General features: G+C 33.8%; 6 protein-coding genes and 1 non-coding gene across 12 annotated transcripts; 3 read left to right on the top strand and 4 right to left on the bottom strand.

Annotated features, from left to right (window-relative positions):
• The first annotated feature begins 46,685 nt into the window (after positions 1-46,685).
• Positions 46,686-50,190, top strand: LOC100247845 (patellin-4). Its single transcript, XM_002263915.5, has 4 exons — positions 46,686-47,951; positions 48,044-48,168; positions 48,784-48,925; positions 49,736-50,190. The coding sequence occupies exons 1-4, from the start codon at positions 46,812-46,814 to the stop codon at positions 50,021-50,023; spliced, it is 1,695 nt and encodes a 564-aa protein (XP_002263951.1). The 5' UTR covers positions 46,686-46,811; the 3' UTR covers positions 50,024-50,190.
• Positions 50,191-50,997: 807 nt separating this feature from the next.
• TRNAR-CCG (transfer RNA arginine (anticodon CCG)) lies at positions 50,998-51,070 on the top strand. Its single transcript has one exon. It is a non-coding gene; the product is annotated as a tRNA-Arg (tRNA).
• A 3,626-nt stretch (positions 51,071-54,696) lies between these two features.
• Positions 54,697-62,446, bottom strand: LOC100252956 (tRNA (mnm(5)s(2)U34)-methyltransferase, chloroplastic). Its single transcript, XM_002263878.5, has 6 exons — positions 62,159-62,446; positions 61,457-61,520; positions 60,099-60,291; positions 57,878-57,951; positions 56,668-56,823; positions 54,697-55,011 (listed from the first exon to the last, which is right to left on the bottom strand). Exons 1-6 carry the CDS (start codon positions 62,325-62,327, stop codon positions 54,888-54,890), a joined length of 780 nt encoding a protein of 259 aa, XP_002263914.3. The 5' UTR covers positions 62,328-62,446; the 3' UTR covers positions 54,697-54,887.
• Positions 62,447-64,622: 2,176 nt separating this feature from the next.
• LOC100258089 (cytochrome P450 89A2) lies at positions 64,623-66,162 on the bottom strand. Its single transcript, XM_002263839.3, has one exon. The coding sequence runs from the start codon at positions 66,160-66,162 to the stop codon at positions 64,657-64,659; it is 1,506 nt and encodes a 501-aa protein (XP_002263875.1). The 3' UTR covers positions 64,623-64,656.
• Positions 66,163-71,196: 5,034 nt separating this feature from the next.
• On the top strand, positions 71,197-111,591 carry LOC100241125 (homeobox-DDT domain protein RLT3). 6 transcript variants are annotated; one of them, XM_010646835.3, is made up of 20 exons: positions 71,197-71,399; positions 71,948-72,003; positions 72,764-72,843; positions 80,980-81,100; positions 82,139-82,585; positions 84,189-84,247; positions 84,360-84,602; positions 84,733-84,795; positions 84,875-85,091; positions 85,196-85,296; positions 94,407-94,493; positions 94,744-94,875; positions 98,791-98,931; positions 101,444-101,566; positions 101,711-102,169; positions 106,652-107,071; positions 107,175-107,795; positions 108,954-109,058; positions 109,203-109,435; positions 111,112-111,591. In XM_010646835.3, exons 3-19 carry the CDS (start codon positions 72,838-72,840, stop codon positions 109,419-109,421), a joined length of 3,564 nt encoding a protein of 1,187 aa, XP_010645137.1. In that variant the 5' UTR covers positions 71,197-71,399; positions 71,948-72,003; positions 72,764-72,837; the 3' UTR covers positions 109,422-109,435; positions 111,112-111,591. The 6 variants fall into 6 exon arrangements, with proteins under 6 accessions (XP_010645137.1, XP_010645136.1, XP_010645139.1 ...); XM_010646834.3 differs by having other exon boundaries at positions 71,231-71,399; positions 71,915-72,003; positions 84,189-84,256; XM_010646837.3 differs by having other exon boundaries at positions 71,231-71,399; positions 72,764-72,886; positions 84,189-84,256.
• Positions 111,592-115,141: 3,550 nt separating this feature from the next.
• On the bottom strand, positions 115,142-120,169 carry LOC100244419 (phosphoglycerate kinase, cytosolic-like). Its single transcript, XM_002263914.4, has 7 exons — positions 119,988-120,169; positions 119,681-119,893; positions 118,334-118,411; positions 117,972-118,232; positions 116,230-116,547; positions 115,927-116,085; positions 115,142-115,597 (listed from the first exon to the last, which is right to left on the bottom strand). The coding sequence occupies exons 2-7, from the start codon at positions 119,873-119,875 to the stop codon at positions 115,403-115,405; spliced, it is 1,206 nt and encodes a 401-aa protein (XP_002263950.1). The 5' UTR covers positions 119,876-119,893; positions 119,988-120,169; the 3' UTR covers positions 115,142-115,402.
• A 13,131-nt stretch (positions 120,170-133,300) lies between these two features.
• Positions 133,301-138,278, bottom strand: LOC100249576 (phosphoglycerate kinase, chloroplastic-like). Its single transcript, XM_002263760.4, has 6 exons — positions 137,601-138,278; positions 135,979-136,056; positions 135,603-135,863; positions 134,820-135,137; positions 134,496-134,654; positions 133,301-133,765 (listed from the first exon to the last, which is right to left on the bottom strand). Exons 1-6 carry the CDS (start codon positions 138,009-138,011, stop codon positions 133,556-133,558), a joined length of 1,437 nt encoding a protein of 478 aa, XP_002263796.1. The 5' UTR covers positions 138,012-138,278; the 3' UTR covers positions 133,301-133,555.
• Between the last annotated feature and the right edge of the window lie 5,901 nt (positions 138,279-144,179).

Consider the following 144,179-nt stretch of genomic DNA (forward strand, 5'->3'; position numbering starts at 1 on the left):
TATCTCTATAACATCCGACACTACAGTTGACCTGTCCTTGTACATAACCTGTTCATTAAATATCACATTTCTACTTCTGATGATTTTCCTGTTTTGTTCATCCCAAAACCTATAGCCAAATTTCTCATCACCATAGCCAATGAAAAAACATATTTTTGATTTTGCATCAAGTTTACTACGAGCATCAGAATCAATATGAACATAAGAAACACAACCAAAAACTTTTAAATGTGAAAACTTCACCTCTTTACCACTCCAAACCTCTTCAGGAAGTCTGAACTCCATAGGAACTTATGGTCTTCGGTTTATCAGGTAAGCTGCAGTGCTAACAGCATCAGCCCAAAAAGTTTTTGGTAGTCCAGCATGCAATCTCATACTTTTAGCACGCTCATTGAGAGTTCTGTTCATGCGCTCAGCCATACCATTCTGTTGTGGTGTCCCAAGAATAGTCTTCTCCATCCTAATGCCTTGTGCAACACAATACTCACTGAACCCTCCATCTATGTACTCTCCTTCATTATCTGACCTCAAACATTTTACTTTCAAACTTGTTTATGTCTCAACCATGACCTTCCACTTCTTAAAAGTTTCAAATACATCAAATTTATTTTTCAGAAAATAAACCCATACCTTTCTGCTTAAGTCATCAATAAAAGTGATGTAGTACCTTGAACTTCCAAGGGATGCAACATGAGAATGCCCCCACAAATCAGTGTGTACTAGTTCCAATTTTTTAGCCTTCGGTGTCCTGCTAGTTTTCAGGAAGCTCACATTTTTTTGCTTTCCTAAGATGCAACTTTCACACATGTCAAAATCAATGGACTTCAATTCTGGTAGTTTTTCTTTTGACAACGACATCTTCATCCCTTTCTCACTCATGTGACCAAGTCTGCGGTGCCATAGGCTTGTATCAGTACTTGCATCAGCAACTGCAATTGTGTCTCTTGGACATGAGGTCATATATAGAGTAGCAGTCTTCTTTCCACGAGCCAATACCCTAACTCCCTTTGTAACCTTCCAAGTACCACCAACAAATAGTATTGCATGTCCTTCATCATCAAGTTGTCCAACAGAAATAAGATTCCTCCTCAGGTCAGGAATATGTCGAACCTTCTCCAGTAACCAAACAGACCCATTGGGCAATGATATCCGGACGTCTCCCAGACCCACAACATCCAAGGCTGAACCATCAGCCAAATACACCTTACCAAAATCACCTGCAACATAATTCTGTATGATTTCTCGGTGTGGAGTGGTATGAAACGAAGCTCCTGAATCCAAAACCCAATCATCAAGTGGACTGTCTATTGCAAAAAGTAATGCATCCTGTACATCTTCTGTTACAGCATTAGCAGAATCATCTTCATTCTTCTTCTTAGGACTTTTACATTGCCTTTTAAAGTGACCTGTTTTCCCATAGTTCCAGCATTGTACTTATTGGCCTGATCTAGATTTACTTCTGTTCCTATTAGAATTTCTAGATTTTGATCTACCCTGGTTTGAATTTCTGTCATTACCTCTGCCTCTTGTCTCAAGGTTTAGGGCAGAACCAAATCCTGAGGTTTCACCTGCATCTCTTCGATGAATCTTCTCAGCCAGAATTAAATCTTGTATATCATTGTACTTGAGCTTTTCCTTTCCCGTAGAATTTCTTACTGCCATCCTCATTGCCTCCCAACTGTTTGGCAAAGAAGCCAAGATGATCAGAGCACGAATCTCATCATCAAAATCAATTTCTACAGACGAAAATTGATTTGTGATTGTATTAAATTCATTCAGATGTTGTGCTACTGATGCATTCTCTACCATCTTCAAATTGAACAATTTCTTCATGAGATGCACCTTATTGTTTGCGAACGGCTTTTCATACATACCAGACAAAGCCTTCATCAGATCTGATGTGGTCTTCTCCTTTACAACATTGTGTGCAACAGACCTAAATATAGTTAACCTAATAACTCCTAGAACCTGTCTGTCAAGAAGCGCCTGATTACTACTCAAAAAGTGTTATTTGATAGCTTGTAATTAACTCTTTTAAACACTTTTGAGTAGTAGTTATTACCTTTTAACTCAATTAGCATATTAAGTACCTTTGCAATCGTCTCTAACCAAATTGTGTAAGTTTTGGTGCTTTTGATAGTAGTTTGATCACCAAAGAAATACAAGATTAAGGAGAGCTCTATGGAATCCATGGCAAATCAATTTTGCCATAAGCAAATCAAGAATGCAAAGAGGAAAAACAAAGGAATCTAACATGAAGAATCCAAGAGGACATCAGTTGTTTGACACTTTTGGAGCACTTCCTGAAGTCCATTTGATACATACTATATGTTGTTTCGAAGCTCGGGAAGTCAGAAATCTAACGCTTTAAACGGTTTGAAAATCGGAGTTGAAATGAAGAAGTTAGAGCCATTGGAAGCCGATCACATCAAGTTGAAGGCCAATTTCGCAGGGCTGCGAAATCAGCATTTGGCTGCGAAATGATTTCGCAACATCTTGTACGTCTGCGAAATTTCACAGCCATTTTGTGCGCTTACGAAATTTCTCCTAAGTGCTTCCAGATATTTGCGACCGACATTTTTTGATATTTTGCTTCAGATATTTGATGTCTAATGCCTCATTTTCTCCTTGTAATCCACCAATTGTATGATTCCTTAGTTATTAAGTAAGAACAAAAGGGTGAATAACCTCATATATATTGTTTTTTAATTTTCATTTACAGAGATATCTCGGGAGCTTGTTCTCAGAGACAACTTTTTGTATAGTTTGAAGGAAGTAAAATACAGAGCTTTGCTCTGCCTTACCTATTCAATTTGATTGTATTTTTCATTTACTAGCTAAACAAGCTTTGAGGATGTTTCCTCAGAGAATTGGTGGTTAGGCTTTTTGTTTCTTGGAGCTAAGGTAGCCGGGGAAGGTGTCGAATGCAAGAATTGGTAGTTTTGTTGTTTCAGCTGTTAATGAAGAGAAAGTGTAACCCATTTATGGTTTCTATGTTTTTAGTTAACTTAAAACTCCTTCAATTCACCTGGGCCAACACTTGGTAAGGCAAGTGATCTTCGTCCACTGAGATGCACTAGTTTACCTCTTGCGAGCCTTTGGGAAGTGACTTAAAGGTAGGATTTTCTAGAATTGCCAACACTTGGTAAGCTTTTGGACTCTAAGGAGGCATCCATTAGTTATTTCTTGCGAGCTTGAGAAGGGAAGTCCAAGGTTAATGATCACCTTGAATGGAAAATGCTAGGTGAGAGGCACGAGCCATTGCAAGATGCATCAGTGAAAGGGAATTAGTGCTAAAATCCATAAAAGGGGAGCATCTGTACCACATCGGTTGGAGAATGAACTATATGTTAATTCTCCAATGCGAGGAAAAGACTCAAGTGACCGGAGCTCTGTTTTTGCATGAGGAGCCTGACCCTAGTGACCCTGAAACTCCAAGAGACGTCGTTTTTTCTTTATAAGTAATTCCCATTACTTTCTTTTTAGTTAGCTTGAAACCAAACCTTTTTCAACCAAAGTTTATGTTTTCTTTTAAAGCTAACCTTGAAATGAAAAGGCACCGATTCAACTTTAAATTGGTATCAGTTGTAAGTTGAAAACCCTTCCCAGTGAACGATCCTAGAGCCACTATGCTATACTAGCTTATGCTATCCTAGTGCATGGTGATATAGGTTATAAATTTTGTTGATTACTCCCATCAGGGGACCAAAATCAAGGTACACCAGCTGGGAACCACGGAATCAACACCCATTCCTCAGCCTTCATACTCTCAAGTTTTGTCCCCAAAAGAGGTAGATGCAATTTCCTCCCATAGAGATAATTTTCAATCTGCATCCTCCAATACGCAAAGTCTGTGCCATCGAACTTTTCTATTCCAGACGCCTTTCCTGCTTCCTTTGCCATTGCTCCCACTCAAACCTAACCCTAGGCTCTGATACCAGTTGAAGGGAATTAAACCGAATTCCCAACTTGTGAGAAACAAAAATAGAGAAAAAACACACGCCAAAGAAAAACAATCACACACACAAGACAGTATTTACGTGGTTTGGCAATTTGCCTATGTCCACGGAGTTGCAGGGATATCACTATTATCATGGAAGAATACAGAGTACAACCACAACGGCTACAATATTTTTTCTCTATATATAACACAGCAACCACACCACACTAAAAAACCCTAATTACAAAAGGTGGTTCCATAATAGGCTAAACGGACCCAACAGGCCTCAGTAAATCTCCCATTAAAAAGCCATGCAATATTATTCGGGTCGGGTTGTCAAACCGGATCAAACAAAAGTAGGTTCCACAAAACCCAACAATAAAAGCATTTCCGTTCATTTGAGGGTCATGGGATGAATAAAACAACCCTACAAAACAGATGTGAGCATACCTTATAATAGATCTAACACACAAGAACTTACCTTATGGCTCTAATACCAATTATTGAAACCTTAGATTACTCTATTCACATGTCTTGAATCTCATAGTGCAATAGAATAAAGTGGCTTCAAAACTATTTTAGAATAAAGATCTAGAAACTTTAAACTCATACTTAGATTTGGATGTTCCCAAATCAATATAATGAAGATGGAGCCTGAGGAGTTTGGAGGTCAGGTCTCGTACACCTAAGATCTTTCGCTCAATGACTCAAACCACAATCTTGGCACTCCAAAGTGTGATATTTGGAAGGAGCAAGTTATGACTCTCTCTCTAGAGGTGGAAATAACTCTCACCAAAACATGATAAAAACCCTAACCCCTAAGAGGTATTTATAGGGTTTTCATATTAGGTTTAAGTAACTTCAACCCATCAAAGTTTTGGTCACTTAATCTAACCAAAAACAGGTTATAATTGATTAATTAACCATATAAAAATTATTTTAGTTGATTTTTTGTTTTCATTTTTCAACTTTTTTAATATAAATAAAGTATTACTTTTCATAAAAATAAATTATAAATATTTTTAATATTTTTTTATTTATAAATCATATTTATTTTTAATAAAATTTAAATTTAAAAAAAAATGAAAAAAAAAAATACACAAGGTGAGACGGGGTAGGTATGAGAATTTCCTATATCTGCCCTACCCCACCCACCCACCCTACTTATTATCATTATTTTGAACTTAGATGAAAATAAATATAAATAAACAGGATGAGGTTAGGATATAACTGACCTGTCTTGAACCCTCCTTGATGTCATCCCTAATATAAGTGTTGCGCAATAGGACTTAGGAATATTATCCATTGGATAACAAATAAATTTGTGTTGTCTTTTTGAATAATAGATTTGTGATTAGAGATCTCTAAACCCATGGTTTTTACATCTGTATATATTATATGAGTGGTTTTTCATGTAAAAAATCATGCATCTTTTGTATTGATTATTCTTCAGATTTTCTTAAATCATAAAGAGATGGTTAAATAACTGAAAATATTTAAAGGGCTTAAACACTTATTCACTTCTAGTGTTACTTAAATTAGACTTAATAACTTTTAATCTCAATTTTTATTAAACAGTTTTTAGTAGTATAATTTTTTTATATATATTTTATATAAAAATTATTATTATTATTATTATTATTTTGCTTTTAACAATAGCAATTGAGATATAAGACACCAAAGTGGGAGGCTTTTCTTCCACGATAACAAAGTGCCTTCTTTGGGAGGATTTAGTTGGGAAAGAAAACTTTGATACATGGCAAACGCTTTTCATATGTCATTAACAATTCAAGCTTTATGGTTTAGAAAAATGTGATGGGAATGAATAAGGATGGTATTTGACTCAAATGCATGGTTAAGTGTAGATTATTGAATTATGATATAAAGAAATCAAATATACGTACAAACCAAGTAGACCATTTGCGAGGTACTACCTGACTTTATGAAAAGCTATTTATCCAAGATCATACCTAATCAATTTTTTATTTGATATTCAATGTCAAACACGTCTACAATAATAGATTTAATATCATTTTTAGGTTTGAATTATACCATTTTAAACTTAGGCTTGTGCGGTTATTGGCTTCCTGAAAATACACCTTGTATTTTAATTATTATATACAAAATACAAATATACTTATTAAGAAATAATGATTTTTATAAAATAAAATAATTGAATTAAATTTATTAATTAAGGTTTCATTTTGGTTTTAAATTTGAAATTTATTTTAAAAAATAACGGCTTTTAAAAAATAACATAAATAATTTTAGAAATATAATCACATTAAAATTTCATTTTATAAAATAATTTAAGAGATAAATTAAGAAAAAAAAAAGGAGAGAGAAAAACATCATATTCTTAATATATATTTATGTTAAAGCTTTTTGCCAAAGCCAAACTTGATGAATTGGATAAGTGAAATGAGGTAGTAGCTTGATTGTGTTGTATATTTTGTGCACTGTAACATAAATAAATATATTAGGAGGGATTGTCGCAGCCTTTATTACCTTTTAAAATTTCGTCCAATTTCCAAAAATTATTTATTTATCATCCTGTTTCATAATGTATTGAAATTTTGAATTCTTGAACAGGAAAAAAAAAAAAAGAAGGAAAAAATTCTCATTTTGGAAAGTTAGACTTGTTCAAGTTACAGAAATAACGAAAAATTGAACAGATTTAATTCATATTTCCAACGGAGAGATAGATATGCTCTGCACAAGATACAACATAAAGTTTAGTCAGGTTTTCTGCAATATCTTAAATATATTTTATATTTTTAGAGATATGCTGCACAGGATACAACATAAAGTTTAGTCATATTATGGTTTTCTCCAATATCTTAAATATATTTTATATTTTTATAAAAAAAATTTGATGGATAAGTAGGTTTGGATGGATTAATTCTCTACCTTCCTTATTTTAAAGAAGATAAAAATGAATATCTAATGACATATCATAAAATTTTTACTTATTTTGAAAATGGAATGATTTCTTTGTTTTAACTATCATAAATTTTTTAGTTTTCTCCATACCACACTCATTCAAATTCTCAGTAATCATTTGGGGATATATTAAACAAAAACTGAAAATTGAATTAGACGCGACAACACTCGTTCAAATTCTCAGTAATGATTTGGGGATATATTACCAAAAACTGAAAATTGAATTAGACTCTTCCAATACACGTTTTAAAATTAAATTAGCAAGATTTCTCTTCAATAGAATTATTATTATTATTTTCATACTTTAACTAAATAAAAGACCTCACACGTCATTTCTTAACTTCTTTGTTTATTACTTATTTCTTAATTTACTGTGATAAAATCCCCCACATTTCACTTCAACCCACCCGATAAAAATAACATACTAATGAATTCTGCAACCTTTTATATATATATATATATATAATTGAATTTATTTTATATCTTTACGAATTTTAAAATTTGAGAAAATAAAAATTGTTTGAATTCTTAATTTTTAAAAACCATTACCTTCCTACCACAACATCTAAAAGCTTTAATGTCTTATAAAAGGTAGTATTATTTTCTTATTTTAACTTTTAAGAGTAGAAAATGTATTGAAATGGATATTAAAATACTCATTTTATTGTAATTTTAGTTTGGGTTTAATGTTATTTTCGGTTTTGTGATTGAATTTTGAACTTAATATTGGTACATTTGGAAGATATGTAATGTGTTATAAATGGTTTGTAATGACATTTCTTTTTTGTTGGAAATGGGTCTGGGAGTCCAAGTGGACAAACCCGATCCAATAATTCAAAAAACAGGAAAAATTTATATTAAAAATAATAATAAAAAAGAATAAAATCTCTTTCTATATTGAGAACAATATCCTTTTTAAAAAAGTGGGAAAAAAATAGATAACAACGGCCCTTTACAAAAGAATGAAATTTCATATTTCAAAAGAAGTTTATCTCTACAGGTTTTTGGTCTTTTTATGTGAAAGCTAATTCAAGACTCTTATAATGTTGTGAAAATTAGAATGATTATCCTATTTGTAGTTTCATTCATAATATGAGATAGAAAATTTGTAAATAATCAAATTAAGATTCTTTCTATATTAGAGAATGACCCAAAAAAATTTCCTACATTTTTTATTTAAAGAATTTTCGGTATGAAAATGGAGGAGGTTTCATGGCCAAGAAAATGTTGGATGGGAAAATAAGTATATTTATTGAAAACTATTTAAAATATTGTAATATACTAATATTGGATAAAAATATGAAGAAATGGAAATAGGGAAATGAGTTTGTGATTTTTTTTATATTTTAAAGATAGACTTGGGAAGCCTATCAATAGACTGAACCATTCTAAACTAGTTGCCCATGTGCACTCAAATTATTATTTATTTATTTATTTATTGCTTTATTTATTTAATTAATCCTATGTTATTTTAAACTAAATTAATATTTTTTATTTAAATAGGTAAATAATTGCTTTAGAAAATGATTCCATGTATGGTTTAATTTATTTTAGTATGCTTAAAATTTAATGCATGTCAAAAAATTGCAACTATCTTATAAATATATAAAGTATGATAAATTACAAATATGAATTTTTTTTAAATAGTTTTATTAATGAGATGTATGCAAATCATAGCAAAGGAGTTAAAAATTTTATATTTCTTATCTTTAGAACTACAAATCCTCAACAATTATTTCAAGCTAGCTACTTTCATGCTTTATTTATCTAAAAATCAAAATTTAATGAGGTGTATATGTTAATATAAACTTATAATTTAGATTTCTTTATATAATAATAAAAATATTTTATTAATAAATTTTTATTAGCAAAACCCTTTACTTGGAGTCACAATAATAAGATTATAATAATAAAATATTAGAAAAAATATATCACTCTACATAATAAAAGAATATGTCATTCTAGATTATAGAAGAAATATAAAACCAGTTATTACTACTCAAAAAAGTATATATTAATGGTATTGATTGATGTATATTTCACATTTTTTGAGTAATAATTATGTCTTAAACACTCAATTAATATACTTGCACTCTTGCAATGCTACTAACAATTCTTTTGAATTGTAAAAGTATTCTTAACGTGCAATTGATGATAATTTATACAGTAAGACAGATAAGGTCATGAGAAGAATGAGAGTCAAGTTCGTGATGAAAGGAGATAACAAAATGAGACAATGAAAGGGTTGTAAATGATAATGTTTTATTTACTAATTCAAGGTGGATTATGTTAGTCATGATGCAAGAAGATTGTTAAGTGTGGAATGTACAAGGATGAGATGAAAGCTTTATTTGCATGGAAGAGTCAAGTTTGCATAATCATGAACTATCTAGCAATGGCGCATTTCTTGAGAGTTTTGGAAGCTCAATTTGCATGCTATATGAAGTTTCGCATAGCATGCCAACCACACAATGAAAGACATACTTAAAGTGAGTTAAAAGGCATTTTTGCACGGAAAAGTTCAATTTCGCATATCCATGCAAACTTGACTAGATTGATATGCTTTAGTTGTTATTCAACTTATAAAGTCGTCAAAGAGAAGTGAAGTTGGCATGCCCATTCGAAAATGGACAGCAAGGTCTAAAATGGTGTTGAGACTCCTCTTTTAACTTCGCATGTTCATACAAATTATGAGAAAACCTATACAAGATTAATCACATTGGTGCTAAACTTTGAGGATCTAAATATGAAGCTTTTGAATCACTAATTTGGCAACTAGAAAGATTCCAAAAGATCTTTAAGATAATTCTAAGCGTCTATTTATGTAATCTTCCTATAAATAGGAGTTTGAAACTCTCATGGAGGCTTTTTACTTTTAATACTTTTGGATTTTAGGAATTTTCTACAAATTCTCTCCCTCTTAATAGAAATCTCTATTTTTATTTTTTCATTTTCTTACTCGTCAAACATGCCTTGTGAGATCAAATCTCTAAGCATGAGTGGTTAAATCTCATTTTCTCAAAGAAATGAGCATCTAAAGGCAATATCTATGGTGAATTAGAGAAATGAAGTCTAATTTGTCAAGGTAATTTGATCCAATTGATTAATTGAATTTTGAGAAAGTTTCTCTTCTAATTGTCTTAAATGACTACTATGATGCAAACTAAGTAAATTCATTAAAATCTTAAAGTTAGATTTAATGAAATTGACTAATTGCATTGTGTGAATTATTAGAAGATGATTTAAGACGAATTGAATATATGGTTTAAATTGGTCGTTGGGATTAAATTACTTAATTTGAAGAAAAATTGGATCTAAACTTAAAGCTAAATCAAAAATTGTTTTAAATAAGAATTTAGATTTTCAATCTAATTTGATAAAGAATATATTTTAACACTTGTTCATCATAGAGATTATTTTGTAGAAAATCTTAACTTCAAGAATATATGGTAATTTAAAATATTTTTCTTTCAAAATTTGATTGTTTTACATTGAATTGTTCTTCTTAATTTGAAATCATTATTATTTTCATTTTCATAATGAATTGTCAATCTATTTTCACTTGATCATATTTATTTCTTTTCTTTCCATTCATGTCTTAATTACAAAAAATAACTCATTTTAATGAATGACACCTAGAATTGTTATATTATTATAGTTTTTACTAAAAACCATTTTTGATTGAATAAAAATTACCTTAGCATGGTTGAAATAGGTTAGAAATTTTGTTTTGACATGATAAACGACAAAAATTTATCAATAAAAAATGTCCTAAATCAAATGAAAATTGAATTAATGATAAAACAAAATATTATCTCATTAAATTTTGCGAGTCTAAATTAGTTTAAGATAAATATCATTTTAAATTTATAATATCAATTTAATAATTATTGTTAGAAATATATCATCTTAATATATAAAAATTATCATATGTTATGAAATAGGACTTATGAAATATTAGAAAGATATATATTATTGACATATCCGATATAAATAAAATTGAAAATTTGACAACTCTCCTTGAATAATATTACTTTTAAAATTGAGAATTTTTCCTTTTTCTTTTTGAAACGTTGACAAAATTATATTAGAAAATATAATACTTTTTTGTTATTTATTGCTCTCATAGGCGTTGATGGAGGCATATAGCAGAATTTTTGTATAATTAAGATTCATAATTACTTAAATATATGAATATCTTATACTATATGGATGTTGATATTATTATAAGAGGCTTCTAATTCACTTCTTAAAAAATAAATTTTAAATAGTAAATTTTTTAATTGTATTTTATTCTCTTTCATTTAATTATTTGCAAACAATGGAGTAGGAGGTAATGTCTTATCCTCAAGCAAAAGAAATTAAATCTATAAGAATTTAATTTTGGTATGGTAGAATTTAAAAACTTTACCAATATCATTCAAACCCTTCTCTTTCATTATGTTTACATTAAATAATTTATCCTCTTATTATTTTATTAATACATAAAATTAGAAGTAATATAAATAGTAAATAACACAAATAATGTATAAAATCAGTAGAACACCATCTCGAATGGTCCAAAATTCCATGAAATTAAGATAAAAGAATATTTTAAAATTTTTATTATTTTTTATTTTGAGAATAATGTATCTTTTTTCTAGGGTCCCTACAAGGATTAAAGACAAAATCACAATTTAATCAAATCTTTCTTAAAAATGAAAAAAAAACATATATATATATATAAACTATAAATTTGTGAAAACAAATAGATTTTATAATATAATTCAAGAAGTAAACTTGAGGGTGTTTATTTTTTTGGTTTTTTGATTAAAACAATTTGTTTTCAAATGTTAGGTTGTTTGTTTTTCTATTTTTTCATAATTTATTATAATTTTTTTGCTGAATAGAAAAAAAAAACATATTGGTTTTTCACCTTTCAATGCTTAATAGAAATAAAATACTATCAAAACTAATAACTTAATACTTAACACTATTAAGCATTAAAGTTCTATTTAGAATTTAAGTAAAAAAAACAAAAAAAACACCAAGAAACATTTTTTCCTTTATCCTTTATCGTTTTTTTTTTCTAATAAGAAAAATCCAAATCACAAGCATCATATAGCAAACTTAATACTTCTCAATCAAGAAAAAGATTTACATAGATTTTGGTTAGTACGAAAAACATAAATATTATTGTCTGTATAACTTTTAGTCATGAATAATAATTAATTCCTAGCTATGTATAATTTTAATTTATATAAAAATATTAATATTGTTATTTTCATAACTTCAAGTTATAAATAATAATTACATAACTTATAAGTATGTATAATTTTAATTTATTACTCTATATGAGTTACAACATTTATTAATTTACTGGCTCTTTTTTTGTTTTTTTTCTTTTACATACTTTCAAACTATAAATAATGAAAAATGGAATAAAATGGTATTTTAATAACATACAAAAAAATTTGACTAGCATAGGAAATAAAATAAACTATGCTAGAATATTGGAGATGGCAATGGGGTGGGTTTTTGTCGAGTATCCGCCCCACCTTGCTCCTAATGGGACGAGTTTAAAATTTAAATAAATGGATTTGGGATGGGTTTGATAGCTTTTAAAAACTTGAGACAGGTTTGAGGCAGGTTTAGGTATTACTTTGTCTTGTCCCGCCCAATCCCACCCCATCCTACCCTACCCCAACCTAATTATATATAAAATTAATTTAATTTAATTATTATTTTCCTATGTTTAATATATAGATAATAATAAAAATAATAAAATATTTTTCAATAAAATAAGTTATAAAAAAATATAATAATTTAATTATTTATAAAATATATTTAATTTAATATAATTAAAATATTTTTAAAAAATTAAACATTTAAAAAAAAATGTTAAATGAGGTGAGACAGGATGGTTTCTCATACCCGCCTCGTTTAATTTTTTTAATGGGACGAAGATGAGAATTATTTTCAATAAACGGGACGAGGTTGGGATGGGGTGACTCGACCCGAATCCACCCATTGTCATCCCTATACAATGTACCTTATCATGAAATTTGATATAGAAGTCCCCATAAATTATGCTACAATGTACCTTACCAGGAAATTTAATATAGAAGACCCCATAAATTATGCTACAATGTACCTAACCAAGAAATTTGATATAGAAGTCCTCAAATTGCTTCTCATGAATATTGACCTATATGTATTGGACGGAGACGATAAATCTCTTTCTATTCTAATTGAATTGGGTAAGTGCAAAAACTATTAAAGCCTTCGAAGGTCTTCTCTCTATTCTACTTGAGTCGGGCAAGTGCAAAAACTATAAAAATTTTCGAAGATTTGATTGATGCTTATGAAAAACTTTATTAAAATTTTGAAAAACTTTAACCTAGACAAATCTCGAAAAATCAAAGGGAGCCACTTTTTCCTTCAATTTTAATCCAAATATCCCAAGAAATGTGATGTTCAAGTTATGGTTAAAAGTTTAGCCACAAAATTATAGTTTGCTCCAATACCCCAAGCTTTGTTATGGTTTTCTCCCTTAAACATATTTTACATTCAAGATTTAATTCTCTATACTCTTTATATTAAAGAAAATAAAAATGAAAATGGAATGATTTATATATATCATAAAATTTTTACTTATTTACACATTTGAAGATAAAAATGAAAATGTAATGAATTTTTTCTATCTACCATATAAATTTTTAGTTATCTCCACACTTTGGAAATTTTTTTTAAAATAATTATTTTTATATCTTTAAAAAATTATTTTTCAAACTTTTTAAAATTTGAGATGATAAAAACAGTTTGATATACTAATTTTTTTTTTTTAATATTTCAAAAACCATTACATTCTAGCATAAACATCTAAAAAGCTTTGGTGTCTTACATAAAAGTTGATACTATTTTCTTATTTTAAAAACAAATAATGCATTCAAATGGATGTTAAAATTCTAATTTGTTGTGATTTTAGTTTGGGTTTGATGTTATGTTTGGTTTCGTGATTGAATTGTGAACTTAATATTGGTAGCTAGGTTTGGAAGATGTATTGTAAGATTTTTAGGTTTAATGTGTTAATAATGGTTTGTATTTATTTATTTATTTTTGTTGGAAATGGATTTGGGCATCCAAGTGGGTTACCTAACTCAACTCAATAATTTTAAAAATGAGAGAACAATTTAGAGGAGTTTTATTACTATCTAGAAATTGTCACTAAAGTTAATAATAAAAAAATTGAAATCATTGAAAATAATTGTGAGACCTTGAACGACCCCAAGGCCAATGGCACCACGGTCACTTCACATACTAGATCGAAACCAAAACTAAAAATAAAATATCTAACAATGAATTCAATAATTCTCTCAAACACTTAAATAAAAATTCTAAAAATTACAACTAAAATGAGTCTTAAGTAAAAAAATCCTAAATATTCAAATTTAAAGTACTTTCTAATAAAAACACCCTTCTTATCACAATTTGGCCTTACCCATGTCACTTATACCTAAAAAAAAGGGGAATAATAGAGAAAGGTGAGTTTGACAACTCAATAAGGAAAAATAGTTTAACAAGAATTAAATCCAGAGAAATATCATTTTTTTTTTGTTTTTTACTAAAAGCAATTAATAAATAAGCTTTTTTAATTCAATAATTATTTCACTTTCTTTAAAAAATTTAACACTTTTAATTCAAAGATAAAACAATATAATAAACTTTGCACAATTAGTTCATATTAAAAAAAATCACAAAGAAACATTTTACTCGAGTCCACTCACAATACTATGGTCAAATTCTAGGAGTTGCACTAAGTGCCTAGACTCAATTTGTTCCTCTTAGGGGTGCAACATAGGCTAGTTGGCTTGACCCAATCCGAACCTAACTTATTGTTTAAGTGGGTTTGGGCAAACATTTTCAATACTTAGGTTGAGCTTGGGTTAAGTTTCTCAACTTAAACTCAATTTGGATTGGGCTTAGGCTAAAATTCGGATAACTCGAACTTAACCTAACTCAATTTAATGTTTTTATAATATTTTTTATCCTAAATAATAATCATCCTTTTCTTTTTAGATCTTTTTTATAATAAAAAAATCAAATTATATAGCATTGTGTGATTAATTAGATGACCTTATAGGGTTAATTAAAACCCATTTTGAGCTAGATTAAGTGACTTAAGTTCGTATAGACTCAAGTTACTTAAGTCCAGTAGGAGAACTCTATAAATACCCTTTTAGTGGTTAAGGTCTCTAGTAAGTCGTCTTCCACCTCCATAAAAAGAGAGGCAAAACTCCCTTCCTTCCAAAATCCACCCTTTGGAGTGCCAAGGTCATGGTTAGAGTTATTGAGCATAAGACTTTAGTTATACGTACGAGACCTCTGCAAACTACAAGCTTTTTCTTCATTGCATGAAATTGACCTGGGAACATTTAGATCCAAGTATGAGTCTCTTAATCTCTAGATTTGTATTCTAATATAGTTTTTGAAGCCATTTATTTTCACTTTGTTAGATTTAGAGATCCCTAGAGATAGATGCATGCACCCTACATAATCCAAGGCAAGGAAATGGAGTAATTCGAAATTCCTAGCATATATTACGTTATTGGTTATTTTTCATTTCACACATTGTTTTTCATGGGTTTTATTTTTTTCACTATGCACTGATCACATGTTCCATATCTTAAGCATTTTCTAGATGTGTTACGAATATTGAATATCAGTCATTACAGTGTTTGGTTAAGACATAAGTGAGTATAGTAATTTGGGAGCATTGAGAGGTTTATATAATCATTATTTTAGCCAAAAAAAAATGCCAAAAAAGGAAGATTATTATTGTATTAGGTTATTTAGATTAAGTTGGTAATTTTGTTCCACTTATCCTAGTTTAGGAACCATACAGTTTCTTATGACTTAAATTGCTTGTGAAAATCAAGACTATTGTAGAATTAATTAAAAAAAAATACTGGTATTAGGAGTTAAGAAAAGATAATGACAATTAAGAAGGCATAAAGTGGACATTACGAAAATAAAAGCAGACATCTAAATTAATTAGGAATATACTTTTGAATTAAAGCGTTCAAGTGTCTTAAATAACCACTCAAGCACTTTAAGTGCTCAAAAGGACACTCAAGTGCTTGTGTCCTAGGGGATTGTAGAGCCAAAAAGACAAACATTCTATGCAAAGCTAAATAAACTCCTACATAAGGATCAAAATCAAGTTCTCTTAACCATATAACCAATGTTTTCAAAACCGAACTAGTCATCGAACTGGAAAAGTTACCAGTTCACGGTTCACTGGTCGGACCGGCGGTCAAAACAGTGATGTCATTAATATATATTTTTATATATTATTAAAAAATTTTAAAATTAATAAATAAAAATAATAAATTATATCTAAATTTTGATAGAATCTATCATTTTTGCTGATTTTTGTCACAAAATTTTTTATTTATGGTTGTCAATCAACCCAATATTTTCAATAATTTCAATAAATTAAAATGTAATTGTGAAACCAAGGTTTGGTTAATCTTGATTTTGATGATAACAAAACAAGGTTTAGAACTAATGATCATATTTCAAGTGTGATTAGGTAAGACGACTTCCAAAGTGGCAATCCAAAGACAAATCAAACCAAGGAGAAATCATGAAGAAGAAGACCACCTCAAAGAGAAGAGTTTTCAAGATCAAAGCTTCTTAAGATCTCTTTGTAAGGTTGTTAGTGCACTAGAACTTTCATGCATTTCATTCTTTATTTATGCACCAAAATCATCCAAAAGTAATATTGTTTTAAATATCTTAAGAATTGGATGATTTCATGTTTTCAACTAAAACCTTGTGTTAAATGATTTTCAAACTTGTGTTAAAAGGTTTTAGGTTGAAAAAGGTTGAGTGTTGAGCCAAAAAAAATGGCTCAACCGGTTCAACCAGTCGACCGATTGTGCTCGTCCGATCGAGGATCGATTGAGGGAGGCCAAAAAGTTTCTCTCTCTCCCAATGGCCTTCTCTTCCCGATCAAGGTTGAACCTCAATCGGTCGAGGTCCGGTTGAGGCCCAACCATCACTTTTCCTAACGGCTAGTCAACCGGTCGACTCCTAGCTCGACCGGTCGAACCCCCAACGGCTAGTTTGGTTTTTTTCTTCTATAAAAAGGCTCCAATCTTCATTGTTTCATGAGTTTAACCTTCCCAAATCATTCTTGATTATATTTGAGCCTTGGAATAGTGTTTTTGAGTGCATCATTGTTTCATAACTTGCATATCTTTAGTGCACCATTCAATCCTAGTTTTTCTTGTATCTTTGAGCCTAAAGTTCTATTACTAGGATTTTTTGTAAGATCAATCTTTGTATATCTTTGAGAGGAATTTTCTCAAGTGAGGGGTATCACTTGAGAGGTTGTTCAAGAGTAGGATAACTCTTGAGAAGTGTAAAGGGTGCTTGGAGCCAAAAGTCCAAGAGGGTGAATTGGAACCATAATCCAATTGTAAAGAGATTGGAAGCTTGGTTGAAGCTTCAAGATAGTGGAACCCTCACTCGGTTAGGAGGTTGAGGAGAGTGGACGTAGGCAAGGAAGTGTCGAACCACTATAACTCTCGTGTTTACACTCTCTCTTCCTTAACTCTTTTAAATTATATGCAATTGTCTTTATTTTGTTTATTATATACTTGCATATAATTGTCTCTTATTTTTGCATAGTTTAAATTTGTGAAAAAGAGACCATCACCCTATTTACCCTCCCTCCCCCCTCTAGGGTGATTACCATAGTTTGGATTAGCCTCAAATTCCTAACAATTGGTATCAGAGCAAGGCTTCTTGTTAAGACTTAACCGTCTAAGAAGTAATGGCTATTCCATCAAGCTCATCCAAAATTGAAAGTTTTTCAACCACCTGACCTCCACTTTTCATGGGAATCGATTATCCCTATTAGAAAACTAAAATGACTTGGTTTATCCAATCTACTAGTCTTGATTTATGGGATGTCATTGAAGATGGTCCCTACATTCCTTCAAAATTAGAAAATGGAGTGATGGTTCCAAAACTTGAGCATGAATGGGATGAACTTGATAGAAAGAAAGTTCAATTAAATGCCAAAGCCATTTTTATCTTACATTGTGCTATTGATAGAAATGAATTTAATCATATTTGGCATTGTAAGTCGACTAAAGAAATTTGGAAACTATTAGAAGTCACTTATGAGGGAAACGACCAAGTTAAAGAGTCTAAAATCAATATCCTTATGCATGATTATGAATTATTTTCTATAAAGGATTTTGAATCTATTGTTGAGATGTTTTCTAGGTTTCTTGTGATTGTGAATAAACTTGAAGCCTTGGGAAAGACCTACACCGAAGTAGAGAAAGTCATGAAGATCTTAAGGTCTCTACCAAAGAAATGGGAAACAAAAGTGACGGCTATTCAAGAAGCGAAGGATCTCACCAAGCTCTCACTTGAAGAACTCATTGGGTCACTCATAACTTATGAGATAGAGTTGTACAATCATCAAAGAGTTGAAGAAAATGAGAAAAGTATAGCCTTTATGGCTATAACAAATGATGATGAAAAGGAAGAGGGTGAAAGTGAAAGTGATGAGGTAAACTCCTACTCTAACCATTTTGATTTTCAAGATGAGCTTCAAAGATTATATTTTAATCTTGAAAAACTTGGTTCCAAAAATACCCCTCTCAAGAAAAAGATTTCTTGTCTTCTAAATGAGCTCAATGAGGATAATGAAAATTTTGAAAATATTGAGAAGACAAAAATCCCTTTTGAAAAGAAAAATAAGGAGTTAAAAATTCTCAAATGGCCAAAAGACTTTTGATATGATTTTGGCAAATCAAAAATTGCATTTTTGATAAAAAAAGGTTAGCCTACAAGCCTTTCAAAAATCAATTTTTTTTAAAAGGAAACCTCTAGTTGTTCGCCCCTAACTATTTGCGATTTTTGTGAAAGAATAAGTCACTTTGGTGATATTTGAAAATCCCCTCATGTTCTTCAAAACTCTAAATTATTTTGGATTCCAAAGGAAAGAAAGACTAACCCTCTAGGACCCAAAAAGATATGGGTACCAAAGGTTTCTTAAAATTGTTTTGTAGGGATCCATGCAAAAAGGAGGATATGCTTACCTTGGAAGTAACGCGTTGACAATATTGGTAACGGTATCCCTTCTAAAGCTAAATTTGAAATTGGTATCATTTTTGCTAACACTTGGTATATCTTTTGATAATATAACTTTTGGTATCACTTTGATAAAATTGGCATATTTGTTAAACCAAGGTTTTGGATTTAAAAAGAAGATTTTTTATATACCTATGTAAAATTGAACGATCATATGCTTGTGTGCCCTAAAAGTTTTATTTAATTCATGTTAAATATCTTTTTAATGCATATGTTCTCCCAAATATTTTTTCCAAATCATGCTTTAAATTGGGAATGCTCTAAAGATGAGCAAATCCTTTATTTGGAAACTATTCTCAAATGAAAAAGGGGGAGATTCATTTTTCATGAGAAATCATATCATGCTTATTGTTTATTGTTTTAAACTTTTGATAACATGTGATTCCCCTTATATACTTTATTGAAACTTTTTGTTGATGACCAAAAAGGGGAGAAGTAATGGTAGGTTGTTAACTTAGGAAGATATTTCAATATTGTTTTAGCAATCCTATTCATATTGATGCTATGTACTTTATTAGTTATATTTGTATGCATTATTTTTAATAATAATGTCTTGCCAAATTGCTAAATGCGCTTTATGCTATTTATGTTTGATTATATCATTTTGAGCATCCTTAATATATTCCTTGAAGTTTCTAAACTTGAAAATTTTCTAAATTCAAAGGAACATATATTGAGGGGGAGATTTTTAGCAACCTTGGTTTTGTCATCATCAAAAAGGGGGAGATTGTGAAACTAAGGTTTGGTTAATCTTGATTTTTATGATAACAAAACAAGGTTTAGAACTAATGATCATGTTTCAAGTGTGATTAGGCAAGACGACTTCCAAAGTGGCAATCCAAAGACAAATCAAGCCAAGGAGAAATCATGAAGAAGAAGACCACCTCAAAGAGAAGAGTTTTTCAAGACCAAAGCTTCTTAAGATCTCTTTGTAAGGTTGTTGGTGCACTAGGACTTTCATGCATTTCATTCTTTATTTATGCACCAAAATCATCCGAGAGTAATATTTTTTTTAAATATCTTAAGAATTGGATGATTTCATGTTTTCAACTAAAACCTTATGTTAAATGATTTTCAAACTTGTGTTAAAAGGTTTTAAGTTGAAAAATGTTGAGTGTTGACCCAAAAAAATGGCTCAACTGGTTCAATCGGTCGATCGATTGTGCTCGTCCGGTTGAGGACCGATTGAGGGAGGCCAAAAAGTTTCTCTCTCCCAATGGCCTTCTCTTCTCGGTCAAGGTTGAACCTCAACCGGTTGAGGTCCGGTCGAGGTCCGGTTAAGGCCCAACCGTCACTTTTCCTAACGACTAGTCAACCGGTTGACTCCTAGCTCAACCGGTCGAACCCCTAACGGCTAGTTTGGCTTTTTTATTCTATAATAAGGCTTCAATCTTCATTGTTTCATGAGCTTAACCTTCCCAAATCATTCTTGATTATATTTGAGCCTTGAAGAGTGTTTTTGAGTGCATTAGTGTTTCATAACTTGCATATCTTTAGTGCACCATTCAATCCTAGTTTTTCTTGTATCTTTGAGCCTAAAGTTTTATTACTATGATTTTTTGTAAGATCAATCTTTGCATATCTTTGAAAGGAATTTTCTCAAGTGAAGGGTATCACTTGAGAGGTTGTTCAAGAGTGGGATAACTCTTGAGAAGTGTAAAGGGTGCTTGGAGCCAAAAGTCCAAGAGGGTGAATTGGAACCATAATCCAATTGTAAAGAGATTGGAAGCTTGGTTGAAACTTCAAGATAGTGGAACCCTCACTCGGTTAGGAGGTTGAGGAGAGTGGACATAGGCAAAAAAGTGTCAAACCACTATAAACTTTTGTGTTTGCACTCTCTCTTCCCTAACTCTTTTAAATTATATGCAATTGTCTTTATTTTGTTTATTATATACTTGCATATAATTGTCTCTTATTTTTGCATAGTTTAAATTTGTGAAAAAAAAAACCATCACCCTATTTACCCCCCCTCCTCTAGGGTGATTACCATAGTTTGGATTAGCCTCAAATTCCTAACAGTAATAAATAAAACAAAAGTAAAAAAAATTAAATATTAAATATATCACAACAATTATAATCAATAAAAAAATTAAAAAATTAAATATAAAATTATAAAAAACTAAAATGGAAGATAAGACTTTTCCAATCGTGGAGGGATAAGGGAGGAGAAAGAGAGAAAATTAAATTTTTAAAAACTAAATGGAAGGTAATTTTTCCAATCGTGGGGGGAGAGAGAGAGAGAAAAGGGTTTCCAATCGTGGGGGAGAGAGAGAGAGAGAGGAGTTTTGCAGTCTGCCGTCGGGGGTGGGGTTCCTAGCGCCGGGGGTGCTGCCAGCGGGATGATGCTCCAGGCAACAGTAGAGGTACCGTTGTCGGCCGGACAACGCTCTAGGTGACAGTGTTGGTACCAATCGCATGGGGAAAGGGGAAAGGGGAAAGAAAATGATATGTTGGGTTCGAAGGGAATCGACCAATTCGTCCGGTTCGTCAGTCGAACCGCTGGTTCAAACGGTTCAATTCCGGTTCGATTGCTTCCTGGTCCAATTAGCCGGACCGGACCGGAATCGTGACCGATCGACGGTCTGACTAGCTGATCTAGTCCGGTTTTTAAAACCATGCATATAACTAATCATTCATACACATTTTAAAATTGAGGACAACAAACAATACCTATGCCTAAAAAAAATAAAAATAAACAAACAATACCTACATAGGAGGGATGAGGTTGTTACAAATATTAATTAAATATGAGAAGTAACAATATCAAAAATTATGAAACATGTATATCATATAATTATTATTTTTTATTTATTAAAACCTTTTATATTTTATTGTTATATAAAAAATAAAAAAGACTTATTAAGATACAATGATTTTTATATTTTATCAATAATTTAAATTAAATTTGATAATATAATAATTAAATTAAACTTATTATTAAAATATTGATTTTTTTTAAATAAAAAGAAAATGATAATAAGTTTGATATTTGTTTTAAAAAGTAACAATTTTTAAAAATAATTTTTAATCATTCTACATGTTTGTATAATTATTTCTTAAAACAACCCTTAGAAAATAAGTGAAAATAATATAAAACAATTAAAATATGTTCTTTGGAAACACTTTGTTTTCCATGACAGAAAACAAAAAATAGTTTTTGGTTGTTAAATGTGTTTTTTGTTTTGGGGAATAGAAAACTATTCTTAAAAACAATTCCTAAACTCGTAAAAAGTAATTTTTAAAATATATAAAAGTGATTATATTAGTTATTATTTTTTTAAAAAAAATTAAAAATTTTAAAAGTAATTTTTAAAGATGTATAAAAGTGGTTATATTAGTTATTATTTTTTATTTTTAAAAATAAAAATAAAAACTATAACCAAGCATAAAATTTTATTTAAAAATGTTACTACACAGAGAATAAATATTGTTTACATGTGTAGACCCCTTTTGGACCAAAGGTTTTTTTTTCACCACCCCGGGAGAGTTGGCAACTTGTTGGAGTGTGTGTATGTGTGTAGGGGGGAGGAAGGATTTCCAGGCTAGCTGCATGTTGGGACATGTGGTGAAAGAGATGGCCACCTTGTCATGGTGGTGGTTGAGGATGGAGACTTACAAAAGGGTGAGCAGTGGAGCTGATAGAAGCTTGGGGAAGAAGAAAATAAGGGTAACTTGAGAGAAAGTGAGAGGAGTAGAAAGCTGCAGAAAATGAGGAAATGAAGAGTTTTGGCGAGATAGGACTAGAGAGAGAAAGAGACAAAGTAGAGAGAGAAACTTGAAGACTTGCCTTCTCACAAATTCCATATCCCACATTTTCTACCTCTAGTACCATTCTCTGTTTTTTTTTTTCATGCATGCCTTAATGTTATTTTCAGTGTTAATCTTATCTGAGTTCATGAAATATGTGATACCCATTTGAGTTTGTGTTGTGATGCTTGCATCTTTCATAATTTTGTCGAATTTGGGCTCTGGTTGTTGCTGAATTAAAACCCCAAACACCCGAAGACGGTCGATCCCATTTTTTCTCTCTTTCCTTCCTATTTTCTTTTTTCTCTCTTCCCATCACTGCTATACTCTTCCCACATTTACCCCTTCTCTCCTATCCACAATATCCCACTCACAACCACCGACTTCTTCTCCTCTTCATATTTCATTATTTTTATTTTTATTTTTATTTTTATTTTTTCTATCTATCATGTCCACCACCAACCACAGTCATCATCATCTCCCTTGTCCGTCATGTCCCCACTACTACCATCACCAGTAGCAACTTGCATCTTCGACACACTCACAGTCGTTCCTACACACTTCATGCTGCCTCCATTCTCCATTCTAGGGTTTAACAAATGAGGTATTTTCTCCCCTTGATTTATGGAGTTGTTGTTTATGCTATTGGGTTTCGTTTGGGTTGTTTGAATTGCCTTTCATATGAATTGGATTGTTGATTTGAGTGGGTTATTTTGAGTTATTACATGAGGGCATCAATTCGGGTTTGGCTTAACTAGAACGCTAATACGGATTTCATGTCATTTGGACTTGTTTTGTTAAACTTAATTTCTAATCGGATTTGGGCTTTTGTTTTACATGGGCTTCACTATTAACTGAGGGGCATTCTTTTGAGATAGAAAATGAGGCTTAAGGAGCTTCACAAGATGGGCATGTGCTCTAAAAGCCCAACGTTGCCACCAGATGATAGGTAGTGTCCATTTGGGCAGAATGTACTCCCCAAATGCCTCTAATCACCAAATGGGTTGCTCCATTTTTCAGATATTTCAGTTTTCGAAAGAGCAATTAGATAGTTTGAAGCTATCTTCACTCAGTAGCTTACATTCAACTGTCACCGGAGAAACCATGCATTCTAGTTAACCATTTTGTTCATCTCCCCCAAATGACATGCCATCTCTCCATGTGGTTACTTGTAGAACATTTGGAATTGTAGATGGATAGGGTTTGTATATTTTTGGATTGAAAAGTGTAATTTTTAAGAAATCCAATTTTCAAATTTCATTTTCAAAACTTTCCATTTTCAAATAATTTTTAAAAATTCCAATTTTCAAAACTTTAATCTTCAAATAATTTTTCAAATTCCAATTCTCAAATTCAATTTTCAAAACTTTCATTTTCAAATAATTTTCCAAATTCTAATTTTCAAAACTTCCATTTTTAAATACTTTTCCAAAATTCCAATTTTCGAATTTAATTTTCAAAACTCTCATTTTCAAATAATTTTCAAAAATCCCCATTTTCAAATTTAATTCTTAAGAAATTCCATTCTCAAATCATTCTCCAAAATTCCAATTTTCAAAATTTCTATTTTCAAATAATGTTTCAAAATTCCAATTTTCAAAACTTTAATCTTCAAATAATTTTTCAAAATTTCCATTCTCAAATTTAATTTTTAAAACTTCCATTTTCAAATAATTCTTCAAAATTCAAATTTCTGAATGTAATTTTTAAAACTTCCATTTTCAAATAATTCTTCAAAATTCCAATTTTCAAAACTTCCATTTTCAAATAATTTTTCAAAATTCCAATTCTCAAATTTAATTTTTAAAAATTTCATTCTCAAATAATTTTTCAAAATTCCAATTTTCAAATTTAATTTTCAAAACTCTCATTATCAAATAATTTTTCAAAATTCTAATATTTAAATTTAATTTTCAAGATTTCAATTTTCAAATAAATTACAAAACTCTAGTTTTCTTTCAAATAATTTTAATTTCACTCGAGTTTTCAAATATTTTTTAAGTCTACCATTTTTCATCCTTCATTAGGGTTCTAAGTCACTAAAAATCTCGTTTTTAAATACACTTGCTACATTTCCTTTCAGGTAAGCACTTTCACAAATTTTCTTTAATTTTTAAAATAATTTTCTATTTTCTTTGATTTTTAATAAGCATGAATGCAATTTTCATAATTCCAAAACAATGGAATTTGTGGGATTAATTCATACAAAATAAATTGGACTTTGATGGGAGCCTACATATGATCTCTTCTGATTGTCAACTGTTATACTTAATGAATATTGTTTGATCTTTGTTTTGCATTTTGATATGCATGCGATATATTTTGTATTCATTATTGTGTACTAATCTCATTTCATGATAGTGCACTATTACTTGCTACCAAGGTATGATCTCACTCTCACTTTGCTTATTCTCATACATGATTCAATTTATTATTTGATCATTTTTTTTTATCCATTGATCTCTTAATTAGTTAATTGTCACATTTGCTTCACCTTTTTTAGTAAAAATCCGTTTTTAGGGACTTAGAAGAGTGCTACAATCTTTTTTACCATACCTTCCCAATAAGTACCTAACCCCCGAACTTGACTTTGGTTTTCCACAAACTGTCTTTTCCAGATAAGGAGTCACACTTAAGGTTTTCTGAAATGCAAGGTATACAATATGTTTTTATGTATATTTATTATTAAAGATAGAATAATAGAAGTCCATCTTACTCATTTGTGTTTCAAAATTTTAAGGCTCCAATCTAGCTGCCTTAATTTATTGATATTAATTTAAATAAATTAATTTCTCTCTATTTATTACTTTTCAAACTTTTCCTAAAATTACAAAAAAAAAATTCTTCTTTTATCACCTTCCAAACTTTGCTTTCTTGAATTTTCCAAAAAATTTAAGCCATCAATATATAAAATCCCCAAAAATCCAATTGTTTTTCTCCGCATTTATCAAGAAATTTTAATTCATATTTCCTTCATAAATTTTAATCCATATTTCCATCACGATATGTGGTGTCCAGTGTAAAAATTTGTTCGATTTTTAATTATGGTTTTCTCCAATATCCCACCAAGTTTCATCGTGATTTTCTCCATCTTAAGTATATTTTACATTTTTGCAATTTTTTTCAATGGCAAATTTTTTTTGCATCGTAATTGAAGAAAATAAAGATGAAATCCATTCCCATTTTTAAATATCTATCTTCTTTATCTCAAAGAGTAAAAACAAAAATGAAATGACTGGTATATTTATTAAAGATAAAAACGAAAATGGAATGACCTTTTTATCCATCACAAAATTTTTGCTTGTCTCCACGTAAAACTAATGGTTGAGGTTTTCTTTAAAGAAAAACTAAAAGTTGCATCATGCTACTCCAGGCTTAAATTCGAAAATGTTACTCCATAGGTGGTTTAAGAAAATATAGATTTTCTAATAACTTTTATAAAATCATTCAAGAAACATAAACTCTAACAATAACATTATTAAAATTCCAAGATTTCCCTCCAACTCTTTTCTTCTCCACAAGCCAACTAATCTAATTTTTATTTTCATTTTTAATTTTGACATGACAAGTCAATGACATGCATATAAATTCTTTTTAAGCTTGACACATAGTGATCTAACATACCATATTATTTTTCTTTTTTCTTTTTTCCTTTTTTTTCATTTTACTTATAATGTAACACCATTTTTGACCTTTTTTTATTTAATATGCTTATTACACATTCTCTCATTAAAATTTTTCACTCTTTCATCTTTTTCATATTTATTAATTTTAATTATTTATAAACACTTTAAACATAAAATAACAATAAACATATGATAAATAATTATTGAGAAAAAAATAAAATAAATACATAATAAACAAATTTAGAGGTTTAGACATAAGATTTTATATATTCATGTTAAATAAATTATTTATTTATTTGATAAATCTTATCATACATAGATTAAATAAAAATATCTTTTCTCATAATATTGTCTATATTTTTAAAAAAATTTAAATTCTCATGTGAAAATCAAAATCAATGATTATGTAGTTCTAACTTTTTGTTTTTTATTCTAACTTGAATGTAGTTCTAACTTTTTGTTTGATTAAAATGTTTAATTTTTTATTTATATAAATGAAAACTGAGTTGTGGTTCTAACCATTTGCTTGGTTAAGATTTTAAACTTTTTATATATATCAAATAAAAATAAAAATAAAATTTATAAAAATTGTATTTAATATTTTATATTAATTTTCTCTTATTAAAAATTTAAATTTTACATACTGCACCAATTCGACATAGCCCTTGAAAAAGAGTGTAACTAATCTTTTATGAAAGAAGTACCACTCTGGTAGAAAAAAATATCATTTTTATTTGATTTATGGTAAAATATGTTACCGCGTACTCAATATCTTATATAATGATGAAATAACATGAATTGATACCTTATCATAAACTAAAAAAGTGATACATTATTACCTCCCAATACAATGGTACTTAATTTTAACACACTTCAATGTTACCTTTCTCATTAAAAAAAAAAAAATTGGTATCGTTTTTATAAAATAGTAGCATCCTTTTTTCCAAGTGTTGTGTCAATTAGTGTGCAACTTCAGTGTGTAAATTTTTTTCATTTTTAATAAAATTAAAGAAAATTAATATAAATAATCAAATAGAATGTTTATAAAAAATATATTTGATTTTTATTTTATATAAATAAAAATTTTTAAATTTTAATAGAGCAAAATGTTATAATCACAACCAAGGTTTTATCTTATATAATTAAAAATATTAAACATTTTATTGAAGAAGAAAGTTAAAACCACTATCAAGTGAGATCTATAGTCAAAAAACTACAACCATGATTATGATTTTTACATGAAAATTTTAAAAATGCAACCAATAAAATAATATGACAATATAATAAGATTTATAAAACAAATAAATATTTTAGTTAATAGGAATATTAGAAAATCATATGTTTTAAACCTCTAAAATTATTTATTATGTATTTATTTTTATATTAAATTTGTCCTCATTAATTATTTATTATATATTATTATTTTGGGTTTGAACGGTATATAAATAATTAAAATCAATAAATATGAAAACAGTGAAAAAACCAACTCACCATGGTGGTGGTAGGGATAGAGACTTGCTGAGTGGATGGATAGTAGGGGTAGAAGCTTGCATGAAAAGAAAAAAAGGAGTGGGAAACGGGGCGATGGGAACTTAAACTTTTGGGGAGAGCAACTTGAGAAAGGGAGCTGGAAGCTAGGCTCGAGGGGATATCTATCAGGTATGGCCACAATTTATTTTTTTTCCTCTTCTTGTTTACGATTCTCTTCATTATTTTACTCCATTTTCTGTTGATTTTTTTCAGCATTATCGTAATTAACTGAGAGTGGGCGTTGAGGATTTACATGTTGAACTTTATTCATTTTCAAATATTTCTTTTTATATACTTTGTTGTTGTTGATTTCTTTTCTATTCACGTGGGCCAATTTTGGGTTGTTGTGGCTCTGTTCTATATACACGGCGTAACAATCTGGAAGTATATCCATGTTTTGAATCTTCTTAAGGTTTTCCCCACTTGCTCCAAGCTCATGGAGGACATATGAAATGGGGCTTCATACACTTATTTTTTGTTTGATTTTCTATTTGTTTTTTTTTTTTCTTTCTTTTTCCTTATACTCTGCTCGTCTTTGCTCTGTTCCTCTCTTTTGATTGCTTTCGGAAATGCAACCCCAAGTCATATACCCAAAACCACTAGTTGTTTTTTGGCACTAACAAATGGATGCAACCTCCAAGTGGTTTTGTGAGCTCCTCGACTTGAAGAAAGATTGACTTGCCAACATTGTTTTTTGCTTCAACATCAGCTCACTTTGACGCCATGACGAAGAAGTAGAGCATGAAAACCAAAGCAGCCACAAAAAAAAGAGTGGGAACTGAATGACAGTGTGCCAGCTTGCTTCGTTTGGTCCGATGTCGTCTTCGGCGGTGAGGCAAGCTACCATGTCTGTATCGATAGCCTAGTCAATGTCAGAGCATACACAGAGGAAGATGTATGTGAGCAATGTGGAAGCGGGACTCAAGAGGTGGGAGTTTAGAGAGATTGCATTTCGAATTGCACAACTTTATTTTGGGCAGTATATGTGGACGAGTGTGGTAGGTTTTTGATGGTGTGTTTGGTTTTGAATGGAAGAGAAATGGTGCATCAGTTGGTTAGTCCGCTCAAAATTGTAATTGATGAGTGTAAGTGGACATTTCAAGAAGGAGACTTTAAAAAATGGGAGTTGGTGGTTCAAAAAATAGTTAGATTCTTGAAAGTTTACACAACTTTTATGAAGCACCACATATGGGAGTACCAAAATAATTTTTACAACTTTACTTTTGCTTTCAAAATACTAATTTTCAAAACTCGGTTTTTTTCAAATAACTTTCAAAACTCCAATTTTTCAAATTTAATTTTTAAAACTTCACATTTTAAATAATTTTCAAAACTCCAATTTCTCTCAAATTTAATTTCCAATTTCCAAAATTCCAATTTTCACATTTATTTTTTTAATCATTATATTTTCATTATTATTATTATTCTATTTATTTATTTATTTATTTATTTATTTTTTAAATTCCACCTTCAAATAATTCTTCAAATTTCCAATTTCCAAATTTAATTTTCATATTTATTTATTTAATCATTATATTTTCATTATTATTATTATTCTATTTATTCTTTTTTTTTAAAAAAAAATCTCATCTTTAAAAAATCCCAATTTTCAAATTTGTTTTTTATTATTATTATTATTATTATTATTATTATTATTATTATTATTATTATTATTATTATTTATTTTTAAAATTCCATCTTCAAATAATTTCCAAGATTCCAATTTTCATAATTTTATTTTCAAAACTCCAATTCTCAATTAATTTTCAAAACCCCAATTTCTTTCAAATTTAATTTCCAAAACTCCAATTCATAATTTAATTTTCAAAACTGCAATTCTCAAATGATTTTCAAAATTCCAATTTCCAAATTTAATTTCCAATTTCCCAAATCCCAATTCTCAATTAATTTTCAAAACCCCAATTTCTTCAAATTTAATTTCCAAAACTCCAATTCAGAATTTAATTTTCAAAACTTCAATTCTCAAATGATTTTCAAAATTCCAATTTCCAAATTTAATTTCCAATTTCCAAAATCCCAATTTTCACATTTGTTTTTTATTATTATTATTATTATTATTATTATTATTATTATTATTATTAAAATTCCATCTTCAAATAATTTCCAATATTCCAATATTCCAATTTTCATAATTTAATTTTTGAAATTCCAATTTCTTTCAAATTTAATTTCCAAAACTCTAATTCATAATTTAATTTTCAAAACTCCAATTCTCAAATAATTTTCAAAATTCCAATTTCCAAAATCCCAATTTTCACATTATTATTATTATTATTATTATTATTATTATTATTATTATTATTATTATTATTATTATTATTATTATTATTATTATTATTATTATTATTATTATTATTATTATTATTATTATTATTATTATTATTATTATTATTATTATTATTATTATTATTATTATTATTATTATTATTATTATTATTATTATTATTATTATTATTATTATTATTATTATTATTATTATTATTATTATTATTATTATTTATTTTTTAAATTCCATCTTCAAATAATTTCCAAGATTCCAATTTTCATAATTTAATTTTTGAAATTCCAATTTCTTTCAAATTTAATTTCCAAAACTCTAATTCATAATTTAATTTTCAAAACTCTAATTCTCAAATAATTTTCAAAATTCCAATTTCTTTCAAATTTAATTCCCAAAATTCCAATTCTTAAATTTAATTTCCAAAACGCCAATTTTCAAACAATTTTCGAGCTTTCAATTTTTGAATAAATTTGAAAACTTTAGTTTTCTTTCAAATAATTTTAATTTCACTTTAGTTTTCAAATATTTCTTTAATTCTATCACTTTTCATCTTTCTTTAAGGTTCAGTGTCACTGAAAATCCCACTTTTAATAAACTTGTTGTCTTTTTCTTTCAGGCAAGTACCTTCATAAATTTTTCTTTGATTTTAAAATAATTTTTTATGTTTCTCTTGATTTTAAATAAGCAAGAATGAATTTTTCATAATTCCAAAATAGTGGAATTTGTGAGACTAATTCATGCAAGATAAATTGGGCTTTGATGGGAGCCCCACATATGAGTTTTCTTTTCTGATTGTGAATTGTTATACTTAATTAATATTGTTTGATCTTTGTCTTGCTCTTTGATATGCATGTGATATATTTTGTACTCGTTATTGCACACTAACTCTGTTTCATGATAGCACTTTATCATCTGTTGTCAAGGTACGCTCTCACTCTCACTTTGTTCATTTATCTATTATCATGACTTGCTTTTGATCGATGATCACTTTGGTATCCATTGATCTCCTAGTCAATTTTCATGCTTGCTTCACTTTATTTAATAGAGACCCATTTTTAGGGGCTTAGAGGGGTGCTACAATCTTTACCATACATTCCTAATAAGTAACCTGACCCCCGAACCCAAGCTCGGTCTTTTACATACCTGCTTTTCCAAATAAGGAGTCACACTTAGGGTTTTTCTTTCTTATTTTGTTTTTCCTTTAAAAATAAAACAAAAATAAGTGGTGATTCCAAGTCTTTTCTAAAAATCAATTTTTCACTAAACAAATTAAAAAAAACGAGTTTCGCCATCGAGTGGAAACGCATGGAGCGAAATGCGGGGTCCACAAAATGGCGACTCCACTAGGAATGTTAGAAAGTCAAACTTGAACTTAAGATGAGACAAATGTGGCATTTGATTAGTCGGTTGATTGATACATTCCCTTTGTGTTTCTCTATGCTTGAGTGTTCATAGCACATTGAGGATTTTGATGTGGTGATTTTCTATGTTTGATTGCTATATCCATTTGTGACATTGGCATGCTTATGATATTGATCAATTATGCTCTTTCCATGATTATTCTGCTCATCTTAACATGTACATTCTTCTTGTTGCTTATCTCATTCACCTTGACATGATTGATTCTCTTGGTTGTATATTATCTTGATTATCATGGAGCATGCTCTCTTTGCTAGATATTCATCTCGATTATTATATTCCTACCTAGCTTGTGTGTAGATGATTATCATGGAGCATGCTATCTTTGCTAGATATTCATCTCGATTATTATATTCCTACCTAGCTTGTGTGTAGATATGAGTGATATACATATGCTTTGTATGACTGTCTGTTACATGACTTCTCTCATTCCGTGTGATTGCATGGGTTGCTTATCTGTGTAGGACACACACCTATCCCCTTATCTCCAAGTTCCTAGTCTCGGTCGAACTAGTTTCCTTTGATCTCGTATTTGATATGAGACTTGTTGTTTTGTTTGCACTTTGACCAAGCTAGTGATTAAGAGTAGGGTCTAGCGATTAGCTATATCTATGTTTGGGAGCATTCTGGAGGAGGCTGACACATTGATGCTAATTGGAGTCCGACCTTTGAAGACCTATATAGCCCAGAGCTAGAATTCAGGATATTTGTGTGACCAGTGTGTTTTCTCTCTGCTTAGTTTGATAGGATTTTCGAATACACCAATAGTGTTCACTATGCATCTTAGATTACCACTGAGTGCTGAGAGTTGCGAGAGCTTTCACTATAAGAAACCCCTTGGGATGTTGAGGTAGTGCATGTGTGGAGGTGATGACCACCTTGCATAGAAGCACCCCATTTCTTCGGAGACGTGTAGAGGTTGGTGTACCACCGGAGGGTATGATCGCTTCTGCTAGGGATCCTTTAAAGTCCACTCTTTTTCTTTTTAGAGCCGCCTTGACCTTGTAGGTTGAGCCTTAAATCTTTTTATTAGGATTTCATTTCCTACACGTGGGAGCATCTGAGGGCCTTTAGAGCCTCTTTAGTTACAGTTCGGGTCTAGTACTCCCTCTTTTGGTCTCCAGTTGAGAGTGCTTAGATATCGGTGTGAGTTTGAGTATCAGTTGGACTACCTCTTGCTATATGGTTTTGGTTTCTTCTTGTTGCTCGTTGAGTCTGGCATATTTTCTCTTTAAGGCTTTAGATGGTCTTCTTTTCTTGAGTTGACACATTCTTTCAGTTTGTTGTCACTTTCTGCTTGACGTTTTGGGATATGCTCATTGATCATGCTCACTTTTTTACATTCTTCACTTGTCATGGGCTTGGTACTTCATTCTTTGGTCGATTTGCCTATTTTTATTTTCAACCCAATATTTTTATTACAAGAAAGTGAAAGGCATGTTTTCACATTCACACCATTTTCGAGAGGTTCGCCTTTATCACCTTATCATTTTTCTTTATGGAGCTCGGGTTGAAAGTGAATCAAGGATATTTTGTTGTAGATGGAGTATCGATCTCATGTCATGTTGTTTTTCACACCTCATTCATTTTTTGGATTATTGATAAAGATTCTTTAGTCACATTTGTAGCCATCTAACAGTGGACACCTTTATGACTTTAGAGTTTCTGTCATTTATTCAGTTTTAGATTGCTATCACAAGACCATATATCATATGATGTGTTGTACTTTTTACTTGAGGCATCTATTCACTTGCACATTGTGGTTTTGAGGTATGACCTATCATGGAGGATATTGAGCCTATTAGCCTAGGATTAGAGATTTGACCTAGAGAGTTTGAGACTGTGACCCATCTTCTTATGATCAGAGTAGTGTCTTACCCACTCTCACACCTTGACTTTGCTTTGACCTACATCCATCCATTGTGAGCTTTGCACAATAGCACCCTTGAGACCATTATATGACCTTTCCATCATCAGCTTTTCTAGTTTTTCACATCTCCTCTTTGATCCAACCAGGTAGAGTGTGAGGAGTTTGAGCCCAGGGTTGATATTGCATGGCGATGGATGGCTTATGATTTTTAGGTGGCTTATGAAGTGAGAATTAGTCAATTTTCTGATGGGACTGTCACTTATTCTGCCATCAGCATAGAGATTGATCTTGTATGATGAGAGTTGGCTTGTGATGAGCAATTATGCCTGATGAGATCACCGTTTATTTCGCTTTGAGGGGGTCATCTTTGATACTATTATGGAGCATCTGGAGTACGGTTTGGCGCACGATTCCAAAGGGTTGACGTGATTATATCATATGGACATTGATCTTTAGTTATCGATCATTTAAGGGTTTGAGAGCACGATGTTTGAGACAGTGGTTGTAGGATGGGTGGCCTTCATTTCGGTTAGCTCACACCCTACTACCTTCATTGACATCTAGATCATTGCTAGCCTTTTCAGCCTCGCATGAGCATCATAGTCTTTTCTTTCTTATAGCCTTGCTCATCTTTTACATCGGAATAGGGGTCATTTGGTGTATATATGCTTTATTCGGGAGTCTCGTGAGCCATGGACTTATTGACTCATCTTCTTCATTATTATTTTTTTGTCCTACCATTATTTTTCATCATACCTCTTTGTTCATATCCTTTCTTCTATCATTTTGTTTTTGTCATCGCGTTTCTTTCTATGCCATGAGTGATGATCTTTCACATTTCAATGCATGGAGGACGGTCATCTCCCATTCCACTCCTATCTCATGGACATTGGTTCAGAAATCCTTAGTTGAGAAGGTCATCTTGTCAGAGAGAGTTCGCCTACATCATTGTTTGTGAGTATATCCATTTCATTATGTATTCTCAGTGGAGCTCATTTGTTGATATTTGGAGTATGTGCAAGTAAAAAAAAACGAATTTATGTATGTATATAGTGTCATTCTCCATTGAGTGTATATACTAGTCATTAAGGTTGTTTTATTGAGTTAGTTGCTTATGAAAGTTCGTATGTGAACTTTCAAGGGACTATCATCTTCTTGTATCTATCTTGTTATGTATTTTACGTGTAAGAGACAAGTGACCTTTTCCTAAGGACTCCGGATCATTAGCCTCTCTATCTTTACATACATTGGTGAATTGACTGTTCTCCATGGCTTGATTTGAGTGGATTAGTGCTCATTCATTTTCCTTTGATCTATTTGTTCCTCTCAAGGTATTTCATTCGCTTTGCCTACATTGTTCTTTGTTCATATCGATTTACATTCCGTGTTCAATATTTTCCACACATCATTCTTATACATCCCATCAACAATTCGATATTCTTCATTTCTTCTATTTAATCATTGATACATTCATCTTAGATTCTTTCTTCCTCACTAATATATTCATATTGGACGTCCTCAGATCCATGGTTTGCGAGACTCTCTACACATATTGCATTTTATACACGAGGGTATGGGGTTTCACATTGGGATTATTGAGCCTAGTTTCCATTCATTTATTCACCTTATTACCTTAGCCTACGTTACGTCCTGAGTGTTAAGACCACCCTAAGGCCATGACATCACACATTGTGTTTGATAGCTCTTATGTGGGCGATACTTAGGATTGGTTCGAGAGCATTCTGATTGTGATGGACCATGAATTATAGTATGATCCTACACTGGGGCAAAGCCACCTCAGAGAGTTTTTTTATTGGATATGCAGTCATTCTGCTCGATACATTGCATTGGGGCGCACACCTTTCTTGGTCAAGGGTTGATTTTTTTAAATGACCATTATGTAGAGGCATACTTTTCTAAGTCGATGATGGATTTTTGAGTCATGGCTATCCCTTGGAGGAGATCAGACGTTTTTTTTTTTCACATTGGAGCATGAGACATGATTGGTATATTTCATTTGGTATACCTTACACAGGGGCATACCTCTCTCAGTCGATGATGTTTTTTGAGGCATAGTTGTTCCTTGGAGGTGATTAGATTCCTTTCACATTAAAGTACAAGATATGACTGGGTGATTTCCTTGATGTGATTATAGGAGCATGGCCTTCTCATCATTGTTGACAAATTTTTGAGATGATTGGATAAGGACACAAACATTTTGTGATAGCATGCAACGGAGTTTAGTCATTTCAAAGATTGCCCTATACTGAGGCATGACCCTTTCATTGGCGATTAATCTTGGAGATACTTGCTTACATCTGGGCATGATCATGTCAGAGCGCATTTTTGTTGAGGCATACCACTTTGTTTGATTTTATTCACATTGGGACACGCTCTTTCTTTAAAGGAGGTCAGATACTCTCTTCACGTTACCACGATGACTTTGAGGAGCGGAGATTCATTTTGATTAGATGTTGTATGATTGGTTGTACTCCTTTCATCGATGTTTGCTTTGGAGATGCTTACACTGGGGCATAACCCACTCATTGGTGATAGATTTTGTGAGATGACAGTTTATGCCAGACACATACTTTCCAAAGATTATCTTGTACTGAGGGTTTACCCATTTTGAGAGGATGCATTCATACTAGGGCATAGCCACCTTGCTGATTTTGACATTGAGACTCCACCTCCTTTTTATGATTGTTGCTTTTGATGGATCATAGAGTTATTAACACCCTGGGTTCAGTCTTCTCAACATACTTGGTTTGACTTGGATACCCACTTTCCTTTGTTACACACCCATACATCCTACATTTGACACCATTATACCTGCATCCATCTTGTCAGAGCCTCACATCTTTTGAGCCCACATATTTCATCACCTTACATGACCTTATCCCATTCTCTTGATCAAGTGAGGATGCAAACCAATCTCGAGTTTTCAGGTCGAGTTTTCACATGCCTTTGGACATTAGGCTCAACATCTTCCATGATGGTAGGACCTTTTAGATTGTTCATTAGGCTCAACATCTTGACTTGCTTACATTTTGGACTTAGAGTCTTGGTCAGCTTTTGTTTGGTCTTTTGTTTTAGCTTTGCTTTGTTAGCATAGTTTCAGTGTTGCATTGGTCTTGTTTAAGCATTTGTTCTTTGATGTTAGACATTTTTCATTGTGTCATCGTTGGGCATATCCTAGAGTGTCTTGTATGGTGACATTCTATGTCTTATGTTGGTTACTATCTTAGATTGGGGCATACCCCCATCCTTGAGTTCATCAGATGTTTTGCAGATTTTTCTCATTACTCGATCTATTTCTTGATCTTTGCGAGTTGTCATACTGGGGCATACACCCTCTCTGGGTTCATCATATCTCATGTTGATTTCATGGTCGTTCGACCCATTTGTTGATATTTTCGAGTCTTTTACTGAGGCATACCTCATTTTCATTGAGTTCATTATCCCAATCACTTCTTTAGGGTTCTTTTGGGCGTTTCTATTGTAGACCACATTTCTTGTTTCTTGTTTTTACTTTAGGTATCTTCTTTTGCAGATCACATACTTCTTTCTTTTCCGTTAGTTTGTTTAAGGCATCCCTCTTTCGTCAGTTTAGGGCATCTCTCTACCGTCAATTTGGTTAGGGCACTCCCTTTTTTCCATCAATTTTTTTAGGGCATCCCCTTTATTTCAGTTATCACCACCATAGATCAAACATTTATGGGCATTTCAGATTCACCACCATAGATTGTGTATCTATGGGCATTTGTTATAGTTATCTCACCATCATAGATTTTCATCTATGAGCATTTATTTCAGTTATCTCACCACCATAGATTTTCATCTATAAGCCTTGATCAGTTTTCACCACCATAGATTTTCATCTATGGGCCTTGATCAGTTTTCACCACCATAGATTGGACATCTAAGGGCATTTCAGATTCACCATCATAGATTTTCATCTATAAGCATTTGTTTCAGTTATCTCACTACCATAGATCAGACATCTACGGGCATTTCAGATTCACCACCATTAGATTTTCATATATGAGCCTTGATCAATTTTCACCACTATAGATCGAACATCTATGGGCATTTCAGTTATCTCACCATCATAGATCTTCATCTATAAGCATTTGTTTCAATTATCTCACCACCATAGATCAAACATCTATGGGCATTTCAATTTCACCACCATGGATTATCATCCATGGGCCTTGATCAGTTTTCACCACCATGGATTGGACATCCATGGGCATCTCAGATTCACCACCATAAATCAGACATCCATGGGCATTCAGTTTCACCACCATAGATTATCATCTATGGGACTTGATCTGTTTTCACCACCATAGATCAGACATCTATGGGCATTTCAGTTTTCACCACCATAGATCAAACATCTATGGGCATTTCAGTTTTTACCACCATAGATTGCGTATCTATGGGCATTTTTTACGTTATCTCACCATCATAGATTTTCATCTATGAGCATTTGTTTCAATTAGCTCACCACCATAGATTAGACATCAATGGGCATTTTAGTTGATTCACCACCATGGATTTTCATCCTTGGGCCTTTGAGATTATTACCACCACAAATTTTTATTTGTGGGTTTTTGAGAGTTTCACCATCATAGATTGGCATCTATGGACATTTCTGTTGTATCACCACCGTAGGTTTTCACCTATGGGCCTTCTAGTTTAGCATTTAGAGTTAGCTTTTGGGTTTGGCTTCCAAAGCTATTCTATTCTCAATTAAGCGTTTAGAGTCAATCTTGTCATTCAGAGCCATAGTTCCTAATATTCATGATCATAGCATTACATGTTTTGTTCTCACAGTTTCACATTCCATCTTACTTCTCTTTGTTGCATATGTGTTTGTCACTTCATTGTGATATTCTAGAGTTTTTTCTCATATTTTGTGCAGGATATAACTCTATGAGCTCATAGCATGTGTCTTGGTTGTATTGTTAGATACTCTACACCTTGTGTCCTCATATGGTACACGTATGGTTTTTCCTTTTATACTCATTTTTATGTTCTTTGGTAGTTCGACTGTTACTCATCTTTGACATTGATCTTCGAGTCACTTCTTGAGACATATTAGAGATAGTCTAGATCCATAGCGCAACTCTAGAGACATTCTAAGAGCTACCCTTCTCTTAGGATTTTAGAACCTTTTTTGTTCCTTTATTGGTTTGAGCGAGTTTGTGTTCTACTTGTGTACCTTTAAGGGTCTTTCTTTTTCTTCGGTAAAGTTCACTTCATTCCACTCACTATTCATACTTTCTTTTCATTCTATTATTCGTATTCCTTACACTCGTGAACTGTACCGAAGAGGGGCACATTTGTAGACCCCTTTTGGCTGGCCACCCGAGGAGTAATTTTTTTCTATTTTTTGGAGTGGGGGATGGCTACTAGCTGTATGTTGAGACACATGGCGAAGCACGTCACCAACTCACCAACGTGGTGGTTGGGATAAAGACTTGCTGAGTAGATGGGGAGCAGGGAGTCAGTAGAAGCTTGCATGAAAATAAAGAGAGGAGAGGGAAACGGGGTGGAGAGAACTAAAACTTTTGGGGAGAGCAACTTGAGAAAGGAAGCTGGAAGTTGGGTTCGAGGGCATATCTATCAGGTATGGCCACAACTTTTTTTTTTCCTCTTCTTCTTTACGATTCTCTTCATTATTTTACTTCATTTTCTGTTGATTTTTTTTAGCATTATCATGATTGACTGAGAGTGGGTGTTAAGGATTTACATGTTGAACTTTATTGATTTTCAAATATTTCTTTTTATATACTTTTTTGTTGTTGATTTCTTTGTTATTCACGTGGGTCGATTTCGGGTTGTTGTGGCTCTATTCTGTATACACGACATAGCAATCTGGAAGTATATCCATGTTTTGAATCTTCTTGAGGTTTTCCCCACTTGCTCTAAGCTCATGGAAGACATATGAAATGGGGCTTCATACACTTATTTTCTGTTTGATTTTCTATTTGTTTTTTTTTCTTTCTTTTTCCTTATACTTTACTCGTCTTTGCTCTGTTCCTCTCTTTTGATTGCTTTCGGAAATGCAACCCCAAGTCATATACCCAAAACCGCTAGTCATTTTTTGGCACTAAAAAATGGGTGCAACCTCCAAGCGGTTTTGTGAGCTTCTCGACTTGAAGAAAGACTGACTCGTCGACGCTGTTGTCGGCTTCAACACCAACTCACCTTGACGCCATGACAGAGAAGTAGAGCATGAAAACCAAAGCAACCGTAGAAAAAGAGTGGGAATTGAATGACAGCGTGCCAGCTTGCTTCGTTTGGTCCGATGTCGTCTCCGACGGTGGGGCAAGCTGCCATGTCTGTATCGGCAACCTAGTCGGTGTCTGAGCATACACAGAGGAAGATGTATGTGAGCAATGTGGAAGCGGGACTTAAAATGTGGGAGTTTAGAGAGATTGCATTTCTGATTGTACAGCTTTATTTTGGCCAGTATATGCGAACGAGTGGGGTAGGTTTTTGATGGTGTGTTTGGTTTTGAATGGAAGAGAAATGGTGCATCAGTTGGTTAGTCAGCTCAAAATGGTGGTTGATGAGTGTAAGTGGACATTTCAGGAAGGAGACTTTAAAAAATAGGAGCTGGTGGTTCAAGAAATAGTTAGATTCTTGAAAGCTGACACAACTTTTATGAAGCACCACATATGAGAGTATCAAAATAATTTTTACAACTTCATTTATGCTTTCAAAATATCAATTTTCAAAACTCACTTTTTCTCAAATAACTTTCAAAACTCCAATTTTCCAAATTTAATTTTTAAAACTTCAAATTTTAAATAATTTTCGAAACTCTAATTTCTCTCAAATTTAATTTCCAATTTTCACATTTATTTATTTAATCATTATATTTTCGTTATTATTATTATTCTATTTATTTATTTATTTATTTATTTTTAAAATTCCATCTTCAAATAATTCTTCAAAATTCTGATTTCCAAATTTAATTTCCAATTTCCAATTTTCACATTTATTTATTTAATCATTATATTTTCATTATTATTATTATTCTATTTATTCATTTATTTTTTTAAATCCCATCTTTAAATAATTCTTCAAAATTCCAATTTCCAAATTTAATTTCCAATTTCCAATATCCCAATTTTCACATTTGTTTATTATTATTATTATTATTATTATTATTATTATTATTATTATTATTATTATTATTATGATTATTATTATTATTATTATTATTATTATTATTATTATTATTATTATTTTATTTATTTTTAAGATTCCATCTTCATATAATTTCCAATATTCCAATTTTCATAATTTAATTTTTGAAATTCCAATTTCTTTCAAATTTAATTCCCAAAATTCCAATTCTTAAATTTAATTTCCAAAACGTCAATTTTCAAACAATTTTCGATCTTTCAATTTTTGAATAAATTTGAAAATTTTAATTTTCTTTCAAATAATTTTAATTTCACTCCAGATTTCAAATATTTCTTTAATTCTATCACTTTTCATCTTTCCTTAAGTTTCAGGGTCACCAAAAATCCCGTGTTTAATAAACTTGTTGCCTTTTTCTTTCAGGCAAGCACCTTCATAAATTTTTCTTTGATTTTAAAATAATTTTTTATGTTTCTCTTGATTTTAAATAAGCAAGAATGAATTTTTCATAATTCCAAAATAGTGGAATTTGTGAGACTAATTCATGCAAAGATAAATTGGGCTTTAATGGGGGCCCCACATATGAGTTTTCTCTTCTGATTGCTAATTGTATACTTAATGAATATTGTTTGATCTTTATCTTGCTCTTTTACATGCATGTGATATATTTTGTACTCGTTATTGAACACTAACTCTGTTTCATGATAGCGCTTTATCATCTGCTACCAAGGTACACTCTCACTCTCACTTTGTTCATTTATCTATTATCATGACTTGCTTTTAATCTATGATCACTTTGGTATCCATTGATCTCCTAGTCAATTGTTGATTCATTCCCAATTGGTGTCTCAGCTGATTCAGGTCCAGCTAGTGTCCCTTGATTTTGGTCCTTAGGGAGTAATCAACAAAATTTATAACCTATTACACCATGTACTAAGATAGCCTTAGCTAGCATAGCATAGTGGCTCTAGGGTCGTTCACTGGGATGGGTTTTCACCTCACAATTGATATTAATTCAAAGCTGAATTGGTGCTTTTTCATTTCAAGGTTAGCTTTAAAAGAAAACATAATCTTTGGTGGAAAAAGGTTTGGTTTTAAGCTAACCAAAAATAATAGTAACTAATTTTAATTACAAAGAAAAAATGTTTCTTGGAGTTTAGATCACTAGGCTCAGATTCCTTGTACAAAAAGGGAGTTCCGGTCACTTGTTTCTTTTCCTCGCATTAGAGAATTAATATATAGTTAATTCTCTAACCGATGTGGTACAGATGCTTCCCTTTAATGGGTTCAAACACTAAATCTCTCTCACTGATGCAACTTGCAATGGCTCGTGTCTCTTACTTAGCATTTGCCATTCAAAGTGATCTTTAACCTTAGATTTCCCTTCACAAGCTCGCAAGAGATAACTAATGGATATCTCCTTAGAGTCCAAAAGCTTATCAAGTGTTGGCTATTCTAGAAAATCCTACCTTCAAACCACCTCCCAAAGGCTCACAAGAGATAAACTAGTGCATTTCAATGGATGAAGATCACTTGCCTTACCAAGTGTTGGCCCAGGTGATTTAAAGGTGTTTTAAGTTAACTAAAAAGATAAAAACCATTAACGGGTCACACTTTCTCTTCATTAATGGCTGAAACCACAAAGCTATAAATTCTTGCACTTGGAACCTTTCCCAGCAACCTTAGCTCCAAGGAACTAAAAGTCTAGCCACTCATTCTCTGAGGAAACTTCCTCAGAGCTTGTTTGGCTAGTAAGAAAAAGAATGAGAAAAAATATATATATAGGAAAAACAGAGCAAGTGCTCTGTAAAATATATTTCTTACAAAATTGTACAAAGGATGTGTCTGAGAACAAGGAGAGTTTGGGGATTTAGACATCAAATATCTAAAGCAAAATATCTCAAAATGTCGGTCGCACATATCGGGAAGCTTCAGGAGAACACCGCAGCACTGTGCAAAATGGCTGCGAAACTCTCCTGGTAAGCGCTATTAGAGGATCCGGACATGTCTAACCGGGGAAGTTGAAATGCTCTGCTCTCCCATCCGATGTCAGGTGCCGGATGTGAAATATTCGATCAGAGGATCCAAACATGTCTGATTGGACAGAATTCTGGATGTGAGATATCCTGGAGAAGGTGGAATGTCGGCCGAACAGAATTCTTCCCCGGGTGGAATGAGCTATGTCGTGCGTCGCAAAGGGGAACCGTCTGCGTGTGCAAGGTGTAGGGACCCCTCCCCTTGATGACACGGAGCGCGCATCGCTATCCGGAGCAACTCCATCCGAATTCCCTAAGAGGACACGTGGCGCGCTCCCTTATCCGGACTCCCTCAGGGAGAAGCACACGACACTCGTGAACATCACACCCCGGACGATAGCATATCCTATCCGGATATGTTGTCCAGATCATTGACTAAAGTGAGCAAGCCTTGCTACGTCATTCTGACAGCCTGCCACAGCCCATGTTCCGCCGCTCTCCGATGGTGTGTCCGGACGCCCTGTCTAGACATCTTTGCCATGGATTCCAAAGAACTCTCCTCAATCTCGGATTGCTTTGGTGATCAAAAAGCTATCAAAACACCAAAACTTAACACAATTTGATTAGAATTGATTGCAAGGGTCCTTAATATGTCAATTGGGTTAAAAGGTGATAACTACTACTCAAAAGTATTTAAAAGAGTTAATTACAAGCTATGAAATAGCACTTTTTGAGTAGTAATCAATTGTCATGTTTACTTCACCTTATTTAGTAAAGACCCATTTTTAGGGGCTCAGAAGGGTGCTACGGTTTTTACCATACCTTCCCAATAAGTAACTTGACCCCAAATCCAGGCTCGATTTTTCACAGACTTTTTTTTCCAAATAAGGAGTCACACTTAGGGTTTTTCTTTCTTATTTTGTTTTCCCTTTAAAAATAAAACAAAAATAAGTGGCGACTCCAAGTCTTTTCTAAAAATCAATTTTTCACTAAACAAATAAAAAAAACGAGTTTCGCCATCTAGTGGAAACGCATTGAGCGAAATGCGGGGTCCACAATGTAGCATAGTTGGTTGCCACGTGTCAAAGTTTTTTAAAAGAAAAAAGGACAACCATTATACTCTTTGACTTGTCAATTCAAAATAAAAAATAAAAATAAAATGTTGTTTGCCGTAGGAGGACAAGTAGGTAGGGAGGATGGTATAGTTTTAGAACTTTGATGATTTTTCACTATTAAAGCGCATCTTTCGTTATTTTTTTTTACAAATTGCAGGTATTTTGGAAGTGAGAAGTTAAACTAATGTTTTCAGAACCGTACCAGTCATTGAACCGAAAAAGTTATCGGTTCACGGTTCATTGGTCGAACCGGTGGTCGAACAGCGATTGAACCGGTGATGTCATAAATATATAATTTATATTTTATTAAAATTAAAAATAATTTTAAGAAATTAATATGATATTAAAATTATAGCATTTCATTGTTTTTGTATTTGATGTTTATTAAATGATAAACATGAATATAAATGTAAATATATCAAATGTTATTAAATAAAATATGTATAATATTTACATATGAGAAGAAAATTATAACATTTAATTTTATCTACATATCTATGCATTTTATTATTTTAAAATTTTAAAAATATTATATTAATTAATTTATATTATTTAATTTATTTTCATATTTATTGTTAATAATTATTATAAAAATAAACATGAATATAAATATTTATATTTGTTTAAATGTTTTATATTATAAAAATTTGCAAATAGCATTAATATAAAATATTGTTATCTATATCTAACAAAGGAGTTGTGCCAACCAAAATGGTTGGCATCTTTCTTTTGTAAACCTTTGATCCAAGGTTCAAATTGCACATTGCATTTATTATTCTTTATAACCACATCCCACATCGGAAACTCACAAATATAATGAGTTCCATAAATAACCCACACCTACTTAAAGAGACAAGCTACCTGTGGGCTGGCTGGTGGGTGGGAAGACTGCAACCCAATTCAAAAGACACAAAGCCCATGAATCTTTTGGTAAACCGACATGTTGATTGGCTCACAAATAATCGAACGGTTTAATCGTCTGTCCGATTCGATGCTGGTCCAAAGCCCCTTTCGGTTCAAAAGCTAAATCAGACCAGATCAAGGTCCGATCGACGGTTCAACCGATTGAACCAATCGGGTCCGATTTTTAAATCATTGAGTTAAACTACTCAAAAATGTTATTTTTAAAATGGTGCATGATTACATATGACTCTAGAGTGAGATGTGATTCCTTTTACTATTAGGCCAACTCTATTGTACCTTGATGAACACACATGCAATTATATATATATATATATATTAGAATACGTTTTTTATGTGCATATTATAAATTAACTAAAATAAAAATATTTATACATGCATAATAATTTGTTTTATATCCTTCAACATATTCAGATTAAATATATTATAATATTTAATATTAATGTGTTTTCAAATCATGAAAATTATCACAATGAGATGTGATTCCTTTTACTATTAGGCCAACTCTATTGTACCTTGATGAACACACATGCAATAATATATATATATATATATATATTAGAATACGTTTTTTATATGCATATTATAAATTAACTAAAATAAAAATATTTATACATGCATAATAATTTGTTTTATATCCTTCAACATATTCAGATTAAATATATTATAATATTTAATATTAATGTGTTTTCAAATCGTGAAAATTATCACAAATGTCACAAAATATTATATATTATTTTAAAACATAATCTAAATATATATATATATATATATATATATATATATATGACATATTATTTCTTATTTTATCATTTCTTGAAATTTTATTTCACATTTTTAAGAGTTTTGATCAATTTTTGGTCCATCGATATTTTTTATCAAAGTTTTCATCGATATTTTTTTATATATCCTGAACTAACCTATACGGTAAAAACCAATATTTATATCACTATATTTAACGAAATAAAACTTCACATCTCACTTCTTGAATTATTTTTTCTATTACCGATATCCTAATTTAACTAAATAAAAACCCTAACATCTCACTTCCTGAATTATTTTTTATTATTTACTACTTAATTTAACTAAATTAAGTAGGTTGTATTTACTACTTATTTTTTATTATATGAAAGGATAATCTACCTAAATTTCATATAAGTATGTGATAAAATAAATCTTTCAATTGAAAGTATTTTACATCTAATAAATATATTGAAATTAAGAAAAAGTAAATATTTAATTAAAATTTTAAATACTGATTAATAATTATTCAATTTAATAAGTTTATCATTGTATTCAATTGTCTTTATATCTCAAGAATTCATTTAGTGATTTTTATTCAATTATATAATTAATCTAATGTTCTTTTTTCTTTTTTCTTTTACTTCTTAATATTTAATAAAAATAGAATATTAAAAAAACCAAATAACTTAATACTTATCTATGAGGTTTATTCAATGGAGACTTAGCTATGTATGTTAAGCCCAATTTAGATTTATTTTTTCAAAAGTAAAGATCTATTTTTTAAAATTTATATATGTTTTGCTAATTTTTGTTTAACGAGCTTATGATTTAAAAATAATATAATATGAAATAAGTAAAATGTTGTTCTTTATAAAACATATATTTTAACTTATGTAAGAAGTTCTTCCATATTTAATAAAACCTTTTTTGTATTTTCTTTGATCGTTTTCTTTTCTTCTTTTTTTCCTTTCATTTTTCTTTCCCTTTTATTTCTTAGAAACTAAACATAGGCTTAATTCCAAAATCCAAATATTGTATATTCAAAAAGGAGAAGAAAAAAAAAAGTGGGGTGCGGGGGTGGTGGCGTGGCTGGGGGTATGGGCCTGGGTCATTGGCTGTCCATCGGCCCAATTCATATATGGTTTGAACTCTTCAACACTTGGACTGAGGCTTTTTTTTTTTTCTTTTCATAATTCTGTTATATAACAGTTGATGGAAAATATTAGGATGAGAGTGAACGGAGGAAAGATGTGAGGTCTGTGTGGTTCTCTCTGCTTTTTTTTCTCAGTCAAAATTTTTCTCTCAATTTTCCACTTATTCCCATCTTGAAAACTTCTGTTGGATCCAAAAAAGTTTTAACCATGGCTGAGGAAGCAATACCCAAGGAGATACAGGTAGCCAAAGATGAGGTCCCTCAAAAGCAAGAGCCATCAAAGAAGGACGTTGAGGTTGAAGGGGCTGCAACTGGGGATGTAAAAGATGCAGAGAAAGATGGAGATTCCAAGAAATTCAATGACCCGAAGCCGGGATTGGCAGCATTGATTGATGATGAGAAGGAAAATGAAGGTGTGTCTAAGGATTCAGTAGTTGATTCCTTGGTTGCTGAGAGGGGAGCTTCATTCCAGGAGGAGAGCAACCTTCCATCCGATCTCAAAGACTTGGAGAAGAAGGCATTGCTTGATCTCAGATCGAAGATCGAAGACGCAATACGCAGTAACACTTTGTTCGAGGAGGAGAAGAAGCAAGCGGAAGAGGCCGAGAAAGCAAGGTCGCCGGAGAAAGAAGGAGAAGAGAAGGAAAAATCAGTGGTGAATGAAGGACAAGGAGAAGAAAAAAAACCAGAGGAATTGGCAGTAGAGGAAGGGAAAGAAGAAGAAAAACCCGAAAACTTGGGCTTCAATGGAGAGAAAAATGAGACCAAACAGAAAGAAGAGGAACAAGAGAAAATCAATATTGAAATCGGGAAAAAGGCCATTGAAGTTGACGAGGAAATCAAGCTGTGGGGAGTACCCTTACTGCCAAGCAAAGGAGACAAGGGAACCGATGTAATCCTCCTCAAATTCTTGCGAGCCCGAGAATTCAAGGTCCAGGAGGCCTTCGAGATGCTGAGAAACACCCTCAAATGGATAAAAGATAACAACATCGACATCATTCTGGAGGAGGAGTTTCCGCCCGAGCTGAGCTCGGTGGCATACATGCAAGGCATGGATAGGAAAGGCCACCCCATCTGCTACAACATCTTCGGCACGTTTCTGAACGATGAAATCTACAACAAGACGTTTGGGACCGAAGAACTTCGCCACAAGTTCTTGAGATGGAGGTTTCAGCTGATGGAGAGGGGGATTAAGAAGCTTGATTTTGGGTCAGGTGGGGCAACGTCAATGCTTCAAGTGAATGACCTGAGGAACAGCCCTGGGCCGACCAAGAAGGAGCTTCGCCAAGCTATGAAACAGGCCGTTGGGCTTCTCCAAGACAATTACCCTGAATTTGTTTCAAGAAATGTAAATAATATTACCCCTTCATTCTCATTTTCTTTCTTGAATTTCTTGCAAGACAATTATTGGCCTGAATTTTGTTTGATTTCTGATTCCAGATCTTCATTAATGTGCCCTTCTGGTCTTACGCCTTCTATGCTGTTGTATCGCCTTTCTTCACACAAAGAAGCAAGAACAAATTCGACTTTGCCCGCCCTGCCAGGGTCACTGAAACCCTTCTCAAGTAACTAAACTTCTCCTTGGTTTTTGCATGCTACTTGGAATAGTATGGATTGGTTTCCTTCTATCTATACTTTATTTTTCTTCATTTTTTCTTTTCTTTTATTTTATCTTTTTTTTTTTCCCTCTTATTTCCCCATGAAATTATCGAACATAATCTTAATGATAGCATATAAGAATATATAAAAAAAAAATATAAGAAGTTACATGTATTTTAATAGTTCGGCCATATCCAATAATAAGAAAAATCATTTTACCAAATATAGAAAATATTATAAAGTATAGAAAAAAAATATACAACTATTGAACGTTGTCATGTTTTCCTACTATTTGTATATAACCCTTCAATCGGAATAACAAACTCCAATTCTATCAGTGTCACTCCTTGCATTTCTACTTGCTCATTCTATCATAATTTTTTATCGAAAAACATATTCTTAATATCTTTTGTTATTTTAGAAAGAAATTTATTTTTCAATAATATGACATAGAAAATATTTCATACAATATTCTTCATGAAAAGGAATATCTATGAGTTAGGAATTTAGGAATTTGAAACATTTTTAGACCATTAGCATACTTTCAACAAAACTGAAACTAATCCAAAACTCGAATTTAGGTACATTGATGCTCAGCAAATCCCGGTTGGTTATGGTGGGTTTCACAGGGAGAATGATCCAGACTTCTCCATTGAAGATGGTGTTTCAGAGGTTATTATAAAGGGTGGATCATCAGGAGCCATTGCAATACCTGCACCAGAGGTGAGACTCTAAGACCAAACCTATACTAGTCTCTTTAGATCAATGCATGTCATTGAGAAGGCATTGGAAGACAACTCAACCCCTAACCCCATTTACCCTTTGTCCTTAAAGAAGAAAATTTTCCTACTAATATGTACTTGATGACTGAAACTTCAGAAAATTTGATGGCATAACAGTGGTTGTGTTTGGTTATAGATACAGTTGCAGCTAGTAGGTTGATCCAACCTAACCCCGACATTTGAATAGAATAGGACAATCATTTCAATACCCAAGTTGGGATTGAGTTAGATTTTTTCAATTCAAACTCAATTTGGGTTTAGCTCAAGTCAAGGTTTGGACAACCTAAGTCTAACCCGATTTAATATTTTTATAATATTCATAATATATATTATCTCATATGATAATATTCATTTTCTTTGAAAATTATTTTTAAAAAATATCAAAGATTTAAAAGTCGAAATTTTTGTTCTATTTACTTTAAGTTTTGATATAAATATATAAAAGTTTCAAAAAAACCAATATGAATTAATTATAAATTATAGAATCTAATCAACTCAAGTTTAATTCAATTAACTTTAACTTAATCTAAACTAAAATAAATGAGATTGAATTGGGTTGACCTTAAATTGAGTACCTTGCGTTAGATATTGGGTTGGATTGGGTTCCAAGTTTATTGTTTCTTAATTTGGGTTGGACCCACAATACTCATCGACTCGGGTAACCCGCCGTGGGAAATTAAGGGATGGAGGGTGAAAAAGATGATGATTTTTTTTGTGTGAATAACGTATATCGGTATATGTAATGTTTCAGGTAGGGACAAAATTCACATGGGAGATAACAGTGTTGGGGTGGGACGTGAACTACAGGGAGGAATTCGTGCCGAAAGATGAAGGGTCGTATACGATGATAGTACAGAAGGAGAGGAAGGTGGGGTGGGAGGAGGGAGCTATCAGAAACTCCTTCACCAACAAGGAAGCAGGCATGCTTGTGCTTACCATTGACAACGCTACTTTCAAGAAGAAGAGGGTTTTGTATCGATACAAGCCCAACTCCACCTCCACCACCACCACCACCCCCTCTTCTTCTACTACTACATGATCTCATCCATCATTCTCCACTTCAACTCACCATGGCCCAGAATAATGTTGACTTGTTCATTTTATTTTTTCCTTTTTCCTTAGAAGGATTAATTCTTCATGTGGGATAATTAATAATTTTGTGTTGGGTAAGTTAAATTCTCTATTTATTTGTTGTTGTAAGTGAAGATTTTGTAATTACTTTTTGATAATTTGAATATTATATGACTTATTCATAATCTACAAAAAGGTTTTAGAAGTTATCTTAGGATTTAAATATTTATATTTTGCCGTCATTGGGAAGTAAATAGAACAATAGATTGTTCAATTAAAAAATATATTTGTAATTTAAAATCAATCTTTGGCGGTTAAATTTGCCTAAAAATGTTAAAAAGTTTAGTTTTGAGTATCAGTGTGACTCATCTTTTGAGTGTATTTGTAAAATATTCTATTTTGTAATCTCATTTCATAAAAAATTAAAAGTTTTAGAAGCGATATTATTATTATTATTTTATAATAATAAAAAAAATTAACTATAGTCTTAAGTGTTGAAAAGATAGTACATTCAAATAAGAGACCTCCATTGTTCTTATATAAAATGAACTATAGAGGATTGGAAATATGTTTTTACTCATGTAAAATAATTATAAAATATAATTTTTTTAAAAATAATTTAAGTTTCATACATTTATCGTCAAAAGTGATATTTAGGATAGTAAAAAGTAGTACTTATATCATTAAGAAGTACTTGAATGGTTAAAGATAGTACGTAGTTTTCATAAAAATTGTATGAAATACTAATTATTTTTATATAGCTAGTAGTTTATAAACTTGAATTCCTATTTTGTGATTATTTTTCATATGAATGTATGGAAACACTTTTCCCCTCAAAAAAATACTATATAAGAAAGAGAAAAATTTAAGCCTCGTGGTTTGTGGTTAGTGAGCCATAACTGTAAATATATTATTTATATAAAGAATGCTTTAAGAGCAAAAGATCGCGTGGCCTAATGGATAAGGCGCTCGCCTCCGGAGCGGGAGATTGTGGGTTCGAGTCCCATCGCGATCGTTACCAAGGTCACTTTCATTTTTGTTTTTTAAAATTTATCAAATGGTATTTTTTTAATTATATAACTCATAATAAAAAATACTATCAAAGTATATGTATATATTCAAAGAGTCAGCATGATTTTCTTTAAAAGCAAACTCTATTAATGAAAACTTCTAACATTAAAAAAAGGAAATTAACTTTTTGAAAACAAATAAATTAGTCGAAAATTTTTTTTAAATACTTACAAAAATTACTGATAATAATTTCTAAAAAAATATTTGATTAATAATTCTCCATAAAACACTTGTAGAGATCAATTAAAAGTAATTTAAATAAAAAAAAAATTCAAACCCACTTTAACTAAAGCAACATTTATTATATATATATAAATTTAAATAATTTAACTTAACTCTAGTATTAAGTTTTTTATTTTAGTTTATTTTAATTAAATATTAAGTATTAACAAGGTGAATGTTCTAATAAGCTTGTGTTTTACTTGTTTCAAAAAGTTGTTTTTTTCAATTTGCGACCAAATTAATTCAAAACTGACCCAAATGACCTTTCAGGGCACCTAAAAAAATCCTAAGTTAAAGCATAAGTTACTGGGTAAAAGGAGCCAAAAAAGTAAGGATGGTTTCATGAACAAGGTTAGGTTTTTATGGGGGTTAACCGTAAAAATTCACTCTCATGGACATACTCCTCGACTTTTCTAAACAACCAGAACCACAGCTAAATGAACCTTCATTGAAAAATGAAGCTAGAAAAATGTATTATGGCAAGATTACTCCCTTTGGTTTACCTCAAAACAATAGCACTCCACCAAAGCATTCCAATATCAACAAATCTCTAGAGCTGATGTAGCTTTGAAAATGCGAAGGACAAATTGAAAGATATAAGAACAAGAATCAAATGTATCCATAAAGGTGTGATATCTCACATCGAATAAGGAAAAATATTATCAAAACTATAAATATGGATTCCTCTTAACCTTGTAGACGCATTTTAAAGTCGTAGACCCCTTTTAGGCACAAAAAGGACAATATATACATATATATCACATTGGTTAAGGAAAAAAGTTTTCAAGACTATATAAATATAGGTTCCTCTTAACCTTGTAAACACGTTTTAAAACCATGAATGTCATTTGGACCCAAGAGAGGACAATATATACATGGTTAAGAGCTCAGAGAGAATAATATATATACATGGTCCAGAGAGAACAATATATATATGGTTGAGATCCCGATGCGAGTCTTTGTTTGTTCAATCCCATGAGGGGTGGAGGATGTTGTGTCTACATAATTGGGGGTGATTGTGATATCCTATATCGAATAAGAGAAAAAGTTCCTAGAGATACATATTTATAGGCTTTTCTTAACCTTGTTGATGCGTATTAAAGCTGTGAAGGCCCTTTGAGCTCAAAGGGCACGATATCTACACGATTGGGAGTAGGTCATTACAAAAGACCTTACACAATTGATGCAAGAATTGAAGTTATCTATAGCCAATGAGCCTTCTTCCTGTCCTTCTTCGTCTTGTATCTGTTCTAACCTATAAAAAAAAAAACCAGTTTCTCCTAAATGCATCCCATTTTGAACTCGGAAAAACCAGGTTCAGATTGAAAGATACAAGAACTGGACATACCTGTAGAGGCCTCTTCCTCCATGAAAACCCAGCTTCTCTCAAATATATCTGTTGAACCCAGGTTTTGATTGAAGGATAAAAGAACTGAACATATCTATAAAGACCTCTTTTTTTAACATATCCATAGAGGCCTTCTTGAATATATCCATTTTAGCTTAGAAAACCCAGCTTCTCTCCTCTCATATATACAGATATCTGCTTTAGCTTTTTCACATTGAAAGATACAACTGAACATATCTATAGAGGCCTCTTCTTAAATTTATCTGCTTTAGCCTTTGGCAACCCAGGTTCAGACTGAATGATACAAGAACCTAACAAATCTATACAGGCTTCCTCCTGCTTCCAGTTTTTCACCAATGTAACTTAGTAGCAAGTCATCTGCATCATTTACTTCTCTATGATTACGCTTAAAGGGTGGCACCTATATTGTTATGTGGGATAATCCTTTTGGAATCCAACATAATACGCCTAATTTCTCCTGGGCATTCCAGTTTTGTTCTATGTTACAGGGAAAATTCAAAGCATGAGAAGTACTCTTGCCAAAAATGACATGACAAGGATTTAGACATGGGTTATGCAATTGAGATTGCCTATTAGTAAGATAATGTAACTTACAGTAACTAACAGGGGGCATGTCCAAGAAAGAAAAAGAACAATCTATTCTTATTTTATTGCAAGGCCCTTAAGACTCATATTGTACATTCTATCATAGATACATACTTCAATCTAGCCTAAGTTAAAAGAACACAATACACAATATAGACCTAAACCCTAGAAGCTTAAACTTTAATGAAAATTGGTTGTTTAACGTAGTATCAAAGTCTCATTTGGCGGGAGATCATATGTTCAAGCATCATCACGCCTATGTGTTTTTCCATGTGCAGATATGGGGTTGTATGTGAAGGAGGGTATTAAAAAGTACAATATGCATAGTGAACCCAAATCCTACAAGCTTAAAACTTTAAAAAAAAAATTCGTTATTTAAAAGCCTACAAATCCTAAGATATTGGAATTAAAGGAATCTGATAATTAGATATATACCAAAGGAATCTGACAGTTAAACACATACCAGCACCTGATGTTTGTGCCCAAGTCCATGTGAAAAAGGTTTTCTATGGAGTGCAAGTGACAATTTTTTCTTCAATATCAACAAATGTCAACTCCTTCCTAGTTTAAATAAGTTTATACCATCTCTAAATCTATGTGCCAATAGACAAACAGATATTCCATTTTTCTATCAAAGAATAGGATATTCTAGATAGTTGATGCCCTTTACCATTTCACTGATAGCACTCACCGAATTTCATAGTTTCTCCTAGTCCTATCAAAAGCTGATCTTAACCCAACTTTCATTAGGTGGAATCCATCCCACTAATTTTTCTATCAAAGAATAGGATATTCTAGATAGTTGATGCCCTTTACCATTTCACTGATAGCACTCACCGAATTTCATAGTTTCTCCTAGTCCTATCAAAAGCTGATCTTAACCCAACTTTCATTAGGTGGAATCCATCCCACTAATTTTTCTATCAAAGAATAGGATATTCTAGATAGTTGATGCCCTTTCCCATTTCACTGATAGCACTCACTGAATTTTATAGTTTCTCCTAGTCCTATCAAAAGCTGATCTTAACCCAACTTTCATTAGGTGGAATCCATCCCACTAATTTTGCAATTTTACTACATTTGTTCCATTCTAAAAGTATAATCCAGATCATGATCCTTCTAGACACAAAATATTAGAAAATTAAGAATTTATTTATGAGATTTTGCTATTCCACCTATTCTCTCTCTTTCTGAAGAGCTCAAAGCAGAACATGTAATGCAGTCCACCATGAAAGCGATCTACTGTAACTCCATCGCATCCCCATTGCATTACTATATCTTAAACTCATATAATTTCTCAATTCCTATTGATGGCACTCACAAATTGTGTTGCAGACCAAATAAATTGACTCAAGTTTGTCTAACACCCAGTCAATTAACCTGGGAATGTGCGATGCAGAAGATAGCACAAGGAACATAAAATTAAAGAAATTAAGGAAAGGGTTAGAGAAACTTTATGGTGTTTCAATTATTCAGAAAATTAAAGAAGCAACTGATGCTGTCTCAAAAAATTAAAGAAAAAAATTCCAAAATCAGGGTTGTTACACTGGAAAACTTAATGCAAACTTCATCTACTTATTCAACTTCATCTCTTGAATAAGAAAATGAGTACCGGGGCCAATGGTCGGTTTAGCATTTGGAATTCACTGCAAACCCAATCCTCAACTGACAGTTCGGAGGCAAAAGCTTGGATGGTCTCAAGTTCATCCCTGGATATCACAAGCAAAAGATAAATCTTGTCATATCTAGCAGTAAATTCAAACCCAATTGGAAACAGGAAATTTGGAAAAACTGGCTTCTCACAAAAGTTCTTACTTAATCCACCATTGAAATTTAGTAAGAACCTTGCAAAGGACATGTTGGCTCAGTTTTGCATAGCTCCAACTTTAGTTTTTGACTAATTTAATGGTTTGATTCTAGAATTCTCCATATTAATTGTTTTAATCCATTTCCAATGACATGCCACCTTGATTGAATTCAATTCCAAAAGGGGAAAAAGATGTTGGCATAAAAATAGCTTCTAGTAAAGTAAACCTGTGGATTCATACCCAGAAAGATTGCAAACTATTGCAACATAGATGTTCTAACAAGTATATAATCACCATCGTGAAAGTTAGAGGTTGAAAATAGATAGAAGCTGCAATAATATAACTTTAGAACATGCAACAGTACACACAATGTTTAGATTTTATGTCCATAAAATTATGCCTCAAAATGCATTCACATCATCAAATCCAACCACCCAACCGTCTCAGGAGGTAAACTTCACAGATAGAAGAAAAATTGGGAACAAAGTCATAAATATCAACTAGTTGTCTCTCTCTTCTTATCCCTTTTAGAGGCAAAGTTTCCAATTATCCTATATATCCACAGCAAGGATAATTTTAGCAGTGAAGTACCATTTTTCATATAAAACAATGCTATAATTATAAAAGTATATCTTCCAACTTAAGTGTCGTATTTTGTGATTGCCTGATCAATAATTTCAACTGACTTTCATATGGTTATAAATTATCCTATTGTCTGAATTCATTCTGTTTAAGAATCTAGACTGTGATCCACTTGGAGCATTATATAGTGATCCATACTACTAAAAAGAATTCTTTAAACCAGTATGCCACCAAAAGGAGTTATTACTAACTATTAAATAAATGTATTTTTAACCTCCAATTCTTCAGTTGAGGTTAAAGCAACAAATTAAATTGTTAAAGGATTTTGGCATCAATACTTTTGCCATAATAGCTCATCGAATATTATCATAGAACAAAAAGATTCCTATGATGTTTGAGTCCTGTGACATTGATTATCGTCTTGCTAATATTCTACTCATACTATTGTTGGAAAGGCACCTCAAAAAGTACATGTTCAAAACCTGAAGTATTAGTCAAGTTTTTTCCAACAATTGAAAATTTGAAACAAATGATATATGAATGATTTGGCCCGTAGACATACATTTACCATGTTTTGTTCAAGAACAACTCTAGAATAGACATATTTACCATGCAACCAGACTGAACAATCGAATCAATGAACAATGGTAGACTTGTCCAAGAACAATTCTATAAAGGGGACAATCCTACCAAACTAATAGAAATAAACAAAAAACAGCTACTGCTAGGATGGCTATGAAGATAAAAAGGTTACAACAGGTTTCCACTACAATTCAATGTTGAATAATAAAAAGATAACCTAAAAAATTGAAACAAAATTAATAAAAAGGTACACTCAAGGAATCAAAATCTAGTTTCTAATTGATTTTGTCAAAAGGCTTGACTCAATATAGTGGTGGGACATGAAAAATCCAGTCACTGATAATAAATGAGAACAAGCAAGTACAACAAGCAACAACAAGAAGAAAACATCACCTTCCTCCTGGATGCCCCACATAAACAATCAGGCTGATAAGCCCTCCAGATGCTAATATTCTTGTTGCAGCTTGCAATGCTAAGATGGTTGTTGCTGATGTTGTAGTTACTTCTTTGTCACCACCAGGAAGGTAGCCCAAGTTGAATGCAACAAGCCTAAAAACACCCAGGGCATCATTCTCAAGTGAGGTTTAGAAGAATTGTTTAGTTTATGAAATAGCATTGCATAGATATATATTCCATCAAAATGGCTGTATCAATGTATAATATATATGGATGCTGCACAAATATAATTATTGCCAGCCACTTCACATGGTTTCTCCTTAACTGTGCAGTGTGTGCATGTAAATTAAATGAAAAAGGGGTAAAACACTAATACTTATATATATATGTATTACTTAAATCACTTGGTTCATTGGCAAAGATGCTGTTTTTCTCTATGAGAATCAGGGGATCAACCTTAGGGGCAAGTTTCATGACTGGGTGGCTGCCAGCAAGCACATGGAGTTCAAGGGGTAGTGAGATTAGAGAGGGGTGGAGGCAATTGACCAAATATTTTTAAATGTCAGTATATCAATAAATCACTGTATGTCTAATCACCAGACAATAGTCAACACTGAAAGTTTAGCACCAATGTGCAGAGAGAAGAACATGTTTTTCATTTCACATCATAATCATTGGTATTATGGTCTTCTGCAAGAGAGGAGCTTCATGTTAACCAGAAAGAGAATCATTAACTAAAGAAGACAGAATTTCAAGAAAAACTAGGACAAAGTGAAGGAGAAAAGGCATATATTAAAACCAAGTTTCTAGTCATTTCAGATAACCAAATGCTACCACATTTTACATTGTAACAATCATAGTAAAAAGGCCTTTTACAGAAATTTCATTTTCCTCACGCCACTTTGGCATGAAACAAAAATAGCCTAACAGTGATACTGTCCCTTATCAGTCATGCAAAAACATTAACAGATTCTGTCTACACTAGTATGGTGGGTCATAAACTTCAAGAACAAAAGGATATATTTATATGACTGTCCTAGAGATACTATTTCTGAAAACCAAGGTTGCCAAATATATGCCACTGCTTGGATACCAGATCACTAACCTTGTCCTTGACAGTACCTATAATAGCTCTACATATGAGAACTCAAAAATAATAACCCCAAAAAACAAAAACATATCAAGAAATTTGAACTGCAGTCAGTACCTTAATGTGGTACTCTTTGGAACAACTTCCTCCATTCTACTGTGACAAATGGTGAAGAGCTTAACAAGTTCTTTCTGCATAAATTTGAGACTTAATGAAACAAGTATAAAAATGTATGTTCTCTTTTTTCTTGGGAACAAGAATGATGGACTACAACATCAGTATTGGGTTTAGTTATAGTTTAAAAGACCAATAAACAAGAACACAGTACATGATTAGGTGTAGACATACAACTGTATTGAGGATGGATCAATCGATAAATGCATATAATCTACTGATTATGAATAGTAATAAATTGCATGACAACACATACAAAGAAATAGAAAGGTGCAGCCAAATTAATGGATCTAACTTTCTATATCATATTAATTTTGGAGCATTAGACATCAATTGGTATATCATTGGTATATCATGCTTTCATCAATACTTCTTTTTTTCTTCTAATCATAAACAATAGCAAAATTCAGTGCAATATGAATCAAAAGGTACAAGAAAGATGAGTTGCCCTTTCAAAAATACACGATGCAAAATAGTGATGCCTCTGAGACTGAAGAAAGACTAAACAAAAACCACATGCACATACAAAGAACCTCTCGAGGAGACAAAAGTCCCTTGCCAAAGAGTTGGTTAGCCAAGCAAGAAATCCACTTGAAAGAGCAACCCAATTTTTAGACAAGTCAAAGACTTTCCAAAAGAAAGATCCCAGTTTCCAAGGCTCTTTTCTGCATGGGCATCCTATTCAATTTCTTTCATCTCAGCCCACTTGGAGAAGGGAAGTGGAAGAGGAAGAAGCTCTATAACCCTTAGAATTTGTTGGGGAAAATGGACCAAAAAAAAGGATAAGAACATAGTGATAAAATCTCCATCTATTCTCCAATGAGATCTGCAAATTTCAAAATCATAAAGACTGAGGACCTTCATGCACTGTTTAATGACTCATGTGCACGGTGAGATTGAGGAGGCTGTGTACTGTTGACAAATTGTTTTATCTTGCCTGGAGAAACCATAGTAGAGAGACAATTCAGAAAATGTAAGAAACAGAAATTTGCATTTTATCGACCACCTAAACAATTTTGGTTAATGTTCCCTCCCACCAAAAGGTTAAGAAAGAAAACCAAAAGAAATAAACAAGATTAATATATTTTGTGACTATGATATATGGGACCTATGTTCATTGTTTTACAAGATGAGAAGTGGATGTCAGAACTACTTGTTTTTCCATGAGGCCAGGCATCAGACTCAAAGATGTAAGTACCATAATCTATTTGGACTTATAAAATAAAATTCAAAATGTTGGAAAACAAAAAATAAAAACTATTTAAGAAAAGAATCAGGACATTAAATATCTTTAAATAAAACTAAAATTGAAACATCAAACTTACTCTTGGTGCATTGAATTTCTTGCACCTTTGATACACTCTGAGTTCAAAAAATAACTAATTGATTTAAATCTAAAGAACATTCAAGTAAGAATAGCAAAATGAAACCCTTTTCCATCAGATCTATGCCAATTATATTAAAGCAATGTATCAGGTAATATTTTTAAACATAAAACAAATCCCAATCAGTTAAAGCATTGTCTAATGACAGCCTCAAACCTTACTTCAGGCATTAGACTGCTTGAGTGTCCAGGTGTTTTCAGAGCAAGCCTTAAGGCATGAGCCCAAAAGTCTTTAAAACATGTTATCATTGATAATTTGTGGTCCCTCCTGAATGTAAACCATGGTAGTGGTGCAAGCGCATACCGACAGAGGTTGAACATGCACATGGTCCAACCTCAGAACATAATTCCTTTCCTTTTTTTCCACTCTTTTCTCCATGTCTTTTAGGAAACCAGTGGAGTTAGGAGGGTTTGTGAGTAATGGATCCATCTCAAAGCACCCTGTAGGAGCTCTGGACCCCATAAAATTTAAAAAATCGTAGATCCATGCTCTTGCTCTAACTTTGTTTATGAAGTGTCAGACACTAATGCTGACTCTAATGTAGTTGGATTCAAGTTTAAAATAAATAATGGTTGTACAAATATTGAATCTCAAGAATAACATCTTAATTCTTTGTCCACATTTAGTAAGGAGCTGGCTGTGCATGAACCATAACCTACAATGTCGACTCTTACATTGAATGAAATGATAAAGTGGCTGTGCATGAATCATAATTTTACAATGTCTATAGTTCTATTGAAGTGAAATGATAAATAGAAGAAAAATGCTCAAGGTAGTACCTCAATTGGATTGACCGATTCATTGAGCAATGAAGAAGTATTCTCTAAAGCATCTTTTTGAATGTCCATTCCATAAACACAACCTCTACCTGACCCATCAGCAACCATTTTGAGCATTGCCAAGGTATCATACCCATTGCCACAAGTGGCATCAACAACTGTATCTCCTTTTTGGACAACATGCTTCCATACCCTGGTTAAAAATGAAAATGCCAAATTATTCCAACTTAAAGCACAACCATCAAGTAACAATAAGGCACTATGAATGAGAGAATGAAGCCAACCATTGGCTTAGAAATCATGGAGAACCATATCTAGAATATATGGTTCTCCGCTTGGATTAGACCAGTGCTAAAGGAAGCTATTTTTCTTCTTTGCCTTCTACTTTTCCAAAAAAGTCTGATCGAGTGTTTAGGATATGATGGGTAAAAGAAACAAAGAATAGGAGTACCAACCAAGAGACATATGGTTAGTTCTCTTGATCAACCACCACAAAACTGATGAGATAATATAAGAGTGTTCTTATGCACTTAACAACACTTAAATTCTATCATAACAATTCCCTTGAGTGGGCTCATCAAAGCAACTAAGAAAACTTTTGTTCTCACATTAGTGGTTCCCAACTTTATATCAAACTCCAATAAACTCCCTTACCCAAGTCGTTATTAATGTAGAAAGCTTCACTTCACCAATTCCACATCTTTACCTTCAGATAGACATTTGTTCATCATATCTGACTCAATCATGTCAAGATGGATTTTCTCAAATTGCAATAACTTGATCTCCAATTAATCCCTCAAGTCCAGTGTTGTTGACTTAAGAACAAAATGTCTACACCATTCTGCTGCAAGAACGGTGAATGTGCACTTTCCAATATGATTTTGGTATTGATTTCTTCCAAAATCCAAAAGGAATTATTTTGGATGAAAACAGAGATTCTGACTCAAGTAAGTGGCAATTTATCCATATAAAAATCATATTGTCCCTTTTGATTCATTGTGTGATTCTAATTTTTGTTTTCTAGTAAGCTTCTGAGAAATCTACATGGGCAAGCATCCAAGATAAGAAAAGGTATAATTGGTGCCAACAAACAATTTCTGACTGTTCTGGCCCATATGCATGAAATTGTCTCCCGCATTATAACCGACACATTCTCAAAGTTACGAAAATGATTGGCTCACCTATTAATATCCCTAAATGCCACATATACTGTAAATCTAATATAAATCTAATAACATATAGCCTCAACAATGCATTTAGTGAACTTAGCATTCAAGCAAACAATTGAATTTCAGAATATTTATACATAATCATGCAAAGCAATCCTGGTATTCAAGAAATGGAACTTCAGTACCTACAAGTGTGCAACTCTGGTTGCCTTCTCCTTGCCAAAAATATAGCCCATTAAAACATCCTCCATCCCTGAATTAAGGCATTAACATCATAACATATAAAAAACAGCACAATTACATACCATTATTCAACATAACATTAAAATTTATATATATATATATATATAGATATATATATAAAACTTATTCTTTTTCATTTTTTATTTTTTTGAGCCATCTCATGTCTTCTTAACAAGCTAAATACAGATACAGTCCAAATTTACGGGTTTTGAGCCAAAACACATCAAAGACTGTTCAAAAGGACACCTTTTCATGAGATAATCCTGGCTGTGACTCATACTCTTAAATTCAAGAAGAGCATAATCTATCACTTCATGCAGAGTGATGCCTCTCCAAGGTACTTTCCTGAATAACACAGTTGCCATTGATTTTGCTCAAAATATTATCCCTTTGATTTTCCATGCGGATATGAAAATTACTATTAATCGCCAACGAGTTTCAGGAATTACGTTTCGGACAAATATTTTACTAAATTGAAGGCACTTAAGTGCTGTGTCTCTGCTGAGAAGCAATTCACAAAAGGAATAACATTACTCTTCATAAATAACTCTCCAGAACACAGCTATACTATGCACATATGTGGTTAGATTGGCATGGATTTGGAGGGAAAACAAAAAAAACAAAACAAAACAAAAACAAAATGTATACCTGAAAAAGTAGAATTATTGGAGAGAGAAACATCCATATTTCCATTTTGTGCGAAGGAACAACTGAGATTCCCACGAGCAGCGGCCAACCAGGATCTCCGACTGAAATTTGTGAGCCTCTTCTCACAAGGAATGGGAAACCTATGTGAACAATATCGCATCAGCAGCATCTCCGACGGAAAAAAAAAAGGGCTTGCTTCCGAGGCTCTGTTTGATTCACGAGAAAAAATCGCGAGAAAGGGATTATGAATTTTTTTTATTTTTTATTTTTAAGACTATAGAATAATGGAGGATGGTACAGTTTCGAACATTTAAAAATTTTAAAACAATTCCCGGTTCCAAATACTTTCTACTTTCCTGATGTTTCATAACTATTTTTTAAAACGGTTATAAAAAATAATTTTTAAAAACTATTTTAAAAAATTATTATTTAATATTTGATAAAATAAAAGTCTTTTTAAAAACCAAAAATATTTTTAATATTTTTAAATATATTTTTAAAATAATTTTATAATCAATACTTTATTTTTAATTATTTTTCATGCTTATATTATTATTTTCTAAAATAATCCTCAAAAAATAAATATATATAATTTAAAAAATAATTAAAAGACATTTTTTTTAAAATATTATATTTTCTATTCTTAAAAATAAAAAATTTAAAACAATTTTCTGATTATAAAACATGTTTTCTTGCTTTTTATTTTTATTTTTAGAGAATAGAAAACTGTTTTCCAAAATAATTATTAGGCTTTATCTTATTTATGGATAAATTTTGCTTACCTCCTCTAACATTTGAGTGGGATGCACTTAACTAAGTACCTCTTTTATTCAAAATCAAAAATCAAAAGAGAGAAGAATGTTGCATTTAAGTGTGTATGGTTAAGATTAATATTGCATTAGGTTAGTGTCCAATGGGGTTTATTTGAAACATTGGGGTTCATTGTAATCTTATGTTTTATCATAAAATTACTATAGAGGGAGACAATTGTTGATGTATCACATCATGTTAGAATCAAGGTTAAGTTACTTAAAGGTATGTTTAAATCGTGGAAAATATTAAAAAAGAAAAAAAAATGTTAAAGAAAATAGTTTTTTCATGTTTAGTTTTATTATAAAAAATAAAAAAAATCAAATATAATTTAAATTAATTTAAATTTTACATATTTTTAAATTATTTTATCTTGTTATAATAGATATTAGTAAATAAAAAAAGTTTGAAAAAACATATAAAAATAATTTATTAAATTTAAACTTATTTTTTATTTTCTTTCATCCTACTTTTTCTCTCTATTTTCTTTTCTTTGTGTTTTTCCTCAAATTTTTCAAAAATCAAACATAGCCTAAGAGTTTATTCATACAAGTTGGCAATTTTGGTCTATTATACCATTAACTCTAATGTATTGTATATTCTAGAGGTCTTATATGTTTGAATCAAGGTCAAGCAACTTAAGAGTATTCATACTCGAGGTATGTATATTTTTTGGATGTATTAAAGCATAACAAAGGACTATTGAATTTATCATATGACATATTGTCAACAATACTACAAAAAAAATGTTTTTTATTTAATTCCAATATACACGAAGTATTTTTTTAATAGAAGTGCTACTTATAAAAGCATTATTGAAAAAATTATTTTTACCAAAATTAGTTCCAAATTAATGAACTCTAAACCGAACATTTCAATCCTAATTTGCTATTATTGATACTAGATTCATTATAATCCTAATTGGCTAATTTGATGAAACTTAACATTAGTTTTAGTTTTAATAGGAGTTTGTTTGAAAGGATTCTTGAAGGGTGAGAAATGTTTGCTAGTATTTACTAGAAAGCCCTTCCCTACCAAAATTATGCATTTCACAAAGTTTTTAAAATCCAAATAATTAATCATTTGAAATGATTTTTTTTAACTAGAATTTAAGGTACATTTGAGAGTGATTTTTTGAAAAGTTACTAGCACTTCCTAAGGTTTAGAATACTTTTTATATATATATATATATATATATATATATATATAATTATAATCAAATATAATTAAAATTAGCTAATTTCAAATCATTTAATCTTTACATCAAAGAGTTAAAATAAGTAAAATGAGTTTAAAGTATTCTATAAAAATAATTTATTAAAGTTAAATTTATTTTTTATTTTCCTTCACATTTTCTCTCCTTTTTACTTTTTCTCTTTATTTTTATTTTTTAACATTTTTCCCCATATTTTCCGAGAATCAAATATAGCCTAATTGATTCAACATAAAAGTATCATTTCTAATAGAAAGGCTATACAAAAAAAATATTAGAATTTAAAAATGTATGTATGAAAATTACTCTCACAAGAGTCCAATTCATTGATATATAAAATGAATTAAAACACTAAAAAATAAACCCTAATTTAGGTTCATGGATATCATAAATAAAAAGCATTATTTGGTAGACTATGACATTGAATACAATACACACAAACCACATAATAAAATGAAGTCGCGACACTAGTTAATTAGCTAATTGTTCTAGGAGAGACTAGAGCCCTGAGTGGATGCTTGAGTTCAATGGTGAACCCATCTTTCTTCTCACTCAAATCAACCCCACCTCCATCCTCAGCAACCCACTTGAAATCCCTAATCAAATTTGCCACAAAGTATTGTATATGAAACAATGCAAAGGAAATAGCAGGACAAACCCTCCTTCCTGCCCCAAAAGGCATCATCTTGATCTCCCTCACCCCTTTTACGTCAAACTCCACCTCTCCACCTTCACCCACCATGAACCTCTCCGGCCTGAATTCCATCGGATCTTCCCACACACTGGGGTCCCAACCCATGTCTGCAACTGTGAAATTCACCAAGGCATCTCTCGGTATCAGGTACCCATCAAAAATGGTGTCCTCCGTCACCGATCTCGGTATCGAAAAATGCCCCGGCGGATGCCTCCTCAAGGCCTCCAGCACCACTGCCTTCAAGTAATTCATGTGGCTGACATCTTCTTGCTTGATCTCCTCTCCCGGCTTCACAACTCGGTTAATCTCCTCAACCACCTTCTCTTGTATGTCTTGGTGCTTCACCAAGTTGGCCATCACCCACTGCATCGCCGCCGTGCTGGTGTCGGTGCCGATGAACAGGAACTCCGAGCATAAGCTCACGAGCTCCTCCTCCAGAAGCTTTCTTTCCACATCCTGGACATGAAGCTCCAAAAGGGTATCAAGATACGATACCATCGTCTTCTTCTCGCGGCCGCGGCAAGCTCTTATGATAGGTATAAGGGTTTTTTCTTGGTTGCGACGAATTTCCAAGAGCTCTTTCCATAGTTTTCTGAAGACAATCTTCGCCAACTTGGGCATAAAATTCAGCACATTGAACCGAATAAAATTGGATAGCACAGGCACCTGAGATTTCTCTATTTCCCTAACTGTCTTCTCATCGAACTCTTCCCCAAAACAGAAATACGATAATAGACAAAACATGGTATATCGAATATGGTCTACCACGGGAACAGCATTGCCGGATTTGAAGTCGTCCCTGATCTTATCCTTCAATCTACTCAGAGCCCATTTGCTGCAATGGGAGTAGGACTTCAGTTTACAAGGATGGACTATGGACATTAGGTTTTGTCGGAGTAGTCTCCAGAGAGGGCCGTAGGCGGAGGAGCTCACGGTGCGGTGATTATTGGTTAGGACTTGGGTGGCGACGATGGATTGAGGGCGGCTAGCGAAGGTGGCGCCATTCTGCAGGAGGGCTTTATGGGCTGCGGAGTGGGTTGTTAGGAAGATGGAAGGGCGAGAGCCGAGGTGGAGGGTGATGATGGAGCCGTAGTCGGAGCGGAGGACGCGGAGAAGGGTCTCGACGTTGGAGAAGTTCTTGGAGGACTTGAGGAGCCAGAGGATGTTGCCGAGGATGGGGACGGAGGGAGGCCCTGGTGGGAGCTTCTGGTTTTGTAGGAGGCTGAGGAGGGCATGGAGAGAAGCTCCGATACAGAAAGAAGTGAGGAAGAAAAGCCAAAGGTCCATGGTTGTATACGAACACAAATTAATAATGGAGATTTTCAGCAAACAACAATGGTAAATTTCACTTATTTATATATGGGTTTCTTTTTTTGAACTCCAATTTAATGGAAATTAAATGGGATGAGTTACACAATTAATTATAATGTTTTTCTTAATTAATTGCCATTTAATGGAGTCTTAAATTCATGTTAATTAGAGATTATAGCTTATACGTAAATCAAAAATACATTTTAAGTGGGGAGATACATGATTTTTGAAATACATGCTTTCTTCCTATGTTGGCTCAAAAATAGCATTTAAAAGAATTTTTAAGATTTTAAAATTCTGTCAAATATCTATTTTTTTTTTTTCTTAAGAAGCGCTTTTAACATTTTAGAATCACTCGCTACATGAAAACCTATTAGTTGAGATAAAATCAAGTTTTTTTCTTACAATATTTTGCTTTTATATTATATCGGAACTTGGGTTGAGGAGGGCTTGACTTTCATCAGAAAGCAACACTGGTCCCTTCTCAGGTCTTGTGCAGATGAAGTAACTAACAGCACCTTTCTGCTTTTGAGCTGGAATTTGATCCATAGGTGGTGTTTGTTTTTTTGGCTTTTTGCTGAAAATCATTTAGTTTTAGAATTTAGGTTGTTTGTTTTTTTACTTTTTCATGACTTATTATAAACTTTTTACTAAATAGAAAAATACAAAATATGTGGCTTTTTTTAAATAGAAAAAATAACATAATGATTTTTTTTACTTTTTAATACTTAATAGAAATAAAATACTATAAAAATAAATAACCTAATATTTAATACTATTAAATATTAAAATTTTATTTAGAATTAAGTAAAAAAATAAACACCACCTTAGTTTCGGGAGGAGGTGGCAAAGCTTCCACATCCTTCACCTCCTAGTATTGACTTGTCACCGATAAGATAACTGAAGAGAGAAAAGATAAGGGGAAAAAAGGTTCATCAGGAAAGCAGCAGGAGGACCATACAGTAACCAATAACTATCACCTAGAATCCCCACCAGTCGAAGGATGATAAATGTTCTATTTTAAACCCAATATCTGCTTACAGTACCTGTTCAAATCAGTATCGGAATGTACTGCTTACCACTTAGTTCATTAATGGGTACAGTGGGTTGCAACTCAAAGTCAGGCAGACAGCATGGAACTGGTTACTGTCATCGAGTAAAATGATGGCCACAAATATTCAACTCAATTTTATTCGTAAAAAGGATTTTTAATAGGAAAAAAAATTCAAAATTATTTATAAAAGAAACTTTATTCATTTTTTTATTTAAATTTACCAAAAAGTATTTTTTTATTATATTAGAAAAACTTGGATAGTTTTATTAAACAAAATTGTGCAATTTATTAAAAAACAAAATTTTGGATTTTTATGAAAAACAATTTTCTGAAATTTTATTAAAATCAATTTTCTAAAACTATTTTTTTTAAAAGAAAAAAACATTTTTTTTTAACTTTCTTAGATGAAATTTCCGGAACTTTACATTTATTTGAAAAATGATTTTTGAACCTTTTAAAACAAAATATAAAAAAATTTGGACTATTTTTATTAATAAAATATTTTCTACACTATTTTTTATTCAATAAAAAAAATTTTGGACTGTTTTTATTCAAAAATAATGTTCTGGATTGTTTTTATTGAAGAATATTTTTTTGTCTTTTATTACAGATATTTTTTGGGTTTTTATTAAAACAATTCTAGACTTTCAATAAAATCAATTTTTTAAAAACAAAAACAAAACAATTTTCTGAACTTTAGAAATAAGAACTAAAAGTTAAGGCCAAATGAAAACTCCAACTTAATCCAACAACAAACAAGAGAGCCTCAAATCATCAAATTTGAAAACTAAACTCCATAAACAAGTACCATAGGAATCAACAAATGAATGAGTAGTGGGATGGCTGTGAGATGAGGGACTGAAACTGATAGCGGTGCAAGCATAGTGGGCATCAACCGGAGGTGGTAAAGCTACGGCGCGTGAATGAGGCAACTCCATGGGTGCCAAGGTATAGTGGGTGGTGTGTGGAGAAGGTGCGACAGTGGTGGTCGCCAAAGACATCAACAGTGGCGACGGAATGACGGCGTTGCGGCATGGGTGTGACGGAGAGATTCGATCGTTGGATTCAAGCATCTAGGTTTTGTCCGGGTGGTACTTCAATGGCAGATTGTAGTGCGTTTTTTTTATTTCTGGAGCATCTGCCCCAACTCAACCTTCGATATTGAACTTTTTGAACCGCCGGCACACCATTGCTCACCACCCTACTAGACGAAATCATCCATCCTCGCAAGTGAACAAGAACCCTAAAACAAAACTGGAATGGCTCCATACAGCAGAAACGTGACTTATGACAAAAACTCTTCAACTTAACGTGCTTGGGTTACATAGCAATACGGGCATCCAGAAGTTTTCGTTTGTGTGAAAGGTGGTATACGAGGTTCTCTCAAGAACATCCCAACCAAGATGACCAACCCAGCTGGTCGGGATACTCCCCAAACACAGCAAAGACCAAAACGGAGCATACACAAACAAACCAAAGACCATTAAACCTCGCACCATTTCATAGTCTGTCAATGAGCTTGTGAACTGATTGAGAGTGACCAAAATGAACTCGAAATATAGAATAGAAAAAAAAGAAAAAAAAAATGGTTGCAGGCATCTTACAGAGAAACCAAAATAAAGCAAAGAAACAGAGCATGATTTCTGATTCTATAAAAACCGAAAAATCAAACAGAAAGTGTATGCAGACCAAATCCGATATGTATGATCTCTAATGCCCACTCTAATCATAAAAAACAAAACCAACTATCAGCGAAAGAAAAAAAGTAGAATGGTGCAAAAATGGGAAAACAGAGCATACAATGGCTGCACCTGAATAACTCTACTCGAGCGAAGATTGCTCAGCTCTAAGCACTTGAGTCTGTAGCTTTTCCCAACTCAGCAAAAGTCTTCCCTTGCTTCCTCGATCCTCCTCCAACTTTCTCAAATTTTTTTCTTCATGCTCTCCCAAAATCCATATCCGAAAAGCTCCTCCTTACCTCTTTTCAGTCTAGGTTCTCTTTCTTATCAGCTTCCCTGCATGTTTCTACCCGTTTCCACTGCTCCTCTGCTCCTTACTCAGAGATGTCTTTATCCCTAACCACCACCATGGCAAGGTGGTGGTGTCCTTGGCCATGTGCAACTGTGAGCCTTTGAAGAAGCCAACCCCCCACTCCTCCATGATGCCGCCAGCTCTCCTGGGGTGATATGAAAATACCCCTTGGTCCAAGAGCGGTCTACAATGATATTTGTTGATTTGGATGATAAGATTTTTCTAGTAAATGAAGATTCTCATTAGTTCACTAGAGAGAATAAGCAAAAAAAAAAAAATCATACTATTTATATGAAAATATGAAATAAATTTAAAATTATGGAATATGATGTAAAGGAAAGAAAAAACTAAATAACAAAAAAAAATTAATATAATAAAATTTACCAAATTTTCTTCATTTTCTAAAAATAAAATTACAAAATATATAAAATTACTTCAATGATAGGAACAGAAATAGATTTTTACAATATAAAAATAAAAATTGACAATTTTCATATTCTATAAATTTCCATTTTTAAAATACATGTTTCTAAAAAAGTTAAAAAAACTTCAAATATATATATTTTATATAAATATTATTTTTTTCATATTCCTTTATTTATTTTTTTAATTCTTTTTTCTATTAGGCTATGTTTGGTTCCCGGAAAGTACAAAGGAAAGAAAAAAAATGCTAAGGAAAATGATTTTCTCATGTTTGGTTGTCCTATGAAAAATATAAAAAAAAATCAAATATAATTAAAATTAATTAAAAACTTATGTATTTTTAAATTATTTAATTTTTATATTGATGAGTTAAAATAAATAAAATGAGTTTGAAGTAACAAAAAAAATAATTTATCAACTTTTAATCTTTTTTTTTTATTTTCCTTCACTTTTTCTTTCCTTCTACTTTTCCTTTGTATTTTCTTTTCCTTTCATTTTCCCTCAAATTTTCCGGAACCAAACATAGCCTTAAAGTTAATAATATAATCACATTTTACACATGGTCACTTTGAGCACTAAATATGAAAGAGAGGGAGAGAGTGGCGAGAAAGACATGGTTCTAACTTTTATGTAGAAAAGTGTTTGATTTTTACTTTCTTTTCTTTTATTTTCCTTTTCAATTTTCATCTTTGTATTAGTTATAAACCATTAAGGATAATTTGGGTATTTTGGATGTCAAATATCTTTCAATTGAATCATATATCAATTGCTAGGTTTTGTGCTTAATCAATAACATTTATAGTTTCGTTATATCAATATTTGTCGACCTTAAATCGGAATTTTTCTTCACATAAAAAATTTCACTTTTATTTCCCGGTTTAGACATCCCAGTATGTTCAAAATATTTATTTATTGTGATGCATTTCATAACTTACGAGTAATCATACAAATATTCCAAAATTATAAGCAGTCGTAAAAAGAACTTCATTAAATTTTGAAAAAATTATTCCCCAATCATAAAATAATGAATAATTCTACAAATAAACTTAAATTATGAATAGTAATATAAAAATTAAAAAATGGTAGTAATTATATAATATAAGTATTTCTAAAGTTATGAATAGTTTTACAAATTCCCATAAAAAAATAATAAATATTAAAATAGTCATGAAATTATTTTAATTATAAAAAAAACTCATAAAATTATGAGTAATTACACAATGATAGACCAAAAGGACCTCTTAAGTTAGAGTTCATTTGATAATGATTTTAAGAAGTATTTTAAAATTTTTTAATACTTAAATTTTTTTTAATATCCCTAAAAAACTATTACTTTCTAAAATACCCCTGAATTATTCAAAATTGCACAAGCCTCTTAAGAAAAATCTGAATGGGCATTGGGCTGGGCATTATGAATGGTATTCTGGGCGGGCCGCCAAAAGACCGACCCATTCAAAGGAAACAGAAATAGGTCCCACCATAGCTAGGGTGAGCCGCACACACACCATATCACATGTCCTATAAACCCTAAGCCCTCCTCAGTTTCACTAGAAGAACCAGAGAGAAAATATCTAAGTTATCAACACATCCCCATAACATCTGTGAAGTTCGAAACAATCCTCAATCTCTATCTCTATCTCTCAATCTTAATCTCTCTCGTCTTCGATACTTCTCTCTTATCTCTCTTCTCCTACACTCGGACCAGGTACTCTCTTCAATTTGCATTTTCATCTTCACAGTTTTGCTATTTTTTTTGGATTTCTTTTTTCTGAAAAGTTTCATTTTATTTTATTTTTCTGGAATTGGTGTTGGAAGTGTGAAGGTATCAGAATTTGTTTTGTCAAAATTGTTTTCTGAAATTTTTTTGGAGAATTTTTCTTCACTGTCATAGAAGGTTGTTGGCGTGTTTATGGAATGGAGGTGTGGTTTGTGTGGAGGCGGATACAGCTGAGACAGAAGCTTACTTTGTTGAGTTGCCTTGTTTTCTTGTTAGTTGAGTTTCGTTCTCTGTTTTCTCTGTTTCTTAATTGCGCTTGTTGGTGGAGGAACAGTGATGAAATGAAGATGAATTTATGATTGCAAACAATGTCCTGGAAATGGATCATTTTGCCAAATGTTCATTTTTTTTTGTTTGCCTTTTTTGTTCTGAAATTTCTCATTGAATGTCTGAAACTACTGAATTTACGTGATTTTTAATTTCTTTTGGTGAAAATTTTCCAGTGGGTGATGATTGGAGCGTGGTTTTGTGTGTAGGTGTGGTTTTTGAAATGGAAGCGAGTTTCTGTGGAGGCAGATACGACTGAGAAGAGGTGGGTTTCTTCGTTTTCTTTTTTACCATCTCTCTGTTTCCGTTGTCTCTCAATTTTTAATGTTGTTCAACCAATAACCGGATAATCGTTTGGAACATTTCCTCACAATAATCACTTGTAGAGGCGTTTTTCATTTTTAAAAATACAATGCACTTCGAAAATTGAAAACTGAGAACGACCCAAACAACAGAATATATATATATATATATATATATATATTTTTTTTTTTTTCTGATTAGTTCTTTCTTCAACACCTTTATTTTCATTTTTCTACAACAGAATTTCATTGCGTTTTTTTTTTTTTTTGAATTTCTGTCTGAAATTTTTCCTGAAAATCTGAAATTACTGAATTTATTCTGTTCAAAATTGTTTTCTGATTTGTTTTTTTTTTTCCTGAAGATTTTGTGGTGAATTTTTTTTCCCCCTGTAATTGGAGGTTGGTGTGTTTTTGGAGATGGAGGAATGGTCCTGTGGAGGCAGATACAACTGTGGAAGAATTTTGCTCTGTGGAGTTTATTTATTCGCTGTCGTCTCTGCCTCTCAGTTAGACATGTTGTTTGGAGGAAAAACTAGGAGAAATAAAGATGAATTTGTTTTGGAAACTATTTCCTGAAAATCATTTTTTGAATTAATATTTTTTAATGTAACCTATATAAAAGAAAAGAATTAAATTTTTTTAATCTTATATGTTCTGAAATTTCTTGTTAAAGGTCTGAAATACTAATTTTTCTTTGATTCTTTTTTCCCAAATTGTTTTCAGAGACTTTTGTTGAGGTTAAGAAATACTGGACGATGATTGGAGCTTGAATTTCGAGTGTAAGTGTGGTTTTCGAAATGGAGGTGTGTTTTTCTGGAGAAAATACACTCAAACTTGTCATTTAGGGTATGAAATTATTGAATTTGATTTTTTTTTTCTCAAAATTGATTTCAAAAATTCTGTTTGCCTATAAAAAAAAGAGTATTTATATTTGCATCCACCAAAGCTCTCTCCACATCCACCCAAATTAAGATTTTTGTAGGGACTAAAATGGCCCCCTAATGAAATAACTAAAATACCTTAAAGTTAAATGCAAGGTAGGACGGATTAACATTGTCTAGAACTATACTTTTGGACACCACGAAATCGTTTTTTCCCCATTTTTCTTCCACCTTTTCAAAATTTATTACTTCTAAAACACTTCTATATTATTCCTAACTGTTTTTTTAACTATCTTTACAACAAATTTTTGTCAAAATTTACATAAATCATAAGCTTTAAAACATATTTATGTAAAAACATAATATTGTTGTGTGAATTAAAAAAATTGTAAAAAAAATGTTGGAATTAGCTTGGAACTTGTCTCAAATACCTTTTTGTTAACTAATAAGCTTCGGGGAAAGGATTTTGCCTTAGGGTTTGTTGTTGAGAAGAAAAAAAATTGAGAGAAGAAAGAAGATGAAGGTTGGTCTGGAAGAGAATAATGAAGATGGTATTTTAGGTACATTTAAAATTTTTAGGTAGATGTGTTTGTTGAAAGAGAGAGAGAGAGAGAGAGAGAGAGAGAGAGAGAAAACCTTAATTCTCATTTAAAAATGATTGACTTCTTACAATAGAGAAATATATATACAAGGCTAGGTTGAACTAACTACCATATATGTGATCTATATTAAGAAAGGAAAGAAAGATTGTACACTATAAATACATTATATTCAACACTCCCCCTCAAGTTGGAGCATATATGTCATATGCACCAAGCTTGTTACAAATGTATTTAATCCTAAGACCTCTGAGAGATTTGGTGAAGATGTCTGCTAGTTGATCATTTGAGTTAACAAAACTTGTAACAACACACCCTGATGCGATCTTCTCTCTAATGAAGTGACAGTCAACTTCAATATGCTTGGTCCTTTCATGAAAGACTGGATTGGATGCAATATGTAATGCGGCCTGATTGTCACAAACGAGCTTTATCTGTTCATTTTTTCCAAATCTCAATTCTTGAAGGAGTTGCCTCAACCATATGAGTTCACATGTTGCCAAAGTCATAGCTCGATACTCAGCTTCGGCGCTTGATCTAACCACTACATCTTGTTTCTTACTCTTTCAGGATATTAAGTTACCTCCAATAAAAACACAATACCCTGAGGTGGAAAAACCTATCTGAGGGTGAACCAGCCCAGTTTGCATCTGTGTAACCAATAATTTGGGTATGACTCCTGTCTTCATACAACATACCTTGGCCTGGTGTTCCTTTAATATATCGAAGAATGCGGATCACAACATCCCAATGGTTGTCACATGGTGATTGTAGAAATTGACTAACCACACTCACAGGAAAAGAGATGTCTGACCGAGTGATGGTGAGGTAGTTCAGTTTGCCTACAAGTCATCGATATCTCCCAGGATCTCTTAGAGGCTCCCCCTGTCCTGGTACAAGTTTGACATTTGGATCCATAGGAGTGTCAACGGGTTTACATTCTAGCATACCTGTTTCTTCCAAGATGTCTAAGGCATACTTCCTTTGTGACATAACCACACCTGAACTGGATGAGCTATTTCAAGTCCCGGAAAGTACTTGAGTTTGTCAAAGTCTTTGGTTTGAAAGTGGTTGAAAAGGTGTTGCTTTAGTCTTTGGATACCCTCCCGATCTGCCTGTAATGACAATGTCATCCACATAAACTACCAAATAGATGCATTGGCTCGAAGAGTTATGATGATAGAAAACTGAATGATCTGCTTCACTTCGAAGCATTCCAAACTCTTGAACAACTGAACTAAAATGCCTAAACCATGCCCAAGGAGATTGTTTCAAGCCATATAGAAAGTAGCGTAACTTGCATACTAAACCAGACTCCCCCTAAGCAACAAAACCAGGTGGTCACTCCATATACACTTCCTCGAGAAGTTCACCATGAAGGACAACATTCTTAATATCCAACTGATAAAGAGGCCAATGACACATAGTTGCCATGGAGAGAAATAAGCGAATAGAAGCAATCTTGGCAACAGGAGAGAAGGTGTCACCATAGTCACAACCATAAATCTGAGTATAACCTTTAGCAACCAAGCGGGCCTTAAGGCGATCGACCTAACCATCAAGACCAACTTTAACAGTGTAGACCCAACGACATCCAACTGTGGATTTACCAGGAGGTAAAGAAATAAGATCCCATGTGCCATTGGAGTGCAGAGCAGCCATTTCATCAACCATTGCTTGTCACCACCTAGGATGAGAAAGTGCCTCACTAGTGCTCTTAGGAAGAGAAATAGAGGATAAAGTAGAGGCAAAGGTAGAATAGGATGAAGATAATCGATGGTAGCTCAAAAAATTATAAATAGGATGAGGATTACGAGTAGATCGATTACCTTTCCGAAGAGTAATTGGCAAATGGTCAGTAGATGACAGGGCCGGGGTAGGAGAAATCGGTGGGATAGGAGGTGAGTCATCAGGTACCTCAGCTGAAGAGAGAGGAGGAGCAACAACACGATGTCGACGATGATAAACCTGAAGAGGACGAGAGAGTGCATTTGAAGGGGAGGATATACAGGGAAGTGACAATACTTCAGAAATGGGAAAAGATTCAGAGGATGAGAAGAATGGAGAGTCCTCAAAGAAGGTGACATCAGCGGAGAGAAAATAACCATGAGTGTCAGGGGAATAACAACGATAGCCCTTCTGAAGTCGAGAGTATCCCAAGAAGATGCATTTCGTAGCTTTGGCGGAGAGCTTGTCCTGTCTAGGTGTGAGAGTATGAACAAAACAAGTACAACCAAAGACACGAGAAGGAAGGAAATAAAGAGGTTGGGTAGGAAAAAAGAAGGAATGAGGGATTTGGTCATATAATATAGATGAGGGCATATGATTAATCAAGTAACAGGCTGTAAGAACAGCATCCCCCCAAAAACGAAAAGGAACATGACTATGGAGAGGGAGGGTACGAGCTGTCTGAACAAGATATCGATTTTTACGTACAGTAACCCCATTTTGTTGAGGAGTATGAGCACAAGATGACTGATGGAGGATCCCATGTTGGGACATAAAAGAAGTAAAGGGTGTAGAAAAATATTCCCGAGCATTGTCACTGTGTAACACTGGAAGAGAAACATTGAATTGTGTTTGAATTTCAGTATAAAATTTCTGGAAAATAGAGAATAGCTTAGCTTGATTTTTCATTAAAAATAACCAAATACATCTTGAATAGTCATCAATGAAAGTGACAAAATATTGAAATCCTAAAGTAGATGCGGTCCGATAGGGACACCAAACATCAGTGTGGACAAGTTCAAAAGGAGACTTTGCCCGCTTATTCAAACGCTTTGGGAACGAGATACGAGTATGTTTCCCAAGCTGACATGACTCACACGCAAGCGACGACAAAGTGGAAAACGAGGGACCATCTTCTGGAAATTGGAGAGACTAGGATGACCCAGACGACTGTGAGTGAGAAGAGGAGCATCGGTGGAAATGCAAGCTGCAGGAGATGAAGGTGATGTGAGGTGATAGAGGCCTTGAGACTCATGCCCTATGCCAATCATCTTCCCCGTATTCCGGTCCTGTAAGATCACAGATTTATCAGAAAAAGTGATAGAACAGTTAAAAGTGCGAGTTATTTTGTTGATGGAAATAAGATTAAAAGGACACTCAGGGGCATAAAGGACAGAATGGAGAGGTAGGGAAGGGAGAGGATGAGCCAAACCAATACCTTTAGCCATAGTTTGGGAACCATTATCTAAAGTAACAGTAGGTAAGGCAGAGATAGTAGTAATAGAGGAGAAAATGTGTTTATTACCAGAGATATGATCAGATGCTCCAAAATCTAGAATCCATGGGCCAAGAGAATGAGACTGAGTAAAGCAGACAGAGAACCGGTCTGGGCAACAGAAGCTGATGTGGCTGCCTGATATCGGAGATAGGCATCATAATCACTACCAGTAAGGGTGATACTCTAAGATGTGGAGCTCGTAGCGGAGTCAGGTCGAGATAGCAGAGGATTAGATGACTGAGCAATGTGGGCAGTGCAAGGAGGCCGTCTATGTAATTGATAGCAACGATCTCGAGTGTGACCAAGCTTATTACAATAGGTGCACTGAGGACGTTGTCCTCGACCCCAATTGCCACTACGTCCTCCTCGAGAGTTAGTCTGAGAGGCTAACACAGATGAATCTGTAGAACCATCAGTCGACAAGGTCTGAGTAGAGGAGAGGCGTAAGAGACGAGCGAACACATCATCCAATGATGGTACTGATGGACTAGCAAGAATTTGATATCGGACAAACTCAAGATCTGGACGGAGGCCAATGAAGGTTAACACCATAAAGAACTTGTCAGTCTGTATTTGTTGAGCTTCAGCACCATTAGTGAAGGGCATCAAAGTTAAGAACTCCTCCTTAAGAGACGCAATCCTGCCAATATAAGTAGACAGATCCATGTCCTGCTGTCTCACATGAACAATATCAGAAACCACCTTATAAAATCGTTGAATGTCATTTGTGTATAATCCTTTAGTTTGAGTCCAAAATTTAAAGCAGGTTTTGTAGGCACGAAGATGATGTAAAATTTTGGGATCAACAGATTGCCATAATACGCTACATAATTGTGCATCGATTTTCTTCCATTGCACTTTGTCAACATCAGGTTTAGCATCCTCAAGTGTAACAAGATGATCCTCATAACTTTGTCCCATAAACCAGAGTTCCACGGACGTTGACCAGGAGAGATAATTCTCACTACCAATCAATTTTTCCGATGTGATAGTAGGAGATCCAGAGATGAAGGATGTAAAAAATAAGATTTTTAGTCGCCATATCCACTTCACCTGAGATTGAATCACGTTTGGATCGAAGAGAGCTCCAAAGGGAGGTCGGATTACAATTGTGGAAGAAGAAGCTGGTATGTTGGGACCCAAACAAAGGAGAAAAGTGACTGGAGATGAAGAAGAGGCATTCCCAAGGCACACACAGGTCTCGGCCAAGGAAAGGAGCTGCCGTCGGAGGCTGAAATGCCAAAAAATGGAGAAGCAGGGTTTGGAGAGGACTGACAGAGGCTTAGAAGTGCAAGACGGTGCCAGACGAGCCTACTGGTAGAAGCTTGGCACCAGAAAGTGGGCCACGCGCCGGCGCGTGGGATTCAGGCTATCGGAGAAAAACGGTGCGTGGGAGGCGGGTGGATAGATTTTTGGCTCCAATGCTCTGAGAAAAGTTGTGGATCTCCTCTTTGCGCTCCTGATGATGTGGTCGGTGTCAGAAAATATCGTCGGAAAAATGTTGATGGTGATGAGGGTTTTCTGACCACGATATGGCTAATCGGAAAGCTTTGGGAGATGGAAAGGGTGACTGGAATGAAACACGGTCACTGGACGGATTCCCGGAATTAATTACATGGGTAAACCAGAAAGAATAAAGTTTTCTCCCTTGACTCTGATACCATGTTGAAAGAGAGAGAGAGAGAGAGAGAAAACCTTAATTCTCATTAAAAAATGATTAACTTCTTATAATAGAGAAATATATATACAAGGCTAGGTTGAACTAACTACCATATATGTGACCTATATTAAGAAATGAAAGAAAGATTGTACATTATAAATACATTATATTCAACAGTGTTAATAAGAGTAATGTTTTAAAGTGGATATGTAGATAGGGTGGATGTGTAAAGTGATTAAGTGGATGCAAATATAAATTCTCAAAAAAAAAAAAAAAAAAATTGAAATTCTTTAAGAAGAATTTTTGCTGAAAATTTTTCAGTTTAGGAAATTCAATTTTGCAAATGGAGGTGAGTTTATGTGAAGTGAGATTTCAGGTGGTTGTGTTAATAAGATTAATGTTTTAAAGTGGATATGTAAATAGGATGGATGTATAGATTGATTAGGTGGATGCAAAATATAAATTCTCAAAAAAAAAAAAAAAAATGGAAATCTGAAATTCTTTTAGAAGAATTTTTGCAAGAATTCAATTTTGCAAATGGAGGTGAGTTTATGTGAAGTGAAATACAATTGAGCCATAGAGCCCGTTTGACAGTGATTCTAAAACGCGCTTCTAACCTTTACAACACTTGAAAACAACTCTTTTGATAAAAATTTTCAAATATTAGAAATGTTAGAGGCGTCTCCTAGAATCACTGTCAAATGAGCTCTTAATAAATACATCCTTTGTTTCTGGAAACAAAAAAAAAAAAAAAACAAAACTGAGAGATATGCTCACTACCTCTCTTCATGTGAGTTGCTTTGTTGTATCATATGTCGGTTTTCACATTTTGTTTTCTCTATCTCTCAATTGGTTATGTTGTTGGAAAAATACTAGATAAACTCAAAGCAATGTATTTTCCTGAAGTCTTTTTAGAACTTTTTCAATTTTTCTGCCTGAAGTTCGTTTTTGAAGTCTGAAATGACCGTGTTTTTCTTCAATTTTTCAATGTAGGTTGAGAAATGTTGAATGATAATTGGAGCTTGTTTTTGGAAATGGAAGTGTGTTTCCATTTAAAACAATTCTGAATTCCCAAAAATAAGATTTTGAGAACAGTCCTTAAAACTAGTTCTCAATTGTTATTAGGAATAAAATTCTGTTTAGGAACTGAAATATGAAAAACAATTTTTTTTGCCTTATTCTTTGTGAAAGGACTGTACACTCATGTACAATACGAAAATTCCCTACCCATTCTTTGTGTTTTTCTAATTGTTTTTTTAGAACACTTTACAAAAATGTCTGAAAACACCTCAAATTTATCGGCAAAAATATCCTGCTTTCAAAGCAAATTCACTGAAAACTATTTTCAATAAAAAATTTATGAAACATGCTTTTTAACTTAGAAAACTGTTTTATATTTTCTGAGTGCGCTCATGTACAGTGAAAAATTATTTTTAGTATTCAGTTCTCGATATTTGACAAAAATTGGTTGGAACAAAAATGGAATCGATTTTGTGTGGAAGTCTTTTTTATGTTTTAGAAATGCAAGCACTTTGGCAATTGAAAATAGTTCAGAAACAAATATTTGACTCCATTTGTGGTAATTCAAAATTTTCTAATTTTATTTCCAATTCTGAAACAGCCATTCTCATTTTTCATTCTGAAAAGATGATTTTTAGTTTTTGTTATGAAAGATTTATTTCATGCCCTGTTTTGAGAAAAAAAAATTAATTTTTTAATTTCTTATTATACAAAATCATTTTTACTTTCAGTTCTGAAAGTTCATTTCTTATTTTGAAAAGAGCATTTCCACTTTTGGGTCTGAAAATCTACTTCATTTCTTGTTCTGAAAAAAATCATTTCCATGTCTGGTTCTTAAAAAGGAAGACTGTTTGTTCCAGTGAAAATTCATTTATGTCCTGTATAGAAAAAACCATTTTCATTTCTGGTACTGCCATTTCCATGTTTGATTCTAAAAAAAACTATTTTAGGGCCTGTTTCACAATATTTTCAAAAATAGTTCTTAAAAAACATTTTTTGAGAACAATTATTGAAAACAGTTCTCACTTGCTTTCAAAAACAAAATTTTGTTTGGGAAATCAATTGTGGAAAACAATTTTGTTGGCTTATTCTCGATAAAATTAACAGTAAACTTATGTGTAATGTAAAAGTTTTCAAAATATTCTCCATTTCTTCAATTGTTACTAAGAATGGTTTATAAAAATCAATTGAAAACACCTCAGAAATTTGTTCTAGTAAACAACCTATTTTCAGAACAAATTCTCAAAAAATCTGTTTTCTGCCAAAATTTTATTAAAGGTGTTTTCTAAGTTTAAAAACTGCTTTCTGTTCTAAAGAATATAAAATTGTTTTGAAAAATAGTTTTCGAACAAGCCCTTAATTTCTGGCTCCGAAATTGAAAAAAAGATTTTATTTTCAGTACTGTAACAACTATTGTCATCGGTAGGAGAGAGAGCCTAAAGACCCTAAATTACTTTATCTCCAACTCTGTGTAGGCTTTTACATGAAGTGTAATTCTTGTGTTTTTTTAAATTAAATTTTTTATGGCTTATTATTGAAAATGACGTTTTCAGGACACTATGGGGACAAATGAGGTTGCAATTATTGAAGATCATGGAACAATTAATACTAATACAAACAGTATTAGGAGGAAGACTCCCCTCCAGCTTAAAACTCTCGAGAGCTTGTATTCGGGTGAGGTTCTCTCCTGTTCTATCTTTAATTCATTCCCTTTGTGTCGATGAATCCTTCTCAGGCTTAGTTTGGATCTTGGAAAGTACTAAGGAAAAAGAAAATGGGAAGGGATATCAACTTTGTTCTTTGGTTTGTTTATGGAAAATGTTCAGGAAAATGAAATATAATGAAAACTATTGCAAAACATATACATTTCAAATTCACTGTTTTCTATTTAAAAATAAAATAAAATTGGAAAAGAATTGGGGATAAATTTATTGCATTCAAACATATGTCACTTTCTTTCTGCTTTTCTTAATTTTCTCTTTTCCTTTCCTTTGTACTTTTTGATATCTAAATGGATATTAAGCTTCATTTGGATCTTGGGAAATGAAAAAAATAGGAAGAAATTATTTAATTCACTTGTTTGGTTTGTCATGGAAAATATGAAATAAAATATAATGGAAATGATTTAATAACATATATACCAGCAAATTCTTTAAATATTATATAAAAGATGAATAACATTGGAGAGGGAAGGAAGAAAAAACTTATTTGAGTTTAGAAATCATAGTTTACTCTCTGATTTAGATCTTGTTTGCTTTCCTGCACTTTTGATTCATTCTTATCTTTTTCTACTTATTTTTTCCCTTGTACTTTCATAATCCAACTAGAGCTTATTTTTCTTGCTTTCAACATTTGTCTATACAATTTTTATGAATCCTTTGTTAAAGTAATGCTGGTTCACCTGTTCTTTTCATGTTGTTATGGTGACATAAGTCATATAGCTGGGAGGTAATTAATTCGTGGACAAAGACATCTTTTCTCTCTTTTAGCCTGTACTTGATTCAACATCTCATTCTAGAGAAAGTTTTATTTAAAAAAAGAAAACCTATTAAAGAAATGTAATAACATTTCTCAAACCCTCATAATATGCATGGACATAAATGGAGCTTTGCAGAAAAGAAAACATTAAAAATTTCACTTAGAAATTGTTTTTGGTTGAAACAAGAGAGCTGTATTTTGTCCATTGTTCTAACATGATTTTGGGTGATGCAGAGGATAACTATCCCACACAAAGGGTTATGAAAGATTATGCTGCGGCTTTAGGATTGACATACAAGCAGGTCAGGGGATGGTTTTTTGAGAGGAGAAGAAAAGAGAAAAATGAAAATGGTATGGGAGTATCATCAAGTAAGAAACTTGTTAGGGCCAAAAATGGGATTGGAGTCGTAGCTGCAAAAAAGATAATTAGGCGAGTTGGCTTGGCAGCTCATTGTAGAGGAAACATGTCTTCATCTTCAACATACAACAGGGCATGCCTTGGGGCTCACCATTGGCATTGTTTTCGCAATCATGACTCTAGGGCTGTTGAGAGAGGGAAAATTTTGAATGAAGACTTATCAACTACAGATTACATACTGAAGAAGGTGTTCCGAAAGGATGGTCCCCCCCTTGGTGTGGAGTTTGATTCTCTACCTTCTAGTTCATTTTGCCATTGTACAGGTATGTTGTGGCACTTTCACTCTTCTGTTTCTTTATGAACTTATATTTTGTAGTTTCTGTTAAAGGATTACTTTATTAAAATTGATGAATTGTTCATTGCACATCTTCTTGTGAGTTTCTGGTGTTTGTGAACTAGCTTCTCAACAGTGCTCTATCTATGGAGGCAATGCAATGTTGTTATTCAACTGCTCAATCTTTTTTGAGCTTAAGGAAATGAATGAAAATACTTGTAGTTAATCTTCTTGACTTCTTACTTTGAACTTTTTTAATGAGTCATTGATTGATATGAATTTGTAAATACAATGAAGATGAGAAGACCCTTCAAAAATTTACACCAACTGATTAAAAGGATAACAAAAGGCCTTTCTGCAAGGAGGAAAAACAAAACGAGCTCAAGGAAGTAACAAAAACTTGTACTAGTCAATGAACCTACTACACAACTTGGGGTTAAAAAATCCCCAACAAAAGAAACCGGCTACTTAGCTGCCCTTTCATTAACTGATCTGCTACATAATTGGCTGAACATGGCACTTATCAAAAAAAAAAAAAAAATAATTGGCTGAACATGGAGCCCAAGAAAGGGAGCAATATGAGGTACTAGCAACATTTTGAATTTGGCGAAGCCACCTATACTTTGACCTCTCTCTGATTTGGAAGCTGAAGAGACTGCAGTAGCAGAATCCCCACCCCCCCATAAATTAGAGAGATCCAAAGCCTGGCTTGCAGTAAGCCCTCCAAAAGTGTGAAGATTTCTACCTCCATGGCTAAATCCTTTCTTGTTGCTTTTAAGAAAGTTCTTAATAATGAACCACGATGACCTCTAGTCACACCTTCAATCCTAAACTGTCCTAGGCTATGCAAGACACATCCATCAAAATATAGGTTAAGTAGATCCATTGAAGGTGGAATCTACACTGGATCACCTTTTAGGCCTGCAGACCACATTCCAATCAAGTTGTAGGAAGCTTGAAGGAGAACACGCTATGGTTGTTGAGTTAGAGGCCCAAAGAGGAATATAAATATACCAAGTTCCAAATAGGCTCCTTGGTCCTTAATATATCCTCAAAATCCATGATCCAATCCTGCCAATTATTCAAAGCAAAGTAAGGCAAACCACCTGCCAGAGCACCCTGCCTCTAGGAGCACCCACACTATGATTTTTTATTTATTTTTATTTTTTAATTTCTTTTTATAATAGGAAATCCACTCTGGTAGCAAGACATTTATCCTGACTTCCAGCGAAACAATGGGCCCACGCCTTTACCACTTAAATATTGGGAAGGTCAAATGTGGGACCTCTGGTTCTTTCTAGAGAGCACTGCTGTTGAGCTATAGCTCCATGGGCCAGGCCTTCCACTATGAACTTTTTGGTTAATGGGAACTGTAGCAATGATTGCTTGGGAGTTCTTTCCATTTCACTGTTGTGTTCAAAAGGAAGTACTTCTAAAATGATATATATCACCATCATGCATGTGTTTTAAGGTTGTTTATGTTGTTTTTTTTTTTCTTAATCACTTTTTTTTAAGTCCTTACATTGAACTGTCATACTCTATATTTGAATAGCTTCAAATTTTAGTGAGCTCATGCTGTTTTGAATGTCCAGATTCCAGAAACTCCCATCGTACTTGCCAAGAGAACCAAACATCTTCCAAAAGGAGAAAGGTGGTGGTAGTATGTTTTTAGCTGGCATCTTCCATAAATTAGCATCATCTATGGAGTTCCTTTCATTCCCCTGACTCTGACTTTCACATTCATTTTACATGTAAACTTTTAGGTGTCCAAGCCTGCTGTTTTACACCAGCAGTTTTGCAATAATAAGAGTGCTCCAGCAAAAATACACGGTATTGGAAAAGGTTTGATGACAGTCTGGAGGGCAACAAATCCCGGTGCTGGAGATTTTCCTACTGGCATTGATTTTGCTGATGGACAAGTTGCTGCTGTATCTCCAACTTCAACTTCTATACTAAGAAAGTCACTAATAAAAAAGAAAAAGCCACGAAAACAGTCATCCGTTACTGTAAGTCATCCAATCAACTTTTTGTGACATTCCTTAAAATTTGTGTGTTTGTTCCAATTGATAGTTGAGCAAACGTGTACTATTACCACTGCTTCTGGTAGTAGGCTGATGTGAATTTTTTTTTTTTCAGAAATGGAAAAGTGTAGGTGGTAAATTGAATGATAAAAAGAAGCCTTCAAGAAAAAGGGGAAAGGTACATGTAATCTAGTTATTTCATGTGTATGTTCAGGTTAATATTTGTAGTTGCTCAAATTCTGCTTGTTATATTTCAGGTGGAATGTAATAAAGATGTGAATCAGAAGAAGCCAAATAAAGAGAAATGTGAACTTGCTCTAGAAGAAGGGAAATCTCAAGAACACCTTGATCAGTTTGCAATGCTGATGGATGATGAGGAGCTGGAGCTTCAAGAATCGCAGGCAGGACCAAATCCTGTGACATGCTCTGCTCATTTTGCTACCAATGGACTACATGGCTGTTCACTTTGCAAAGGTTGGTTTCATTTGTTGTATTTTAAATTCTTGATGACCCCCTTACATCATATTGAGTTTCTTTTACACCCATAACGACAATGACCTGGAGGTTGTCATGTTCAGATTTGCTGGCCAAATTTCCTCCCAATGCTGTTAAGATGAAGCAACCATTCTGTATGCAACCTTGGGATTCTTCTCCAGAGCTTGTCAAGAAAATGTTCAAGGTGAATAGGAGCCTGAAATTGGGCATCATGTTTTTCACTTCTGAAAGTTCAAGATAATCTTACTTAAATGATGATTATGTATTTTCTTTTCCCATGTTCAAGTTTCTTAGTTATTGTTAATTTCATTATTAATCTTAAAAAAAAGGCTCAAGTTTATATCTAAATGCAATTTGCATCAACTGAGCTTACCCCTTTTCTTGAAGTTCAGATGCATTTAGTGTCAAAGAATTCAAAACCCTAGTTCCTACAAAATATGTACCCTTTCTTGTGTTGGAGAATTATCACCTGAACTCTGAACCTGTTGTTTTGAGCATGGTTTTTAATTTTGTGTCAGTTTATTGTGATGGAATTTCAGTTGGGCAGGTAATGAAAGAAATCGACATTTGGTAAAAAACAACCATCCTTATTCTGTCAATTCAAGTGGAGAATAGGAGCTTTATGGTTGTTTTCCTGATGCTTTTGAATATTAGTATGAACTTATATGTGTAAGTTGAAAATAGGAGTTTTACAGTTGTGTTCAATGTTTTTGAATGCCAGTGTGAATTTTTTTTTTTTAATTTTTTTTTTATGTACGCATGTGTGTAGTGCAGTGTAGTGTGGCATGTACAAGCTACTTGAAGAAAGAGTTGTTGGAGGAATTTTAAGGGGTTGGATAGCCATAATCTCCTAGATAACTTGAAAAAAATATTCATCTTGTGAAATATGGAACATATCTTATGGGAAAATCAAATACCTCTGCATACAACTTAATTGTTGTGTCTTCTTAATTCATGAATGGAATTAACATCAAAATCAGATTAGTAGCTTAGAAAACTAGTTTCTCTTATTCACTACATTTTGCAATATGTGAATGCGGTCATTTTTAATTGGTGTCTATGTGTTAGATATGTGTAACTGATTTTTTTTTTTTTTTTGATAGGAAACAACAAAGAAATATATTGATAGAATTAAGAAGTACAAAAGAAGGATGAGGAATCCTCCCACCAAAGAAATCTAAACAATAAGAATACAAAAACAAGAAACTAAAAGGTAAAAACAACGAACAATCTCTCTTAGCTAGACGATCCTATTGGAGCTACATACTGCTAGCCAATCTAGTTGTAACACATTAAGGGGAATGCCCTTAAAAACCATGGAGCAAAAAACTCAAAAAGAAGCAAGGAAGTGAATGGAATCCCATAGATTCTCTGAATTCCTAGTTTTATCCTCAAATATCCTAGCATTTCTTTCTCGCCACAACCTAAATTAAAGCAATGCACGCAGTTTGCCACAAAACCATGCCTCTCTTGGATTTTCCAAAATCTTTAAAATTGATGGACATCATGTCAGAAATGCTTCTTGGGAGAACCCAATCCATCTTGGCTAACTGAAATAATCTGTGCCACAATCCCATTGTCAAAGAACAATGTAAGAAAAGATGATCTGCTGATTCTCCTCGCTTCATACACAACTTACAAATGTCAGGATTAAGAGCTTTGTCAGGGCATTTACAAGTTTATATAAGATAATTGCTAAGGTCTTATCAGGGCGTTTACGCAAAGTTCTTCATGAAACAATCTCTGGCTCTCAAGGAGCCTTTGTTGAAGGGAGACACATTCTGGATGTTGTGTTGATAGCCAATGAAGTGGTGGATGAGAAAAGAAGGTCAGGGGAGGAAGGGGTAGTCTTCAAAATCGATTTTGAGAAGGCCTATGATCATGTGGATTGGGGCTTTTTAGATCATGTGCTACAAAGGAAGGGGTTCAGCCAGAAATGGAGATAATGGGCTGTTTGTCTTCATCAAGTTTTGCAATCCTAGTTAATGGGAATGCAAAGGGTTAGGTTAAGGCCTCTAGAGGTTTGAGACAAGGTGACCCCCTTTCTCCTTTCCTTTTTACTTTAGTGGCAGATGTTCTAAGTAGGTTGATGATCAAAGTAGAGGAAACTGGGCTAACTGAGGGTTTCTTTGTGGGGAGGGATAGGACTAGAGTGTCTTTGTTACAGTTTGCAGATGACACCATCTTTTTCTCTAAAGCCTCTATGGAACATCTTCAAAACCTCAAGATTATCCTTTTGGTTTTCGGGCAAGTATCTGGTTTAAAAATCAACTTAGAAAAAAGCACCATTTCAGGTATTAACACTAGACAGGAGCTGTTGTCTAGTTTGGCCTTGGTTTTGGATTGCAAAGTGTCAGAGTGGCCTTTGTCTTATTTAGGCCTTCCATTGGGAGGGAACCCAAAGATAATAGGCTTTTAGGATCCGGTGGTTGAGAGAATTTCGAGGAGGTTGGATGGTTGGAAAAAGGCCTTTTTGTCTTTGGGAGGGAGGATTACTTCAATTCAGTCTTGTCTGTCTCATATCCCTAGCTACTTTCTCTCCCTCTTTAAAATCCCATCATCAATGGCTTCAAAGATTGAGAAGATGCAAAAAGATTTTCTTTGGTCTGGGGCGGGGGAAGGGAAGAAAGATCATCTTATCAGATGGGATGTTGTTAGCAGACCAAAGGAGTTGGGAGGTTTGGGTTTTGGAAAGACTTCTCTGAGAAATATTGCTCTCTTAGGGAAATGGCTTTGGAGGTTCCCTAGAGAAAGGAGTGGTCTTTGGCATAAGGTTATTGCGAGTATATATGGGACACATCCTAATGGATGGGACGCCAACATGGTGGTGAGATGGTCACACAGATGTCCTTGGAAGGCTAGTACTTAAGTTTTCCAGGTTTTTTCCCCTTTTGTCCGCCTAATGGTGGGCAATGGGGAGAGAATTTGTTTTTGGGAAGATCTTTGATGGGGTAACCAAACTTTGTACTCTCAATTTGCTGATCTTTATAGAGTTATTTCTGTGAAAAACCTCACTGTCTCAAATGTCCTTGACAATTTCTTTCCACTGTCTTGGAATTTTAATTTTCCCCGCAATCTTACTGATTCAGAAATTGATCTCCTTTAGAGATTAATGTCATCCTTTAGTTCTGTGCTTTTCTCCTTCTTTGGCAGATTCAAGAGCGTGGTCTTTGTCATCGTCAAGCTTGTTTTCAGTGAAATATTTTTTCTTGGCCTTGTCAAAAGTCTCAAATCCTATCTTGTTCCTTCTGGCCAAGTTTTTGTGGAGTTCAAAAGCCCCTTCAAAGGTTAAGACCATCGCTTGGTTAGTAGCACATGGGAAGGTAAACACCAATGATAAGTTGCAATTGAGAAGACCCTACAAATCCCTCTGTCCTCAATGGTGCATTCTTTGCAAAGGAAATGAAGAGTCGATTGACCACCTTTTTCTTCATTGTCCTGTTACCATTGGACTCTGGCACAAGTTGTTCAATCTAGTGGGGTTGGTTTGGGTCCCTCCAAGGAGTTTTGAGGACATGCTGGTTATTGCTTTTAAAGGCTTGGGGAACTCATTAAGAGGCAAGAGACTTTGGCAAATCGCTTGCCTTACTTTGATTTGGATGGTATGGCAAGAGAGAAACAATAGGATCTTTGAGGATAAAGGGAGAACGGAAGAGATGTTATGAGATTTGATTCGGTTCTATTCTTCCCTATGGGCTTCTTGTACTGAAACTTTTAGAGGAGTTCCTCTAAGTGTTTTACAACTCAACTGGATTGCGATTTGCGTTTCAAAAGTTTGAAGAATGTTGGGGTTTCTCTTTGTTTTTAGATTTCTATTGGTGGGAGTTTTCTCTTTTGTTCAGTTTGTGTAGGAAGAACCTCTCATCCTTCCCTTGGTTTCTTCTCTTTCTTTTGTATCTTTTCTTTCTCCTGTATCTTTTCTTCTATTAATATATTTTTCTTCGTTTCTGTTCAAAAAAAAAAAAAAAAGGATTAAGAACTTTGTAGGGTCTTCTCAATTGTAGCAAGTCATTAGTATTTACCTTCTTGTGTGCCACTAACAAGACAAAGGACTTGACTTTAAAAGAGACTTGAGAATTCCATACAAAATTAGTAGGGAAAACTAGAGATAAATCGGAAAGGTGGGACAGGGCTAGAAAAAGAGACTTGACTGTAAATAACCCTGAAGAAAATAAAGACTAGGATCTCGCATCTGAAACCGATGGGGATAAATGCAAACAATCAAATGAACGTATGAAACTTTCTAAATCTTTTATCTCAGAATCGGAAAGGATACGATGTAAATTAAAGTTCCATGAGAAGGGGCAATCAGAACCGAGAATTGAACATATGAGAATATTTTAATCTGTGACTACTCTAAATAGTCTTGGATATTGGAAACCCAAAGGTTGGTCCCCCCACCACAAGTCTTCCCAAAAGCGAATTCTTTCCCCATCTCCTACCACAAACCGAGTATACTTTGAAAAATCCTGAAAGACCTGTGCAAAAGCCTTCCAAGGGCAACGATGTGACCATCTGACTATCGTGTTGGCATCCCAACCATTAGAATGTGTCCCATAAATGCTTAGAATGACCTGATGTTACAAAGTTGAACTCTCCCTAGGATACTTCCACAACCATTTCCCTAAAAGAGCGAGATCCCTTAGAGAAATCTTCCCAAACCCCAATCCCCCTTTTGCCTTCGGTTTACACACTACATCCCAACTAATAAGATGATCTCTTTTACATTCCCCAACTCCTGACCAAAGGAAATCCCTTTGCAATCTCTCAAATTTTGCAGCCACTGAAGCGGGAATCTTGAGCAAGGATAGAAAGTAGATAGGAATGTGGGAAAGGCATGAGTGGATAAGAGTTATCCTACCTTTGAAAGATAAATAAGTCTTTTGCCACCCATCTAATCTCCGCGAGATCCTCTTAATCACTGGATCCCAAAAGCCACAAGCCTTTGGATTCCCTCCCAAAGGAAGACCCAGGTAAAGTATAGGCAAATCAGAAGCCTTGCAATCAAGCATCAAGGCCAACCTAGAGAGATGATCTTGATCAAGGTTGATGCCAAAAAGGTTACTCTTGTCAAGATTGACCTTAAGCCCAAAAATTTGCCCAAACACTAAAAATAAACTCTCAAGAGTTTGCAGTTCTTCCACACGTGTTAGAAAAGAAGATGGTATCATCTGCGAATTGCAGATGGGACACCCTTGTTCTATTCCTACCTACACTGAAGCCCTCCTACATACTTCTTTCCTCTACTCTCAACAACATCCTACTCAACACATCGGCGACGATAGTAAACAGAGAAGGTGATAGAGGATCACCTTGTCTTAATATAGGCAAGGTAGAGATATGGGTGAGTCAACTCAGGAGGATTATGAGCCTCACTCGTGGACAGGTGGTAGAAGGCTGGTTGAGAAGGCTAAATCAACGACTAAAGGATGGTCTTCTGTTGGGGCAGTTGGTAGAGTGAAAGAGGGTGAAGAAAGTCAAAAGACTAAAGATGTATCTAAGGGGACACATGGCAAGAGAAGAGCGGAAGTGGGGAACAGTTGGTTCCAACCCTCCTCTTTGTTCAATTTGAATTCAAATAAAGAGAGAATAAGGCTTTTTGGGCCAAAGCAGGTTGGTGAAGTTTGGGCCGAAAGGGACAAGGCCCACTCAAATGTTGAGGATTGGCATTGGGCCTCTAATGCAATGCAAGAGAGAAGGACCCAATCTCCTCTTAAACCCATACCACTGGTGGAAGCAAATTTGGGCTGGGAGAGGGGTGTTATTTTAAAAGGCCTGTTATCGACGTTGGGCCAAGAAATGGGTGGAAAGCAGCCCATTTTTGAGAAGGGCTCTTTATGCAGAGAAGACTCCTTTGCAATGGGAAAGGGGAAGTCAGTCTTAAAGGTCTCTGTTTCTCAACTGAGGGGTTCTACGACGAAGTTTGGTTCAAAGAAGTTGTGGACTACTCTTATCCCTCCAATTTCTGGTTGCTGACAAGGGGTTCAAAGTCGAAGCGAGCCTCTAACGCATGAGATTCCATCTTCAGATTTTGTTGCTCCCCCAAAGGGCAATGCTTTCGAAGCGGGAACACAGTTGGAACGAAGGTTCAGTGCGAGTCCTCTCACTTTTAGTCGATCGTCAGGGTTTCGAAAAAGTTGTTCTGGGGAAAGGGCTTCGTCGAGAAGAGGAGACATGGATAATCAACAAAGGTCTTCTCTTAAGGCTTCTAGACATTCAAAGGGGAAGGAGAAACTGCACAAATCCTCTAACGTTGAAGACAGAGCAGTCTCTGAGGGTTTCGGGGGTTTTGTTCATCGTGACTCTTCAGTCATGGTTTTTCCTTCTAATCCAGTAATCAGAGAAAAAGGGCTAAACTCTGTGGGGACTTGTGGAATGATGGTAGTGGAAAACATTGAGGTATCTTCTTCTCCACTTCCTTAGTCATCTTTGTCAATTTTCCCCCCTCCTATGGCTTGGCACATCCACCTCTGAGTCCTTCTGATCTCGTTCTTCCCAGTTCAGTAATTCAGTCTTAGTATCCTACGAAATCCTGAGTTGTATCTGAATTGTTTTTAAAAAAAAATGACGATGGTGCTTTATGTCAAGATTTTGTTGGCAATTCTAACCTAGATGTTGTGGAGTCCCAGTTAGCTTGTCTGAACCAAATGTCTGAGGGTATTAACTCCCTTAAGACCATGCCTAGCAAAAGGGCTAAAGTTCGTGAGGTCTTAAGTTCTCTGGATATTAACGTGTATTCTAGGCGGAAGAACAGATTCTCCACAGGTATTTGAGACCTGTAGGAACTGGTATGGAGGTTTAGGGTTAAAGAGGTTTTTCCATGAAAATCATCAGTTGTAATACTAGGGGTTTGGGATCTAGGAAAAAACGAAGGGTGGTTAAAGATTTTTTGCAGCTTGAGAATCCGGAAGTTGTGATGTTTCAGGAAACAAAAAGGGAGGTGTGTGATAGAAGGTTTGTTGGTAGTGTTTGGTCGATTAGGAATAAGGAGTATGCTACTCTTCCGGTGTGTGGAGCTTTAGGAGGGATTTTGATTATTTGGGACTCAAAGAAACTATTTAGTGAGGAGGTAGTAATAGGCTCATTTTCTGTCTCAGTCAAGTTTTTGTTGGGTGGATGTGGGCCCTTGTGGCTGTCCTCAGTTTATGACCCAAACAATTCTTTACATTGGAAGGATTTTTGGGTAGAACTCTTAGACATTTATGGCCTTTCCTTTCCTTTATGGTGTGTGGGCGGTGATTTTAATGTTATAAGGAGAATTTCAGAAAAATTAGGAGGCTCTAGTTTAACTTCTAACATGAGGGACTTTGATGGATTTATAAGAGATTGTGAATTAGTTGACCCCCCTTTACAGAACGCCCCATTCACTTCGTCAAACATATAAGAGTCACCTGTGTGTAAGATATTGGACCGGTTTCTTTACTCAAATGAGTGGGAGTAATTCTTCCCTCGAAGCCTTCAAGAAGTTCTTCCTAGATGGACATCGGATCATTGGCCGATAGTTTTGGACACCAATCCTTTCAAGTGGGGTCTAACTCCTTTTAGGTTTGAGAATATGTGGTTGCAACATCCTAGTTTCAAAGATTGCTTCAATAGTTGGTGGAAAGGTTTTCAGGGAATTGGTTGGCAAGGTCATAAGTTTATGAGAAAGTTACAATTTGTAAAGGCCAAATTGAAAGAGTAGAATAAGGATTCTTTTGGAGTGCTAAAGGAGAGGAAAAAAAGCATCCTAAGTGAAATAGCTAACATTGATGTTGTTGAGCAAAAAAGGGTTATTTCTTTTGAACTTTCAGCTCAAAGAGCTTTAAGAAAAGGGGAGTTGGAGGAATTAATATCGAGGGAAGAAGTTCATTGGAGACAAAAAGTTAGGGTGAAATGGGTAAAAGAAGGGGATTGCAATTCAAAGTTTTTTCACAAAGTGGCTAATGGTAGACGAAATAGGAAATTCATCAAGTTTTTGGAGAATAAAAGAGGTTTAGTGTTGAATAATATTGAGAGCATCACAAAGGAGATCTTACTTTATTATGAAAAGCTCTACTCGAGTCCTCTTGGAGAGTCTTGGAAAGTAGAAGGCTTAGATTGGTCCCTTATCTCAAAAGAGAGTGCTTCTAGGTTGGATTCCCTTTTTACTGAAGAAGAGGTTTCTAAAGCCATTTTTCAGTTAGATAGGGATAAGGTGCCGGGGTCTGATGGATTTAACATTGCAATGTTTCAAGATTGTTGAGATGTGATCAAGGAGGACTTAGTGAGGGTGTTCGCAGAGTTTCACAGAAGTGGGATTATTAATCAAAGCACCAATGCCACCTTCATTGTTCTTTTGCCCAAAAAAAGCCAAACAGAAAAAATTTCAGACTTTAAACCTATTAGCTTGATCACTTGTCTCTACATGATAATAGCCGAAGTTTTATCAGGGCGATTAAAAGGTGTACTACATGAAACTATCCATTCTCCTCAAGGTGCTTTTGTTCAAGGGAGGCAAATTTTGGATGTAGTTCTAATAGTCAATGAGATAGTGGATGAGAAAAGACGATTAGGGGAGGAAGGAGTTGTCTTCAAAATTGACTTTGAAAAGGCTTATGACCATGTGGATTGGGATTTTTTGGATCATGTGTTGGAGAAGAAGGGGTTTAGTCCTAGATGGAGGACATGGATGAGATATGTGTAACTGATTGCCAATAGGAACTTGTTTCTAAGCTAATTATGATTTGGATTGTTATTAATTAATTTATTCTGTATTTGGATGCATATGCATATCTACTAAAAACACCAAAAGAGAGGGTGGACTGTGGGTAGGGGTTGTTATTTTATGTCTCAAGTGTACAAACAACACCCTGAAGCAAAAGGAAGAGAAAGCATAAAAAAATTTCATATAAAGCATTCAAAAATTAACTACAGTTTATTCCATGACTGCATTACTCTTAAGTTTGTTAAATAATTGCCACACACCTTAGGTATTAACTCACAATCATTACGTGGAAGCTATTTTTGTGATATTACCAAGTCTCATATATGTGAATGTTAACTAGCCAATAAGCTTTATTTTTAACTTTTTTATTTTTTGTTTTTGATTATAAAAATGTAAGACATTTTGCAGACAAGAACCTAACAGAAGGGGGTGCTTGTAATGCCAAAGCCTGTAGTACTAATGCACTCTCCTATTGTACTGTATAGATTTTGAATTGGAGACAATGGTTATAATATGTATATATATATATATATGTTTATATTGTGTTTATTTTTTCACATTCTATTGAGTTATCAGATGCTGAAGCATGGGTTGATTTCCTTTGACAGGTCCTTCATTTTCTATATACTTACTCTGTAGTAGTTGATGTATGCCCCTTTACCCTTGATGAATTTGCTCAAGCATTTCATGATGAGGTTGGTTCTTATCTTTGATTCGTCTTTATGGGATCTTGATTATAGCTTCTTGTGTTTTTTATCTGAATGACATTTAGATTGCACAATACCAGCCTTTGAGGTCCAGCTCAAGTGGTAAAGGGATGGGAGGGTTTGTGGGAGGTTCTAGGTTCAAGTTCCAATGGGGACAAAAATTGACCTATCAAAAAAATAAATAAATAAATAAAATTGCACAATATTAATGTTTCTTTTCTCTGTATGCTGCTTTCAGGATTCTTTGTTGCTTGGAAAAGTTCATCTGGCCCTTCTCAACCTTCTTTTGTCTGATGTGGAAACAGAGCTGAGCAGTGGGTTTCTCCCTCATGTGATTAAAAACTGCAAGTTTCTTGGGTTACTTCAATCGGTGAGTATTATGGATGTTGATCTTGGGAAACCTTTGAATTAGTTGCCTGTAATTAAATAGGTGGTCATGGTTTCTAATTTTAGGATTTATGGAGGGGGAGGTGGAATTTTGGTTTATGAATTGGTTAAGGATTATATATGGCTTATGGGCTGGAATAGATAGGAAATGTTTGCTTAATAATCTGGACAGAAGGTAAATGTAGAGTTTCTTGGATAGTATGGAATTTTGTTTAATGGATCGGTTAAGAATTATAAAGATCACATATTAATGTGGTTTGTTGGCTAGAATTGAGAGCAAATGTTTGCTGTGGAATCTGGACAGCAAGGTAAATATAGAGTTTCTGGGTGCCAAAGAAAGGTAAGGTTTGGGTCTATGTTCTAAAGCAAGGATTTTAGGGATAATGATTGGGTTAAGGAAGGCCTGGTTGTGTGAAAAAGGAGAGCTATGATATTCGTGTGGGCATGTCTGATGGTGGAAGTAAGGAGCCTCTGCACGTTTTGCAGCATGAGGCATACCTCACTTTTGCTTTGATCACAGAGGATGATGTGAGGACTAATGCCCTTCAAGGATGGATACTGGTTGGTCCCAGGCCAGTTGTTGGCCTAGAAGCAGGATCCTTTTTGGGATAATGCTGGCTTGAACTCTCTCCAAAGTGTGCCTTCAACAATCCAGTTATTGCCTCCTAAATCCACAGAAATTGCAGTGGACCTTGATTTGGTGGGACTCCCAGTTTCTGTAATTCAATTGGCTGAGAATGAAGACCTGAGAATTTCTTCTATACTTATTACAATGGACCTTGGTACCCTCTTTGTTTTGAACTTGAAATCATTATCTGCACTCCTTTTCTCTCCTCTTTACCAGTTAGGTTTATATTACTCTTCTTAATATCAATGTTGGTGGTTCTATACTCTATGAAAATGGTGGAACCTATTAGTTCTAATCCCTGTGGAAAATGTCACTAGGTCTGTCACCAATCCTGCAAAGTAGGTCCCTCTTCCTTTAGGTCACTGTCCTGCAGAATCCTCTTTTCTTCACTAAATGGCCTTCCTGCCAAAGGTTGCGATTGTAGGAGTCAGACTCCTGCTGCTTTCTATGAACCTCAGTCCCACCAGATCCACAGATGGAACACATCCCTCAGGTTAGGCTATAGATATTCAGAATCTAGCTGGACATATACTCTAGGTAGAAATTTAAATATCCCAACTCTAGGCCTTGCTTGAATTATGAGGATTGGTATTTAGGGTATGTTGGACTTTGGCCCTTGTGTTTTTTTGTTGCCCATGAAGATCATTAGTTGTGATATATGTTATCAGGGATCTAGAAATAAGATGAGTGATAAGGGATTTCTTTTGCTAGGAAGCCCTGAAAATAGTAATTTGTTAGGAGACAGATGGAACTAATTGATGGAAATCTAATGAAAGCACTTGTGGGGCTAGGAAAAAAGAGTGGGCTGATTGGCCTGCTCAAGGAGTGTCAGGGGAGTTATGATAATTTGAAATTTCAAGCTTCTTTAAGCCTGTGAGATTGTAGTTGGATTTTTCTTTTATAAGAACAAACTAAGAACCATTGTGTCACATTTTGCTTGAAGAAAACCTATATAGGCTATTGAAATCAACTCTTTACATACTTAATCCATGATAGTAAAATGTTTGATTCTGATAAAAAAAAATTGGAAGTTCTTGTGGGGAAAAAAAAATCTTTTTAAATGACTGTAATTTCATAATTGAGAAAGGAGGATCCACTGGTGCCACTAACAGTAGATAAGGTTGAAACCTAGAAGCAAATCCATGATGGATGCTATAAGGGATCGTGATGTAGGACAACCCTAGGATGGTTGCCTACACTCAAGGGTAGGTGGGCTAGGGTTTTATTTTTAGGGTGTAAGGAGAAGAACAAAGAATAAATTTGATGGTAGAGAAAATTATAAGATAAGAAATAGAGATAAAGAAGAAACAATGAAGTAAAGATGAAAAACCTTAGAGTCTCACTAAGGCCTTCTAAGAGTCTCACCTATAAGAAAATCAATGGAGTCTCACCATTGAGGGTTGCAACCTTGCAATGAAAGAAAATATAATATTATTCATCAATTCATTCATTTGATTTACATTGATTAGCCTATTTATAGGTTTCTCTAAGAAATCCAAAGTCTACTAGGACTCTAATAACCTATTATGATTCTAATTCTAATTATAACATCCAAAATCTACTAAGACTCTAATAACCTATCATGACTCAAATTCTAATTATATTATAACTCAACTAGCTAATCCTAATTAGACTCCAACAAATACCAATCCCAATTCAATTCTAATTGATATTAATCCTACTTAAAGTTTACTTAGGTCTTCCCTTTCTTCCTTGAATAAACTTTAAAAGGCTTTCCCCCATCAGATCGAGTCTCCCACTGGTAGGATATTGCGCTTCTGATTGGGCATAAACATCTATACAATGCTCCTTTTTGCCAAATTGGTGTATGTGGTTGATGTGCAAGAATGAGGAAGAAAACAAAGCAAAGAAGAGAAGCGAAGAGATGAAAAGAAGGGGAAGTAGCACGAAGAATGAGAGAGAAGAGAGTGGAAAGAGATGGTGATTGCACAAATACCCTTATTGCTAAATTATTTCTAATATGTGCTACCCAAAATTCTTGAAGCAACTTAAGATTACCAGGAAGCATTTAGAAGCTCTCTTTTACTCATGCATGTCAGCACCCTCATTCTAGTAAGATTCATGGACATATGGTTTTGATCACCTAGAACATCCCTACAAGTATTGGCAAATGCGAAGATGTGTCACATCTGTATTACATGGACTTAGGTAGAAGTTCTGGGTGTTGGTGTTTGCCCAGGTGTTACATTCATTTTATCCTGAGATCTTAGGACATGGAAGCATGACTAAGTAACCTAATTTTCATTTTTCTTGTTTTATATCCTAGGTCAAGTAACTAAGATAGAATGTCTAATGTGAGTTCCTAACAATTAACTTGGGAATCATTCCTCTTTTTCTTTGTTGGACACACCTGTTGGGTACATATTTGACCAATAGGCATGTTGGAGACTATACCCTGACCAAACCTTCCGATGTCGTGTTTGACTGTTGTGCTTGACATAGTTTGAAGTGTCCATGTAACATAGATTGTCTTATACATGTAATTATTATCAAGCATTTTAATCCTAAAATTTTATACATATGGTGCTATGTTGTCATCTTGCGAAGTATACGAGATTGTTAAATTGTTGATTTTTATGAAAATGGCAACATAGAGAAATTATGCCTAACAATGATAATGCTTTATTACCCAAAAATGATGAAGAAAAAGTGATTTCAGTGTCATTTTAGAGAATTGAATCATGTTTCAGTTTGAACCTCATCTTGGTAGTAATTTCTTAGGACAAAGCAACTTTTCCCTTTCAACTTTGCCTTTTTAATGATGCTGAATTTTCCCTCTGATATTTGCTTTTACTTGTTTGGAATGTTCTTCTTTTCCTTTTGTATCTTCTGAACCATCAGTATCTTTCTAGTTCTTTATTTATCATATGTAGAACGTTTCCATGCAATATCTTTTCAAATGATTAACATCCCTGTGTTCAACAAATAATTTTTGAAAAATCCATGTACTTTTTGTTGGGTTTATTGATTTGTATAGAAAAGTCATCAATAAAATTAGTCCCCCTTTGCTGAAGGTTTGTGTGGTCATGTGATAATTTTCTTGAAGGAAATCTGGGGTATTAAGGTGGTATTTTTTAGGAAGATTTTAATCATACAATTTTTAGCATTTTGCAGAGTGATATTTATTTATATGGGTATCATGGTGCCTTTTTCATATATTTCATATTTATAATCCACTATCGGTGCTTATGTATAAAGGGACCATTCTGCTATATGTTATGGACTCAATATTTACCCCTGAATTGGCAGGTTGGACAAAATGAGTTTGTGCTGAAGTTTTGGAAGAGATCTCTGAATCCTTTAACATGGACAGAAATACTGCGTCAAGTTTTGGTTGCAGCTGGTTTTGGTTCAAGAAAAGGTACATTGCGGAGGGAAGCCCTTGATAAGGTATCCAAATTTGGACATATACCATTTTAATCAATTAATCTTCTCAATGTTGCGGCTGAATTAGCATTCTGTTTCATTTTAAGTCCAGGAGTCGAGTATTTGATTATTATTATTATTTTTTTTTTTTTGATAGACAAAGACATTGAATTGAGAAAACGCCAAAACAGGAGGTGCACCCTACGTATATAGACAGTATACGAAAAGAGCCAAAACAAGGCTGCAAAAAGAAAGAAGAAACCTAAAGAGATAAAAAGCTAGCCATGCCAATCACCCAAAAAATTCAGAAAATAGGGAAAGTCTAAATCAAAAAACTATTGAGACCACTTTGGAAGAGAACAGAAAAAGAGGTTCCTCAAACATTGGTTTGACAACTCTTCCTCTTGGAACATTCTTCGGTTTCGCTCTCCCCAAATACATCAAAAAAGACAAATAGGTGCCAATTTCCAAACTGTCCTCCTCTTCTTCCTTATCCCCTTTAACTTTCCATTCCAGAAACAAATTTCTCACTGAAGCCAGGAACACCCACACCAGTCCAAAAGATGATAGCAGCAAAGTCCATTGCTCCCTTGTCTTACCACAATGAATCAAAATGTGGTCCATCGATTCCTCACCGTCTTTACAAAGGTTGCGCCTATGAACCATGGACCAACCCCTCTTTATTAACATGTTTACTATTAAAAATTTTCCCAAAACTGCTTCCCAAGCAAAAAAACGAGTTCTAAGAGGGGCATATGAACCCCAAATCTCTTTGGCTGGAAATAAAAAGCAATTCTCAGCCCTTAAAGACCTATAATACAATTTGACATTAAACTTTCCCCTCCCATCGATCTTCCAAACTAAGGAATCCTCTCCTTCTTGAACCTTTACTGCAGAAATATGTTCCAAAAACCGAGTCACCTCCTCAAATTCCCAATCTTGGAAGGATCTTCTATAGTGCACCTCCCAACATCCGCTTCCACCTCCTTGCCTCCCCCATAGGTCAGCCACTGCAGTAGAATTATGGGCTACAAGTATTGATTATCATCATCACATTTTATATGGTTGGTTTGTTGTTTCACTGCTTTGAATTAGGATCACTACTCCTTTTCTCCCCAGCTCTATGAGCCTCTTATACAATGCATCTTGGAATTCAGATCCTGGGTTCAACCCTAGAAAATGCCTTTAGGCTAAAAAAGAGGAATTCTGTTTCTTGATATGGCAATACTACTCCAAGTTATCAAAAAAAAAAAAAAAAAAAGATACGGCAATACTACTTCACATCCAAACTGAAGAAATTTGTATTTCCATATGACAATTAAAGGTTGGGGGGTTTGGTGCGGATATTACGGGGGTGAGTTTCAATGATATCCAATTCATGCAAAAAGATTGGAGGAAAGGAGGGGGGTGGCAGAGTGTTGAAGGGTTACTAGAAGCAAACCCTTGGATGAAATAATCAAGGATTGTTAGGTCGGTTGATCCTCCTTTAGAAGCAAGGTCTTTACTTGAGGCAATAGACTCTGGTTTGTGAATGGTTGGAGTGATTGTTGATCTCAACGTAGTAATCCTGGATTCCCCAATATCATTCTGGAAGTGTTGCTTAGATCAATCTTTGCTCATCGTGCTATTGTAATGGAGATTAACTTGATTATCTGGGTCCCACCCCTTTCATTCTGTTGATGTATGGTTGCAACATCCAAATTTTGAGAGAATATTAGGGAGTTTTGGAACCAGATCCAGGTGTGGGGGTGGGAAGGGCATGAATTTATGCAAAAGCTCGAGTTAATGAAAGCTTTCTGAAAGTGTATTTTGGTGATTTTGGAAAAACTAAAGCCTTGATTTTTGAGGGCATTGGAAATATTGATACCACTGAAGGAATGGGGCATTTAATAAACAAACTCAAATCTGTTAGAATCAGCAGGAAAGTAGAAATAGGAGAAATTATGAAGAGAGGAGAGGAGAGCTGGAGGTGAAAATGGCCCAAATGGGGTAAGGAGTGTGACTGCAATTCAAAGTAATTTTGTTGGGTGGCATCAAAGTCATAGTGGTTTATGCATTTCAATTTTCGTTTAGGGTGTGTGTAGATATGAACCCTATTTCTTTTGTAAGTTTCATTGATTGGTTAGGCTCTAAGTAAGGACATGTGATGTTTTTTGCTTCTCTCCCTCCCCCTCTGGTTTGAGCCTTTAGGCATTTTTTGTATACTTCATGTATACTCTGAGGGCACTGCTTTTGGTGTCTCCTCTTTACTTTTAATACGACTTTTCTTTACCTATCTAAAAAAAAAAAAAAAAAAAAAATCTATCAAAAAAAATAAAATTATTGTGGATGTACATGCATGCATATTAAGATTGAGTATGGAATGGTGCTGCTCTGATCAGAAAGCAGGCTTGAAAGGAAGAGTAGTTCCATTTTGCTTGATGGTTGATTGTTTACTCAAATGTTTGCTTCCTTTTTATTTTCCCCTTGCCCCCATGTTTGTTTACTTGTGAAATAGGGATCTCAAAATTTAACTATTCTTGTTGGTGTTTTATAGGAACTGAATCCTATGGTAAAGTATGGCTTACGTCCTGGTACTTTGAAGGGTGAACTGTTTAGTATTTTATCGAATCAAGGAAATAATGGTATGAAAGTTCCAGACTTGGCAAGGTGTGTGCAGGTAAGCTATTAGATTATGCAATCATTTATACGGAAAGGAAATTAGTAATAAAAATAGGTGTTATTTTCGGTTTTTCATTTATAATTTGTTTAATAATCAATTTCTCTCTATTTTAGTGACAAATGGTATTCTTTTGTTTTGAAGATTTCTGAATTGAATCTTGCTGGCACGACTGATGAGCTGGAACTTCTAATATATTCTACCCTTTCAAGTGACATTACTTTATATGAAAAGATTTCTAGCTCTTCATATCGTCTACGCATTACTTCTCACACAAATGAAGCTGAAAATTTTCAATCAGATACTGATGACTCTGGAAGCATTGACGATGACTCTAAGGACAGCAGAAAATATAGCAGTAGCGATGATTCTGACTCTGATTCAGGAACTTCCAATTTAGGGAAACTGAATTATATGAACCATCATAAACAGAGAAATGGCATGTTGACTATATATACTGAAATTGATGAGAGCAATCCAGGAGAAGTATGGTTATTAGGATTGATGGAGGGTGAATATTCAGATTTAAGCATTGAAGAGAAGCTCAATGCCTTAATGGCTTTGGTTGATCTTGTTAGTGGTGGAAGCAGTATCAGAATGGAGGTAATCCATTTTTTTCTTCATTTAGTCCATACTTTTAGAACTTCAGCCTTGTTTACTTTTATTATTTATTAGTTATCTATTTATTTATATTTTTCTTTGATAGCAATCTGGCTACCTGTTTATCAGAGTTGTGCAGCCTTTTCTAAAATAAATTTGAGCTGCAATCGTGAGAACTTGTATTGTCATGTTATGTATCATATCTATGGTGTTTCTGTTCTCAATATTAAGGTATCGGGCAAAGCCTCTTTTCATGCTTTTTATCTGGTGGAAGAACAATGCACCTCAAGTGCCTGATGCTAGGTGTCTTTTATATATATAAATAAAACTTTCATAGACTCATATAGACATATGAACTCCAGGTATCACTGTTTGGCTTAGCATTTGCCTATCTTTTCTATTGTATCTTTCCTTTCAAACTCAAGCCTCCATGAGTTTATTCCATTTTCAGATGATCAAATTTTAGTTCCACAAAAACTTTTAGGCTTTGAGCATTAGATGGTTTCCGTTGAAATATCTTTTATTGTCATATCTAGTCCCTTTTCCCGATATGCGGATCTTGTGCCCAATGATTGGTGAATTGTTGATCATATGTTGCCTAATAAAGTACACTGTTTGGTTATAGTAATTTGAATTTGTTATTGTTATATGATTTATCTTTTTGTATAGTATTTGCAGAAACAACAAATACAAGTTGTTGCTTCATTTTTGTTTATCTCTTTTCAAAAGAGTTTGAGTGGTTTCATAAAAATGACTGTTTTTTTAAATTTTAGGTAAGTTGTTTTTGTAAAATGAACATATAGTTTATTTATGAATTATATTGATACTAGGGGTGGCAAGGGATGTCTTATGTTGGATTCATATTGTGTTGAAATAAAAAATTTACCTAACCTGAAAAAATCCATTTGACAGTTGTGTCAAATGACCTTGACATAAGCATGATCTGTCACAAGCACAAATCACATTTGGAAAAGATAATAAGAGTGATTTCTCGACTCTGATATTTATTTAATGAAATAACATCTGTTCTGAGATAGACAGAGATATAAATGAGATAAAAAAGAGAGATATAGAGCCTTTACTTGCATTGATGCCCACTGATGATGGAACTTGACTTTGGACTCTGGCTGGTGGGACCATGGGATTGAAAGGAGCAAGGTATGATAGGTCAGATAGTGCTTGTGGTTCTCTTAATTACTTTACCCTCTAATGTATTTCTTTATACTAAATAGTAACCTTTACTACCTGTTTAAATTTCAGTGAACCTAATATATGAGTTAAGCAGGTTATACTTGGACCGTGTTATAATAATTAAAAAATCCACATTGATGCCCTTGGGAAGTTGTAGTCCAATATTATCCTGACTTTATTGTCTACATTCATTTTGTTGTGGATGATGGACCCTCTATTCTTTTTGGGAGAACTTGTTGTGTGGAGATGACCACTTATGTCATATATTCTATTGTCTTTGTTCTGTTTTGTGCTTGAGGGGTCTTCCTATTGCTAGGCTCCATGTTTGGGTGCATGACTCTCCCCTTTAGAATCTTGAGTTATAGAAAAATGTATTTAATCAAGAGATTGAAGATTTACCTGCTCTTCTAATGTCTTTACAAAGCTCCTCTTTGGGGCTAGTGGTTTCTTCTCTTCTAAATCTTTTTTATAATTCCTTTCAAAAGCGCTTACTCTATCCCAAGGCAAACTTACATGGAACTCTACATTTTCCTTAGAAATTTAGGCATTTTCTTGGTTGGTGGCTAATAGAAATGGAAATGCAAATGTCGTCTTCTTTCAAGGAGAGTTTAGAAAGTCATTAGCTTTGATTATTGTGTTTTGTGCTTAGGAAGTGGGGAATTTGCATACTATCTTTTCTTTTCATCACCCCATTGTGTTGGAGTTATGCCACACACTGTTCTCAGTAGAAGGGATACGTAGGTAATTCTCAGGGGTGCCCCAACATGATGGTTATCTCTTTCAGGATTTTGGTAGTAGCCTAAATACAAGGTTGTACTAGTTAGGATGTTAAAACTTTATCTTGTGGTTGCTTAACAAAAAGGGATCATGATGACCTTTGAAGATAGGAAGAGCCCAGTGATTGAATTGCAGTGGTATGTTTGCTTTCTTACATCTCATGATGTTAACCAGAAGGAATTCTTAAGGTTTTCCTTCACTATTATTTTTCAGGATTGCAGTTTGGTCCACCACCGATAAGAGAGTGGTGGATCAGAGGCTAAGTGAATTTATGTGCTATTTGGTATTTTGAAGCCTAATTTTGAAAGATGCTTCTTAGGCAATCCAAGTGAGAGGGCATTGGCAGACTCGTACAAAATCATGGGGTGGGGAATTCGAGCTTTCTTGGAGGGATCTGATTTTAAGGTGGCTTCACTCAAAGGTCTCAAAATTCCGAGGGAGTTGGGTCTCGATGTTATCTTTTGTTTCTCCTCACAAACAAACTAATTTGATTGGATTTAGTTAATGCAAAGAAGAATGAGGGATCCTTTGAGGATTTACAAAATGCTAATCAAAGAGGAAAAGCACATCCTTACCACTTGTAAGAAAAGTAAACAAGTTGCATCTTAAAAGGGAAATCAAGGCAAAGTACAACCTGAAATGCACAACTTGAGGGGAGGTAAAAGAGTCCTCACAAAGGATAGCAATTGCTTGCATCCTTGCTTGGCTAAATGATCTACGACTTAGTTAGCTGAGCATGGAACCAAATAAAAAGAGCATCTCATTATACTAACATCTATAAGAAGCCAAATGTACTTCCATGAAAAAAGAGCATTTAAAGATCTACTAACATCAGTAAGAACTTTTGTACTTGTTTAGCTAGTTGTGTTAAAAGAGCTTATGATTTAAAAAAAGAGCATATATGAAAGCTAGGAAATGTTATTTCTCGTAGAAGCTTTATTTTGGTTTATGTGGGAAGCTATTTCTTGTTAGTCAAACTTTTATAATATTATTATTACCCTTTGAAAATTATGGTTTGGTTTTTTTCTTTAGTTTATTAATAAAGAGAAAACAAAAAACAAAAAAGTTATCTCAAATGGGGCTTTAGACACCCATGAAATGACAATGGCAGGCAGCAGTCCACAGATTTGAAGGGCTTAAAAGTTTTGGCCTGCAACAAACCCTTTAAAAGAGCTTGTACCTCTATTATACCCTTTCCTTCTGGTTTAGAAAAAGCTTTCAACAATAATCTCTAAACATTCCTGTAGTCCCATAAATAACTGCCATCACTTATCAATGAGTCGTTTCGGTAATCTCTTGGTGATAGGGGATTTAAGAATAGTTTTTCATTGCATGGCTAACAATTGAAGCTGGTGAAGGGTTATCGAACTTGACAAGGGGTTAGGTTGTTCTTTCTTATGGAAGACGAGATTTGGCAAACATGGACGCCAACAGGCTGGCCAAGAGAGGAGCCTATTCTCTAGTTTAATTTGGAGATCTTATGCCCCCCTTGGATTTTGTTGGTTTGTTTCCTTAGGTTGGGAAGCCAAGGCTTTCTATTGGATGGACTTTTGTAACCCCTTTTATATTTACCTGTGGACATTTTTCTTTTGTGAAAGATTTTCATCCTTCATTTTACCAGGTATAGTTTGCTTGTGTATATATAGGTAGGTCAGAAAGGGTGACACCCTTAAGCCAAGTATTTACCTATTTAATAAAAGGTTACAGAGATTGACACAATCATGTCAAGTACATGGTTAGATTCAATCCGTACCCACCAACTTCATGTTGTTTCCATGTTGTGTTCATGGGTTGTGAAAAGAATTTCCACCCATAACTGATATAATTTCATTTAATGAACCAGATAATGAGAATGCTGTTCTATATTATATGCTTATAGCTGTACATTTCCATCACCCAACCATTACCCCCCACCTTTCTCAATGAATCATATATATCATTTATGCATATATTTTTGCTACATTGTGGCTCCAATCATTCATTGTAGTCTATTTTAATATTTCTCAAGATTTCATATTTCATATCCAATCATTCTGTGCTTTCAGAATCCCATTGATGGTTAATATCAAATTTTCTTCATTTCCTTTTGGAGGGATATATATATGTTTACTATTAGTAATGATTTTGATTCAAATTGAATGAGATTTGATGCAATTCCGAATTCCATTTTTGGATCTAGAACTATTTCTTTATCACTCCTTGGCACATAACCAGGAATTCCATAAGAAATGTCCAGGCCTTGAGTCAGTCTTGAAACATTTTTTACTGTTTGTGCAGTTTTTTCTGATGGAACTGTGTATAATAATCTATGCATATTTCTTCATCAGTGTCAGTTTTCTCCTCCTTAGCTATTAGTTGTGTCCATGTGACAGTCAATTGGCAGTCTGCAATTGTTACATATTCTAAAAGTACATGGTCATGGGGACAACTATTGTTGGCATATTTGTGATCAATTGCTCAACATTCTAGAAGTTTTCCATATGTTATTATATTAATGATGTGGCAAATACTTTGTAGGATCTTACAAAAGCGGTAGTAGAATATGTTCCTAACATCCATCATTATGGTTCTGGAGCAAAAATAAAGAGATCATATACAAAGCAACACAACTTGCCCACACCAGCACGGGGCCACTTTGGACAAATGCTTGGTGGAAAGGAAATAAATCCATCATCTGAGTTATGCCCAGTTGATTCTTCCACATCAATCTCAAAATTCCATGGGAAAGAAAAGTTCTCTAGCAAAAGAAAGGAGACAAGAGAAGCAGAAGTTGGGTTGGATTTACATCCTATGCAATCTGTCTTTTTGGGGCCTGATCGAAGGTATAATAGATACTGGCTTTTCTTAGGCCCTTGTAATGCAAATGATCCTGGTCACAAGAGGGTGTACTTTGAATCTTCTGAAGATGGTCACTGGGAGGTGATTGATACTGAAGAGGTAAGCTCCCCAACCTTGCTATGTAGTCTAATATTATTGTCCTATTATAACCCAACCAAAGCTAGCTGTTAAGAGCTACCTGTATTTCTTGATCCTATTTCAGGCTTTTTGTGCCTTGCTGTCAGTGTTGGATGGCAGGGGTAAGCGGGAGGCTTTTCTTCTTGCATCTTTAGAGAAACGGAAAGCTTCTCTCTGCCAAGAAATGTCAAGCAGAATAGCAATCCATTCTGGAAGCACGTCATTGACACAATATGATAGATCTGACCTGTATATGATTAGAGAAGATAGTTCTTCTCCAGTATCTGATATAGTAGACAACCCATGCGCAACTGATATTACCAATGATTTTTTGGCTTCATCTGGTGCCATAGTTCTTGGAGTTGGAAAGAAGGGAGAAGAGCAAAAACAAAGATGGCGCCGGCTCCAGGAATTTGATGCATGGATATGGAGTTCTTTTTACTCTGATCTTAATGCTGTAAAACATGGCAAGAGGACTTATCTTGATTCACTCGCTAGATGTGAAAGTTGTCATGATCTGTATTGGCGGGATGAAAAGCACTGTAAAACTTGTCATACCACTTTTGAGCTTGATTTTGATCTCGAAGAAAAATATGCGATTCATATAGCGACATGCAGGGAGAAAGAAGACAATGACATGTTTCCAAAGCATAAGGTGCTATCATCACAGTTACAGTCATTGAAAGCTGCAATTCACGCAATTGAGGTGGGTTGTCATTTGGCTAATTACTTTGTTTTTTATTTGTTTGCCACATACACATCATACATAAGAATGCAAGTGTATGCATATTCACATACATTCATTCATAGGTGATACCATCAATATTTCCTGTCTGCAGTTTTATCTGTTAATTATAGCATGGCCGCATGCATTTGACATCATCTCAAAAACATAAGCTGATACTTTCTGTGACAATACATCTGTGGATGAGATGCCCAAATCAGCTGGCTAGTTTGCACCATTTAGCCTGATTTTTGGTGTGGGAGCTGCCCAAAGAAGGATCTGATGGGTGGTTGGAAACACACCTACTCCAACCAAAGGACGGGAAAAAAAAAGATGGAAAGAAGGAAATTTGTCATGAATTCAGTGAAGTTGATGATAATTAATTTGATTTTGTTTGCTAGCAATATGGTGTTATATTAGTAAATTAGAATTTTAAAACAAGGGAATGACTTTGATGAAAGCCTCTATAATGCCCCCACCCAAAAGTGACCATTTTAATTGCTAAGGTTAGATCATCCATTAATTGGATGATTTTAGAACATCCTTGTATCTGTTGTGCTATGTGGGAACCAATATGTAACTGCTATAGGAATTCTTACTACACTGGAGGGGAAAACTTTGTAAAAACATGGCCATATAATGGATGTTTCCATCAAGAGGGATGTTGAATCATGTATTTTGCAATACACGGAGGAATGGATGTAAGAGTGAACACCCTATTAGAATCTATAGTTGTTGGACCAATAAAGGTGATCAAAGAGGGGTGAACTTTTTCCCTTTTCCCCATTTCCCCCCTTTTCCTCATGCCTAAGTTTGTTTTGCATTTGCTATTAAGAGCAATACTGCATAAGTAAGGAGTGATAATTTTGTGTTGCTGCAAGGCCAAGCGGAATACTATGGTAGTAAGGTGCAGTGCTGCATTAATATTTGATAAATAACTTGATGGTCTATGATTCAATGGGAGATACGAACATTTATAGGCAGAATGTTCTGGTAGGATTCATGTGGCAAATCTCAAATAATTGGGGTTTAATGTCTTTTAGAAACACTAAGGATATGTGTGTACTTGTATATCAATTTTACAATTTTCTATTATGCCCTTATATTGTCTTACCATTTTTTCCTCTCCTACATATGCAGTCAGTCATGCCTGAAGATGCCTTAGTGGAGGCTTGGTCAAAATCTGCTCATAAGCTTTGGGTCAGACGCCTCAGACGCACTTCATATTTGACAGAGCTTTTGCAGGTTTATTTCATCATTAGTTTTTCATATTATCACTCTGGGTTTTTTTTTTTTTTTTTTGTTATTATTATTATTATTATTAAAATATGATATATGATTATTTTCTGAACCATGCATTGGTATCCTCTTTATGCATATGTCTTACAGGTTCTTGCTGATTTTGTTGGTGCCATCAAAGAGGACTGGTTGTGTCAGTCCGATGTTGTGCTAGGTTCTAATAATCTTTTGGAAGAAATTGTTGTATCATTTTCAACTATGCCCCAAACATCATCTGCAGTTGCACTCTGGTTGGTGAAGTTGGATGCCTTGATTGCACCCCATCTGGAGAGGGTTCAACTTCATTCTAAAAAGAGAACAAGAAATTAGTACCCGATTTAAAGGTATGCCTGTTTTGTCAATGTCCTTTCCTATCATTGACAACTTGAATTCCATTTACTAGCTCAAGCTCTCTCTCTTTCTCTCTCCCAAAATTCTTTATATTCCTTTAATTGTTTTGTCTTGTTTTTTTAAAACTGCAGCCCATTCTTTAAACTTTCACTGTCAACTATTTAAACCTTCAATTAGCTACCATCATAACCCAGAAGCCCTGTCCTATTGTTGAGTTCTATTTACAGCCGTAATTTACTGGTCAATTTTTCTTTATTAACCCTGAGTTACCCAATCTTCTAACACATATAGCCCTATTTTTCTAATCCTACATCCGTTTGGTATCATAGCCAAGTTCAACATGTAGTTGAAGAATCTCTATGAAGAACCTAATGATAGGAAATGGTATTGGCATGAGCTAACTTGCGGCTTGTGGGAAAGGATAGATGAAGTGAAGATGTGTGTCGTTGCGGTTGAAAGGAAAAATCAATTGCCTAGTGGAGAAAGAGATATAGGGAAATATTGATGATGGGATGTGAGTTCAAGAGGATGGAGTCTTTGATAACTAGAGAGATGAGGTCCGTCCACCAAACCTAAGAATAATGCATGACGAAGTCAAGCTAGAAGCCTAGAACTCCCCCACAACTGTTGTTAGGTTTAGGTGACATGGCTAAGGAAATAACTGGTGTAAACGAGCATGAACACCATGATTGAGTAGTAATGTCATGAAGATGATACATGTTGAAGTGCTTGATTGTATACCGAAGACTGACCTTAGGTATTCAGTGATTTGCTTGCTGCAATAATTACTAATTTGATTGGTATGACATGGTAGATGCTTGGAAGGTGTGTTTCTCGAAAATGAAATTTGCTGGGCATAAGGTATGGTGGAAAATCCTGGAACAGTGGTCTTTGCTGAGTTGGGAAACCTTCAATTCTTGACTGGGAAAAAAAAAAATTGTTCATCGGTATATCACCAAGACCACCTCACTGAATAGTTGATGACTTTGCAGCAAGGTAGCATGTTAGCTATGTGGAAAAGTTTGATGAGCTTACCACCCCTTGTCGAGGTGTCTAAAGATAGACTGACCTCACACGTTGGATTGAAGGATTGAAATGTGACGGAAATCAACAGCCATGCATATTTATGACCTTGAAGATGCCTTACAGAATGGCCTTGAAGGTGAAATAGTACGTCCAGTCAGCCTTCCTCCCAGAAATTTAAATTCAAGCATGGAGGTCAAGCATTGGGAGGACCCTTGAAGAGGATTGAACACATAAGATAACATGTCCAGTCTCCACTCAGCCCATACCCACCATAAGAACAAAGGCAAGGCTGCAATGGAACACAAAGTGCCATGAGAAGGAACAGTGTGGCTGCCATTGCCTGTAAAAGAAAGAAGGCGAATCCCATATTATGAATGTCAAAGGAAGTACGAAAACAGAAACCAAATGAAGAGAACACAAAGTGAAATGCTACCCAAAAAAGAGAGTTTGGACAATTCATTCGTACATAGTTATAATGCTTAGGGCCCATTTGGAAACCGTTCTTAAAAACAGTTTTCTAACTTAAAAAATATATTTGACAAATATCTTCACTGAAAACAATTTTTGAAGATTTTATTTTTAAGACATGTTTTCTAAATCAAACTTTTGCTGATATCTGAAAAACCGTTGGCTTGTATTTCAGGTAAGCGCGCTCTTGAGCAATAGATAAACCATTTTTGGGTTTGGTAGATCAGAGGCTCAAAGAATAATTCCTTGTCGCCTCTCATTGAGGACTCCGAAGCATTACTAATAGGTGAAACAGTTCCAACCTTCAGCGACATTGAACCAAAAGACAAGAATCATCACCTAGATGCTTCCCAACCCGAGTCCGAACAAAGTGATAAAAAAAGTGATAGGTCCAAGTTTGTACAAAGGGAGACTGCATTTACTTCCACATTTTTGGCCGATAAGTTGTTGTACAGCATTATTAGATGTATTTGGAAAAAAAATTGAGTTCCTGGTGCATTATCCTTGGCCAGTGAGCCCTTTGATTCTGTAGACCAAATTTTGATCCCTGATATGATGAAATCTCATAAATTTCATTCGCCTTTTGTGGAGACGAATGTTACTGTTGCAACCTTCTATATATTTTTTCATTAATGTATATCGCCTTGGCTGCCAACTTTTGTGAATTTCTTGCTTTCTGATGTGGGATTGGTGATTACAGGCCTGTTTGAAACATTTTTTAATGCAGATTGTCAAAATCTGTTAGAAAGTCCAATTTTTAATTGTTTTCGGGAACAAAATTATGTTATGAATTCGCCTTAAGATGCAGTTTCCATAAACAGTGGCAACGGAGAGAAAAATAGAATGACAGCTTATTCCTTTTTTTATTCGGTATACAAATTTTTATACACGTATATGAGGAGTAAACAAGTATTTATATACAGTTACCAGCTTTTAATATAAGATGATGTTTATTCTTTTATCTGAAATCTGAATACATCTGAATTTGAGTTGAATATCATTAAGTATTTAGATTGAATTTTATTTTTATTTTTTATTGGCTGTTGTTCATTAATGTCACTCTCATTGGTCACTTCAGTTTATGCTTAAGAATTACTTACGGAGAATTTACTAATGAATAGTTGATCTTTGAATCTAAGAATATAGATGGAGTTTTTTAGGTGCATTCAACTAAGATCTATGAATCAGCACTCCTACAAATAAGTGGTGGTTTGGTCACTCATACTTTGCCAGGATTTTCCTGTTTGACAGCTGAGAAAGTGTGGAAAAATCAAAATGGAGGGAAAAGAAAATCTCTCCAATTTTCAAATTCAAAAGGTAACAACTAATTCAACAAGAGGCCAAAAGTGACTTGTAGTGTTGTATATTGGCTGTTCCTAGAATCTTCTGCTATTTTCTTTTCTGCTTTATTTTTTCTTTCATTTTCTTGGCTACCAAATATGAGAATCATGACTAATTTCCTAAAGATGAGTGACTAGATCTTCATATGCCGTGAGGAGAATTGCATCTAAGAGAGAATATCGAATGCTTCACTTGCAGCAAAATTCTATTTTTATTCTTAGTTCTAAATCTTGGCTATTAATAGGAAAAAATTCCCGGAAGTCTATCGAAACTAGGCATCCATGATGCCGACTTTGGCTCAATGAATGTTTTAAGTTGATTTGATTCATCAACAACAGAATTTGATCATGCATATGCAAAATCTTAGATTAAATCTTAGGATGAATAAGGGTATAAAAGTTGTAGAGATTGGAATTTGAAACAATGCTCTTATTGGATGTTTGGTAAAATTTATTTCTTATTATTTAATGACTTAAGTTAATTTTAAGTTGTAATTTATTACTTATTTTTCACTCTAATTGTTAAAGGTTATTTGATAAAGTTAATAGTTATTATAAATCATGAAATTGACATATTTACCCTTATTAATTTATACTCATGTTTATTTTCATTGATTTTAAGCTATAATTTTATTTATAATATAGTTATATTTAAAGTATTGTAGATTTATAAAATAACTATAAAATATTTACTATAAAAAAGAGTCATATATATATAATTATAATTTAAAAATATACTCTCATTAATACGGATGAATGAGGCAAAAATGATTTAACATTAAATATAAATTAATTATTTTGACTTAAAGTTAAAAATAAGTAGTTTTATTAAATATATTTAATCTATTAATGATTTATATTAAGTTATTAAACCATTAAGTAGATTTACCAAACACTCTAAATCTTATGATGAATAAGAAATTATTATTGGTATGTCTTAAAATTTATGGATTTGTGAGTAAAATATATGTACCATTATTGATATTAATTCTTTAATTTTTTTATTTTTAATTTGGGAATGAGCATCAAATCTTGATTATTATTTTTTAAAAATTAATTGAAATTATTACAGTGAATTATGTCTTGGAGTTTTATTTTTTTTAAAAAATTATTAGAATTTGTTGTATATTAAAAGGTTGAATTTTAAAATTTTATGGTAAAATCATTTTTATATGATTTTAGTATTATCATTTTCCTTTTGGATGAGAAATCCATGGAAATTCTTGAAGCCAAATGTATGTAGCAAAATTTCGGTTTTGATTTGGAAACTTTATGAATTTATTTTAGACTAATTTGTATCCAAATGAAGTAACTTGTAGATCTAAGAAAACTTTAGATCTAAAATTTATTTATTATTTAAATTACACAAAATTAAAGTAATTTAAATTATTTTTAAGACGAGGAGTTATCCGAAATTCAAAAAAATAAATTTAGTTTTATTTTGTGTGAGAAATTTGGAGTGTAAAGAGCTTTAGGAATGTCTTACATCATAGATTGTCTTAATTAATTTAGCATGACGGACTTTAGGCTTGTGGTGACTCTGGTGAGGTCAGTCGGAGGGTAGGCACATGCATGGTTTCTAACCTAAATTATAACTTAAAAGCGTTCAATCACGTGTGTCATGTTGGATTTATGCACCATCCGTGTCATGACTCGTGCCATAGTCGATGTCATCAGATCTCCAAGATGAATTGCTTGATCAATGGAACAATGCAATAAGAAAAAAATCATCGCCATAAATATCGTATCCATGCCATGACTCGTGCCACGGCGACGCGAACCCAAAAGGACCTCCGTATTCAATACTCCACTTGATATCAAATGAAAAGTCCATTTTACAGTCATTTTTTGAGGGGGAAAAAAAAATTAGGGGCTAAATAAAGTTACAAAATTTTTAGCTTAAAATAATTTTTGCCATTTCTTGTATGTATAAAAACACTCATAAAACTTTTCGTTATTTTTAAAAACAATTTTAAAAAATAATTTTTAAAATTTGTTTTCTAATTTTTACAAAATAAAAATCTACATAAAAACCTAAAATATTTTTTAAAAATAATTTTATATTTAATATTTTATTTTAATCATTTTATATATTTATATAATCATTTTTTTAAACAACTCAAAAAAACATCTTATTTTTTATTCATAAAAACATAAAATAAAAAATAATGTTTTTAATTATCAAAAGCATTTATGCTTTTTATTTTGAAAAATAAAAAATAATGCTTTTAATTATGAAACGCATTTATGTTCTAAAAAACAATTCTCAAAGATAATTTATTTTATATTAATTTTCTTTCCCTCAAATTTTGCATGAGGCTTCCAATCAAGAAAAAAAGCACTTATAAATTGTCTTTATCCTTTTATTTCCTTATAATTTTTATCTAGAACTTTGCCAAACATAACGTGTCTGATTCTTCATAAAAATGCTTATAATAAAGGTAACACCAACCAAAGGGCAACAAGCTAAATGCATTTTTACCACAATCACCCCTCAAATAAAACCTAAATCACCCATTATTGCTGAATTTCACATTCAAAAATATGCTAACTTTTAGGCCATGTTTCGTTTGTAGAAAATTTGAAGAAAAATCCAAATTTTGAAGTAGCAAATAAATAAATAAAATTACAAACTTCAAATCCATTTTTTTCTTCTCAACATAAAGATGAAACATTTTGACAATGCACCGTTTTTTATTACATTTTATTTTCTTTAATATTTTTCATAATACATCTAAACAAGACAAACATTTTCCCTAGTATTTTTTTTTTTTCTTGCTTCAGTAATTTCCGGAACCAAAAGTAACCTTAAACCTAATGGGTAACATAAGATCTAACCAAAAACATGAGGGCAAGACGTACAAATTAGGGACAACAAGGGCTTCATCTCAAAAATAATGCACACAACCAAAAACATACTGTTAGAAAACTTATGTTGTAGGATAATTAACGTTGTTCCCAGGCAAAACACCAGGATTCATGGCTGAGAGAACCACCCACTTATTCAAAATTTGATCCATAGCCTCTACAGGATCACCTCTTTGTTATGGTTTCCAAAACCCCTAAACAAGAAGGAGCAAAAAAACATACCATGGCATTACTAGAAATATGGAGACAAACCCCAGCTCAGGCGTCGTCAAGTGCAAGGACTCCAGGCAATGTCTTCCCCTCCAGCAACTCCAAGCTGGCACCACCGCCGGTTGAGATGTGGCTCATCTTTTCAGCGAGCCCAACCTTCTCTACAGCAGCAACAGAATCACCACCTCCGATTATAGTTGTCACCCCCTTCTCACTTAGGTCTGCCAACTTCTTGGCTATTGCCTGCAGTTGGAGAAGAATAATCCTCAATACACTTACAAAGCAAGGTAATTGAGCTTCCTGGTGAAATAGGCTTGTAGCAGCATCGTAGCATTGAAATATTTTTTTCAGTTTACAAAAAAATGGTGAAGTTCTTATTCTGCATCATTCATACAAACTAGAATTTCTTCCCAGAAGTTCATGAAAATAATTTCAACTGGGAAAATCAGATTGTTTCCAGGAAACATGGGCAAAGGTTTTTGGTTTGGTAAATTCAAGCATTGCAGGTAAAAGAGCATCAAACAATGTAGTTGACATTAGAATATTTCATGTATGTGTATATTATGCATTACCTCTGTTCCCAATGCAAACTTATCGAACTCAAACACACCCATAGGTCCATTCCAAATGATGGTTTTGGTAGTATCTAAAGATTCGCCAAAAGTCTTGATAGAGTCAGGTCCGATATCCAGCCCCATCCAACCATCTGGAATACAGGATGCAGGGACAACCTGCAAAAACATTGAACAGAAGTTTTTAACCCTTTCAGAAACAAATTATCATAATACATATCAATGGATAGTTGAGGAAAATATTTTCTGAGAGAGTTTGGGGCAGGGAAATTTTTTTCCAAAAAGAAGGACAAGCAAACAAACCTTGCTGTTAGCATCAGCAGCAAACTTGTCAGCAATCACAACATCTGCGGGGAGAAGTAGTGAGACACCTTTGGACTTGGCCTTTTCAAGAAGTGAAGTTGCAAGATCCAGCTTGTCTTCCTCTACAAGGGAGGAACCAACACCGTAACCTTGGGCCTTGTAAAAGGTAAAGATCATTCCTCCACCCAAAAGCAGGACATCAACCTTCCCCAACAAGGATTCAATCACTCCAATTTTCGATGACACCTTCGAGCCACCAACAATTGCAGCAAATGGCCTCTTGGGGTTTGACACAGCTCCAACAAGGTAGTCAAGTTCCTAAAACCAGAAAACAAATGTTATGTCAAGTAAACTCAAAGAAGTATTCTAAACAAAAGAAAACCTAGGTGTAGCCACTATTTGGACTTCATACATTAAGTTATGTACATCAAATAATTCACTTTCAATGGCACTGGAGCAGTACAGAAACAATAAAATTATGTTAACAAGTACTCATATTTTCCATCAAAAAGAACAACAGTACCAATATTTATATGAAAAAGATAGGGCCATTCAACATTGTAAACATGAATGTAACAGGTCAAACTCATTACTTTAATTGCTAGGATCCACTCTGCATAGCATTTATTAATATCAAACAAACATTATGGATCTGATTAGTAGCATCTTTAGGGTAGAGATAAATTAGCCAAAAAAAATTAATAATAATGACAAATTATTTCATATGTGTAAAAGACCCACCCAGATTATGAACAGATGAAGCTCGGACTTGCTTAGCTATTTGAAGCTTGTTACGAGATGGATAAACCAGGCTCATTCACAAACTCAAATACATAGACACATGTTCAGGGATCAACTAAGTTTGTAAATAAGTTCTCTTTCATTCACGTGTAGGCCTATTAGGTGCATGAACGTGTTCAATATGGGGTCATTTGACCACAAGTCCAACCAACTGATGCCCAAACAGCGCTTAGTTGTGCAAAACAGACCAGGCCCAGAAAGGAAGGATGAATTGAGGTAGGGGGAGAAAGGGGGAAGGAGACAGATTGAAATTTCCAGAAAGTGAAATCTTAAAGATGGTAACATGATTAAAGGGATAACGTCATTATGAGATCGGATCAAATTGGGTAAGCAAGCAGACAATAGGCCTCATTTTATAGTGCCTTGGCTACCTCTGGAATAGGTTAAGTGCATGCCTTCTTGGTTAAGATAGGGCAGGGCTTTAGACCACAGGCCATTTCACTACACCCCTGATCAGGCCAAGTTCTAAGCACATCTCAACCTTGTGACCTCAGCTCAATTAAAGCTGATCTGGAAGGTACAAAGGGTCACATTGGTTCATTTCTTCTTGAAGATAGAAACAACTTATATCCACTCATCCTAACTAATTGTTACACCACCCCTACCCCACATATGTCCCCATCTACACTTTGGTTCCAACCAAAAAATGATAAAGCAATTGTTGCCTGCAACATAGCTCAGAATCCTTACCAACCACATGGATTTCAAGGCCCAACAAACAAACATCCTTGGGACCATTGAATGTAACTGATCATAGACCTTCTTCTGGCTTTTTTGTCCCTTTTTATAATTATTTTTATGTTTGAAAGCAATGGAAAGGTGGACCTAAAGGAAGCTGAACCCAAGAGCTTAATATACATGTATGGATTCTACGAGATTAGAACTTATTTTATTGGAGGGCATGGAAAGGAAGATGTATTAAAAAGTGATCACCACCATACCTTCTGCATGAGGAAGCCAGCAACCGAAGGTTTCAAGTATTTAGCAACTCCCTCTGTAGATGCATGGGCTCTGTGAGCGGTTCCAAATGCATCATTCACATAGAGATCTGCAAGTGAAGCTAGCTTCTTGGCAAATTCAGGGTCATTCTTCTCTTCCTCCTTGTAAAACCTCACATTCTCAAGGAGGAGAACCCCACCTTCTGGTATTTTAGCCACCAATATCTTGACTTCCTCACCAATACAATCATTTGCCATTTTAACCTAGTAAAGGCAAACAAAAAAGTCATCCAAGTGAGTACATTCATGCCAGCCAAATCAGGTTTGAATAACAAAACAACAGAAATATTAGGGAATAAACAAACCTCAACTCCAAGAAGTTCAGACAGCCTTGGCACAAGAGGTTTCAAGCTGTACTTAGGTGTAACACCCTTTGGGCGCCCCTGAAAACGACAATTCAGAATCATCAGTTTCATAAATTAGAACAAGTAAAAATATATTCCAAGAAATGAATCCATAGAAAGTCAGGAAAGAAACAAAAACCACTACCATATGAAAGCTTGAAATCCTAGTTTAACATATGCACTCACAGGCACATAAAGTCACAAGCAGAAACCTTTAGACTGTGGAAAGCCATCACATATGTGTTGTTGCAATGAAAATGATAGAGGGCAGGAAAGTGTGAGGAGTTCATAACTAGACTAATATGTTCACTCTCAATCATATTCTCTCCTCTTCCACATTTCAACAGTTGAACCCTATTTGTAAGACTAACTGGCTTGATGAATCCACAAACAACACCTCTACAAAATCTCACAAGCACCCCCCATGTTCATGTCTAGCAACAGAGGGTTTGAATAAGCCCAAAATCCTGCAATGAAAACCACCATTCTCCTCACCATGCTTCAGCAACTTCTGTTCTAGGAAAAAATCAGCTTTAACAACTATCTAAGACTAGACCGAAAGCATTCTTAACAATCTCTATCTGAATGCAGGAACAACTGGGCTCTTGACCCTTCAAAAGAAAATCATGATATCTTCCCCCCAAGCAATGAATATACAATTTTCCTCCATTACAACTATTCATAACCAGCAAAAAGATTCTATTAACTTCCCTGACCCTAACACAAATGCATGAAAGATCTGACAAACATACACTTCCCTAATAATCACTATCAACATTAAAGCTCAAAACTTCACCTTCTCACCTGATCTTTAGAGCTAACAAATGACAGAAACAGATAAAAACAATTACAATAGCTGAAACTGTTTCGAATTTCATAAAAATCAAAACGTTATGAAGTGATTTATCAATCGACCATAAGCTGACTTCAGATTGATCCAAGTATAGCAAACCAGAGAGACGCCTAAAAGTTTTTTGTCAAAAACACAGAAAGAAGGCACATTGATCTACATGGATCTATATCATAGTGATGTAAGAAGCAGAGATAAATCCAAAGAAACATCATTAAATAGAAATAAAAAACCAAAACATCTAAAACAAACCCAGAATCCAGTTTCCTAAAAACAATAAATAAAAATAAAAACGAATCTGCATGGTCCAAATTTCCGTTCTAAGAAAAAACCCATGCGTAAACCCACAGCATAATCATATTGATCCAGACAAAAAAACAAAACGTTTTCCCAAAAAACAAAAGACCCAGATCATAAAACAAGGAAAACAAAGAAGTAAATGGAAATCCGGATCATACAAGGTGGCTGGCGAGGATGACTTTAGCGCCATGACCCATCAAGTACTTGATGGTGGGCACAGCGGCACGGACTCTGGTGTCATCGGTGATCTTGAGACTCTCATCCAAAGGAACATTCAGATCAACCCTCACAAACACCCTCTTCCCCTTCAAATCCGCCTCCTTCAGATCACCCACACTCCTCTTTGTTGCCATTGTTCTTCAGCCAAATTTCTGCGACGACGCACATGAAAAAATCAAATCAGACCACGAATCATAACAATTTATAGATCAAAAAAAGTGAAATTTTGAAGACGGGAAAGATTACAGTGAGACTTGTGATGAATTTCGAGCGTGAGATTAATGGAATTTTTCAAAGAAATATACTAACAATATGATGAGGGAGTGGGTGAGAACATATAGGTCAGAGGCGCAGGATAAGTTGGGTTTGCTAAAGTAAGCGTGGTGCAGAATGCGCCGGAGGTATATTCTTTTCCAGCTCCTATTCTTGGGCTGGACGGTGGGCGTGGAACGCTAGTTTAAGAGTAACTGTGGGCCCCCACCAAATTAATAACTGTGGGCTTCCAGGTTTAACCTAAATCTATGGTTAGTGGTTTTTTGCCTTTTTTATTTTATTAAATTTTTCTTTTTATTAATTTATATATATATATTTTAAGTTTATATCATAATAAAAAAATTAAATATAATAAAAATAATTCTATTTATTAAACACTAAAATCTTCTAGAATCATCTCAAACCTTTACTTATCAAGACATACCATTATATTATTATATTCATCCATGTATTAATGTCGTATAATCACCTAATTATATTTCATCATAATTATTTGAATTTAAAATTAATTATAAAAAACAAATATTTATTAGTGATTAAAATGATTTATTAATTTATTTATTTTTGGCAACCAAGTCTTAATGAGATGACGGAGTATGAATGGATGATGATACAATGAAGGTATCAAATCCATGAAATTCAAAAATTCAAATTACAAAAATGTGTAGAAGCTTCCTCTCCCTAATAAATATCTCAGCTTAGATAGCCTCATGAGGCCATGTGGCATCACCTAATTGTGCCACGTCATTCGATTGAAAGTAAAAAGCATTTCACAAGAAAGTAAATCTTGGGCTCAACGTTACATAACTCGATCCTAAAATGATGACACATGGCTTTAAATCTAAAATCTAGATTTTTTATTTTAAGTAACTTCAAATATAATAATTTGAGTCATTAAATTAAAAGAATATTTGGTGGTGATTCTATTTAAAGTAGTTTAGTTAAAACACAAGTGTCTCTATTTAAAGTAACTTTTTAGAGTTCTAAAAAAAAATAGTTATAACATTCAAATAATAAAAATGTTAAGTGATAAAAATATTGAAAGTATTTCTTAAAATTATTGTGAAATGAATTTTTTAGAGTTCCTTAAGAAAATATTTTTAATTTGAAAAATGTTTTTGAGAAAAAAAAAGTTCAAAAAATTTTAGAAAATATTTTTATAAATCCTAAAAATAATTATAGTATTTTCTAAAAAAATATTTAGAATACGTTTGATAGTGATTTTAATAAGTGTTTCTAATATTTTTATATTTGAAAGATAAAAACTTTTAAGTTTTAAAAAATACTAAAAACATTTCTTAAAACTACTATCAAACACACTCTTAATAAATGATTTATCTTAAAACTATTTTTAGAAGAATTATCAAGTGTTTTTTTCTTTTTGAACTCCCTATGACTTTTTAAATTTTTAAAAAGAGTTTTCTAAAATTCATCAAACATATGATTTTTCCCCATAAAATTCATCAAGTGAAAAGGACCATTAGGTCCCCCACCATATCACCTTGGGTAGGCAACCTAATCATGTTGGGAAGTAAAATAGTTACATTTGAAATGTAATTTGGTCATATTTAAGGTGGCAAATTTGGTAAAATTATTTCTAGATACAACCATTATGAATTCAGTGATCAAAATTTGGACACGGTACCTTAAAACAAGTCTAAATTTATATTAGTGTTTAAAAACGTTAATAGTGGAATTTTAGGTCCTTTGTTTTAAATTGGTTTTTTTTTCTTTTTCTAAAGAAGACATAAGTAAGAGCCAAAAACATTTTGGATTACATTTTTTTCTTTTTTCTTTTTTGAAAATTGGATTCAAAAATGAAAAATTATAAAATTTGTTAAGAAAAACCAAAATTGTTTTTTAAAAATTTTAAAAAGAAAAAGGGAATAAAATCATATAAAAATATAAAAGAAATACAAATATTACAAATATTAATATGAATGAAACATGGTGTGGACCCCGCATTTCGGCTCATGCGTTCCTCACTCGATGACGAGCTCGATTTTTATTTGAAAAAATTGATTTTATTGATTAGGAAAAATGACTTGGAGTCGCCACTTATTTTTTATTTTATTTTTTAAAAGGGTAAATAAAATAAGAAAGAAAAACCTTAAGTGTGACTCCTTATTTTGAAAAAGGTGGTCTGCGAAAAACCGGATTGGATTCGGGGGTCAGGTTACTTATAAGAAAGATACGGTAAAAACCGTAGCACCCTTCTAAGTCCCTAAAAATGGGTCTCTACTAATAAAATGAAGCAATCATGGCAGTGGACGAGTAGATCAATGAGTACTCAGAATAAATCATGCACATGTGAGAATCAAAATATGCTTGGACAATTATCAGAGTGAAAGTAGGTGCGTACTTGGGCAACGAGCCACCATGCGCTATTAAGAGAGAGGTTAGTGCATAATTAAGAAATAATAGCATGCATGTCGGAGAGCAGGATAAATAAATCGCGCGTGACAAACAAATCAATCAATCATAAAATCACGTATGTGGGGCCCCCACCAAAGCCCGATTGATTTTGCATGAATTAATATCACAAATTCCATTATTTTGGAATTATGAAAATTCATCATTCTTGCTTATGTAAAGTCAAGAGGGACAGAAGATTATTTGAAACTCGAATGGAATTAAAACAGTTGGAGAGAAAACTAGATTTTCTTGAAATTTATTTGAAAATTGGAGTATTGGGAATTGAATTTAAGAATTGGAATTTTGGAAATTAAATTAGAAAAAAAAATTGAAAATCTTAAAATTATTTGAAGAAGTAAAAAATTGTGAAAATTAAATTTAAGATTTGAGTTTTAGAAATTAAATTTGAAAGAAATTTGAATTTTTAAAAGTTATTTGAGAGTTTGGAATTTAAAAAAATAAACAAATAGATAATGAATAAAGTGATAATGATTAAATAAATTGGTATGAAAATTGAAATTTCAAAATTGGAATTAAATTTAGAAGACGGAATTTTGAAGAATTATTTAAAGGATGGAATTTTAAAATAAATAAATAACTGAAATAATAATAATAATAACGAAAATAATTATGATTAAATAAATAAAATGGGAAAATTGGAAAATTATTAAAAGTCAAAGAGGGTTTATGGTGAGAAATTTTTAAAGAATGCCCATGGGCTTTGTTCTTCTCCACGTCATCCGGACATGTCCCACAACTCAACAGAACCTTCATCAGATTATTATTATTTTTTTTTTCTTTTTCATTTTAAATTGAATTTTTAACCATAGGTTCAATCTCACTAATAAGTAAATAAATAGATGAGTTTCAAAGCATTAAATTAATAGTAAATAAATAAATGAACAACTAATAATTAAATGAATCACAACTAAATTAAATAAATATCAAACTATATTATTATTATTTTTATATATATATTTTTCAAAGTAGAATTACGTGAATTTGCATTTTATGGATTTAATATAATATATTAAAACTAAACCAAAACACAATTCTCATTCTACCATATTGAGACAAGCAAAAAAAAAAGTATGCTGGAGTTGGTATATAGACTCAAATCACTTACCCTATTATAATAATAATTTTACTTGGAAAAATGGTCCAAGTCTTCATTGATTCTGAAACTCCACGTATATATATGTAAAAGGAAAATAGCTGACTTACCTAATGGCTGTGAAGGTGGCAGAGGAGGGGATGTGCAGCTGGTGTGGCGAAGGATGAATGAAAAAAAAAAACCAGTTGTGATGTGGGGTTGATGCTATGATGGATGAGCAGCCCGGTGATGAAGAAAAATCAGCAGCCCGGTGATGAAAAAGAATGACAGTCCGATGATGAAAAAGAATGGCAATCCGGTGATGAAAAGAAAATCAGCAGCCCAGTGATTCAAAAAAATGACACCATTCCCTCTGAAAAACTCCTTGCATAGATCCCTAACGGCAGCCTCAAAACGCCCTCAAAAATAATGTTCCCCCCTCTTCTCCGAAATCCCTCAACTGCCGCCTGAAATTCTTCCTTTCTTCCGTTTTTTAATGTTCTCCCTCTTTTTTCCTCCCCCTCTCTGGAGATCTCCTTTCCGCTCACCCCCGCAAGTCATGGACCTCTTGCGCTATTCACCACCTCAGCAGGTCAGGAGCTCCAACCACCACCATGGCTCCAGTCACCTGCTGCACTACGTGTCTCCAGCAGCTCGCCTCAAGAAGTTGGTCCCCCTTTCCTCCTCTGCAAGAAGTTGTCGTCCATCCCGGGTGCAACATGAGGGGTCTACACATGGTCTCATGTATATTTCCAATATCATCTTTAAAGTATAGTATAAATATTTTGTTTTACTAAACTATATGTTATTATAAATATTTACATATATATTTGAAGAAATTCAAGTCAACATTTGGAAACTTACATAGCCCCACATGACTTGCCATATTTGGACATGGAAGGTTAGTTGCATGGGATTTTTTTTTATTTTTTTTATTAGGGGAACTTAGATTCTAAGTGGTGTTTGATAATATTTCTAAAAAAGAATTCTCAAAGTTTGGATATTAAAAATAATTTTAATTTATTTTGAAGAATAAAATTTTATTTCAAAACTTATATATAAAAAATAATTTTTTTAGTCTGTTCTATATAATGATAATACACTTATGTAAAAGTTTCCATTAATTCTTTGTATTTTCAATTATTTCCCAAAATATTTTTTTAAAAATAATTTAAAACATTAAAATTATCATAAAAATATCACATTTTTAGAAAAAAAAAAATTCTCAAATGTCTCTTCAAAAGAATAGAAGAGGAGCTTTAAGAATAATTCTCAAATAAGTCTTAAAAACCCAAATGGGCTAAACTTAATCTCATGATCATGAACCCGCCTAAGTTATTTTCTTCGCATTTTATTTTATTTTACTTTTTCTCTTTATTTTCTTCTGATTTTCCCTTACACTCTCCCACCAAACATAGCGTATATATTTTCTAGCATATACTTGTGACCAAGAAAAAGGAGGGAAAACAAAAAAAAAACCCACATTAAAGTCAACTAACCCATTAGGTTGGGCAGTTGGTGTAGCTTCCATTCAATATGTCACTCTGTCTTTTATTTGAATTCAACCAACTCTTATAATGTGACTATTCTACCTATAAAAACAAAAAGAAAGTTAAGTATCATGAAAATAGAAGACTTTTCAATAATATTTTACGTCTCATTTTTTCTATGAATGTGGTAGTTGGAAATGTGGATGAAGTCCCTACATTAAGTTGAGAAAGTTGGCTTAGTATCCTTGTATATACTACCAATTTTTTGTAGTATGATGCAAGTCAATACATTAAAATTGTGTAAAATAATACTCTTCGGATAAAGAGAAATTATTATTTAATAGGTCTATCGATATATACAATAGATTTAAAAAATGAAGATGATTATTAATTGTAGAATATAAAAATAAATATAAAAACTTAATATCCTAAAAAAATAAAAAGGTTTAAATATGCAATTGTGGACCCCGCATTTCGGCTCAATGCGTTTCCCACTCGATGGCGAGCTTGATTTATTATTTTATTTGAAAAATTGATTTTTATTGATTAAGAAAATGACTTGGAGTCGCCACTTATTTTTGTTTTATTTTTAAAGGGTAAACAAAATAAGAAAGAAAAACCCTAAGTGTGACTCCTTATTTTGGAAAAGGTGATCTACGAAAAACCGGATCGGGTTCGGGGGTCAGGTTACTTATCGGGAAGGTACGGTAAAGACCGTAGCACCCCTCTAAGTCCCTAAAGTCGGGTCTCTACTAATAAGATGAAGCTGACGTGGCAGTCAATAAGAAAATCAATGAATACTCGAATCAATCTTGCACATATGAAAATCAGAATGAGCATAGGGAGTGCGTACCTGGGCCGCGAGCCGTAATGCGCTATCAAAATCCGGGTTAGTGAACAAATACAGAATGATTATGTGTATATCAATGATCAGAATGAATCAATCGTGCATAACAGTCAAATCAATCAGTCAATCAATCAATCATGAAGTCACATATGTCGGGCCCCCACCAAAGCCCGTTTATCTTTGCATGAATTAATTCCATAAATTCCATCACCTGGAATTACGGAATTTAATTCTTACTTATTTTAAAACTTTTAAAATCATGAAAAATTCGAAAGTGGCTCGCCGGGAAGAAAAAAAAATGGCGGCAAATTTTATTTAAAGAATGAGGTATTTAGAACCTAAGAAAAAATGTCTAAGGATGAAAAGTTTAAGAAGTTAAAATTATTTGAAGAATTTTAAAAATTGGAAAACTATTTGAAAATCGGGATTTGAGGGATTATTTTAAGAACAATAAAGATAAAATAACAATAATGACAAATAAGATAATAATAATAATAATAATAAGAATAAGTAAAAATAAAAAGTAAAAGATGTTTGACGAATGGAAAAGGGTAAAAATGGATTTATTTAAGATAAAGAAAGAAAACTTGAAGGATTTAAACCTTTGAAAAGGACTTTATTTGAAAATCAATTGTTTTTGAAAACAATGCACTGGAATGTAGGGGTATGCCACGTGGGTTTCAGGGGTGGCCCACCAAAGGTGGCCATGCAAGATCCTCGTCAATGAGGATTTGATGAAGCGTTCTCCCTAACCAGATTTGATAGCTGTGAAGTCCCATACCAAACAAGTCCAAGTTCAGAGTGGAGCCAGAGGGACCCACAACAGCCATGATCCTACCAGGCTCAGTATACCCAGTAACTTCATGCAGCATCAAACTATGCTCCCCCATCAATTCAAGCAAGCCCGGCTGTGATCGAACTCCACTTACATCTTGGGCCTCCAAACAATTTTGCCCTTGCCTTTGTCAGGAAGACATTGATGATGAAGTGACCTGAAAACAGTCTCCAACACCGAAATAACATCAGTTTTGATGGTGAAGTGACTGATTCAAAGTAGCCTCTTCGGTTGTTGAAGGCTAATTACAATGGCTGCACCTCCCATGAATCCGACAATGGCAGCAGGTGAGAGAAGATCCACCAGAAAACCAAGCCTGAACGTTCCAAATATGGATTGGAAGGTACCAGCAAAGGAAGTTACTGTCAAGACGAGCTTGTATGAACGAACCTTCTCTTGCATCAACACCTCGGCCATGTAGACTTGATCCTCAACTCATTTGGTATCCCAAACCTTTGCTATAGAGATAACTTGATAATCAGGGTCTTTGAACCTTTCTTGCAGTCATCAGCCTGGCATCACTATGCTAGAAATCCCATATTCATTCTCAGGTTTTACATGCCAACAACCATCAGTCCTCACTGGTATCTCAGCTACATCTTCTCCGCAAGACACTTCCTAGAACGTTGGTTCCTTTCCACAAAAATTCCAAGGTCAAAGCAGCCCATGTGATGGGATGAGGTGCTAGGATAGTCATTTGGTCTGGCAAATAGCATTGTGGGACCCTACTCACCTTTGGGATCCCACGGCTGTCACCGTTCTAACAGCCTTCATGCTTGGGGTAAATGGTATTGTAGCGGCTCTACAAACTCCTTTGTCGTGGCAGATATCAATGAAGCTAACCTCGATGGCCTGATTCTTCACGCAGATCTCACCCTCATTTGATTCTCTTATTTCGGCATCTTCCCAAGTCAGGATCTCAAGACCATTAAGTTCATGAACCTTGAAGGCTCTTACCATGATTGCAGTTGCTGACTTTGGGCATGAGCCTGAAAAAAAACGCATCTGAGGATTGGGATGCGGGTATGGAGGATTGGCTTATGAGGGCCTGGTGAATGAGAGTGCGAGTGATGGATGAAGGAAATGGGTTCACAGGGTGATGGAAGAAATGAGTTTGGTGACGGAATGGAAAATAGAGATGAGAGGTGGGGTGACGGGCAGGACGATAGGTTAGATGGGGGGAGGTTTGGTGATGAATGGTAGGTATGATATGGTTATGGGAGTGTGGGCACAGAAATGGGTGTGAAGGTTAATGAGAAATGAGATAGAAGCCCGTCATGTGCATGGGAAGTGAGTAACAGGTTTGATGGGCGTGAGGAGGTTTAAAGATATGGGTATGGAGGAACATGAAGGATGGGTATTGAAGGATATGGGTGATTTTGGGGTATGGTGAGCATATGAGGTGATAGGTTCGCATGGGGACCCAGGTTGATGAGCAATGAAGGGGAATGGGTATGAGGTGAAGTATGCTGGCATGCAAAGGTGAGGGAAACAATGGCTTCAACAGCATGCTCTCTCAACAGTTTCATGCTTCTTCCTCGTTCTAATAACGGTCCTCGGTACATTCTTGGCACTCTGATTCTTCTTCTCACCAGAGGCATAGTTTAAACCTCCTGACTCTCACCTTCAAACCGATTGAAAGCTTTACCAGAGAAAACACATCCAAAAACAAAGAATCTTCCCTTGTCAAAAACGTGAATCGACTTAGAGACATAGAGCATAGGAAGACCTTCAGGATCAAAGTTTCCAATAGTAGGCGGCGTGGGTATCACCCAAGGGTCTATTATACACATTATCCAGATGATATCTTAGAATCCGTGGCAGACGAGGGAAAGTGGAAAATCATCATCTCCAGGAGGTCAGTGCTTGTTGGGACTCAGCAGGTGATGCTACCCAGTTTCTTACCGGACCACGTTCAAAAAGCTCCACAATACCTATCCAGGTGCAGAAAATTCTCTATCTCAAGAAACCCACTTCACGGAACATTGATGACCTCCAGACATGATCTCATTGTGGTGAATTTCATTACCTCTCCAACCCCATGCATGGAACCAGAACCAAAAAAACAGATGCGGTCTCGACAATAAAAAAAATGTATGAAAACAGAGCATAGCAGGGAACAAATACAAAAAAAAAACGTCCTCAAAGAAGGCTTCACATCATGGGTCATCAGTGAACCTCCTTATTGGGTGAGAAAATCAGCATCAAATATGAACATTAGAATGATTCTTGGGTATTTAACAAAAAAGACATGGCACATCAAGATTAATAATGTTGGGCATGAACTCAGAATTTTATCTCAACAGGCAATAAGTGGCCTTCATTTATCCACCCAAACAAGCTAATCAGCAATCAGATATCAACAAGAAACATAGAAGAGTAATAGGAATCCAAATCAAACCATAAACAATATTACATTCATACCTGAGAGTATCCTCTTCCAGTCAGATAATACCCGGCCTCAAACACCTTAAATCCTCCTCTAAAACCCCGAGGAACTAATGAAACAGCCGAGCTTCCTATACTCTCCAAATACACCACTCTCTCTTTCTTGCTCTCAAGTCGTACCCTCCCCTTCTAAGCTTCTTTCTCCTCTCAAGCCCTTCTGAAATATGGCCTGTCTCCTCTCTTCAGAGACATGCTCTGTTTCTTCCTCGCTTCCTCTCTCTAAAGCTCTCCCTTTAGCTAAACGAATACCCTCTCTCCAAAACTCTCTGTCAAAAACTCCTCATGTTTTCTCCTTCTCTCCAAGCTATCTCTCAGAAAAACCCCCCCGGAATCTCACTTTTTCTCACTCTTCTCCCCTTTTTCCCTCCAGTGATTCCTCTCTGAAAAATCTCACAGACCAGCACCGAAAAGCTCTCCCCTCTCCTGCAGCTAACCTCCTCTACTATAACAGAAACGCTCCCCCCTTAACCGTCTGCAGCTTTTTTTCAAATCCCTTTACAGGTGTCAACCATTCAATGGCTCCTTCAACTCCACTACCTGATTCACTAAAGGCCAATTACGGGGTGACACGTGGCTTCCCCCAGATGGTGACACCTGGCTAAAAGCAAGCTGCAGAAAATGAGCCCCAAATGGGGGTCTACAGCAATGGTTATAAAAAAAATTAAATTAGAAAAAGTCATTTAATACTATGTACTAAATTGTTGTTTGTCATTTTTTACATGCTTCATCGATTATTAATCTATATTTCTTGGGTCATTATGGATTTTTTTTTGAAAGAAATATAATTTTACATATTTAACAAGATTATTAATTTAATACACTCACCGAAGTTGAAATCATAAGATTTTCTTGTTGAAGTAAAATTATTAATTTTAAAATGCAAGTTGGATCGATATTCATATTTGGTAAATTTTAAGTTTGAAAGATACTTGTATAGATTCATTACAATTATTTTTCATTCCTGAAAAGTACTAAGGAAAAGAAATTGTTAAGAAAAATTATTTTCTTATATTTAATTTTACCATAAAAAATAAAAAAGAAAGTTAAATATAATTAAAACTATTAAGAAATTTATCTATTTTTAAATTATTTAATCTTTATATATGATAGTTAAATAAGTTTAAAAAATTAATATGGTACATAAAAATAATTCATTACTTTAAATTTCTCTTTTACTTTTTTATTTTTTTCTTTTCTTTTATTTTTTTTCTATTTTATTTTCCTTACATTTTTGGTGGTCCAACTTTTCATGAATCAAATATAGTCTATGGTTATATTTGGTTCTCAAGACATATTAAGTAAAGAAACAAAATATTACAAAAAAAGATTTTCTTATATTTAGTTATATTTAAAAAAAACATTAAAAAATCAAATATAACTAAAATTAGAAATTTATACATTTTAAAATTATTTTACTTTTATATCAAATAGTTAAAATAAGTTTAAAGTAATATGTAAAAATAATTTTCCTTCGCTTTTTCTTTTCTTTTATTTTTCTCCTTTTGCATTTTCCCTCAAATTTTTGGAACCAAACATAGGCTTTTTAATAATTTCTCACATAAAAAAAAATATATTTAAAGTAAAGATAGGCTATCATTTAATTAAAACTATTCAACTTTGAAAACCCAAAAATAAAAAAATTCACTCTTTTATTCTTAATATAAAAATTAAGTTAGTTAATGTAAAGGGTAATTAATGTCACGATTGATTTCAATATGATAATTAAATAGTCTAAATATAGCTAAGATAAGATCATCTATCATTAAGTGTAATTGGGTCAACAGAAAACTTTCAATTCAATTTGAATTTCGTCTTGACGAACAAACTCCTTGTCCCACATCGCCTGGGAATGATAACTTACATATCTATATTACTAACAGCATAAGATGACAGGGCACCAAGCGCGAGAGCGGAGTGAGCGGGCCGCCAACACATGGCCCAGGAAAGTCCCCGGGCTAGCAGCCGCAGAGATGCGGGCTTGGAAACGAGTTGTCTTCGACGGAAGCCCATTCGGCTGAGACATGTGTGGAGCTTCGGGCTTTCGCCGAAGCGTAGTGGCCGATATTACAGTTATTCACTTGGTCCATCGGATCAACTGAACGGGGCTTACGCTCTCGCGCGTTCCCTTTTCCATGGACCTTACAAGACTACGGCCCAAATTGGTGAGGCCCATTTTAGTATTAATATTTTTTATTTTTGGATTTATTTTGCACATTTTAAAAAATGAAAAACATGTTATTGGAAGTGTTGGAGAAGCAATTGGGTGCATGCTCACTAAACCCTTTTTTTTTAAGAATAAATCCACAATTTTATTTTTCTTGGATTTATTCTCCATATTTTAAAAATATTTTTCTAGATTTATCTATTAAAAGTAAGAATAATTTAAATAATTTCTCAATATATACCCATATAATAAATATGAAAAATTACAATTCTTACCATTATATATCAAAAATTTTATTTACTTTACTACCCGCATTTCCAAATTTTCCTAGTAATTAACATTAAAAAAACATATTTATTACAAAAATATTTTTATTATTATGCATAAATATTAGTTGTTACATATTATTCACCAACATCCCCTAAATTTTTTAATAATTATTTTATTTAAAAAAATATTTCTTTATTGTTTCAAGGTCCATAAGCATAGGAATGTAGGCTGTTGGGATTTTATTTCTCCTACATCTTCAGTAATAAACCGAAGATGTGATTGGAATGTGGTCCACATCATTCCATCAATTTAGGAACAAGGATTCATGCTCCAAACCACGTTCGCATCACTACCCCATGTTCTGTGCACGTTTCAGGTAGACTCAGTGATGGAGAGAGTCTTTTAAAACGAGGCAAAACACTAACGGGAGGGTACCCTAAGCTTGCAATCTCTTTTCAGTTTTAAAAAACACCATCTAAGTGGAGATTGTGAAGGTTTAGAAGCACCTAAAACCCGAAATTAGCAAAACCCATTTTAGCCTATAGAATGGCAATGACGAGAGGTATGTTTTTCGATCAGTTTATAATTCCGTTTATAATCTAATTGCTATTTAATGTTTTTTTATAGCATGTTTAGATATAAAGATTACATAGGCCACTTTGTGTGGCTTCAATGCCTAAAGGGAAAAAGTGACTACCCATGAGAGCTTCATGGACCACTCATTTATGTGGCTTAGGATCAACTTATTTCACATCTTGTACATGTCATTGTTTTGTAAAGTAAGGGTAAGGGTTTTGGGTTTTATGAATGAAAAATGTATGTGGCTTAGGACCAACTTATTTCACATCTCCTATATTATTGCTTTGATAGTTGGGTAGTAGGGGTTTGTGTTCCAAAATGTGATTGTTGTAACCATCAATTTTGTTTGTGGCAAGCATTCGATTGGTAACATCATTCAATTTTAGCCATAACTTTTTATTATAGTGATGCTTTTTTGAAAGATCATAAATGATTTTCAAATCTTTTTTGGAAAATTATTGTTTGAATTCAACAAATTTTAAACCTCGAGAAATTGTTTTCTCTTTGATTCATCAAAGGCAATGTAATGACCCGCATCCAACCTTGTAGATATTATCCACTTTGAACTTAAAGGGACTCTCACGACTTTAAAATGCATGTACAGGATTAAGAGGAACTTCTACATATATAGCATAAAAAACTTTCTCTCATATCTAATGTGGGATGTCACAAACACCCCCTCATGCAGACAACATCCTCGTTGTGTCCCATGGGATTACGAGGCAAAACAAACCCTCACACCGGGATCGATAATCGGTTCTTATACTATTTGTAATGGTCTATACCCTACCGTGTAAATATTGTTTGCTTTGGACCCAAAGGGGCCCTCATGACTTTAAAACATGTCTACAAGGTTAAAAGAAGTCTCTACATATATAACATCAAAAACTTTCTTCCCTATCCAATGTGAAATTTTCTTCATTTTCCAAATACCAATTTCCATAACCGCTGATTCAAGAAAGAAAAATGGGAATCATACAAACTATATCATCTTTTCCACAGTTTTCCCTAGTAGAGTCCATGACAATTGGCCTTACATTATACTGAAATCATGAGGATGATCAGCAGTCCGTATTTGACAAAATAATCGACATTAGGAAAAATTAGCAAGAATTCAGCAAAAAAACAGTACACAGAATAGTCCGGAGGGAAAAAGAAGATTGATTTCTGGAAAAGTTTGGAGGGTTCTTCTTGTCCCTTACAAGTTCCTTACAACTTTTTCCATGTAATTTCAGCAAGAAATGGAGAATGCAAAGCTTGAATTTTGAACTTATATTCAAGACAATGGTGAAAATCTACAACATTAACTCATATCTTCCTAAAACATTTTTATTTCTCGTTTACAAACCCGAATATTGGGCATCAAGATGGAGACGGGGAAAAATTCAGATCAATTGATCTTACACTGGAACTGGAGTAGCTTCATCAAGGGCAACAACACCAGGGAGTTCTTTCCCTTCCAACAACTCCAAACTGGCACCTCCACCCGTTGATATGTGGCTCATCACATCAGCGACTCCTACTTTCTCCACAGCTGCAACAGAATCTCCACCTCCAATGATTGTTGTCACATCCTTCCCACTCAGCTCCGCTAGCTTCTTTGCAACGGCCTGCAAGCAGAGTTGCAACCAAGAGTCACATCTTTTCATGACATAAAACATATGCAGAGATTGCAATTGGCGTGTTGATCAAACAAGCAGTATAGACCCTTTCTTAAAGCTCATCTGTCCATCCATTTTCCATGTACAACTAATAAATCCTTACTTGGAATCAAAGGATAGATCAGATTTACCACACCTTTTCTTGAAGTTCATTCATACTTTTTGTAAGAGCATGATAAATGTCATGGACCCAAATCTTAATAGTTTAAGCTTTTAAGAAAATTTGTTGTCCAACATGGTATCAAAATTCAAGTTTTTGCCCACGGCAAATATGGGGTCACACTATACATTGTGTTCATTTCTAAACTGAAAAATGCAATAGAGGGATCATCCGGGTAATTCTCCTGTAATGTACTTTATTAGCATGGGTTTGGTGCATAATTAGGACACTTAACAATGTAATATAGGGATTATCCAGGTGATTCTCCCCTAACAGTCTTTATTAGGGGAGATTATCCAGCGTATAGTTCACTGGGAAAGATCTGAATTGGGGGTATGTTTTGGTAGAGAGGAGGATTTGGTTGCCATCTTCACATATGAAACATCTACTGCATCACATGACATATTCAGGGAAGACAGATATAATACATGCACATATTCATGAAAGCCCAGAACTGAGCTACAGGCAAGCAATAAGATAAGATAATAAAATAAAATAAAGCAAACAATTCTTGCATACCACTGTTCCTTCTGCAAACTTATCAAACTCAAACACTCCCATCGGTCCGTTCCAGATAACTGTTTTGGTGGTCTCCAAAGCTTCATTGAATATCTTAATAGAATCAGGTCCAATATCCAATCCCATCCATCCATCAGGAATGGCTGATGCTGGCACAATCTGCAACAAAGAGAAGTTTCTTTCTCAAAAATCCCCACAAACACGAAAAAATAATACTCTATTTGGTTTTAGTTCACCTTCTTTGGCTAGAAATTGAGTTAGAAAGTAAGAAAGTGAGCTTGCTTGAGGTATGAAGATATTGTTATGGGGCTATAAATAACAAACCTTGCTGTTTGCATCAGGGGCAAACTTGTCAGCAATCACAACATCGGTGGGTAGCAGGAGAGATACTCCTTTTGCCTTGGCCTTCTCGAGAAGTGATGTAGCAAGGCTTAGCTTATCTTCCTCTACCAGGGATGAACCCACTGAGAGACCCTGTGCCTTGTAAAATGTGAAGATCATTCCTCCACCTAGAAGTAGGATATCACACTTTTCGAGGAGAGATTCAATGACTCCGATCTTGGATGAGACCTTTGAACCACCCACAATGGCAGCAAATGGCCTCTTTGGGCTTGAAACTGCCCCAACGAGATAGTCCAGTTCCTAGAACAAGACAAATCACACTCAGCACCTCAAATGCATAGCATCTTCATGAAGAATGTTTATGCATAGATAAAAATTTGGATTATAGGTCGATCCCCCCTCGAGGCTAGTCATCAGTCAGGCTGGATTATTAGAATTGGAAAGTAAATGATAATTAAAAATTGTTACAGAATAATCCTGACAAGAAAATTAAGGATCAATTCATCCAGAGTCCAGATAAGAAATATTTCTATAATTTGCAAGTTTATCATGTGGCAGACTGATAGTGGACCCAGATAGATGAACTGTTTGGTTCATCCACTGGCACCTCTTTGCATTTTGAGGTAGATTAGAAGCTTCAAAACACGGTTCAGACCTTAGGTGATGCAATCAGATTAAGCATGTTTTTGTTGAAATTTTAGAGAGATTTTCTCAAAATGATCAAAAACAACGGTTCCGGGAGAGAACAGGAACCAGGGATCCCACCTTCTGTAAAAGGAAACCAGCAACAGATGGCTTCAAGAACTTAGTGACCCCCTCAGTTGAGGCATGGGCTCTATGTGCAGTACCAAATGCATCATTCACATAGAGATCAGCTATGGAGGCAAGCTTCTTTGCAAATTCGGGTTCATTCTTTTCTTCCTCCTTGTAAAACCTCACATTCTCGAGAAGGAGTACACCACCATCAGGAAGTGCAGTCACTAACTTTTCTACCTCTGGGCCAATACAGTCATCAGCCTTCACAATCTGCTCAGTCATCATATAGGAGTTTAGGGGGAATACCCACATCTCAGTCTCCATATCCAAAATTCTAGCAATCACACTGTTTTTATTGTCCCCTCTTTCAAGCAAAGAGATGTACCTGAATGCCAAGAAGCTCAGATAACCTTGGCACAAGAGGCGCCAAGCTGAATTTTGGAGTTACTCCCTTTGGTCTTCCCTGTAAATTCAGTATGAAAAACACAGGATTTTGCTCAAATAGTTCAATCCCATTGGCATTAAACAACAATTATACAACAGAGAAAAGAGTATTTTCTTTGTGACCAGAACAATATTTAAAAAACATCAAAACACCATTGGAAGAGGTATTAAATATTGTCACCATATTGCCATCATTCTATATATTACTGAAACACATACAGAATATGAAGTGAATGAATGCGATCAAACATTTACCAGCCCTCTCATGCTCAAACAGCACAGTAAAGGGAGTTTTCAAAATGTGCTTTATCATAGCACATAATGCAGGTGTTAATTAAATATAGAATCATTATGCAGTCGAATATTGAGAGAAGGAAAGTCCAAAGCACCAAGAGTAGCAAAGATCCAATAGATTAAATGGTAGTTCAAACCACATAGCATTAGAGAGTGAAAGCAGAAAGATCAGAATTAATTCACTAAGACCCAATTCAAAAAAAAAAATGACATAATAAGGCTGAAAATCAACACCCAAAAGAACAATTAAAACACATATCAATTAAGCCATAAAAGACATTAAGAAACTAACTTGGATAAGATAAAAGAAAAAAAAAACCAAAAAAGAAAAAAAAAATACAAAAACAAAACAAAACAAAAACCCACAAATCAATACCAAATTTGAACCAAAAACCTATTTAACCAATGCCCAGATTTCATAAAAAGACAAACTAATATTTAAAAACATAGCATTATAAAAAAAGGGGGCGAAAACTATAAGTTTAGGTAGATCCATTACAATTTATCTACAAATGAAAAGATGAAATTTTCAAAAAATGCCTAGATTCATAAGGAGACAAAGATGATATTGAAAACATTAACTTCACCGAGAGCCACTTTGCCCAATGCGTAAAGAAAAGGACCTTTTTAGCTCCTTCAGTGTTCATTCATAAAGAAAACACGAAGTTCTCGAAAAAAAAAAAGAAATCACTTACAAAATGCCTAGAAATTCATAAAGAGATAAAATCAATAGTGAGAACATGAAATTCTCAAAACCCTACTAGCTAAATGCCTGGATACAATGACCATTTTAGCTCCATCCACAATTGAAAGCATGAAATTCTCAGAAACCCACTTGTCAAATGGCCAGAAGAGAAATTTTATTCTTGTATTTTCTTACTTCTTTATGTACATCATTTAACTATTTATACAAGTTGTAACTATTCTTGAACTGTATAACAGTTTCTAGTTTTTGAGTTACAACTGACTAATAGATGGAAGATTCTTCTGGTACAGTGTAGTTGATCCCTTTTTCTGTTGCATGAGAGTTGTTGTTTGCTGAGTGACATGGCTTCGCCATAATCAATCCAGAAATGAGGAGATGAAATTCTCAAAAAACCCACTTGCCAAAAGACTAGAAAAAGTGACAATTTCAGCCCAACCCCAATCCATCCACAAATGTTGAAAAGACGGAACTTTCAGAAACCCACTTACCAAAAGCTAGCCTCTAAGCTCCTTCACAATCTATACACTAACAAAAAACATGAAAATCTGAAAAACTCCACTTACCAAATGGCTAGAAAGAATGACTTTAGCACCATTGTCGATCAAATACTTGATAGTGGGAATGGCAGCTCGAACCCTGGTATCGTCAGTAATCTTCTGGTTGTCATCAAGAGGCACATTCAAATCCACCCTCACAAACACCTTCTTCCCCTTCAAATCCGCCCCCGTGAGGTCACCCACGCTCTTCTTGGCCATTGACACCACCCCCCTGGAAGCCTTCCCTCTAAAAGACCTGGTTCTGGACGCCACATGGAGGGTCAGAAGCGAGTCAGCAGCGGCGCCGGCGAAGCCCAGACGGCGGAGAGGGAGGGTGGGGAGGCGGAGGGAAGCCGAAGGGAGGCGCGGGGAGGAGCGAGCGGCAGAGGTGGAGTGGAGGAGAGATAGTGAAGAGGGTGAAGCAGCTGCGGATGCCATTGGTGAAGCCGATGATGGGGGGTGGTTCAGAGAGAGAAATTGAATGAAAATGGGAGTGAAAGTGGGTGGAGAGGGAGATTGGGAGATCGGGAAATGGGGAAATGGGGTTTGTGGATGTGAAGACGGGTTTGGATGGATTGATGTGATTGGGTGGTTCGTGTGGGGATTCTCTTATCGGTGAGGAGAGGTCGAAGAATTTCGATGCTTTTGAGACTTCACTATTCACCATTTTTGGATTTTCCTTTTTCCGTTTTCCTTTGATTTTCTTTCCCATTATTTTCCACAAGTTTTTCCTTTGATTTTAAGAATTAATTCGCGGAAAAAATCTGCAATTTTCTATTCTTTAAAGCAAGTATAATAGTTTTTGTTGTAAATGAAGTGGTGAATGATCACATTGATGGTAATTTATGAACTCCATTTACTCATCTTTAAGATGAGTAATGGGAGTTCATATTGTGAAGCCTATAAAAGGCTTCTTACACTTCATGTAAAAAGCATCCAGAGCAAAAGAAAGATATTCTCTTCCTCTCATTCTCTTTCTCTCTTTTTTTCATTTCTCTTCTTTGATTTCTTTCTCCCCTATATATATATTATTAAAGTAATACATAGTCATCTCTATTTTTATTTAAGTCACATTTATTCTCATTTTACAACATGTTATCAGCACAAATTACTCTGAAGGTAATTCTTGTATCTTAAATTTGAAGTTATTTATATAGAATAAAATTTTACATATTTATATTATTATTGATTTGTTTTGTTACATACTATTAAAAGTTATAAACAAATTATTTGATTTTGTTTATAATCAAAGTTATACCAATGCTATCAAGTTATTATAATTGATTCTAATAATATTGTTTTGTCATATATATGAAGTTATTTGACAATGTCGAATATCACAAAACTCGAATTTGTGGCACTTGACATTTCGGGAAAGGACTATTTATCTTGGATCCTTGATGTTGAATTACATCTTGATGCAATGAACCTTGGAGCTATGATCAAAGAAGGAAATCAAGCTCCCTACAGGATCGCGTAAAAGCATTGATTTTCTTTCGCCATCACCTCCATGAAGGTTTAAAAAATGAGTATCTTACGGTAAATGATCCTTTTACTCTATGAAGTAATTTGAAGGAAAGATATGACCACCAAAAAATTGTGATTCTCTTAAAAGCTCAATATGATTGGATGCACCTAAGGTTGCAAGATTTAAAAACTATTAGTGAATACAACTTCGCACTTTTTAAAATCAGCTCTCAATTAAAGCTGTGTGGAGAAAAAATCATAGAAGAAGACATGTTAAAGAAAACTTTTACTACATTTCATGCCTCGAATGTGTTCCTGCAACAGCAATATCGAGAGCGTAAATTTACAAAATATTCTGAATTAATATCATGTCTTCTTGTTGCTGAACAAAATAATGAGCTTTTGATGAGAAATCACTAGTCTCATCCAACTGGATCTGAACCATTCCCTGAAGTGAATGCAATATCGTCCCAAACTCGTGGAGGAGGATAAGGACGTGGTCATGGAAGAAATCCCCGATACCATGGTTCTTATAGTAATAATTCTCAGAAAATGAAAGCCTTATTGCACCACCAGAAGTGGAACAATACTGAGACAAAACAAGAAAATGGGAAGCGTTTACAAGATAAACCTCCTAAAAACCATGAGAATAATTGTTATATATGAAGGAGCATTGGTCGCGTACCTGTCGTACGCCCAAACATTTGGCCGACCTTTACCAAGCATCAATAAAAACAAAAGGAAAAGAGATAGAGATGAACTTTACCGATGGTGATGGATTGGACCTAACCTACTATGACATTGATTTCTTTGGAGGTCCTAATGAAAAAACAGATCATTTGATAAATGATGAGAAAATTAACATTGATTGATGTTACTTTATATATGAAATAATATATTATTATGTCATATATTTACATATGATTTTCTTTGTTATTTTCATTATGCCTTTTTTTTTAGTTATATCTAAAATCCATGTGTTATTTGGTCTCAAGATGAATGAGGATGATGTATGTCTCGTAGATTGTGCAACTACACATACAATTCTTCGAGATAAAAGATATTTTTTCGAATTGACATTAATAAAAGCTAATGTAAGTACCATATCTGGTACTACAAACTTAGTTGAAGGCTCTGGAAGAGCCAACATAACGTTGCCAAATGGAACTAGATTCCATATAAATGACGCTTTATATTCTAGCAAATCCAGAAGAAATTTGCTCAGTTTTAAAGATATCCGCAGAAATGGATATCATATTGAAACTATGAATGAAGATAATGTAGAATATCTTTACATTACTTCCATTATATCTGCCCAAAAGCTTATAATGGAAAAACTCTCGGCTTTCTCCTCTAGGTTGTATCATACAACTATAAAGCCTATTGAATCGTATGTTGTCATGAACTAGAAGATCAACGGCCCAAAAGTTTTTGTCCTTTGGCATAACAGGTTAGGTCACCCAGGGTCTTCAATGATGTGTCGAATAATCGAATACTCACATGGGCATCCACTAAAGAACTAGAAGATTTTTTCGCCCAATGAATACTCATGTGCTACCTGCTCACAAAGTAAATTGATAATCAGACCATCTTTTACTAAAGTCATATCTGAGTCACCAGTCTTTTTAGAAAGAATAGATGAGGACATATGTGGGTCTATCCATCCACCATGTGGACCATTCCGTTATTTTATGATCTTAATAGATGCTTTTACTAGGTGGTCACATTTTTGTCTCCTTTCTACACGTAAGGTTGCCTTTGCTAGACTCTTTACACAAATAATCAGATTATGAGCATAATTTCCAGATTATCCAATTAAGACAATATGTCTTAATAATGCTGGTGAATTTACTTCTCAAACATTCATTGACTATTGCATGTTAGTAAGGATAAATATTAAGCATCCTGTTGCTCATACTCATACCCAAAATGGTTTAGTAGAATCTTTCATCAAACGTCTCTAATTAATAGCTCGATCATTACTAATGAAAACCAAATTACCTACTTCCGCCTGGGTACATGCTATTATGCATGCTGTAGTTTTAGTCTATATTCGACCTACAACTTACCATGAATACTCCCCTTCACAACTTGTACTTGGAAAACAACCAAATATCTCTCACTTACGAATATTTGGTTGTGCAGTATATGTACCAATTGCACCTACACAACGCACTAAAATGGGTCCCCAACGAAGTCTTGAGATTTATGTAGGTTTTGATTCTCCATCTATCATAAGATATCTTGAACCTTTGACAAATGATGTTTTTACAGCCTGCTTTGCGGATTGTCATTTTAATGAGAGTGTTTTCCTGTTATTAGGAGGAGAAAAACCGATTCTTGAAGATTAACGAGAAATTAGTTGGAAGGCATCCACTATGACCCATCTTGATCCTCGTACAAATCAATGTGAACTAGAAGTTCAAATGATCATTCATTTGCAAAATCTTGCAAATCAATTACCAGATGCATTCATTGATACAAAGAAAGTGACAAAGTCACATAACTCGGTTGCAAATACTCCATCACGGATTGATGTCCATGTAGGACGGTTAACAAATCAATCTAAGATACGCCTGAAGCATGGTAGACCTATTGGCTCAAAGGATGTAACTCCCCGGAAGAGGAGAACCCAAGAAAAACTTGGAACTCTAGAAGAGGCCATCAAAATGATAGATCAGTTTAAAATTGATAAATCTATAGCCCTAAAAGAGACACAAATAATGTAGAAAGCCCCTGAAGAGGCACATATTTAACAAGAAACCCCTAAAGAGGCACATATTAAACGAGAAGCCCATGAAGAGGCACATATTGAACGAGAAGCCCCTGAAGAGGCACATATTGAACGAGAAGCCCCTGAAAAGGCATAGGTACCTGAAAATTGTGAGATCTCAGTAAGTTATGTACACACAGGAGAAAAATGGGATCGAAATAATATTGTTATTAACAATATTTTTGCTTTCCAAGTGGCCTCTGATATCATAAGAAATGATGAAGATCTCGAACCACGAAATGTGGAAGAATGTCGACATAGAAATGATTGGCTAAAATGGAAAGAAGCTATACAGGCAAAGTTGAACTCATTAACAAAACGAGAAGTTTTTAGACCTATAGTCCAAACACCTGAAGATGTAAAGCTTGTTGGGTACAAATGGGTATTTGTACGAAAGCGCAATGAGAATAATGAGATCATAAGATATAAAGCGTGATTAGTAGCACAAGGTTTCTCGTAGAAACCTGGTATTAACTACGAGGAAACATATTCTCCTGTTATGGACGCAATCACATTATTTTTTTAATTAGTTTGGCAATCTAAAAAAGACTGGATATGCGTCTCATGGATGTTATTACAACATATTTATACGGATCCATAGATAATGATATATACATGAAAATCCTTGAAGGATTTAAATTGCCTGAAGCAAATAGTACAAAGCCTCGTAGCATGTACTCAATCAAGTTGCAAAGATCCTTATATGGATTAAAGCAATTTGGATGCATGTGGTACAATCGCCTTAGTGAATACTTACTAAAAGAAGGGTATGTGAATAACCCTATATGCCCATGCATCTTCATTAAGAAATCAGAAACCGAATTTGCAATTATTGCAGTGTATGTTGATGACTTAAATCTTGTTGGAACTCCTGAAGAGCTCACAAGAACAACAAATTACTTGAAAAAGGAATTTGAGATGAAAGATCTTGGAAAAACAAAATTTTGTTTCGGCCTGCAGATCGAGCATTTTCCAAATGTAGTTTTAGTACATCAATCAACATACATTAAGAAAGTTTTGAAGCGTTTTTATATGGATAAAGCGCATCCTTTAAGTTCTCCAATGGTTGTCCGATCACTTGATGTGAAAAATGACTCATTTCATCATTGCGAAAAAAATGAAGAGTTACTTGGTCTTAAAGTACCATATCTTAGTGCTATTGGTGCACTTATATATCTTGCCAATTGTACACATCCAGACATTGCTTTTTCTGTTAATTTATTAGCAAGATACAGTTCCGCCCCAACTCGAAGACATTGGAATGGTATCAAACATATATTGCATTATCTTCGCGGAACTACTGATATGAGTTTATTTTACTCAAGGGAATCAAAGTAACAGTTGCTTGGATATGCAGATGCAGGATATCTTTTAGATCCACATAAAGGTAGGTCACAAACAAGGTATGTGTTTAATTGCAATGGTACTGCTATTTCATGGAGATCTGTCAAACAAACAATCGTGGTCACATCATCAAATCATTCAGAAATACTGGCAATTCATTAAGCAAGTCGTGAATGTATATGGCTAAGATATATGATCCAGCATATTCGGGAATCATGTAGACTCTCCTCTATCAAAGGTGACCCGAAAATATTATTTGAAGATAATGCTGCATGCATTACACAAATAACAGGGGGTTATATTAAAGGAGATAAAATTAAACACATTTCACCAAAATTCTTTTATACACGTGAACTCCAGAAGAGTGGCGAAATTGATGTGCAACAAATACGCTCAAGTGATAATCTAGTAGATTTATTCACAAAATCATTGTCAACCTCAACATTCAAGAAGTTAATACACAAGATTGGAATGCGTCAACTCAAGGATATCGATATGAGGAGGAGTATGCTAGTAAAAGGGTGTTAGTGTACTGTACTCTTTTTTCCTTCCTCCAGGTTTTGTCCTACTGGGTTTTACAGCAAGGTTTTTAACGAGGCAGTCCTAATATACCAAGAAAAGAATATTGTACTCTTTTTCATTCGTTAGGTTTTTCCTATAGGGTTTTTTATTAGCAAGGTTTTAATGAGGCATATTCTTTTAATATGGTGGTCATCCAAGGGGAAGTGTTGTAAATGAAGTGGTGAATGACCACATTGATGATCATTTATGAACTCCATTTACTCATCTTTAAGATGAGTAATGAGAGTTCATATTGTGAAACCTATAAAAGGCTTCTTACACCCCATGTAAAAAGCATCCCGAGCAAAAGAAAGATATTCTCTTCCTCCCATTCTCTCTTTCTCTTTCTTTCATTTCTCTTCTTCGATTTCTTTCTCCCCTCTATATATATATATATATATATATATATATATATATATATTATTAAATTAATACATAATCATCTCTACTTTTATTTGAGT

Source organism: Vitis vinifera, chromosome 19 (genome assembly GCF_030704535.1).
Source record: "Vitis vinifera cultivar Pinot Noir 40024 chromosome 19, ASM3070453v1".
Classification (NCBI taxonomy): domain Eukaryota; kingdom Viridiplantae; phylum Streptophyta; class Magnoliopsida; order Vitales; family Vitaceae; genus Vitis; species Vitis vinifera.

What these genes read in the sequence shown, in the direction of transcription:
- LOC100247845 (XM_002263915.5), top strand. Translation starts at nt 46,812, where the DNA reads ATGGCTGAGGAAGCAATACCCAAGGAGATACAGGTAGCCAAAGATGAG. An exon ending in GTCACTGAAACCCTTCTCAA is followed by an intron (nt 48,169 to 48,783) that starts GTAACTAAACTT and finishes ACTCGAATTTAG; the next exon opens with GTACATTGATGCTCAGCAAA. An exon ending in TTGCAATACCTGCACCAGAG is followed by an intron (nt 48,926 to 49,735) that starts GTGAGACTCTAA and finishes GTAATGTTTCAG; the next exon opens with GTAGGGACAAAATTCACATG.
- LOC100252956 (XM_002263878.5), bottom strand. Translation starts at nt 62,327, where the DNA reads ATGCTGCTGATGCGATATTGTTCACATAGGTTTCCCATTCCTTGTGAG. An exon ending in GCAACCAGAGTTGCACACTT is followed by an intron (nt 60,292 to 61,456) that starts GTAGGTACTGAA and finishes ATTTTTAACCAG; the next exon opens with GGTATGGAAGCATGTTGTCC. An exon ending in AATCGGTCAATCCAATTGAG is followed by an intron (nt 57,952 to 60,098) that starts GTACTACCTTGA and finishes AAATTTATGCAG; the next exon opens with AAAGAACTTGTTAAGCTCTT.
- LOC100258089 (XM_002263839.3), bottom strand. Translation starts at nt 66,162, where the DNA reads ATGGACCTTTGGCTTTTCTTCCTCACTTCTTTCTGTATCGGAGCTTCT.
- LOC100241125 (XM_010646834.3), top strand. An exon ending in TCTCGAGAGCTTGTATTCGG is followed by an intron (nt 81,101 to 82,138) that starts GTGAGGTTCTCT and finishes TGGGTGATGCAG; the next exon opens with AGGATAACTATCCCACACAA. An exon ending in TGGCTGTTCACTTTGCAAAG is followed by an intron (nt 85,092 to 85,195) that starts GTTGGTTTCATT and finishes TGTCATGTTCAG; the next exon opens with ATTTGCTGGCCAAATTTCCT.
- LOC100244419 (XM_002263914.4), bottom strand. Translation starts at nt 119,875, where the DNA reads ATGGCAACAAAGAGGAGTGTGGGTGATCTGAAGGAGGCGGATTTGAAG. An exon ending in CTGGCTTCCTCATGCAGAAG is followed by an intron (nt 116,548 to 117,971) that starts GTATGGTGGTGA and finishes TTCTGGTTTTAG; the next exon opens with GAACTTGACTACCTTGTTGG. An exon ending in AGTTTGCATTGGGAACAGAG is followed by an intron (nt 115,598 to 115,926) that starts GTAATGCATAAT and finishes CTCCAACTGCAG; the next exon opens with GCAATAGCCAAGAAGTTGGC.
- LOC100249576 (XM_002263760.4), bottom strand. Translation starts at nt 138,011, where the DNA reads ATGGCATCCGCAGCTGCTTCACCCTCTTCACTATCTCTCCTCCACTCC. An exon ending in CTGGTTTCCTTTTACAGAAG is followed by an intron (nt 135,138 to 135,602) that starts GTGGGATCCCTG and finishes GTCTTGTTCTAG; the next exon opens with GAACTGGACTATCTCGTTGG. An exon ending in AGTTTGCAGAAGGAACAGTG is followed by an intron (nt 133,766 to 134,495) that starts GTATGCAAGAAT and finishes CTCTGCTTGCAG; the next exon opens with GCCGTTGCAAAGAAGCTAGC.